Genomic DNA, 144,179 nt, shown 5'->3' with positions numbered 1-144,179 from the left:
AAGACTGAACTACTCATTATTAAACAATGTTGGTTGTTGAAGAAATCAGAAAGGAAATATATAATTCATCAAGCTGAATGACAAGGAAACACAACATTCCAAAACTTATGGGACACAATGGAAACAGTTCTAAGAGGGAAGTTCATAGCACTAAGTGCCAACATTACACAAACAGAGAGATCTCAAACAACTAAATACACATCTGAAGGTGCTAGTAAGATGAGAACAGTCTAAACACCAAAGTACCTACCAGATATAAATTATCAAGATGAAAGCAAAAATCAACAAACTGTAAATAAAGAAAACAATTAAAGAGATTGATGAAACAAAGAGCTGGTTCCTTATAGGATAAACAAAATTGATAAACCACTGGCCACTTTGATTAAAAAAAAAAAAAAGAGAAGACTCAAATCAGCAAGATTAGAAATGAAATGGAAACATCACAACTGACACCAATGAAATTCAAAGAATCATTGAGACATATTTCAAAAACTTGTGTTCCATGAAATCAGAAAACCTGGTAGGAATGGACAAATTTCTTGATTCTGGTCATCTTTGCAAACTGAATCCAGAACAGGAAACATGTTACTTCCAATAAATTTAAAAATAAGTTAAAAATCTTCCAATAACAACAACAAAAATAGTTCGGGCCCTGATGGGTTCACTGCTGAGTTCTTCTAAACCTTCATCCCAGAACTGAAACCACTTCTCAAACTATTTCACACAAATGAAAAAGAAGGAATGCTCCCAACCTCCTTCTATGAAGTAGTATTACTCTACTACCTAAAACAGATAAAGACCCAACAAAAGTATAAAATTACATCCCTAATGGAGGTAGATGCAAAAATGCTCAGTAAAATCCTTGCAAACTGAATTCAAGAACATATCAAAAGCATCATCCCAGAGATGCAGGGATGGTTCAACATATGGAAATATATTAATGTAACTTGCCACATAAATAAACTTACAAGAATCACATTATAATTTCAATAGATGCAGAAAAGACCTTCAACAAATACAATACCCCTTCATGATCACTGGAAACACTAGAGAGCCAGGCGTGGTAACGCACGCCTTTAATCCAAGCATTCATGAAGCAGAGGTAGGAGGATCACTGTGAACTCAAGGTCACCCTGAGACTACATAGTGAATTCCAGGTCAGCCTGGGCTAGATGAAACCCTACCTTACAAAACCAAAATAAATAAATAAATAAAAAGATTTTTTTAAAAAGCTCAATATTCATATGGAAGAAAAGAAGATTTCAGATAGCCAAAACTATCAACAAAAGAAATACCTGTGGAGGTATCACCATACCTGAGCTCAATATATATTACAAAGCTATAATAACTAAAACAGCATGGTATTGGCACAAAAATAGATACACAGACCAATGGACTTGAAGAGCCATCTCTAAATGTAAGCAAATATAACTACCTTATCTTTGACAAAGGGGCCAAAAATACACAGTGTAAAAAAAATCAGTATCTTCAACAAATGGTGTTGGAGAATTTGGATAACCACCTGCAGAAGAATGAAATTGACCCACTTTTCTCACCCTGCACAAAAGTCAACTCTAAATGGATTAAGGACCTCAATATAAGACCTGAAACTATAAAACAACCAGAAGAAAAACCAGAGAGTACACTCTCCAATATAGGCATAGGGAAAGACTTCCTGAATAAGACCCCAATAGCACAGGAAATTAGATCAACACTAAACCACTGGGACCTCTTGAAATGAAAAAGCTACTGTACAGACAATCAAATCATCAACAGAGTCAATAAACAATCCACAGAATGGAAAAAAATCTTTACCAGAAGCTCCTATGAGAAAGGTCTAGTATCTAAAAACCTACAAAGAACTCAAAATATGAGGTAGAGATTCGAACAGAGAATTCTCAAAGGGAGAGATACAAATGGCCATTATACATTTAAGGAGATTTTCAACATCTTTAATCATCAGAGAAATGCAAATCAGAACAACTCTGAGGTTCCATCTCACTCCAGTCAGGATGGCATTCACCAAAGTCAAATGACAATAAATGCTAGTGAAGCTGTGGTGAAAGAGGAACCCTTACCCACTGCTGGTGGGGGTGCAGACTTCTACAGCTACTATGGAAATCGATATGGAGACTCCTGAAAAAGTTGAAAGTAGAGTTACCATCGGATCCAGCAATACCACTTGTAGGTATATATCCTAAAGACTCCACTCTTAACTATGGAGAGACCTGCTTGGCCATGTTTGTGGTTGCTCTATCCACAATAGCTAGGAACTGAAAGCAGCCCAGATGCCCATCAACTGATGAATGGATAACGAAGATGTGGTACACGTACACACCATGAAATTCTACTCAACAGCAAGGGGAAATGAAACAATAACATTTACCAATAAATGGGTAGAGTTGAGAAAAATCATTCTAAGCAAGCTCACGAAGGCACAGAAAGACAAATATCGCATGCACTCTCTAATCTGTGCTTCCTAACTGGGATCAATGAGAGATGAGTGCAAACAGTAGTCAGCACAAGAAATATTGGCATAAAACTAGAATGAGACCAGGAGAGAGAACTAGGGAGAGAGGAGAGGAGGAGTTACCTGAAAAGTTAAAGGAGGGCAGAATATTGGGAGAAAAGGGATTTTGGTGGGCTAGAGGTAGGGAGGGTGAAGAGGGAATTACTCAAAAGTTAAAACAACATGAATCAGTCCCGTAGAAATCCTAATTCTGACTAGCATTCTATTTATTTATTTATTTATTTATTTAAGAGTGACAGACAGAGAGAGAGAGAGTATGGGTGTGCCAGGGCCTCGAGCCATGGCAATTGAACTCCAGATGCATGTGCCCCCTTGTGCATCTGGCTAATGTGGGTCCTGGGGAGCTGAGCCTTGAACCGGGGTCCTTAGGCCTCACAGGCAAGCACTTAACCACTAAGCCCTCTCTCCAGCCCCTGACTAGCATTATACAAGCTATAGCCTCCAATAAAGGTGGAGAGAGGAAAGTCTGGATGGAAGGTAGAAAAAGCTTAACCTTCTTAAAACCACAGACTCTGGCCAGCAACTCCCAGGCCCAGAATTGGGTTGCCCCCACAGTGAGCTGTTGGCCAGGGAGACCCATGTGGCACTCAAAACAATTCAGGCCAAAACAATTGATTACCTGCCAAAGCTAAAAGATAAGACCCTATTGCTGAAGACACCACAGGCTGCAGTCACAGGACACTGGAATATCATGCTAGAACGAAAAGTGAAACTAGCTCTTTTCTGGTTGGCCCTCATAGTGCCAAAAAGCCCTGTGGGCACTGCTGGAAGAAAATGGTCACCACCAGGTGTGGTGGCACATGCCTTTAATCCCAGCACTTGGGAGGCAGAGGTTGGTGGTTCTCCATGAGTTTGAAGCCACCCTGAGACTACACAATGAATTCCAGGTCAGCCTGGACCAGAGAGAGACCCTACTTCAAAAATTGAAAAGAAAAGAAAATATGGTCACCAACAGCATGAATAAGCAGGGGACCCTGCAGACTATAGAATCAAGAAGCACACACTTGTGCAATAGTGGCACACAGTCTCTGCAGGTAACCAACTGCTCTCTGATTGGACATGAGGCCTATTCAGTGGGAGAGAACTCATATCTGGCACTGTAAACCAAGTCAGATTCCCATAGTCAGGAAACTCATAGACTTCGGAGAAGCCTCCACTGCTCTAGTGGGCTTGCATAATAAAAATCTCTCAAATGCCAGGCATGATAGTGCATGCCTTTAATCCCAGCACTTGGGAGGCAGAGGTAAAAGGATCACTGTGATTTCAAGGCCACTCTGAGACTACATAGTGAATTCCAGATCAGCCTGGGCTAGAGCAAGACCCTACCTCAAAAAAAAGTCTCCCAAATGACTTTGCACACCTCCTTTAACACAAGCTGCTCTCACTCTTGGTTGATGAATCTGCTTTATTTTACAGATGGCAAAGAGAACAGGAGAGACAAGATCCATCGATAAGACAAGAAGATAACCTACTGACCACCATGAGACTTGTCACTTCTTCCACCTCTGCCAGAGCCCAGGAGAGTTGCAGTGGAAGTGGTGTAATGAACACTGCTCTCACTGCTAACCTGACAACCACCTCCAGGGTAATGGTGGCAGACATGGTAATCAAGCACAACCTATCAAGCAGACATCCAGAGGATACAAAGAACTCAACACTAATCAGATGGCCAAGAAGACTTCCAGGAAACATTGCAGAAAGATCATAAGAGTCACAGAGTGGGTGAGAATACCCAGAGGCATGGTCCCCCCACTATCTCATTTGGACTGACTGAGGCCTTCATGACCCCACAGTAAATTCCATAACCCCACAGAAGAGGGCCCCAGGGAATCAGGAACAGGAGAGAGGGAACAAAAGGTATAAAAGGGCTGGGGAGATGGCTCAGCAGTTAAGGCACTTACCTACAAAGCCTAAGGGCCAGAGTTTGATTCCCCAGTGCCCACATAAAGCCAGATACACAAGGTAGAGTTCATTTGCAATGGCAGGAGGCCCTGTTGCACCCATGATCGATCTCTCTCTGTTTCACTCTCAAATAAATAAATAAAATACTTTTTTTAAAGGGTATAAAATATAAAGAATAAAATAATATTTTCTTAACAAGAAGAAGATAATTAAAAGTAAAAGCCCACTGTTTGAAATCAACAAAGACAATAGCCCTCTAGCCAGACAGATCAAAATGAGTAGAGGAAGTATGTATGCCCCACAGCAGGAGTAAGAAAAGAATCACCACTACAGACCACACAGACATTTCAAGGATAAAAGTGGCATATTATGAATAATGCTATAACAAATTAATAACTTGGATTAATTGAATAAGTTCTCAAAACATACTTTTATAAAACTGATATAACATGAAGCAAGAAGGTCTGAATTGCCCTATTTAGAAAAGAAATTAAATTCATAATTCAAAACAATCCTTTTGAACTGAGAAAACTGGCCACAAAATTTTACTGATGACATCTACCAAACACTGAAGAAAAAAACAGTAACAATGTAACATAAATTATTTTGGAAATTAAATGAGGCCAACTCATTTAATTTTGATCCCAGCTCATGGGGCTAACATGACTCTAATGTCAAAATCTGGCAGAGTGGGTTTGGGAAAGCCAAGAACTTCATGGATGATAAAGAGTTGTATTTGGTTAGCCCTTCTTCTTCACTTGTGCAGACAGTACTTCAAGCAAATTGAACAGTTGTAGTATGTATTTATGTATGTATGATGTGTGTATGCATGTATGTATGATATATGTATGTGTGTTTGATGTATGTGTGTATGTACATGTGCATTTTTGATTGCTGATTGGTCAGAGTAGACTTGTGTTTTATCGATTTACTTTTTGGTGTCCATAAGGGAGACTGGTAAGGTCAGGTGGAAATGAAATCTAATGTAATGGAATTGGCTTCCCATGTTATCTTCCTCACAGTCACCTGGGGCACATCAGGCAATGTTTTAAACAGAGTTGTAGGCTGGGAAGAAAGGTCGCCCATGGGAGGACTATTTTGGGACACCTTGCTCATCAGAGCACGAGCTGGCAGAGGGTCTAAATAGCTGACATGAAGAAATTGGAGCAGGAGGCTCCTCTGGTCACCATGCAGCTATCCAGTGTCCACGCAGCTCATCTCTGCTGTTAATGTTTGGTTTCATTTATTTAAAGAGCTCTTCTCTTTTTCAGCAAGAATAAATTGTCCTCATAATTAGTGAAAAAATATCTTGAATTCATGAGCTAAACTGAAGTTTCTTGGTAATGCAAGCTGTCACAATATTGAAAAGACTAGGCACCAAGCTAGAGTCCATTTAAATTCAACTGTGTAAAATCTATGTACAGTATTTTATCTCTGTAGATCACAATGCATGCATCAACTTAACCTCCTAATGTATCCGTTATCTGCATCACTCTTTTCTTTTTTATTATTGTCCCCTTACATCCCAGGAGGAACTGGTCACAACAGTCCTGGGGAACTGCATGCAGAGAGCACAAGGAGGGCAGGTGGAATAACCTCTCTCTCTCTCACTTTCTCTCTTCCCAGCTTTTATTTCTCAAGTTCTGGAATGTACAAAAACAAACTTTCTCTACTTAAAAGGGATTACATACCTTTATAGTCAGCTACGTTTTTTGATTCTACAAGTAATATCCATGACTTCCACAATTCAGAGGCAATGAGAGAGAACTGTGCACTCTGATGTTAACCTATACTGTCAACTTGACAGGAGGTGGAATCACCTAGGAGCCACATCTCTGGGCCTGTGTGTGAGGAGCTTCCAGAGATTAACTGGGCATGGACTTGCTCTCAGAGTGGGCTGCGACTTATAGAGTCGGCTAGATACAAAGAGGGCCCAGAAGAAGCATCGTCCCCTGCAGGCCTTCACTTCCTCCTGGTGAGTGTCTTTATCCCCAGTGCTGCTGCTACCGCTATCAGACTTCAGCTTCCTCTATCTTCCAACATGCACCGAATACCAGCAGCTCTTCAGGGAACTTACAAGCCTTCTGTGCCATCCTGGGGTTGTTGAGGCATTCAACTTCCTGGATTGAGAAGCTGCCAGTTCTCTTCTTGTCCAGGTTGTAGACAGTGACTGCTGAACCACTCAGCCCTTATGGTTTGAATCAATCTCTTTCTATAATGTATATACATCCTATGAATTCTTTTATTAAAAATTGTTAGCCGGGCGTGGTGGCGCACGCCTTTAATCCCAGCACTCGGGAGGCAGAGGTAGGAGGATCGCTGAGAGTTCGAGGCCACCCTGAGACTACATAGTGAATTCCAGGTCAGCCTGAGCTAGAGTGAGACCCTACCTCGAAAAAACAAAATAAATAAATAAATACATAAATAAAAATTGTTAATTACTGTTTATAAAGAGGGGGCTGGAGAGGTGGCTTAGTGGTTAAGGCACTTGCCTGTGAGACCTAAGGACCAACGTTCAATTCCTAAGTACCCATGTACCCATGTAAACCAGATGCACAAGGTGGTGCATGTGTCTGGAGTTCAACTCCAGTGGCTAGAGGCCCTGGAGTGCCCATTTTCTCCCTCTCCCTCTCCCTCTCTCTCTCTAGTAAATAAATAAATAAAATATTTTAAAATACTTTTAAAAATTACTCATTTATTTGCAAAAGCGAGACAGAAAGAGAGAAAGGGAGGGAAAGACAGAGAAAGCACAGGAGAGAGAGTATATGACACACCAGGGCCTCTTGCCACTGCAAATGAACTCCAGATGCATGAGCCACTTTGTGCATCTGGATTTATGTGGGCACTGGGGCATTGAGCCTATACCAGGAGGCTTTGCAAGCAAGTGCCTTTTAACCATTGAGCCATCTCCTTAGCCCACATTCTATAAGTTCTGTGCTTCTAGAGAATCCTATCTAATACAGGCACAGAGTTGAGAGAGAAATAGAACTTTGGGACCTCCATGCGTGGCCTCTTAGAGGCCCGGATCCCACCATTGCTGGCACGAACCTGTTGACATGTCTCTCAATAATCAGTTCAACTTTACATGATAACCTGGTCAGAGAGTTGCAGAGCAGTATGATTTCTGAAAATAACAAGCTCATTTATTTTTATATCTGTGTGTGTGTGTGTGTGTGTGTGTGTGTGTGTGTGTGTCATGTGGAGATGCACACAGCTTGTGCAAATTCATACGGAGATCAGTGGAAGACATCGAGTGTCCTTCTCTATTGCCATTCCACCTTTTTTCCCCCTAAAATGGTCTCTCATGGAGCCTATAAACTTCCCAGCTTTTGGCTAGATTGGCTGATCAGAGAGCCCCGGTGATTCTACCAGCCCTGACCGCCTCTGTGCTGTGATTACAGGCCTGTCCAGCCGTCCCTGGCCTTCGACTTGGGTGCTAGGGATCAAACTCAGGTCCTCAGACGTGCGCTGCAAGTGCTCTCACCCAGAGCCACCCTCCTAACTCCACATTAAGTTGTAAAATTTATTTTATTTTACTTTATTTTTTTAACAATGTAGCCCAGGCTGGCCTCAAACTCCTGATCCTTCTGCCTCCACCTCTTCAGCAATTCCCTTCTGGTATGCATCACTATAACTTTTTTTTTTTTTTTTTTTTTTTTTTTTTTTTTTTTTTTTTTGGTTTTCTGAGGTAGGGACTCACTCTAGCTCAGGCTGACCTGGAATTCACTATTTCACTATGTAATCTCAGGATAGCCTCGAACTCATAGTGATCTTCCTACCTCTGCCTCCCAAGTGCTGGGATTAAAGGCATGCCCCATGATGCCCGGCTCACTATAACATTTTTTAAACAAAAGTATTTGACTTGATGAAACTAGCAGAACTTGACCTCCATTAAGAAATATTCTCACCGGGCGTGGTGGCACATGCCTTTAATCCCAGCACTCGGGAGGCAGAGGTAGGAGAATCGCCATGAGTTCAAGACCACCCTGAGACTACAGAGTTAATTCCAGGTCAGCCTGGACCAGAGTGAGACCCTACCTCAAAAAAAAAAAAAAAAATTCTCCCCAAATCAGCCATAGAACTTATAGCTCATAAGCAGTCTTTCTCCATATTTGGCAATATCTCCCTAGTTCCTCAAAGACAAGATGATTGTGTGGATCATGTGATATCCAAAAGTGGACAGCTCCACCTTCATGAGGAGCTGAAGCTCCCAATCCTACACAAGGTGGCAACATCTCTGCCAAGAACATCACCGAGGCTTTCAGAAATGATATGAACAGAAAATGTGGTGGAGATGCCCCCAGGCAGGGATGTTTGGTTTATCTATTAGTTCTTTAGAAGGGCAATGCCTAGAACTGGCTAACCATAGAGTCACTCTTCAATTTAAAACATCTATTCTTCCCCAACTTAAAATACTAGGATTCAATGATGTCATCTCAGGCAAGTCACACCAGCTTTGTGAGCTGTGGTTTCTTCACCTAAAAGTCACCTTGCCAAAACCCGCCCTGCCTCCTGCAAAAGATGTTGAGAAGATCAAAGCCATCTGCTGCTTTTTGAGATAACGCAAGGGTTGTGAAATGTTATCATATTAAGTTGCTTAGGTGTGTGTTGGGCCTTGAGAGAACCGGGCGTGAGGCCTAGTGGAACTTCCTGAGTCTAGCTAAATTTAGCGACTTGTCTCTGGCCAGCTAGGACTCAGCAAGACGCCTAATGGCTTCTGGCCTGCCACTTCCGCGCAGGAGTTGGAATTATCATTTCAATCGTCACAGTTTACTATTGGCCCTTACCTCTCCCCCATCCTAGAATCCCTGCCTTCGTCTCCAACATTATATAGGCAACTGTTTTTAACAATAAAGCGAGTTCCTGCTTCCACAAGACTCCTGACTCAGTGTGGTTTTTCTCCGGTGACTAGGAGAGGTTCTGAGTTGTCCCAAGCTCATCTTCCTCCTCAACCCCTTGGGAGGAACCAGCAGGCCTGGTTCCTCCTCAGCACTACCTACCGCTGGGGAGGAGCCCAGCAGGTGTGCTCCTTTAAGCCACAGGATCCTCATACTGATAAGAGCTAGCGCTGCTGGGATACATTTAATGACCATTCAATGGAATAAAGTTTCCTGGCACCTGTGGGGACTGAGCCACATGACTGAGCTCATTAGAACTTACTTATGCAATGACTGAAGGGAATGGCCTTGTGATTATGGTCAATGGTCAGTGAGAGACCCTGTATCAAAAAGTATATAAGATCCATTTAGAGTGATGGCTTAGCAGTTAAGCCTAAGGACCCATGTCTGACTCTCCAGATCCCACATAAGCCAGATGCGCAAAGGTGAGGCAAGGGGCTGGAGAGATGGCTTAGCGGTTAAGCGCTTGCCTGTGAAGCCTAAGGACCCCGGTTCGAGGCTCGCTTCCCCAGGTCCCACGTTAGCCAGATGCACAAGGGGGCGCACGCGTCTGGAGTTCGTTTGCAGTGGCTGGAAGCCCTGGTGCGCCCATTCTCTCTCTCTCTCCCTCTATCTGTCTTTCTCTCTGTGTCTGTCACTCTCAAATAAATAAATTAAAAATTAAAAAAAAAAAAAAGTGAGGCAAGCTCAAGGTCTCACATGCCCACTAGGTGGCACAAGCATCTGGAGTTCCATTTTAGTGGCTGATGCCCTGGCATGCCAACTGTCTCTCTCTCTCTCAAATAAAAAAATTAATAAAGTCATATTATGACTAAGAGGGGCTGATGAACACACCCAACTTCTGGTCTCCACATGCTTGTGCCTACACACACACACACACACACACACACACACACACACACCACATATATAGATATAAAAAAAAGAATTTAAGAAGTAAAAGATTGAATGCCAGTATTGTGTGACTTTGTGTATATGTGTGTATGTGTGTACATGTGTGCATACCTATGTTCCTATGTGTGTGTATGTGTGTGTGGGTGTTTACTTTTAGACTTTTAGCTCTCAAATCCTGTCCTATTGAGGGTAAGTGGAGCCCAGTCCTGGTTCCTTCAGCCCTTTGGGTGGAAAAGTCTAATGACAGTGAGGGCAGAGGTAAGGAAGGAAAGGATGGGGAAAGGATACAGTAGACCCTCATAATTGGAGGAAAAAATGATGACATCAAAATAAAAGACAGACTGGACTAGAGAGATGGCTTAGCAGGTGAGTCACTTGCATGCAAAGCCAAAGGATCCAAGTTTGATTCCCCAGGACCTACATAAGCCAGATATACAAGGGGGCACCTGCATCTGGAGTTCATTTGCAGCACCTGGAGGCCCTGTGTTCGTCTTCTCTTTCTCTCTTTCTACCAGCCTATTTATCTCTCTCTCTCTCTGTCTCAAATAAATAAAAATGAAACTTTAAAAAATAAGAGAGAGAGATTAACTGAGGGGGGAGGGAATATGATGGAGAGTAGATTTGTGAGGGGAAAGGGGGAGGGGAGAGAATTATCATGGTTTATGTTTATAATTATGGAAGTTGTTAATTAAAAAAAGAGCCTTCCTATGTATGTTTAAGCCCATTGATTAATGCTGTTCTCACTTTGGGTTCCAGAACCTGCTTTTTACAGATGGCAGCAAATACAAGGGAGACTCGAGACTCATCAAGATGACAAGAAAAGGAGAAAGCCCAGGATTTAGCATTTACTATAGAATAAGGAACAGATGAAACATGAGTGCTGCTCTCACGGCTAGCCAGAGAACCTTCTTTATGGAGGTGTTGGTAGACACTAATGAGACTCAAAACTCATCAAAGCAGAAATTAAGAGGCTATTGAGAGCTCACAACTAGAAGATTTCTATCACACCCTCAAAGGCTCAGGGAATATTGCAGAAGAGGGGGTGGATTAAATGAGAGAACCTCAGGTTGTGTTTACTTTGGGGCACTGTTGTCCCTTCTGCTACCTCCATGAACTGGTGCGTTCATGACTCCACAGTGGCCACCAGTATCCCCACAAGACCAGCATGGTTCTGAGCCCATCAACATGGAGAACAAAAGGAGTGAGACAATGCTGCGGTTGCCTTCTTGTTGCTGGTTACAAACACCTGACCAAAAGCAGCCTACGGGAGGGAAGGGAAGGATTTATTTCAGTCTTACAGATTCCAGGAGAAGCTTCACCATGGTAGAAGAAGCTGGCTTACTTCAGCATACATCCATAGCAGAGAGAGATCCAGCTAGTTCAAGGTGGCTCTCTACACTCTTAGTAAAGCTGGACTCAAGATCCACCCCCAGAGATCAGCCCTCCTCCAGCAGGGCTCTGCCTGCTGAAGACTAAATAGGAAACATAATCAAAAAATACCTGAGTCTATGGGGGAACATACATTTATATTCAAACCACCACAGTCAACAAAACAGAGTTAGAACTCTCTTGAAAGAGGAAGATCCTCAAGGGTGGGTGGGAAAATGCAGGGAAAGGAGACAAAGAAAGGATAAAAAGTTGAGAACATGGTCAAATTACTGTATGTTCATATATTAAAGTTCTTAATAAAGAGAATATCGAAGTTTCTGTCCATTCCTAAAATTCTATGGCTTGAAGCACATTTTTTTTTCTTTTTGCATGTGTCTGTGAACTTGGGTCCTCACGCCTGCAGGGGATGGGAACTTCAGCCCTGGATTTTTTTTTATTTTCTTTTTTTTGTTTGTTTGTTTATTTTTATTTATTTGAGAGTGTCAGACAGACAGAGAAAGAGGCGGGTAGATAGAGAATGGGCATGCCAGGGCCTGCAGCCACTGAAAACTAACTCCAGATGCATGCACCACCTTGTGCATCTGGCTTACATGGATCCTGGGTAATCAAGCCTCAAACCAAGATCCTTAGGCTTCACAGGCAAGCACTTAACCACTAAGCCGTCTCTCCAGCCCTTATTTTGGTTTTTTGAAGTAGGGTTTTACTCTAGCCCAGGCTGACCTAGAATACACTATGTGGTCTTAGGGTGGCTTTGAACTTACAGCAATCCTCTTACCTCTGCCTCCAGAGTGCTGGGATTAAAAGTGTGTGCACCTCATCTGGCCAAATGTTTTGGATTTGTGTTGTAGCTGTTTTATAACATTGATAGTCAAACAGTGGTTTGAACAGGATGCTTTGTCAGGAAATTATCCCCTGTAACACCATCGTTCTCAGTCACGTGAGTTGACTTTTGGCAGCCATACTGGATGCACCATGGGTGATATTTGCAACTTGTCAGTCAGTGAGGCCTGTGATCAGACTTCCCACGTGGGTTGACAGTGTGTAAGGCAGAAGCCACTTTATATCCCCATTATCAAGTAAAACTAGCATGGCACTAGGTAAGTCATTCAGGGGCACTGGATTCCTTCTGCTACCTCCACATGGTGCTGAAATCACCACCTGGCACTGGAAAGCTCTCCAAGGGGGCTGCCTCTGTTCTCTGTGGCTCACCAGAGAGTGATTTGAAGACTCATACCACCCGGTGTCTCGATACCCATGTGCTTGGGTGAAAACAGGCAATGTGGGGACGGTGTGCACAGGATTCTTCACACACTCCAACCCAGGCTTCGACAGCACCACCACAGTGCCCTCAGACCTGTGCCAGTGAGTCACTCAGCAAACCACCACAGCTCATCATGCTTCCAAACCAACTTCCTCAGGGTGCCCAGCTGCCTACACCACCTCCCTTCTATCAGAGAATGAAAACCACTGTAGAGAAAACAAATCTTTGGGATGTTTTAATGCCATAGTATGCCAGTCACAAGGAACACAGCTTTGAACATCTCAAATATCATTCTTGGGAGTTTACATTCTAGTTGGATAGGGGTTGACAAAGAGGAAAAACCTTTTTTTTAAAAAATTTTTCAGACCTTTTAAACACATTTTAGCTTGTTATGAATTTTGTTTGTTTAGGTTTCTTTGAGAGAGGGTCTTGCTATAAAGCCCAATCTATTCTAAAACTGGAGGTAGTCCTACCTCAGTCTCCCAAGTGTTGGGATTATAGGTGCTGACCACCATACCTAACTTGGTCACTATTTTCTTAAAATTTATCATATCTTGAAATTGAGCAAGAACTCTATTAAATTATTCTAAAATGTAACTTGGCCTTCCAGATCATAATAAAAGTGTTAGTATTTCTGCAGCTTCTGGGAAAAAAAAGAGGTTTATTTTGGCTTACAGGCTTGAGGGGAAGCTCCATGCTGGCAGGGGAAAACGATGGCATGAGCAAAGGGTGCACATCACCCCCTGGCCAACATAAGGTGGACAATAGCAACAGGAGAGTGTGCCAAACACTGGCATGGGGAAATTGGCTATAACACCCATAAACCCACCCCCAACAACACACTGCCTCCAGGAGGTATTAATTCCCAAATCTCCACCAGCTAGGAACCTAGCATTCAGAACACCTAAGTTTATGGGGGACACCTGAATCAAACCACCATAACATTTAAGTCTAATTTTCTCCACATAGATCAGCAAGATAGTATGATTTTTGAGTTGGGAATGGAGGCCCACACATGGAACCCCAGCACTGGGTAACATAGTAAGGCTGTGCCTTAAAAAATAGTATCACTTTGGGCTGGAGAGATGGCTTAGCGGTTAAGCGCTTGCCTGTGAAGCCTAACGACCCCGGTTCGAGGCTCGGTTCCCCAGGTCCCACGTTAGCCAGATGCACTAGGGGGCGCATGCGTCTGGAGTTCGTTTGCAGAGGCTGGAAGCCCTGGCACGCCCATTCTCTCTCTCTTCCTCTATCTGTCTTTCTCTCTGTGTCTGTCACTCTCAAATAAATAAATAAATAAAATTTAAAAAAAAATAGTATCACTTTGCTAGATACTCACTTTGCAAAAAACAAATTCCATGCAGGTTTGATGAAGCTTGAAAGTATTTTTGTACAGGTAGCTCTGACTCATGATGGTCCCACTTTGAAGTTTTCTACTTTGCAACAGTGTGAGGGAAATGTGCATTCAGAGGAAGGTGGGCTTCCATTTTGCACATTGCTATTTTCCTGAGCCACGTATTTGCAGTGTGATGCTCTCTTGTGGTACCCCTGCTCAGCCCCATTTCACTTCACCAGGGGAAGTGTGTGCTGTGTGGCCAAGCCAGAGTGGCTGGTGGCTTCAGGTGCCCTTGATACTTCTCAATTTACCATGGTTTCAACTAAGGGTGGAATTTTCAGAATAGATCCCTACTTAACCTCTTGCTCACTGCTGGGCTAGTTTGTCCTAGAGTTTGTGGGATTCTCTTATCTCTGACTGTCCCCCGTCTCCCTGTAAGAAAGCTGCAGTACAGTACAGTGTGTGTATGGCTTTCATGTGTGTCCTGGGGACCTGAATGCGGGTAATCATGCCTAGACAGCAAGTGCTTTATCTGAGCTATCTCTCTAAGGCCAGGTTCTTGGTATTCTCAGAACAGAAACCACAGTTCCAGTGCTCCTTAGAGGAAGGGGAAGCAGAGTCCAGGCAGCATCAGGGGTCAACTCTGGAGCTGATGTGACACTGAACCAGCCCATTCTCATCTGTATTCTCCCTGGTGCATCTTTTCTTGTCTAGAAACTTTTTCTACCTGGTGGTTGGGCCTGCTCACAGGGGATCTCTGTGTCCCTCTGAGCATGTCTTTAACACCCTCCCCAGACTGTCATTTATCCCATTAACTCCATATGTCTCACTTCAAAATTTCAAGAACAAGAGCCAAAGTGAATCCTCATGCTCCTTTGTAGGAAAAAAAAAAATTGACTATGCTAGGCCAGTTTGTAGCATTTCCTGGTCTAAGTAGAACATGTTATGGGGGCCAGGGTGTAACTCAGTCAGGAGGGTTCTTACCTAGCATGCACAAAGCCCTAGGGTCAATCCCAAGCACTTGAGGAGTGCAGGCAGGAGGATCAAGGATTCAAGGCCATCCTTAGCTACATAGCAAGTTTGAGGCTAGCCTGGGTTACATGAGATCTGAGGAGGGCATCAGTGACAGACTGGCTGCCGGGTGGGTGTGTAATGGCATCTAATCAGCATTGCTGAAGGGAAGCTTAGGCAGATGTGCCTCCCAGGCACTGGCTCCTCACAAGCATCTGGGCAAAAGGCTGTGGGCACAGCAGCTGCCATCTTGAGCAGTCCAGAGGTTGGGGTGAGTTTTGCCAGCCTGTCAATCTCACTTTCTACGTATCCTCCCAGAAACCAGTTCACCTTCCAGTTCACCATAGCATCTCACTGTTAGTGAGACCCTAACCACCAGTATGCATTTCTCTTTCCACGGCAAGTGGTTCTGAGTCATGTTTCTGCGATGTGTGGGAAAATGCTGCGTCTTCAAAAGGTTTTCGGTGGGGTCTGCACCCCTCCTAGTGAGGGGCCCAGGGAGATCTAGATAAGGCACTAACAGGTGTGATGGGATGTGGAGCTGAACTGACAAGAGAAATTCATGACTGGAAGCCATCTCCAGAAAAATACCAGGGAAACAAGACAGCAAAAGTCTAGACCATGTGGCAAGTCCAGAGGGCAGAGTGAGGCCAAGATCAGGACACAGTGCAAGGGTCAGAAATCAGCTAACCTGAAACAGGTGGAGGGGCTATGAAAACCTCTCAGAGGAGAGCCAGTGTGTCTGCCTTTGTTGTTTTTAAAAAGATTTATTTACTTATTTATTTAGACAGGGATAGAATATAGGCATCAGGGTCTTTTGCCATTGCAAACAAACTCCAGATGAACATGCCACTCGTGCATGTGGCTTTATGTGGGCGCTGGGGCATCGAACCCAGGATGACCAACTTTGTAAGCAAGCACCTTTGACAGTTGACGCATCTCACCAGCCCTGCTCTTGCTTCTTGGTCTCATTGGTGGTACATGGTGAGCATTCTGGAAGAGTCTGTTTCTATTCCATACCTTTTCTTTTGGTTGCATTCTTTTGTCTTATTCCAACTGTCTCCCATCACCTTGGTATCACTTACTGTCTGCTGGGATCACTTCTTTCTGCTCGTCTTTGTCATCACTGTTCAAGTCCTTTGATGAGCTTGCTTTAGAGATCACAGTCTGGAAGACCAATCTTGCCTGTGTCTCACAGGACAGTGAACTGAGTCCCTTAGCCAGGGCTACCTGAAGATGGCAAACAGAAGCTCTCTCCGTCAAACTGCTCCTGCCTCCTGCCGATCCAGAGCAGCTGATTTAGGCCCTACGTGATGCGTGTCCTGACCCACTCCATCGACCAGGGGAGGAGCCCGTTACAAGGTCATAGCCCCGACCTCATTTCATACACTTACACACGATCCCCCAGGTTGAGAGATCCACCCAGAAACAAGCAGCATTGTTTCACGAACCTCCCTGTGGGCTGCACTCTGAAAAAGACATGCTCATAGTTTAGAGTAAAAGATGATGCCGCCAGTAATTCCAAAGAAAACCATCTTCTGAATTACACTAACATAATTACAATGGCAATGTTCCAAAAGAAAATAATTTTAGAGTCGATTCACAATTTCTCTACTTGCAAATGATCGCACATCTCCATGTAGAACTTTGTTACTCAGAACTCCTGTGAGCTCAGCGGACTAAGGCCGACCTGTTTGTTTTGTTTTATTTGACTTTTATTTTTAAAGACAGGGTCTCACTATGTAACCCACGCTGGGCTTGAACTTTAGACCTTTTGCTTCAGCATTCCAAGTGCTGGGCTTATAGGCACGTACCACCACAAGTAGCCTAAATGGGTGGGTGTGACATGGGGACAAGGGATCTGCCCCTGAAATTCCTAATGGTGCTCCAGGGTGTCCAGGGTAATAGTTAATGCTATGTGATGGCACTGGAGAAAGCAACATGTCCTTCTGTGGAGTGGCAAGGAGCCAGACTCACACTTTCAGCTTCCAAGGACAATTTACAATGTTTTGGAACATATCTTACTCAGAATTTGGAGCTATCTTTAATGTTTATATCTACTTGAAAATCTTTTGCAGGCTGAAGATATCATCTAGTCGAGAGTGCTTGCCTAGTATAATTTTTTTGTTTATTTGCATTTATTTATTTGAGAGTGACAGACAGAGAGCGAAAGAGGCAGAGAGAGGGAGGGAGGGAGGGAGGGAGGGAGGGAGGGAGGGAGGAAGAAAATGGGCATGCCAGGGCCTCCAGCCACTGCAAATGAGCTCCAGACGCATGCGCCCCCTTGCGCATCTGGCTAACGTGGGTTCTGGAGAATTGAGCCTCCAACTGGGGTCCTTAGGCTCCACAGGCAGGCGCTTATCGGCTAAGCCATCTCTCCAGCCCCATGCCCAGTTTGTTTAAAGCAGCCATGGGTTCAATTCCCAGCACCACAAGAACTGGGTGTGGCAGTTTATGCCTGTAACACTAGCATTTGAGAGGCAAAGGCTATATAGCAGATTTGAGGTCAGCCTGGGACACATGACACCATGTCTCAAGAAAAAAAAACCTCTTTGAATGCCTTTTGTTGACAAAGCATCAGGTGTTATCTACAGCAAATGCTCACCTTTCAAAACCAACATTTTGTCCCTGAGAAAATCTTCTTCTGAGGGGGCTGTTATTGGGTGCTATTTCAACAGTCTAAACACCAAGATGTTTGCACTGTGCGGAGAACTGGCCACTTCACCTAACATATCCACTCATTCATTTCCTCACTGCAGCATTAAGGAGCCATTACCTTGGTCAAGGGTGTGCTTATCAGTGGTCTAAAAGCACCCACGAAGCTGCTTATTGAGTACCGTGTCTGCATCACGTGAGACACATTGAAATTGCACAGAAAAAAAAAATACCATCACAAAGTGCTCCAGGTGCCAAAGGCATTTCTGCCATAGATGTGTGGCAGTGACGTCTCCTTATGAATGTAACTCTGCAACAGGGTGTCACCTGCCCCTGCTCTGAGCACTATTTTCAGGTTTCCCTCAACACACCAACCACATGCTATGCCCTGAGTGCCTACAGAGTAGGGCACACAGACACCAACAAAACCTTTTGGGGAGCATAAGTGTAGTATGTGTGGTGTGGTGTGTGTGCGAATGCACACACCCCAAGTCTGTGCATGTGGAGGCCAGAGGGGAACGCCAGATATCCTTCTCCATAGCTGGTTCATTTTGTTTCTTCAGTCATGGGACCTCTTACTGAACCTGGACTTGCTGGGGTTTTTGTTTGCTTGGTTTGTGTGTTAAGTTAGCTGCCCAGCAGTTCTATGCTGTCTGCTCTGTACGGGGGTTGCAGGTGTGCTTGACCACACCCAACTGTTTATGTGGGTGCTGGGGAAACGAATTCAGGGTGAATCAGGTCCTCTTAGGCATTCATGCTTGTGCAGCAGGCACCCGCGAGCCACCTCTCCAGCCCTTTTCTGTCCATCTGTTGTTGAGGCAGGGTCTCATGTATTCCAAGCTGGCCTCAGGCTTAGCACAGAGCCAAGGATGGCCTTAACTCCTTATCCTTCTGCCTCAGCCTCCCGGGAGCTGGATTGCAGGTATGACCCACCCTACCAGGCAGCCTTTACCTTCTAAAGAAACAGTTCAGTGTTTTTCTTGTTCAGGTAACTCTAGATCAATAGTAACTATCTACTGGGCCACCAAGGCAGCGCCAAGCTGGATGTACCTAATGCCCATATGAAATCCCTTTTCTCTTGAGCTCTAGAGGCCTCTTTCTTTTTCTGTACATTTAACTAATATAGTTAGCATTAGCCACTTGTAAGGAGCGTACACATAGCTACAATACACATTCACATATACTTTTGTCTCATCCGGTACCATATTTTAAGAGCAAGGGGTCTGGAGTCAGAATTAAATGTAATTTGTGACTGTCACACTAAGGTGACCAGAGGAACTTTAAGCTCTTTGAGTCTGTTTTCTCTTGTCTAAAATGGGATTAGTATAGAAATTATCTCACCGAGTGGATAATGAAGATGTGGCACATTTATACAATGGAGTTCTACTCAGCAGTAAAGAAAAATGAAGTTATGAAATTTGCAGAAAAAAATGGGTGGATCTGGAAAGGATTAAACTTAGTGAGGTAACCCAGGCCCAGAAAGCCAAGCACCACATGTTCTCCCTCATATGTGGATCCTAGCTACAGATGATTGGACTTCTGTGTGAGTAGGAAGAATACACAGTAGCAAAGGACAGTAAACTAGAAAAGAGATATAAAGGGAAGAGAAAGGAAGGGAGGAGGGCACTTAATAGGCTGGTATTGTATATATGTCAGAAGAATGATTGAGATGGAGGCAATATGATGGAGAATGGAATTTCAAAGAGGAAAGTGTGGAGGGGGGAGGGTATTAACATAGGATATTTTTTATAATCATGGAAAATGTTAATAAAAATTGTGAAAAGAAAAAAATAAAACAAATATTTTAAAAAATTATGGAAAGTTAAAAAAAAAAAAGAAATGATCTCACTAGGTGTTGAGAATCAAAGGGTTTATGTTTGCTAATTTATTAGAGCAGGAAATACGCATTCAATACATGGCTAATGTAGTTATTAGTCTTTAATGAGTGCCCCAAATTTGTAACTCGGCCAAGCCGTTGTTATTCCTGTCTGAATGGATGGGTTAAGCGACTTATCCAGGAATCAACAGACACCAGCATTTCTGACTCCAGTCCCCAGGATCCCGGGCCCACCTGGTCACCCCCAGTCAACTTTATAGACTTTGACAGAGTGGGATGCAGAATCCAGCACAAGCAGAGAATTCTCCTTGGTGAAGGTCAGTGCCACGGGATGGGAGAGCCCATGGGTGACCAGGGGCTTCAGTACAGGAAACTCCTCGGGTTTCCCCAAGCACAGGATGGCTGGACCAGAGGTATCTGCAACAATTACGTTCCCCTGGTGGTCGAAGGCCACTGCTGAAGCAGTTATTTTGGAGGGAAAGACGAGGCTCAGACCGAAGGTATCCACCTGTCCAATGAGCTGCATAGCAGAGCTGAACACCTTCACCCTGGTGCTGTCTCCCGCCGTCCCGGGGGCCCAGGGGTGTTCTAGGACCGCGATGGCCCCAGTGAGCCAAGACACAGCCACCTTGCGAGGCCTGCACAGCTGAGCTTGCAACCTTTCGCTTCTCCGAAGAACCCCTTCCGGGAAATCCACTTCGAGCAGGTGCAGGGCCCCAGCCTCCGCATCAGTGACCACGACGTCGTTCTGCGGGGTGGTCCCCACGCCCCACGGCAGGGAGAACTGCTCTCCGATGACAAGCTTGATCTGGCCAAAGAAATCAAACACCTTGATGGAGCGGTCGCCGGCGTCGGTAACGATCACGTGGCAGTCGTCGGTGACGGCGACGTCCAGTGGATACCTGACGTCATGCGCAGCGGCCCCCTTCTCTCCAAACTGATGGGCACAGCCTCCCCCGGAGTCAAAGATCTTGACGCGCCTCTTGCCATCGTGCACCACCACTACCCGTCCGGTCTTGGGACACTGGGCCAGGCCCGTGGGGTTCACCAGCGTCCCCCAACCGCCGAAGGCGTGGTGGCAGGTGAGGGCCCCCGGGGCGCAGGCGGCGGCGCCGGGGACCGCAGCAGGCTGAAGGCTGGAGCCCAGGAGCTCCAGGAGGTGCAGCACCGGCAGGCAGTCGCTGGTGTCGCAGGCCCGGCAGGCTCTCCGGCAGAAGGGACACTCGAGGGCTAGCGTCCGCGGGTGCGCGAGGGCGGCCACGCAGGCCAGGCACACCACGTGTCCGCACGGCAGGTTGCGCGGGCGCCGCTGCTGCCGGTGACCGAAGCGCTCGAAGCACACTTTGCACTCGAGCAGGCTGACCTCGGCCTCGCGCACGAGCTCGGGCGGCGCCCGCCCGCTCTCCCGGGCCTCCTCCTCCCCCATGGCGCGGGTTCCGCGCTGCCGCCGCGCCGCTGCCCGCCGCCGCCGCCGCCTCGGTCAAGGTCACGGTCACGGCCCCGGTCCCGGGGCGGGGCGTCCAGCCTGACCCCGGCGCCGCGGACGCTGGGGCGCGCTCTGCCGCCCCCTGGTGGACGCGCCGCGCTGTTCCGCGTCCCACGCCCGCATGCGCACAGGGCGGACCTGCTGGAGAGTCACGTCAGGGATGGCCACTTTCAACATGAAGAGACGCGTCTATGCAGGACCAGTAGGTGGCTGGGTGTGACTCAGCCTGGGTAAGAACCACAGCCCGTCTTCCAACAGTGATGCCCTGCAGGATTCCAACCAGCAGCGCTGGGTTCTGGGTACCACATCTGGGGCAGGCTTAGGACAAGGTCCCTCTCGTCTGGATACTCATGACCTGACTGAGGAAACGCCGACCCTGGGGAGAAGGAAAACTTCAAGGGGGTGACACAGCTGTGCATACTTCTTTGGTGTGTTTTTTCACGATACCTTTTGGGTGTCCTCAGTGTCTCGCCATCTCCCTGGTGCAGGTTGTCAGGCTTGCCATGAGAGCAGCACTCTTGCTTAACTCGCCATTTCGTCGTAGCTCACCTGGACCCTGGCTGTGCAAGACGTGGCTCGATAGGGAGCTGGCTATTTTCCCTTGTCATGATGGATTTGGTTCTCGCCGGTTTTCACTGCCTTCTGTGAAGAGAAAATAGATTCTCCAATAGAGACTGAAAACACCGTGGGTTAAAGGGGTAAGTATAGTTAATTAAGAGAGATTTTGATGAGTAGCCCTCTTTTGGCCAAAGAGTGTGGTATCTTCTTAATGGACTCTATGACCCTCATCTCTGTAGGACCCTTATTTGGTTCCCATTACCAGCTATGAGTTCATTCCCATTGAGCAGGCATCTTATCCAGTAATTAGAGAGCCACTGGTTACCTGACTAGGCTGGGTGTCACTATTGTACAGGTGTATATATCTTTCTTGTCCAGCTAGTTGATTTTGTATCTAGCAGGATTCCCTACTTATTCACATCACTGATGGCCATTTTCCCCCAGCAGCTCAGGTAGCACTTTCCAGCACTATGAAAGCTAGCCATCAGTGAACTGGCTTCATTCTAAATTCCAGCATGATCTCTTGATGTCCTGTGTAGGCAACCTGTGGTCAGCAATAGGGTCTTATCTTTTAGAACTGGCAGGTAATCAAATGCTTTGGCAGAAGTCTGCTTTGTTTGGGGGACCTTACAGTTCTTTCCAACCAATAGTTCACTGTGGAGTATAATCCATTTCTGGCACTGGGAATTACAAGCCAGAACCATGGTTTTAGGATTAGGTTTCCTTCTGCCCAATCTGGGGCCCATCTGCCCAGGTGATCTCCCCTCATTCCCATTGAGGGTTATATTGTTTAGTTTGCTATCCAGGAGAAAGGTTTCTATGGTACTAATTTATATCTGCTTTAGGTTTTTTAAAATTTAATTTAATTTAATTTATTTGAGAGAGAGAGAGGCAGAGAGAGAGAGAGAGAGAGAGAATGGGTGCATCAGGGCCTCCAGCCACTGCAAACGAACTCGACGCATGAGCCACCTTGTGCATCTGGCTTACGTGGGTCCTGGGGAATTGAACTGAGGTCCTTTGGCTTTGCAGGCAAGCAAGCACCTTAACTGCTAAGCCATCTCTCCAGCTCCTGCTTTAGTTTTGTTTAATCTACCCCCACCCTCCTTCTGCCTTCCTCAAGACTCTTCAAACACCTATTATCTGTCCTTGGGGCGAACTGCCTGTCAAGTACACCAGCAACTCAAGGGTCCCAGGTTAGGAACCACATATGAGGGAGAACATGCAGTGTTTGTCTTTCTGTGCTTGTGTGAGTTCATTTAGTAGGATTTTTTTTAAGTCCGTTCATTTTCCTTAAAATTTTCTTATTTCATCTTTTCTTACACTGAATAGAATTCCATTGTGTTTATGTGCCACATCTTCATTACTATGCATCTGTTGATGGGCATCTGGGCTGATTCCAGTTCCTAGTTATTGTGACTAGAGCAGCCACAAACACGGCTGAACAAGTGTCTCTGTAATAAAGAGTAGTCTTTAGGATATATGCCCAGGAGTAGTAAGTCTACTTTCAGCTTTTTCTTCTTTTTTTTTTTTCTAAGTGTTTTATTTATTTACTTATTACAGAGAAAGAGAAGAAAGTGAGAGGGAGAATGGGCATATCAGGGTGCAAATGAACTCCAGACACATGCACCACCTTGTGCATCTGGTTTACGTGGATACTGGAGAATTGAACCTGGTACTTAGGCTTTGCAGGCACGTGCCTTAACCACTACACCATCTCTCCAGCCCTACTTTCAGCTTTCTGAAGAGTCTCCATGCTGATTTCCATAGTGGTTGTACAAGTTTGCACTCCTACCAGCAATGGATAAGGGTTCCTCTTTCTTTGCATCCCTGTCAGCATTAGTTGTTATTTGAAGTTTTGATGGTTGCCATTCTGACTGGGGTGAGATGGGATCTCAAAGTCATTTTAATCTTCATCTCCCTGATTGCTAGGGATATAGAAATAACTCTTTAGGTGTTTATTAACCATTTGAATTTGATCCTTTAAGAACTCTGTTCAATTTCCTTCTCCAATATTTTAGTAGGTTGCTTGACTTTTTATTGCTTAGTTTTTGAGTTCTTTATAAATTATGCATAATAGACCTCTGTCAGATATACATCTGACTGGCTGGCAAAGATTTTTTTTCTCATTCTACAGGTTGTCTATTGACTCTGTTGGTTTGCTTATCTGTACAATGGCTTTTGAGTTTCATGAGATCCCAGTGTTGAGTGTCTGTCTGGGTTACTAGGGTCTTGTTTAGAAAGTCCTTCCCTGTGCCTATATCTTGGGGCATTCTGCCTATTTTTTCTTCCAGTCATTTTAGAGTTTCAGATCTTATATTGAGGTCCTTGATCCATTTGGAGTTGATTTTTTTGTGCAGAGCTGAGAGAAAAGGGTCCAGGTTCATTCTTCTTCTTTGGGTATCCAGTTTTTCCAGCACCATTTGTTGAAAATTCTGACTTTACTCCAGTATGCATTTTTGGCCCCTTTGTCAAAAACCAGATACTGTAGTTGGAGAAACTTATGCCTGGATCCCCTATTCTAACCCTTTAATCTACATGTCGGTTTTTGTGCCAGTACCAAGCTGTTCTTTATTACTATGGTGTTATAGTGTATCTTGAAATCAGGCATGGTGATATCATCAGAGCTATTCCTTCTGCTAAGGATACTTTTGGCTATTCAAGGCCTTTTGTGTTTTCATAGGAATTTTGAAACTTTTCTAGTTCTGTGAAAAATGCTACTGGAATTTTGATTGGAGTTGCATTGAATCTGTACATTGCTTTTGGCAGGATGACCATTTTCATGGTATTAATTCTTCTGGTCCATTACATGGGCATAAGAGGTCACTTCAGAAGGTTTTTTGTTTTTTCTTTCTATGTAGGGTCTTGGTCTAGCCCTGGAATTCACCATGTACTCTCAGGGTGGCCTTGAACTCACAGTGAACCTCCTATCTCTGCCTCCCAAGTGCTGGGATTAAAGGTGTGTGTCATCATGCCCAGTTCTCTTAGGAATTTTTGTTTCATTGTATAGTTCTTTCACTTGCTTGGTGAGGGATATAGAGTTCCTCTTTCTTTTTTTTTAATTTAATTTATTAGTTTTCTTTTCAGGAAATACAGGCAGTTTGGTACCAGTGTTTAGGCTCATCCATGATTTAACCCCTCCCATTGGACCCTCCTTGTTGATGTAAATGGGTCATGCATTGTGGAGTTAGCCCACAGTTGTTGGTACGATAAATGTCTCTGCATATCATGATCCAACATATGACTCTGACATTCTTTCCGCCCCCTCTTCCGCAAAATTTCCCTGAGCCATGTTGGGTTCATTTTTGGTCTGCTTCAGTGCTGCGGTGTTGGGGGCCTCTGAGGCTCTGGCTCTCTGATTTGGTAGAAGTTGGTTTTTCTCTGTGTTGGTCTCCTTCCCCTTTGTGCTGGTATCTGGTTCATCAGGAAAACATCACCCTTGCTTATTTCGCCAATTGTCCTTAGTTTCAGTTGGGCCCCTTTTGAGGTATGTTGGGGCAGCTCTCTCCTTAGGATCTGCATCTTTCTGAAAAAGAGAAGCAGATTCTCCAACGAAGAGTAAGTTAGCATCTGGAAAATTGAGATAACACTTATTTTTTTGATAGAGAGTTTGATAGGTGTAGGCCCTCTTGTACCCCATGATTGATGGTAGCTTGATATTGGAGAGTGGGCTTATGTTTGGGTATGGTTCTGACTTGTTTCCCAGCTCCAGCTATGGGTCTCGTACCACTGAGGGGATCAGTTAGCCAAATCAAGAGCAGTTGGTTCCCCACCATGGCTGTGTGCCACTATTGCACTTGTGTGGGCATCACATCAGGTTATTTGTTGCTAATTAGGTTAGACAATGAGTTGCTTGGACAGATATTGGTCATTTCCCCCAGTTGCCTATGTAGCACCTTCTGGCACTAGACACGCTGACTGTCTGGGGACTGACTCTCTCCTGGCTTCCAGCCATGCCATTCCATTTTATGTGTCAGCTGCATATGGAGTCTTCAGCAATAGGGTCTTACCACTGGCCTTTGGTAGGTCATCAAGTACTCTGACAGAAGCCTTTCATTGTTTTGGGAAACCTTGTAGGTTTCTCTGATCAAAAGCTCATTGTGGATGGTAGCCCCAAGCTGGTAGTGGGGGTTACAGGTTAGTGCCCACTAAGAAATTGAGGAAAAACATAACTAATATACAAGAGTTAGAGAGGAGCGAGATAGAGGGGAGAGGGGGAGAGGGAGGGAGGGAAGATGTAGGAGATTTAGGTTAGTCTTGATCCTACCCTCTCCAGTGTCTTGTGATTCAGGTGTTTCCTGTAAGGGTCTAGTGAAGGTTCAGCCATTTGGTCTGCCTTTTAGGAAGTAGAATTTTATGGTACCATTGCCGTTTGGGTCCAGATTACTGTTTTCCACCCTTCGATGCCCTCCCTGCTCTCCTAGAGTTCCTCTTTCTAAGAACATCTTCCTGTCAAGGACTCAATGGTGGTGCCTCAGAACACAATGACCTGCTGAGAAGGTTGGCCTCTGATTGCCACTTTGAAAGGATTCATAATCACCTTCGAAACCAATCTCTGGGAATGTCTGTGAAGGGTTCTCTACATTCTGTTACTTGAGATGAGAAGACCTATCCTAACTGTGGGCAGCACCATTCTACCATCCAGCTGAATAAAAGGGAGAAACTGAGCTGAACACTAACATTTCTCACCTGCAATTGCTCACTGTGGGGCGAATATGTACCAGCTGCATCTAGCACATTATGATGGACTGAAACTGAGTTGTAAGCTGAAATAAATCTCTTCCTTTCTCTTTAAAAATATATTTTACTGGGATGGAGAGATGGCTTAGCAGTTAAGCACTTGCCTGTGAAGCCTAAGGACCCCAGTTTGAGGCTCGATTCCCCAGGACCCATGTTAGCCAGATGCACAAGGGGGTGCACATGTCTGGAGTTCATTTGCAGTGGCTGGAAGGCCTGGCGTGCCCATTCTCTCTCTCTCTCTCTCTCTCTCTCTCTCTCTCTCTCTCTCTCTCTGCCTCTTTCTCTCTGTGTCACTCTCAAATAAATAAATAAAATTTAAAAAGATATTTTTTATTTATTTGAGAGAAAGAGGCAGAGAGAGAGAGAGAATGAGCATGCCAGGGTCTCTAGCCATTGCAAATGAACTCCAGATGCATTCACCACCTTGTGCATCTGGATTTAAGTGGGTACTGGGGAATCAAACCCCAATCCTCAGGCTTTGCAGGCAAGTGCCTTAACCACTGGGCCCTCTTCCTTTCTTAAGTTGCTCCTTGAAAGATATTGATCATAGCAACAAGAAAGTAACTAACAAACATACCTAATAATACATTTTCATTTCAAATAAATAACTAAAAATCACATCCTACAGAACTTTCAGAAGTAATTTTGAAATCAAGAAATATATTCAAGGGCTAGAGAGATGGCTTAGTTTTAAGGCACTTGCCTGAAAAGCCAAAGGGCCCAGGTTCAACTCCCTAGAAGCCACATAAGCCAGATGCATAAAGTGGCACATGAGTCTGGAGTTCATTTGTAGCAGCTGAAGGCCCTGGCACACCTATTCTCCCTCTACCCCTCTCAGATAAATAAATATATTAGAAATATAGGGGCTGGAGAGATGGCTTAGTGGTTAAGGTGCTTGCTTGAGAAGCCTAAGGACCCATTTTCAATTCTCCAGGTCCCACAAAAGCCAGATGCACAAGGTGGCACATGTGTCTGGAGTTCGTTTGCAGTGACTAGAGGCCCTAACACGCCCATTCTCTCTCTCTCTCTCTCGCAAATTAAACTAAATTTAAAAACTTAAAAATATATATGCAAGATATAAAATGGAATATTTTTAGGACTAATCTTATCAAAGAGAAATAAAATGAAAATCATATTTTAAAAGTTAAAAGTAGCCACATTTTAAAAGTTAAAAAAAATTAAAATTAATGAGCTAGAGTGAGACCCTACCTTGAAAAAAAAAAAAACTAATGAAATTCATTTATTTGCATACTTATTCAGCCTCAGAGTTAAAACATTATCATTTTGATAATTATAAAAAATGAATGAGACATCTTTATGTTATTTATGCATTTATTATGTAAATCTAGTGTGTATTTTACACTCATGGCACGTCCCAGTTCAGATGAGCTCACTTTCCAGGACTCAGTAGCCACAGTAGCTCCCTGTGGGAGCTTGTTAAACGTGCTTCCTAGACTGACCTCTTTTTTGTGCGTGTGTGTGGTTTTGTTTGTTTGTTTGTTTGTTTTTTTGAGGTAGGGTCTCACTGTAGCCCAGGCCGACCTAGAATTCACTGTGTAGTCTCAGTAGCCTTGTACTCACAGCAGTCCTCCTACCTCTGCCTCCTGAGTGCTGGAATTAAAGGTGTGCTCCCGCATGCCCAGGTCTGGACTGACCTCTTAAGAGGTCAATAAGCTGCCAATAAGTTGTCTGCTCAAAAACAGATTCAAAACTATAGAAAGGCTCGAATTCAGTGTTGACTGAGGCCTGGCTTGCAGCCTCCAGGATGTCCTGCCAGCTTCTGAGTGAAGCCCAGGGATGCTGGAGGGCCCCATGCTAAGCCTGTCTCCTTCCTGGTCCTTTGCCGCCCCCGTGAGGCAGGTGGCAGTACTTCACCATCAGCGTCCATCTCAGATTCTGGAGCACAGAGGCAAGGTTAGCAAAGGTGATCTAGAAAACGCTGTGTCAACTCTAACCTTATAATAAGAATGCTCATGTTACTTGAGATGACAGTGTTAAAGTTCTGTAGCTCTTACACAGGTGATCCACCCTAATGGTTTATTAACAGGAACCTAGGGTGTCCTGGCCAGATGTCTCAGTGGATAAGGAGCTTGAAGAGATTTCTTATCTCCAGCACCCAGGAATGCCTGTAGGCTGTGGCCTCTTGCAACCTCTCTGCGCATAGGACAGAGGACCCCACCCGCACCCCCCGGGGCGAGCCTGTTGGTGAGATTAGTGGAATCTGCCAGCTCAGGCTCAGGTGAGGGACCCGCCTCAGTCAATAAAGTACCCAGCAATCATGGAAGACATCTGAGCTCACATACACAGGCACACAAGCGCACACGCACAAACAGGCACATGCAAACATGCAGCACACCATCCACATGCACATTAAACAGAACCTAGTGAAAATTTGAACTTTTAAAAAATATACTATTTATTTGCAAGGAAAGAGAAGGAATAAGAGAGAAAGGAAATGGGCCTCTTGCCTCTTCAGACTCCAGATACAAGCTCCACTTTGTGCATCTGGCTTTACATGGACACTGGGGAATCAAACCCAGGCTGTCACTGCTGAGTCATCTCTCCAGCCCGGCTTTAAAAAAAATTAACTTTTTATTTATTTGAGAGAAAGAGGCAGTGAGAAAAAGAGAAAATGGGTGCGCCAAAGCCTCTAGCCACTGCAAATGAACTCCACTCAGAAGTTCCACCTTGTGCATCTGATTTCATGTGGGTACTGAGGAATCAAACCCAGGTCATCAGGCTTTGCAGGCAAGTGCCTTCATCGCTAAGCCATCTCCGCAGTCCTTTTTTTTTTTTTTTTTTTGAGGCGGGCTCTCATATAGCTCAGGCTGACCTTGAGCTCCTGTCTACATATCACAAGTACTGGGAATACAGGCATTCCCCACCATGCACTGCCCAGATGGTAAATCTGAAGTGCAGAAAGAGAACTATGTGGCACCTGGTTGGTAAGGTCTTCTCAATTATGTAAAGCTTTAGTACTATAACAACAAGGTCTGAGTCTCTCAGTTTGGATGCCTGCTCATGCCTGGGTGTTTTTAACAGTTGTCTACTTCTAGATGGCTCTCCATGGAATTAGCTGGTTTCTAATTGTCAACCAGCCCCGCCCAGCACTCCCTGCCTTTGCTCTGCCCCTTTCTATACCAGAGACAGGGAAGCTGCACCTGTCCTCCTCCTGTCTCCTTCGCTCTAAAGAGACAAGTCCCCCTCAGGCTTCGCTCAGCACTGCATCAAGCCTAGCTCAGGCCCGGCCACATGGACTTCCACTTGCTCAGTGAATGCTGAAAATGTACAGGTCTAATCGGCCCTGGGGTGGGGACAGAGCTCAGTGGTAGAACATGTGCTTAGCCAGCGCCAACCAAAACAAACACCAAAAATGTTTTTGGGGGTGGATGGATGGCTCAATGGTTAAGGCATTTACCTGCAAAGCAAAAGGACCCAGGTTCGATTCCCCAGGATCCACATTAGCCAGATGCACAAGGGGATGCACGTGTCTGGAGTTTATCTGCAGTGGCTGGAGGCCCTGGTACTCCCATTCTCTTCCTCTTTCTGTCAAATAAATAAATAAATAAAATATTAAAAATGTTTTCTTTAAACTTTTTTATTGACAACTTCCATATATATAGACACCATAATTATAATCCCTCTCCCAGTACCCTCCCTCTTCCCCCTCCCAAGTCCTCCCTTCACTGAAGCCCTTCTTCTTTCCAGTTAGTTTCTCTTATATTTCTATGTCATCATTTTCCCCTCCTATTGTTCAGGTCTTGTATAGGTAGCATCAACCACTGTGAGGTGGTGAATGCCATCACCACTTCGTGTCTGGAAGACAGAATTTACTGTAAGCACTCCTTCCATTCCTTTGGCTCTTACATTCTTCCGTCACCTCTTCTGCAATGATCCCTAGGATGTAATACAGGATGTAATACAGATGTCTCACTTAGTGCTGAACATTCCACTGTAGCTTCTCAGCACTTTGACAAGTTTTGAGTCTCCCCACTGGCTACCACTAGCTGAAAAGAGAAGCTTCTCTAACCAAAAGGGAGAGTATCATTAATATATGGACATAAACACAAGTATTTAGAGGACAGTCTGGTGGTCATAATATATCCATTTAGCTAGACAAAGTAGTAGTTTCCCCTTCTAGGGCTTATGACCTTGCTAGCCAGAAGCTTTGGAGTAGGTTTTCAGCACCAGGCATGAATTCCCTCTGTGGTGTGGGCATCTGCTCCAATCACAAAGCAGTGAATTTCCCCCATAACAACCACCATTGCACCACCCGGTACATTTGAAGACAAATAAATGCTGTGTAGGAATAGGAAAGAAGTCTTTACCAACCACAGAACCTGCCATCATCTTCACCTTGGATATCCTAGCCTTCAGAACCCTGTTGCTTGTGAACTGCCCGGGCGTGGTGTTCTGTTGTAGCCTGAATGGACTGAGCTTCCGGGAAGAATGCATGCTGCGCCTCGGGTGAGGACTTGAGACCACAGAAGTCTCTGCTGAGGCCTCAGCTCCTTTCCTCGAGTGTGGAAACTGGAGACGCACACAAGGTGGAATGAGGCGGTGTGCGCGGGCTGTGCCAGCGTGTGCAGTGTGTAAATGGAGTCACAGCTCAGAAGAGGCACATCAGCAGTTTGCAGTCTGATGAAAGTTTGTCAGTGTCCATGAGCAAATGCGGAAGAGAACATGAAAGCGGCTGGATTTATAAAGGAATATTGTTTATTGTTTTTATTTATCTGCAAGCAGAGGAGTGGGGGGATGGACACCCCAGGCCCTCCTGCACTGCAATGAACTCCAGGCGCAGGCAGTGCGCCTGGCTTTATGCGGGCACTGGGGCGTCAAACCTGGGATGGCGAGCTCTGCAAGGAGGCACCTTTAACCACTGGGCACCTCCCCAACCCTGTTCTTTATTAAATTATTGCAAGCTTCCATAGTTATAGACCATAACTCATGATAATTCCCTCTCCATCCTCACTTTCCCTCTCACAAATCCACCCTCCATCTTACCCCTCCCCTGTCAATTACTCACTCTTTAATTTTGATATCATCATCTTTTAAAATAATTTATGTATTTATTTGAGGGAGAGGAGAATGACGTGGGGAAGGGGAGGGAGAGAAAATGGATGTGCCAGGGCTTCTAACCACTGCAAATGAACTCCAGATGCATACACCACCTTGTGCATCTGGCTTACATGGGTCCTGAGGAACCAAAGCTGGGTCTTTTGGCTTTGCAGGCAAGTGCCTTAACCACTAGGACATCTCTCCTGCCAGATACCATCATCTTTTTCTCCTATTATGAAGATCTTGCATAGGGAGTGCGCTATGAGGCCATAGATATCCAGGCCATTTTGTGTAAGCAGTCTTATCCTTCCTTTGGCTCTTACTTTTTTTTTTTTTTCAGAGAGCGTGAGATAGCGACACGGAGCTGGGCATGTGATGCATGCCTTTAATCCCAGCACTCGGGAGGCATAGGTAGGAGGATCACTGTGATTTCAAGGCCAGCCTGAGACTACATAGTGAATTCCAGGACAGCCTGGGCTAGAGTGAGACCCTACCTTGAAAAATTGAAAAACAAAAAACAAAACAAGAAAGAAAGAGACAGAGAGAGATAGAGAAATGATACTGCAATCAAATTCCTACACTTGCGCCACCTAGGGGGCATGCGTGACTTTGCACTTGCCCCACCTTTGTGGCCCTGGCTAATGTGGGATCTGGAGAGCAGAACATGGGTCATTAGGCTTTGCAGGCAAGCGTCTTAACTGCTAAGCCATCTCTCCAACCCTGGCTTTCACATTCTTTCTGCCACTTTACCCACAATGGACCCTGAGCCCTGGAAGGTGTGACAGAGATGTTTCGGTGCTGAATACTCCACTGTCACTTCTTCTCAGTACAATGGTAACTTTTTATTTTATTTTATTTTTTTATTTTATTTTATTTTATTTTATTTTATTTTATTTTATTTTATTTTATTTTATTTATTTATTTGACAGAGACAGAGGGAGAGAGAGAAAATGGGTGCACCAGGGCCTCCAGCCACTGCAAACAAACTCCAGACACATGCACTCCTTGTGCATCTGGCTAATATGGGTCTTGAATTGAACCTGGGTCCTTTGGCTTTGCAGGCAAACACCTTGACTGCTAAGCCATCCCTCCTGCCCTGTGGCAGCTTTTAAGTCATCCTAGTAGCCATCACTTTCTGAAAAGACATGCTTCTCTAACAAAAAGTAAGAGTAGCATTAATATATGGGTATGATCATTAAGAAAAACTTCTTATAAGGCAGTTTGGTGGGCACAATATATGCATTTAGCCAGAGGACAGCAGGTTTTAATCCCCCAGAGCTCATGATGCCCCTCACCATAGGCTTTTGAGTAGGTTTTCAGTAGCAGGCATTTATTCCCTCCTATGGAGTGGGCCTCCAGTCAAATTCAAGAGCAATTGGTTTCCCTCATAACAGACATGCCACTGTTGTACCAATTGACACATTTTTGGCCTTGCTGGCCAGTTTTTAGTCTTGCACTGTCCACTACTGTTTACTACTGTTGATGTGTCCTCTCTCCCATAGGCCTGCAATACAGTGTATCTTTTCCCAGCTTCCTGTCATCTGGTCTACATGGAGGAGGTTTTCAGCTCAGCTCCAGCTTGATTTCTCAGTGACCTGCAGCCCAAGCATGTGGAGTCTCCAGCAACATGGTCTTACCATCTAGTTCTGGTGGGAAACCAAGAGCCTTGGCAATAGACTGTAATATTTTTGGAGCATCAGGGACCTCTCTAGCCAACAACTCACTGGAAGGAATCCCATCCCTGGCACTGAAAATTTTCTAGTAACAATCTATGGCTTCTGGGTGTGCCATTATCCAAGAAAGTGGTTTCAATATGGTTTTTCTTAAATTTAAATCTTAAATTTTGATGAACCCTCCTTCTACCCTTCCTATAGGCAGTTCCTTCCCCTGACCTCACTTAGGCTATTGCACCCCCAGTAATCTGTTTGTCTACTTGCATATACACAGTACCTTCCCCTTAAGTCCTCCCTCCTCTCTCCCGTAGAGCCCCTTTCTAGCTTACTGGCATCTGCTACTGACGTTTACTCCAATTCACATACAAATCTAAACATTCCTGATTATTTAAAATAACGTTCTTTCTTTTAGGGTGTATAAATTTAGAAGTTATTGTGTACATACAAAATATAAATTTTGTTCTTAGCTATCCAGAAATCATATGTTTAGAATGAAGCAATTCCCAAGGGCCTGTGTAACTTGGATTTTTCTAGTTTGAATACTTAATGAAAAATGCAGCTTATGAGAAGATATGCATCAATAGAAATGAAGTCATTGTATATACTAATTATTTTCCTAACCTAATAATGTGTATATAATTAGCTTTCTCTTACTATAATAAAGCAACAAGTAATTGGCCTACAGAGCAGAAGGGTATACTTGACTCAGCTGTGGAGGTTCAGTCCGTGTGGGTTGGCTCCATTGTTTGGGGCCTGTGGCAAAGCCACATATTGTGGCAGGAGCTGTGCTCGGGCAAGCTGCTCGCCTATGGTGACCAAGAAGCAGAAAGAGAGTGGGAGAGACCAGGGCCCCGTAATCCTCTGAGGGGCATCGTTGATAACCCAGCTTCCTTTCACCAAGTCTCTACCACCTAAACACCCTGCCACTTCCAGAGGTTGTAAACTGGATGTCAAGCCTTGTACATGGGGCTCTTGGGACATTTCAGATACAGGTTGTAGTGCATGTCCGTATTACTTCAAGAGAGGCACTGCTGTAAGCCTTAAAGTTCACTGTATCCCAAGACTCTTCCAAGGTATGCTTCACTGTCTTTAGGAGTTACTTAGCAAATAATAGTAGTAATAATTTAAGCACTATTTAAAACAGGGCTGGAGAGATGGCTTAGGAGGTAAGGGCGCCTGTGAAGCCTAAAAACTCATGTTTGAATCTCCAGGTCCCACGTAAGCCGGATGCACAGTGACACAAAGTTGCAATGTCATACATGCACACAAATTGTCTCAAAAATATAGTATTGAATATGCTTCAAGCTGTACAAGAATATATAATATAAAGGTTTATAGAAACTTTCAAAGCTTACCAAGTGGAGTGATTAATTCATTATTAATATTAATAATAAAACTATATTGACATTGACATTCAAAGGGTTTTTAAAAAATCTCAGAGGTCGTTGGGCTTGGTGGCACATGCCTTTATTCCCAGCACTGATGTGGAATTCACTATGTAGTTTCAGGCTGGCCTTGAACTCACGGCTATTCTCTGCCTCCTGAGTGCTGATGTTAAAGTTGCGTGCCACCACGCCCAGCTTGGTTTGCTCACTTGAAGTGTGCAGTTAGGTGGATTTTAGTGTATTCACAAATATACAACCAACACTGTAGTCCATTTGGGAATGTTCAGCGTCTCAGAAAGAAGGCCCACCCGGCTGGCTGCTCCCTCCCCCCCTGCGCCCTCCGCAAGCACGGATCTGCTGATCTCCCAAGACGGGCCTTCCCAGGCCTGTACCCAAAAGGAATCGCATACGTGGGCCTTTGTGACTGGCTTCTTCACTTAGTGAGGTCTTCAAGGCTACCCCAAGTTGCAGCATGTGTCTGTATTTTACTCATTTTTTAAAATTTTTTATTTTTTTATTTATCTATTTGAGAGAGACAAACACAGAGAGAAAGGCAGAGAGAGAGAGAGAGAGAGAGAGAGAGAGAAAATGGGTGCACCAGGACCTCCAGCCACTGCAAACGAACTCCAGACACGTGCGCCCCCTTGTGCATCTGGCTAACGTGGGTCCTGGGGAACCGAGCCTCGAACCCAGGTCCTTAGGCTTCACAGGCAAGCGCTTAACCGCTAAGCCATCTCTCCAGCCCTATTTTACTCATTTTTATCACCATCACAATAATTTCTTTGATTTATGTTGAATCCTGGTGCTTGAGGAGAAGTAGTGAGGCTAGAAATGCCATGTTCTCTCCCCAGATCCTAAAGGGCCCTGACCTACTTCCCACACTAGAGGTGCTAAGCCATGGGGCAGATTTTGGTTTCCAGTGACTGCAATCCAAGTAGGGAATGGGAAAATAGCTATTTTTACTGGGGGAAGGAGATAAAGCTGAGGAGAGTCACAGTAGGAAAGTGGAGGGAGGGAGGGAGCTGCTTGAAGCAGACTGAGCGGAGCCAGCAGCAGGGAGAGGCAGGCTGGGCTCCAGTAGCGCCTGAGGCCGCCTGCAGGGGGAGGGCGTCATGGGAAGAGAACCAGGGCCCGCAGACCTCAGCTTCCAGCTGCTGGAGTTCTGTACCCTGTGGGCTTGGTTTTCCTCTGTGTTTGTATTTTGTCACCATTACAAATGCCTGAGAGAAACAACTTAAAGGAGACATGTTTCACTCAGGGTTTCAGAGGTTCAGCCTGTGGTACCTTTGGCAGGTGAGAATTCTGGCACTGGCTGCCCATGCGCCACTGTGGCCACTTTGATTCCATGGTTTGAGACCTGAGGTGAGGCAGACCAGGTGACAGCATATGGTGGAGAAAAGCCAATCATCACGTGGCAGACAGAAGGCAGAATAAGAGGGGAGGGAGCCCCAAAGAAAATGGAGCCATCAAGGACACTTCTACCACCTCCTGTTAATGTCACCCGTTTATGAAGCCAGCAGATTACTGATTTGGTCAGAACTTCCAGGCTCCAATCACCTCTCCATGACTGACTCCACAGCGAGACACCTGAGTCTGTGGCTAGACTTTCATACCTGAACCCTAACATCTCCACACAGGCGGGAACTGGTGTGAGCCTGGAGTCAAAGGCTCAGGCAGGAAGTGCAGGGGAGTGCAGCGGGGGAAGCATCTGCATGTGGGAAGTTCAAAGCTGCAGGGGCGCAGCTGGAGGGAAACTGCATCGCCCTTCGTGCCCACAGTCAGCACTCATTTGTTCCCACCAACACCCTCTTCCTCTGGCACTGCTGTGTAGCAAACACTGTATCACCCATCCTGTCCTACCTCAGGGGACTTACTGTCTCATGAGAACACTATTTGTTATTTCTTTTCCACCCCCCACCCACAGTTCCTGGAAGTATATTCTTCATAGAATGGGAAGACTGAAATTATTGATGATGGATAACTGTAGACTTGAAAACATTACATTCACATTTCTTTCACCAAAATGATGTGTCTGAGTGGACAGCTTGGGCTTTTTTGTTTGCTTGTTTTTTATTTTTCTGTTTTGAAGTAGGGTCTCACTCTAGCCCAGGCTGACCTGGAATTCACTATATAGTCTCAGGGTGGCCTCAAACTCACAGTCATCCTCCTACCTCTGTCTCCCGAGTGCTGGGATTAAAGGCGTGTACCACCACACCAGGCTTAGTTGTGGCTTTTTAAGATGAAACCATTCTAGAGAATTTAACTGCTAAACTCTTCATATACTTAAGAACACTTAAGATGAGGCTAGGGAGATTAAAGGTGCCTGTTCTGCAAGCTGCAACTGGGGCTCAACCCCTACCCCCACCCCCACATAAAGCACACATCTATAATCCCAGGACACCTGTGGCAATAGGAGGTGGGCCAGCTACTTGGGCCTACCTATAGCTCACCAATAACAAGAAACCATGGTCCAAAGACAGTGCAGGGGAGGACTGACATCTTGAGGTCACTCTGTCCTCCATGTATGTCCTGTGGCACACCTCATCCAAACATGTATACATGCATACACACACACAATTTAAAATGGAAAAGTTAAAAATAGGGAAGATGCTAAATTCTGTTATGTACATCTTACCATAATGAAACAAAATTAAATGTAATATCACAGTTGTAAAAGTCTACATTTTGGGGGTTTTTCAGGTTAACAATACAAACAAAATGGAAAATGAGAATATTAGGTTCACAATGATGTCAATGGAAGATGTAATATTTAGGGCTTTCTGTGATTCCCCGCCCCATAAAAACTTACTATGAACTTAGTACCTTTAGGTATTTAAATAAAGTAGGGCAGGAATAAAAGAAATACATAACATAGTTATTTAAAATGTTTCCTTGACTTCTGGTTAAAATGGCAGCATAGAAACCATGCCAAAGCAGCCTTGGGGAAAAAAGCCAAAACAAAACAAAACCCAGAAAAATACATTGTTCTACTAAAAAGTGAGGTGTATAAAAAATTATCAACTGCAGCAGAGAAGTAGGAGAGATTCAGGGCATCGAGAGCCCTCAGGAGCAGGCAGAAGTGGCTCCAGCAGCTGTGGCACCAGGTCCGTGTGGCCACAGCCACAAGGGCCTGAGCAGCAGGAAGAAGCAGGTGAGGGGATTCTCCACTCACACTGGAGCTCCTTGCAAACTCAAGAAACGTGAAGGGAGGACAACAGGAAAGAATGGAGGAGAGGCTCCTGAGGAAGTGGATTGCGAGGACCAAGAGGAAAACTTCAGCCACCGTCCACAGCCTCCCCTCCCCCACCACCAGCACAAGGGCCAGCAAGCACCAGAGACCTGGGGAAGGGAGCTCACCTACACAGTACCAAGAAGAGGCGATCAGAGCAGTGACCCAGGCAGCCTACCTGAGCTCACAGCACAGCAAAGAGGGACCCAAGCAGGAACTCAGCATAACTGACAACAAAGCCATCCCAAAAGGTAACTGGGATTACACCAGGTCAGTACCCACCAAATTAGCCTGGTATATAGGCTTGAATCAGAAGTGCTAATTGCAAATTCCATGTCAGGATAAATTAAATGTTAAATCTGATGGATGGTTGGATTTACCATTCATAAAAAAGCTATATTTTGGGCTTGTCATTTGCTTCCTGATTTATAGTGCCTTTGTCTCCATTAGGGAAGGGTCTCACTTGGTCACAAGCTGACTTGGAACCCTCAACAGACCAGAAATCTTAGCCTCTTAGTTGACAGGCTTAAGGGTGTGGAGCAACACACATCCTAAGGGACTGCAAATTTGTTAGAGGATCTGGTTGTCATAATACCTACTCTTGTATAAATACTCTGTGCTATTTTTCATTGAAGTACATTGTTTAGTTAAATTTTAGAATCTGCCTGTATTTCGTTCCACTCAGCCTACTTGAATACTCATAGCAGGTAAACCCAACACCTAGGGTCATATTTGTAGTTATTCTGAGGGATTAAGAGCCACATCTAGCATCTTAAGCTCCTACCCTGATGATATATAACATAAGATTTATATATCTAATAATATTTCAGATAATTAGAAAATCCAAGCATTAAATTAATCCAAGATGCAAAAATATCTACATAAGAAACACAAAAAATCAAGATACTATAACTCCACCAAAAAGTATTAATGCATCAGAAATGATCTCCAGTGAGACTGACTTACAGGAAATGCCTTAGAAAGATTTCAAAAGAAGGATTGTAAATATGTTCAAAGAAATCAAAGAGGAAATCAAAGGAATCAAAGAACATAGGAAACCAATTTAATGAAATAAAGAGATGAATACAAGACATAAATAAGGAAATAGAAGTATAAAAAAAACAGTCAGAATTACTAGCAATGAAGAACACAGTCAATGAAATAAAAAAAAAAACTCTGCAGAAAATCTCAACAGTAGAATACATGGAGGAGAGGACAGAATATCCAAACTAGAAGACCAGGTGGCAGATCTATCAGTCCAACAAAGAGAAAGACAAAGTAATAGGAAAGTATGAATGGAAATTTCAAGATATTCAGGACACTATGAAAAGATCAAATGTAAGAATTCAGGGTATAGTAGAAGGAGAATTTCACAACAAAGGCATAGTAGGCATTTTCAACAAAATCATAGAAGAAAAATTCCCCCAAATTGGGAAAGAAATGTTGCTGGGCTCACTGGCAGGTAGGGCTGTAGGAGAGCCAGTCTGTGGGTCTTGTCCTGGGGCTGAGTGGGATGGTGAGTGTCGTCGACTCAGAACCTCTCCTGGCCCCGGAGAAAAACCACACTGAGTCAGGAGTCTTGTCGAAGGAGGAACTTGTTTATTGTTACAGGTGGTTGCCTATGTGATGTTGAGAATGAAGGCGGGGATTCTAGGATGGGGGAGAGGTAAGGGCCAATAGTAAACTGTGACTATTGAAATGATAATTCCAACTCCTGCGCAGAAGTAGCAGGCAAGAAGCCATTAGGCATCTTGCTGAGTCCTAGCTGGCCAGAGACAGGTCGCCATACTTTAGCTATGCTCAGGAAGTTCCACTAGGCTTTGCGTCCAGGCCTCTCAAGGCCCAACAAGATGTCAACGCAGATACAGGAAGCCTTTAGAACACCAGACAAAACCTGGAAAGAACCTCCCCTCGCATATTATAGTTAAACTACCAAACATACAAACCAAAGAAAATACACTGAAAGCAGCTAGGGAGTAAAATAAAGTCATAGACAAAGGCAAGCCCATCAGGATCACAGCAGATTATTCAACACAAACTTCAAAAGCCAGAAAAGTTTGAAATGGTGTATTCCAAGTTCAAAATGATAACAACTATCAACCAAGGTTACTTTACCCTACAAAGCTATCCATTCATATAGAGCAGAAATAAGGACATTCCACAACAAAAGCAGGCTGAAAGAATATTTGAAGACAAAACCAGCTCTGCAGAAAATACTTGAAGAATCCTCCATGTTGAAGATAATGCAAAGCACACATATAAGGAAACTGGAAAAAACAAATCATACTCAAATACTAGTTAATACAAGAGAACAAAGGTAAAACCAGAAGAACTATGAAACAAGCAAAATGGCAAAAATAAATGCACACCTCTCAATAATAACTCTTAATATCAATGGTCTCAATGCCCCAACCAAAAGAAATAGATTTGCACACTGGGTTAAAAAGCAGAATCCCTCTATTTCTTGCCTCCAAGAAACTCACCTTTCTACAAAGGATGGACACTATGTTAGGATGTAAGGTTGGAAAATGATGTTTCAAGCAAATAGGCCTAGAAAACAAGCAGGGGTTGCTATCCTAATATCTGACAAGGTAGACTTCAGTCCAACATTAGTTAAGAAAGATAAGGAAGACCACTTTATATTGATTAAAGGCACACTCCAGCAGGAGAACATTACAATCCTAAACATATATGCTCCTAACATGGGAGCTCCCTACTTCATCAAACAAACACTGGTAGAACTAAGGTCACAGATAACACCAAACACAGTGGTAGTGGGTGACTTCAACACCCCACTCTCATTAACTGACAGGTCATCCTGGCATCAAATAAACAGAGAGGAATCTGGATTAAATAGTCATAAAACATATGAACCTAACAGATATATACAAATGGACCTAGCAGATATATATGGGACATTTCATCCAAATGCTGTAGAATACACATTCTTTTCAGCAGCACATGGAACATTCTCTAAAATACACCATAGGTTAGGACACAAAACTAATCTTAACAAATACAGAAAAACTGAAACAATTCCATGCACTCTATCTGATCTCAATGGGATCAAACTATAAATCAATAGCAAGAAAAGCTATAGAGCATATACAAAATCATGGAAACTGAACAATACACTACTAAATGATGAATGGGTCAATGAAGAAATCAAGAAGTATATCAAAACATTCATAGAGTCAAATGATAATGAGAACACAACATACCAAAACCTTTGGGACACAATGAAGATAGTCCTAAGAGGGAAATTTATAGCTTTAAGTGCCTATATTAAGAATTTAGAAAGCTCTCAAGTAAACAACTAATGCTTTACCTTAAGTCCTTGGAAAAAGAAGAACAAGGCAAACCAAAAATCAGACGGGAAGAAATAATAAAGATTAGGGCATAAATTAATGAAATAGAACCCTCCCCCTGAAAATAAACAACCCAAAGAATCAATGAAACAAAGAGTTGGTTCTTTGAAAGGATAAAAAAGATTGATAAACCATTAGCAAACCTGACCAAAAGAAAGAGAGAAGAGACCCAATTAATAAAATTAGAGATGAAAAGGCACAACAATCACAACAGAGAGCAGAGAAATTCAAAACAACATAGGGACATATTATAAGAACATTATACTTCCCTAAGTTTGAAAATCTGAAAGAAATGGATGATTTCCTTGATTTATATGACCTACCTCAATTAAATCAAAATGAGATTAATCACTTAAATAGACCTATAACAAACATGGAGATCTGAACAGTTATCAAAAATCTCCCAACTGAGCCAGGCGTGGTGGTGCATGCCTTTAATCCCAGCACTCGGGAGGCAGAGGTAGGAGGATCTCCAAGAGTTCGAGGCCACCCTGAGACTACATAGTGAATTCCAGGTCAGCCTGAGCCACAGTGAGACCCTACCTTGAAAAACAAAAACAAAAACAAAAAAATCTCCCAACTAAAAAAAGTCCAGGCCCAGATAGATTCACTGGTGAATTTTACCAGACCTTCAGGGAAGAACTAACACCAGTGTTTCTTAAAATTTCCAATAAAATAGAAAAATAAGGAATTCTACCAAATTCCTTCTCTGAAGCCAGCATTACCCTGATACCAAAATCAAGCAAAGATAATAGAACAAAAAAAGAAAGAAAGAAAGAAGGAAAGAAAGAAAGAAAAGAAAAGAAAGAAAGAAAGAAAGAAAGAAAGAAAGAAAAAGAAAACTACAGGCCAATCTCCCTCATGAACATAGATACAAAAATTCTCAACAAAATATTGGCAAACAGAATACAAGAATATCAGAAAGATCATTCACCCTGACCAAGTAGGTTTTATCCCAGAGATGCAGGGGTGGTTCAATATATGCAAATCAATAAATATAATACATTATGTAAATGGACTTAAGGACAAAAGCCACATGATCATCTCATTAGATGCAGAAAAAACATTTGACAAAATACAACATCCCTTCATGATAAAAGTCCTACAGAGACTGGGAATAGAAGGAACATATCACAACATAATAAAGGCCATTTATGACAAGCCTACAGCCAACATATTACTAAATGGGGAAAAACTTGAAGCTTTTCCAATAAAATCAGGAACAAGACAAGGGTGTCCACTGTCCCCACTTTTATTTAATATAGTTCTGGAAGTCTCAGCCATAGTAATAAGGTGAAAGATACACGTGAAAAATAAAATAAATACACAGAAATCAGTAGCCTTCCTATATGGTAACAACAAACACAGTGAGGATGAAATTAGAGAATCAATCACATCACAATCTCATCAAAAATAAATACATAAATAAAGTACCTTGGAATAAACCCAACCAAGGAAGTGAAGGATCTCTACAATGAAAACTTTAAAACACTCAAGCGAGAAATTGCAGAAGACACTAGGAAATGGAAAGACATCCCTTGTTCTTGGATCAGAAGAACCAATATTGTGAAAATGGCAATCTTACCAAGAGCAATATACACATTTAATGCAATCCCCATCAAAATTCCAAAGGCATTCTTCATGAAAATAGAAAAACAATCCATACCTGATTTTAACCTATACCACAAAGCCATAGTAACAAAAACAGCATGGTACTGGCACAAAAACAGACATGAAGATCAATGGAACAGAATACAGGACCCAGATGTAAGTCTGCATAGCTATAGCCACCTAATATTTGACAAAAATGCCAAAAATACTCATTGAAGAAAAGACAGCCTCTTTAGCAAACAGTGCTGGGAAAACTGGATATGTATCTGTAGGAGGATTAATATATATCCTTATCTGGGCTGGAGAGATGGCTTAGCAGTTAAGCGCTTGCCTGTGAAGCCTAAGGATCCCGGTTCGAGGCTCGGTTCCCCAGGTCCCACGTTAGCCAGATGCACAAGAGGGCGCAAGCGTCTGGAGTTCGTTTGCAGTGGCTGGAGGCCCTGGTGCACCCATTCTCTCTCTTCTCTCTCTATCTGCCTCTTTCTCTCTCTGTCACTATCAAATAAATAAAAATAAACAAACAAAAAAAATTTTAAAAAATAGATCCTTATCTCTCTCCATGCACAAGAATTAAGTCCAAATGGATCAAAGACCTTAATATCAGTTATGAAACTCTGAAGCTGCTAGAGGAAAAAGTAGGGGAAACCCTTCAATATATTGGTCTTGGCAAAACTTTCTGAATATAACCCTAATTGCTCAGGCAATAAAACCACAGGTTAATCACTGGGACCTCATTAAATTACAAAGTTTTTGTACAGCAACGGACACTGTGAATAGAGCCAAGAGGCAAGCTACAGAATGGGAGAAAATCTTTGCCAGCTATACATCTGATAGAGAATTAATATGTAGGATATACAAAGAATTCAAAAGATTAAATAAGAAATCAAACAACCCAGTTAAAAATGGGCTATGGAATTAAATAAAGAGTTCTCAAAAGAAGAAATACATATGAAATATAAACATCTAAAAAAAAGTTCTACATGCATACCTAGTCATTAGGGAAATGCAGATTAAAACCATCTTGAGATTCCATCTCACTCCTGTCATAATGGCTAACATCATGAAAACAAAAGACCACAAATGCTGGTGAGAATGCAGAAAAAGAGGAGCCCTTCTACACTATTGGTGGGAATGCAATCTGGTCCAGCCACTGTGGAAATCAGTGTGGAGGTTTCTGAGACAACTAAAAATAGATCTACCATATGACCCAGCAATATCACTCCTAGGCATATATCCTAAGGACTCGTCTCACTTCCTTAGAGATACTTGCTCAACCATGTTTGTTTATTGCCAGTCCATTCACAATAGTTAGGAAACTGAACCAGCCTAGATGTCCCTTAACTGATGAGTGGATAACAAACATGTGGCACATTTACACAATGAATTTCTACTCAGCAGTAAAGAAAAATGAAGTTATGAAATTTGCAGGAAAATGGATAATCTGGAAAGGATTCTACTAAGTGAGGTAATCCAGGCCCAGAAAGCCAAACATCATATGTTCTCTTTCATATGTGGATCCTGATTGGACTTCTGTGTGAGTAGGAAAAAAACTCAGTAGCAGATGCCAGTAAGCTAGAAAGGAGATATAAAGGGAATAGAAAGGGAGGGAGGGGGGACTTAATAGGATGGTATTGTATATATGTAACTAGAAAAACATATTAATGGGGCTGAAAAGGCCTAAGTGAGGTCAGGGGAAGAGATTGAGGAAAGGAAAGGTGGAGGGAGGGCTAACCAAAATCTAAGAGGCTACAAATAAGCCATATGGAAACCTACTTTTCTGGACAATGGAACATTCAGGAGCCATAGATTGTTACTAGAAAATTTGCAGTGCCAGGGATGGGATACCTTCCAGTGAGTTGTTGGCCAGGGAGGTCCCTATGCCCCAAAAACATTATAGTCCATTTACAAGGCACTTGGTTTCCCACCAAGAATATATGGTAAAACCCTATTGCTGAAGACTACACATACTTGGGCTGCAATGCCACTGAGAAATCCTGCTGGAGCTGAGCTGATAACCTCCTCCACAGAGAACAGCTGACAGAAAGCTGGAAATGGCCATCCTGCATGCAGTTCAATGGGAGAGAGAGAAATCACCAGTGAAGATACTCAACAGTGGATATTGCAAGCCTTAAATTTGGCCAGCCAGGCCAAATGAGCTAATGGTTGCAATAGTGACACATCTGTTAAGGGGAAAACCAACTGCTCTCTAGTTTGACTAGAGGCCTGCTCCATGGGAGGGAATACATCCCTCCTGCTGAAAACCTGTAACAGAGGTAGTCATGAGCCCTGCTGTGTGGCTAAATGTATATACTATGCTCACCAAACTGCCAATTAAGCATTTCTATTAATATTCATACCTATATATTAATACTACTGTTACTTTTGGTTAGAGAACCTTCTCTTTTCAGATGGCAGTAACCTTGGGATGTCTCAGGAGGCACTGTGGTGCTGAGAAGAAGTGACAGAGGAGTGCTCAGCAACTGCAATATCTCCATCACCCTCCAAGACTCAGGGTCCATTGTGGAAGAGGTGACAAAAAGAATGTAAGAGGCAAAGGGTAGGACTTTTTACAACATGCTCCTGCAGACACAAAATGACCTGGATATCCATGACCTCACAGTGCCTGACACTATCTCCACAATACCCTCATAATAGGAGGAAAAGATCATGACATCAAAATAAAAGAGAGACTGATTGATATCAGGAGGGGATATCATGGAGAGTGGAGTTTCAAAGGGGAAAATGGAAGGAGGAAGTGAATTACCACAGGATATTGTTTAAATTATGGAAGTTGTCAAAAAAAATAATAAAATAAACTGCCTGAGTGTCAGAGAAGACTGTGCACTTGCCTTGTAAAGTGCTGTAATGGGGACTTTTAATGAGCTAGCAATGTAAAATTACTAATGAAAGGGTTAGTTTATCAGTACCAAATATTCAAAATCACTGCCTTTCTGCTTCCCTAGTTCAGAATTGCTTGATTCTAGGCAACAAATAGAAGTACAGTTCTAAAGGCTGTGGTGCACCTGAACCTTGGGGGAGGGAGGGGAATAGCCTAAACTCCTCACCTGGGACTCCTCCATTCCAGTCCTGTCAAGTACCAGGGAATAACTCTATTTTGTCTTTCCTCAGGCCCACAGAAGAAGACACAGTGCTCCTCAGAAGCTGAACAGAATACTAACAAAGAGCAGGGGTGCAGACTGTAAAATCACCTACAGAGAGCATGGATACAGGGATCAGACTGTAAAATCATTTACATGGAGCATGGGTACAGTTGGGGTGGGGACTGTAAAATCACCTACAGAGAGCATTTGTTACACGGGAGGAGAGTGTAATATCACTTACAGAGAGCCTGGGTACAGGGGTGTACACTGTAAAATCACCTACAGAGAGCATTGCCTCAGGGGTGCAGAATGTGAAATCATTTCACCGAGAGTACAGTGGTAGGAGGCGAAGATCTTCTGATGTTGGTGGTTTTGGTGTCATGATACCTTTCCTGCCAGTGAAGTTCATGAAGGTTTCTATGTTAAGTAAGAAGCCGTTAGCTACTGAATGGATGGTCTGGAACTTGGTAGTGTAGGATCTGCCTGATTCCAATGTTCTACCTTTGCATTTGACCACACTGCTCACGCCTGGTCCTAACAGGATTCCAGTGAGATTCCTGTCTCTCTAGTCCTCCACACCACTGGAAATACTTCCTCCAAGAGGATGCTTTAGTGTCTTGCAAGGTCTTTCAGTAACTTAAGGAAATGCTGAGTTTAGGATCGAGGGACTATCACAGCAGGCATGCTCCAGCCTTAACCTTCCTGCTGGTAAGGTTCTAGTCTTGGAGTTTAATAGAGGCCACACCAGATGTTTTGAGCTCCTAAACTGAGGGTATAATCTTTGAACTCTACACCCAAGTATACAGCTGATAACACAAACAGAAATTCCATGAACTAGCCGGGCGTGGTGGCGCACGCCTTTAATCCCAGCACTCGGGAGGCAGAGGTAGGAGGATCGCCGTGAGTTCGAGGCCACCCTGAGACTACATAGTGAATTCCAGGTCAGCCTGAGCCAGAGTGAGACCCTACCTTGAAAAACCAAAAAAAAAAAAAAAAAAAAAAAAAAAAAAAAAAAAAAATTCCATGAACTGAAATAACCAAAGATGCAAAAGTCTCAAGTCAGTAATATAAGAAACATGAAACATGAATTCAACATAACCCTTCTAAAAATTATGAGTCCCTCAGTGATGATCTTTAGTAAGAGAAAATTAGGTGAAATACCAGACAGAGAATTCAAAAACATGATTATAATTATGTTGAAAGAAGTCAAGGAAGAAATCAAAGAAGAAAACAAGTTCCTGGAGGAAACAAGAAAACATAGAAAATCAGCTGAGTGAAAAATAAGGTCAACAACAGATGAGCAAGAAGACAGAAATACAGAAGAAAAACCAATCTTACATACTTGAAAGGAAACCACAATAATTCAAAAATCCTCTGTAGAAACTGCACCAATTGACTGGATCATGGAGAGGACAGAGTATATGAGCTTGAAGTCAAAGTAGAGGATTTGGAACATTGAAATAAATAGAATGATAAATTAATAAGGTGTGAGTTGGAATTTCAAGACATCCAAGACAATGTAAAGAGATCAAATCTAAGGATCCTAGGCATAAAAGGAGAAGAATTTCAGCCTAAAAGCATGGTAAGATTCTCAACAAAATCAGAGAAGAAAATTTCCTAAAATGAGAAAAACAGTCTGGCCTGGTGGCACACACCTTTAATCCCAGTACTCAGGAGGCAGAGGTAGGAGGATCGCCGTGATGTTGAGGCCACCCTGAGACTACATAGTGAATTCTAGGTCAGCCTGGGCTAGAGTAAGACTCTACCTCGAAAAGCCAAAAAAAAAAAAAAAAAAAAAAAAATTAGAGAAACAGATGCCAATACAAATATAAGACACATTTAAAGTGCCAATGAAACAATAATAAACAAGAACCTTAACCCTCCTCTGTCATAAGTAAACTACTAAATACATAGACCAAAGTATGTAGGTTGAAAGTAGCAAGAGGGAAGCACCAAATCACTTATGAAGATAGGTCCATGGGAATAACAACAGATTTCTCAGCAGAAACATTAAGATCCAGGAGAGTGAAGAATGATGTATTTCAAGATCTGAAAGACAACTCACAACCCAGGCTGCTATTCCCAGAAAAGCTATCTGTCATAATTGAAGGCCAAAAAAAGAAAGAAATTTTCATGAGTAAAAACAGGCTTGAGAGATGGTTCAGTGGTTAAAGGTGCTTTCTTTAATGCCTGCTGGCCCGATTCAATTCCCCAGTATCCATGATGCACAAAGTAGGGCATGTGTCCTGCGATCATCGGCAGTGGCAAGCGGTCCTTACTCACTTACTCACTCACAGTGGCATGCCCATACTCAGTCACTAACTCACTCTCTCTCTCTCTCCCTTCACATTTTTTTAAATCTTCAAATAAAGACTATATTGCCAAATTAGGAGAGACGTTTGCTTCCTTGCACATGGCTGCTTTCATGACCCCATACCAGTAACTTCTTAATGGCATTTTCAAATAGAATTTGGTTTCGTTGATTCCTGTTTCTCCTTCTAGTGTAATGGGGTGCTGTGAGTTTAGGAGTAGTCTTGAACTACAAACCCTGAGTTCATGTCTACTTTTAACTAAAGAATTGGGCAAACCATACTGAGAATGATAATTATTAAATTACTATATGTATTGAGGGAAGTACAAAACCAAGGGAAGGAAAATGGATGCACCCACATGATCTGAGAGCCCATATGGTGGGCCTGGTGGGTGGGGGCATCATGAAAAGAGCCTGAGAAGGAAAGGAGGAGAAAATGCAGAGAGCTCCTGCCATGTGGAGGAAGGAGAAGGGGAGTCCTAGAGAGAAGGAACCCTAGAAGGAGAGGAGGAGGAGAGGGAGGAAGAGGCAGGGGAGACTTACCAGGACCTGGAAATACAGGAGACATGGTCAGGCAGCCAAGAGGACCCACCCCGATAGGGGTTATAAATAACCATCTTATTGTGTGGGGTGCACCTTCAGGCTCAGGTGAGCCAGAGTGAGGACTGATTGGTCTGGGCCAGGGATTGGCTCAAGAAGAGGTCAGCCATGATGTCAAGTTTTGGGGCTGAGCTTAACCAACCACAATGTCAGGAACAGATTTAAATTGTAGGTAAGGGGAACTTCTTCCCAGGGAGGAGCTCAGGTTGTTTATGGAAACACAGGTCTAGAGAACTTCTTTAGTAAAAAGAAAGGAAGTCAGATCATTCTTTACTCTCTACAAAGTGGAGATTGCGAGGGCAGACTATGGACATTCCTACTTTTCTTTGGAGGTGATGAGGGGTGGTCACCCTAACTGCCTCACCACTCCTCCCCTCCATTCCTTTCCCCGACATTTTTCTTCCTTTTGTTTTCATGGCACAAGTAAACATTTATCTGCCCCTTCCAGTTAAAATTAATTGTGTGTGTAGATGCACACATGCATGAACCAGAGCCTCCTGCCACCACACATGTGCCAATTTTTGTTTCTGACTGATGGAGGTGACGGGAATTGAACCCTGGGCTGGCAGAATTTGCAAGCAAGTGCCTTTAACCATTGACCTATCTTCACAGCCCCTAAGTTCACTTTTGGTTACAGTTCTGTGTGCAGAGGTTTTACCCAACCATATATATATATATATATATATATATATATATATATATATATATATATATACATATACACATACACATTATCATTAATCTACAGAACTGCCTTTGCCATAGGTCACGTCTCCATGTCGCTGTAGGTCTGCTTTGGGGCTCTTTTCCATTGGTCTGTTTTCTATTCTTATTCTGTATTGCTGCCAAATTTCTGTACATCCATAGCTCACCTTTGTGTCTTTAGTTTTTCTTTAACAGTATCTTGGTTGCTCTTTGTGTCTTATATAAATTTTATAATCAGATTACTAATTTTTCTTTCCTTTTTTTTTTTTTTTTGGAGGCAGGGTCTCACTCTAGCTCAGGCAGACCTGGAATTCACTATATAGTCTCAGGGTGGCCTTGAACTCACAACAATCCTACATCTACCTCCCGAGTGCTGGGATTAAAGGCATATGCAACCATGCCTGGCTTAATTTCTCTTTTTCAAAATCCTGCTGGGATGTTTTAATTTTTATAATATATATAAGAGGATATACTCTTATATCCCCTCACCCTGGCTCCCATTAACCTGAGGGCCCTCCTCAGTGGGTTATGGTACTCACTGTGGGGTCATAAAGGCCTCAGTCAGTCCCTATGGGGTGGTGAGACTGTCTGTGCCTAAAGGTATTCCTACCTACCATGGCTCTTACGATCTTCCTGCTTCCTCTTCTGCAATGTTCCCTGAGCCATGACAGACCTGTTGACAGTCTGATTTAGTGTTGAGTTCTTTGTAGCCGCTGGACTTGTTTAATTTAATCCCTGTCTGTCCCCATCAACCTGGAGCTGGTTGTCAGGCAAGCAGTAACAGCAGTGTTCATGCTACTGCTTCCTCTGCAATTTCTCCTGGGCCATGACAGACCATGAGCAGTCTAGAGAAGGGGTGTGGGGATCTAGTACTTACTATTACACTTATGATCCAACAAAACATGCAGGTAAAGCTGATTGTTTTACTGTTTGCCTAGTTTCCTTGCTCAATTCTATAACCTTGGTGAGAATTATTATTCCCAACTTAACCCTCAGGAAGTGTACTGGTGTATGCATGGAAGTAATTCTGTTTTGGGATAATAAGGACAACAGAAAATTTCTTCTCTTCCCACACTGCACATGTTTTTCTTACAACTCTTTCCCATTTTGTTTTCCAACATTGCTCATACCATATGAGGAGGAAATGGATCATTCTAACATAAAAGAGAAATTTCATGAACCCTGCATTAGGAGTAAGGAAAAACTTGGGTGCCCTATGGTAGACTGTATGGCCATACCATGGGGGTGTGATGTACTAACTACACGTGGATTTGCACACAAATACACCCCAGGGATGTGTGGAAGTCACAAGAAAATCCCTAAAATAGCGGTGTGTGTTTGTGCTCTTTTGTGTTTGAGGCAAGGTCTCACTATACATCCCAGGCTGGCCTGAGCTCCAGATCCTCTGTTTTAGCTTCCCAAGTGCTGGAATTTTAAGTGGGTGTAGCCACACACCACCACAGGATCTAAACTATTTTTTACTTTTAGAAATTCCATAATTTATTGCATGCACTTACGACCTTTTCCCCAGTGCTGAGTATCAAAGCCAGGGCCTCATACGTGTTGGGCGAGCACACTGTCATTGAACTACATCCCCAGCCTGACTCCTTTTCAGAATCTCTAAAAGGACTGTTTCCATTGACTCATTTAGTTAGGGGGAAATTCTGCAGTGCTGGAAATGGAACCAGGGCCTCTGTGCACTAGGCAAGTGCTCTCCCACTGAGCCACGACCCCAGTGCTGGGATTGAAGCTTAACATTTGCTGTGGCCAGACTTAATTTCAAGCAAGCAAATGCATAGATTTTGAATTTGTAAGAATTTTGTGTAATTTCTTTTAGTTTTTAAAATTTGTTTTGTTTGCTTGCTTTATTATCTTTTGTTTGGAGGGATTTTTTGTTGTTGTTGCTTATTTGGTGGTTTTTGAGACACAGTTCTCTTTAGCCCATGCTGACTTTGAACTCTATCATCCTGCCTCAGCCTCCCCAAAACTGAGATTATAGGTACCATCATACCAGTCTCCCTATATGACTTAAATTTTTTTAAAATTTATTTGTTTGCAGAGGGAGAGGGACAGTGAGTGTACCAGGGCTATCACCAGTATACACAAACAGACTCATGCACCCTTTGTGTATCAGTCTTTATGTGGGTACTGGGGAATTGAGCTCAGGCTGACAAGGTTTGCAAGCGAGTATCTTTAACAGCCACACCATCTCCCCAGTCCTTTAAAAAAGAAAAGATAGGATCTCATATAGCCCAGTCTGGTCTTAATATATAAATAAGGGTGATGTCAATTCCTGATCCTCTTGCTTCTATTTCCTAAATGCTGGGATTATACACATGAGTCACTACACCCAGTGCTATATGAAGTTTTTAGGTGTTTTTGTTTTTTAGTATGTATGTAGTCTCAGGCTGGCCTCAAATTCAAAGCACTCCTTCTACTTCAGCCTCCCAAGTACCATCTGTAAAAGCATGCACCACCATGTGTGGCTTTTTATTTATTTTTTAAAAATAGTTAATTTGGAGCCAGGCACAGTGGTACATAGCTTTAGTTCCAGCACTCGAGGAGCAGAGTGACTGCTGTGAACTCAAGGCTACCCTGAGACTACATAGTTAATTCCAGGCCAACCTAGGCCAGAGTGAGACCCTACCCTGAAAATCAAACAAAAAAAATGGGGCTAGAGGAATGGCTTAGCAGTTAAAGAGTTTGCCTGCAAAGCCAAAGGACCAGGCCGATTCTTCAGAACCCACATTAGCCAGATGCACAAGGGGGTGCATGTGTCTCGAGTTTATTTACAGTGGCTAGAAACCCTGACATGTCCATTCTCCCCACTCCTTCTACTCTTTCTGTCAAATAAAATAGAAAGTTTATTTGGGGTTGGGGAAAAGTAGTTACTTGAAAGAGAGTATGGGCTCAAATACACCAATGGGCCTGGAGACATGGCTTAGAGGGTAAGGCACTTGCCTACAAAGCCTAAGGACCCAGGTTCAATTCCCAGAACCCATGTTAAGCCAGATGCACAAAGTGGCACATGCATGTGAAGTTTATTTGCAGCAACTGGAGACCCTGGCACACCCATTCTCTCCCTCTCTCTTCTCTCCCTCTGACTTCAAAGAAATAAAAATTTTTGGTAAACAATTAATTAAGTCAGAGGCAGTCAGAAGGAAACAGAAACAGGTGGAGGCAGAAGTCAGTGTGCTCATATCATTTAAATTCTACTCATGAGCAGGAGGCCTAAGGAAGGGTCTGCGGGAACAAACATAGCAGGCTCTGCCTGCAGTGGAGACTCAAACAGCTGCCCTCAAAGGGGCAAAAGAGAAGGCGGCTGCTGAGTCAGTGTTCCGCAGCACTGGAAGGAACCTGTAAAATGTAGGTGGGTGCAGGAGAGAGGAAATCCATGACCCAGAAATGGAAGGAAACTGCAGAGAAACTCATGAATGGGCTCCACTCTGATTTCAGTTTCTAAGTCTGGTTACTTCTTTGATATGAGATGTATAAAAAACCAGCCAAGGGACTGAGAATGTGACCCAATGGACAGGGTCCTTGCCTGGCCTGTGTGAAGTCCTGTGTTCAACACCCAACACTGCATGAACCGAGTGTGTGGGACAGGCCTATAATTCCAGCACTTGGGTGGTGGAAACAGGAGGATCAGAAGTTCAAGGCCTACCTAAGCTACATGAGACCCTGTCTCAAAACCATGCCACATCTTCACCTATCTGGATAATTAAAGTGCATACAAACTATTCAGTCACTAAAGGTAGCCTAAGAGGAGGCCCTGAGAATGTACTTGTCTTTAAAATTACACTTATAAAAATTATTCTTCACCACATGTCTTTTGTTCCTAGGCCCACCATTTTATGTTCCAGATGCTGAGATTAAAAAGTAACTTGGTAAATTTCACTCTTTTTAAATAGTTAGCAAGCTAATGCTGGGCGTGGAGGTGCATGTTGAATCCCAGCACTTGGAAGGCTGACGTAGGAGGATCACTGTGAGTTCAAGGCCACCGAGAATACAGCCTGAATCCAGGTTAGCCTAGGAACGCAGTGAGTGAGGTGGTGTGGCAGTTTGAATGTATGGCCCCACAGACTCAGATATGTTTCATTAATCTTCCTACTTGAGGCCCTCGCAGGCAGATTCCTGCCACAGGGAGTGTGTCCCAGCGAGCAGATCTTGGAGGCCAGCCCTGGGGTGTGTGGAGAGTGGTGGGAGTGGTGGCTGTTGGTGTAATGGTCTGTCTGGTGACGGCGCCTTTCTGGTTGGATCTGTGGAGGTGAGCACCTTCTTCCCCCACTGACAGTGTTTCCCTGGAACCTGTAATCCTGAGATAAACCCCTGCCTCCCATAAGCTGTGTCTGGTTGGGTGTTTGTCCCAACAATGCAAAGCTGATGGCAACAGGTGGATTCCATGCATTGCCCATGCACAATACTAGCAACATGTGATGGGTTTATCCAGACCTGATCTGCTGCCAATCAGCAGCATCTCTAGTGAAATATACAACCTGTAAAACAGCTATGTGAAATTTAGACCATGAGCCCTATTTTCCCAACAGTGTATCTAGGTCTAAGCTGAACACCATGTACCTCAGCCACTAAAATCTTTACTCATATATTCAGGGTGCCTAGTTCCTTTTCTGTTTTCAGGGGGAGGGTTCTCCCTTAGTAGCCTTGTCTGGCCTTGAATTTGTCACCCTGCAGCCTCCACAACCTGAGTGCTGGGATTACACGTGTGCACCACTGTGTACTGTTGATAACACACCACTTAAGTACAGTTGTTCATTAAAATAACATCAGCATTTATATTCTTATGAGTTTGCAAGTTGAGCAGGACTCCCTCAAGAAGATCTTGTCTCTTTCCTGTTGGCAGAAACTAAAAGGCTGGACCCAAGATGGTCTGACCACCAGTCCTGGACCTGGTGAGTATCTATCAAGGAAGGTCTGACCACCGAGCCTGGGGCCTGGCCTGGTGAGTGTTTATTTCACAAGAATATCTGACTACCAAGTCTGCAAACTGGCCTGGTGAGTGTCTCACAGGATGGTCTGATCAAGTCTGAACCTTGGCGTGGTGAGTGTCTTTCCACCCTATCTAGGGCCTGGCCTGGTGAGCTCTAACAAAGACAATCTGACCAACAAGTCCGGTGCCAGGCTGAGAGTCTAACAAGGATCAAGAGACCACAAGTCTGGGTCATGGCCTGGGGAGCGTCTACCCCATAAGCATGGTCTGACCATCACATCTGCACCTGGCTTCATCAATCTCACAAGGATAGCATGACCAACAAGTCTGAGCCTGGCCTGCTGAGTGTCTAACAAGGATGGTCTGACCATTAAGTCTAGGTCCTGCTGGGTATGGTGATGCACACCTTTAATCCCAGCACTTGGAAGGCAGAGGGAGGAGGATCACCATGAGTTCATGGACACCCTCAGACTACACAGTAAAATCCAGGTCAGCCTGAGCTAGAGTGAGACCCTACCTCGAAAAGCCAAACAAACAACCAACAACATCTAGGTCCTGCCGGCTGTTGTCTCACAAGGATGGACTAACCACCACCTTTGGAGCACAGCCTGCTGAGTGTCCAGCACTTCGGGTAAAGACACTGGAAAGGAGCTTCCCTCTGCATTTTAAAAGCAGGGATGCGTGGGCTTTGGCTCAAATCGTAAAGTGCTTGCTTCATGAGCATGAGAACCTTAATTAAGACCTCAGAAACCAGGTAAACTAAGCCAGGTATGGCACGCATGTGCTTACTGTCCTAGCACTGACAAGTTAGGGACAGGCAGGCTCCCAGGACAGGCAGGCCACCCAGTCTACATAGTGAGTTTCAGGATAATGAGAGGCTCTGTTGCATAAAATGTGGAAGGCACCAAAGAAAGCACACCAGACACTGTCCTCAGGCCTGCTCACACTTTTACACACACAGACATCCATCCACCCATGCAACACACATGAGCACGCACACATGAATATCTACACATATACACATCACACACAAACAGAAATAATGCTGGACCCTCCCCAGGTAACATACCAAGGTAATGTTACAATCCTGCCACTGTCTTCAGAGCCCATAGCTGACTTTCTAAAACCAAATCCCTAAATGTTATCAATCTCTGTGTCAAATGCTGACATTCTGCAACCTGGGACAGTTCTCCTCCCCCCACAACAACAATAAAAATTAATTGAGTAATTCAGAAATCTACACTCACTTGGTCGAGTGACTAAGCCTTACAGATCGGGCCTGGCCTGGAGTCTATCTAACAAGGTAAATATGACCGCTAAATCTGGGACTGGCCTGGTGAGTGTCTAACAAGGATGTCTGACCACTACATATGGGACCTGGCCCAGGGAGTGTCTAACAAACTGACCACAAGTCTGGGGCCTGGCCTGGTGAATGTCGAAGAAGGATGGTCTGACCATCATGTCGAGGGCCAGGGCTGGTGAGTGTCTAACAAGGATCAACTTTCCACAGTCTGGGGGCTGGCCAGGTCAGTGTCTAACAAGGTTGATCCGATCACCAACTCTGGGGCCTGGCCTGGTGAGTACTCAACAAGGATGCTCTGATCATCAAGCCTGGGCCTCATCTGGTGAGTGTCTATCTAACAAAGATGGTTCGTCCATACTACATGGAGCCTGGCCTGGTGAGTGTATATATACCAAGGATGCTCTGGCCACTAAGTCTGGGAATAGGCCTGGTGGCTTACATGGATTATGGGGAGTTGAATCTGGGACCTTTGGCTTTGCGGGCAAGTGCCTTAGTGGCTAAGTCATTTCTCTAGCCCTAATGTTACTTTTTGAATTGAGAAGAGTAAAATAACTTCCAATTTTTTGGGTCTACAATGCTGGTCACATTTTGAACAGAAATTCCAGCTTTTTTTGAACAATAGATGACAGGAAAATGAAAAACATATTACCTTATAATTTAACAGGCTTTTTGTGTCCAGATATTTTCTTTTCTGGAGAACTTTACTATATGAACATCTTGCAAATTTGGTGTAATCGCATCAGTTTATCATTGTACATTCTCTCTACGCCACACCCCTATTCCCTAAGAGCCTTCTCCAGTGGGGCTATTGTTATTCACTGTGGGGTCATGAGTGCATCAACCAGTCTGTGTAGGGTGGTGGGGTCAATGCCTCAGAACACTCCTTCTCAGCCTATGGCTCTTACACTCTTCAATCCCCTCTCCCACAAGGTTCCCTGAACCTTGGAGGACTATGACTGGTGAGTCTCCTTTAGAGTTGAGCTATTGGTAGTCTGAGTGTCTGCTTTGGTGCTTCTGAGTCTCCTCAGTGTCTACTGCCATCTCCCTGGAGGAGGCTGTCAGGCTAGCAGGGGGAGCGGCACTCCTGTTTAACCTGCCACTTCCTCTGTAATCTCTCCTGGGCCCTGGCACATGTAAGAAAGATGAGGAGTCTGGTGCTAGGCACTTGGCTTTCTCTTCTTGTTGTATTGATGGGTCTTGTTGTTCCTGGTATTTGCTGCCATCCTCAAGAAGCTTTTTTGTATTTTACTGGGCAACATGCTCTGTGCCATCAAAGCAGCAGAGGGAAGGAGTAAAACCAGCTGATCCTCAGTTCACCTTCATCTTCATCATCCTACTCAAAAAAACAGCACCTGAGAACTCGGAGTAGAAGCACAGAGGGTAGAACCAGGTTGGCTAGGATGGCAGGAAGCACTCTCTCACGCTGATATGAATCCTGTGACCACAGCTCCCTCACCGCCAGACCCCCATCAGTCACAGCCTTGGTGCAGATTGGTTTGCCAAAGGAAGGTACCAAGAACACAAATGTTGCTTTCTATTGAAAACAGTTCTTCTCCACCACAAGATTACAGCACATGATCATTACCACCAAGCAAGTAATTGGTTAAGTGCTGTGTGTTACCTTGGTTGACATTCACAAAGGGTCCTTCCACATCAATAGAACTGTGAGCAAACTTGGGACCCCTGAAAAACTGCTGAAGCTGTGTCAAGCTCCCTATGGAAGGCTCACATCCCAAGGCTCTGCCATCCCAGTATTCACACTTGGTTCCTGCTGCTGTAATGGAAGGGGGTTGGGAACTTGATAAACCCAGTTACTACATGTTTTAAAACTCACAATGTGTATCAACTAGGTTTTTTAATCTTAAAATTTTATGTAACCATACAACTGGGAATCAAATCCAAACCAGCCAATGTAAGAGAGCACCTTTAACTGCTAAGCCATCTGTCCAGGCACCTGGCTTTAGAACCTCACACTGCAGTTGGACACTTCTGCTTGAGTTTTCTTTCTAATCTGCCTGGGGATAGTTCTGGCTATTGGGATTTGAGCAGAGGTGATCTCTGTATCTTTCAGAGCATGCCTTTCATCTCTGTGGCTAAAATGCAGGTGTGACAGTGGGACCTGGAGCAGGTGTCTGGCATCAGACATAAGCTGTGGGTTAGGGTGGGGAAAGCAAGTTGACAGAAGCAACCCGAGGCCCTGACTTCATACACTTCAAGGAGTGCAGGCCCCCTGACAGCTGAGGGAGAGACATACAGAACCGTAGCTGATCTGTAACAGCACCCCCAGCCATAACTGGCCAGTATAGACCAGTTAAGGGAACACGGCAGGTTCAAAGTTGGCTCTGCATATCCCTGTATCTGTGCAGAAAGCTTGACAAGCCATAAACACAAGATACACTAACCGGTAACATCTGCGCATCGGAATCAGACTCCCCAGAATCAAATACTTGCATCCCTGGGCTTGCAGCTCTGAAGCTTTCTCTTCAGCTCTCGGTCGGCCCTCAGTAAGTCTGGAATTTCATTTTCTTTGCTCTCCCTAAAAATCTTTAAGTGGGACAATTTTAATTAAACTGTTTTTGTTTAATTTTTCAAGTTAGGGTTTCACTCTAGACTAGGCTAACCTGGGATTCACTATGTAGTTTCAGGGTGGCTTAGAACTCACAGCAATCCTCTTACTTCTGCCTCCCAAGTACAGGGATTAAAGGAATGCACCACCAGGGCAAGCTTTAAGTTTTTTTTTTTTTTTCATAAACAGAAAGGTGTGCAATCAATTTTCAGAGCAAAATTCATCAAATCAGTCCTCAGTTTCCCCAATGGCACCCATCCCATCCCCAGGGGGGCACAGGGGCCCATTTACCTGTAGCTTGGTCTGCAGACCTTTGTTCTCTGTGTCCAGCTTGTCCTCGGGAGGTCCATGGACATCCACTCCAGGCTCTTGTTAACCCAGATGTGGAACTCCTTGGCTCGCTCACACTCAGTTGCAGCTTCCTCCAGCTGAGACCCCATGAGCACCCAGCAGCCCTCCGCCCAGGGCCACTAGAGTGAGGCAGTGATCAGTCCCGGATCCTGAACCTAGGTCCTTAGGCTTTGTAGGCAAATGCCTTAACCACTAAGCCACTTCTCCACCCCGCAATACAGATTTTTCTAGAATACAAAAAAAAAAAAATCTGGATTATTTTGCATGCACATATGAATGTTTTGATGTCTGTGCACGTGTCCCATAGTGCACATGTAAAGTCAGAGGGAAACTTTTGATCAGTCCTTGTCTTCCCACTTCCACCTCATCTGAGAAGGGGGCTCTCTTGTGATTAACCCTATTTTCCAGATTCTGGCAAATTCTCCTGCCTTGGCATCTCTTCTCCTAAGAGGCTAAGAGAAGCCCATGGCTGCATCAGGCTCTGCCATCCTTCTCACCAAGGAACTCAGAGGTGCATGGCAAGCACTGTGCCCATGTAGTCACCCCCAGGACCAGCCCCCCAGCCCACTCATAGAACCTTCTATAAAAAAAAGCTTTAATTGATTGCTAGAAAGATGGCTCTGTGAATACAGGCTCTTGCTGGTAAAGCTTGCTGACCCATATTCCAGCTCCAAGCAAATCCACATCATCTGGACACAAAGTGACACAAGAGACTGGTGTGTGTTTGCAGTGGCAAGGGGCTCTGGAGATCCAGACACAAATTCACACACAGAGACAGAGATTCACAAATAGAACAATTAGAATAAATTTTATTGATATAAAATTTTCAAATTTATATATTCATATGTACTTTTAGTCATGTAATATGATGAAGCATAAAGATCTCAATCACTGTCTGCAAAGCCAAAGACATCTCCCTCATATTAGCCATCCCTTAGTCCAGTACACCAGGTTAGGAGTCAGGGCGGGGGAAGGGAGCCTTTTCTGAACATACTCCTGCTGTTTCCCCAGCAGGGGTCAGAGGTGCTTCTCCTGGCCAGGCCAACGTGGGCTTCATTTTTGGTCTCAAAGCCCCATTCGCTGCAGCTGCATAGTTGGACTCTTGGCACCAATCCATATTTCCTCACCTATCTAGGTGTGAGCAAGAGCTACACCTGGGAGACAGGAGCAGCTCTCTCTGTTTACTTTCAGGGAAATGGGATGCTAAGCATGTGGGGGCAGGGGGAAGGGCCTTAAGGGGATGGGATGTACCAGATTCATTCCTGATGCCTAACTAGAATATGGGGACATTCATCTCAGCACATAGGCAATGGCGGGGGGGGGGGGGGAGGGAGGGTCAGGTATCCTAGGGTCTCAGTGGGATGGGCTGTGAAGAAGCTGCCTGATAAGGGCTTTCTTAGCCAACTGACCAAACGTCACAGTGATAGGGGCAGCGCCAAAGGGCAGGGGGGCTTGGAGAGGGCATGGCCTTCTGTTTCCCTGGGGCTCCTCAGCCGTGCCTGAGAGTAAAGACCCCTCTCCTGAAGGCTCCAGCCTGTTCCTGGCAGAGCCCGACAAACCTGCAGACCTTGTGCCCAGTTCTCACATGTTCCCCACAGGGCGTGGGGCTACTTCCTCGGGCTGGCAACAGCAACAAGGTAACTTCCTTAAGCGTTTTCCAATACTTCTTTTCTCCAGCTTCTGCGGTGTTCTGCCGTGGCCAGACTTATTTTCAAGCAAGCAAATGTATAGACTTTGAATTTGTAAGAATCTTGTCTAATTTCTTTTAGTTTTTTAGATTTGTTTTGTTTGCTTGCTTGATTATATTTTGTCTGGGGGGATTGGTTGTTACTTGATTTTTGAGACACAGTGTTCCTCTTCAGCCCATGCTTACCTTGAACTCTGTATCAACCTCCCTAAAACTGAGATTACAGGTGCCATCATACCAGTCTCCCTATATTTGACTTTTTAAATTTTTTTTTATTTGTTTGCAGGAGGGAGAGAATGCGTGTACCAGGACTATCGCCAGTATACACAAACAGACTCATGCGCCATTTGTGCATCGGTCTTTATGTGGGTCCTGGGGAATTGAGCCCAGGCTGACAAGATTTGCAAGGAAGTAACTTTTACAGGCACACCATCTCCCCAGTCCTTTAAAAAAGAAAAAAAGAAAAGATAGGATCTCATTTAACCCAGTCTGGTCTTAATATATAAATAAGGGTGACGTCATTTCCTGATCCTCTTGCTTCTATTTCCTAAATGCTGGGATTCACTACACCCAGTGCTATATGAAGTTTTTAGGTATTTTCAGTTATTTGTTTTTAGCATGTATGTAGTCTCAGGCTGGCTTCAAACTCACAGCACTCCTTCTACCTCAGCCTCCCAAGTACCATCTGTAAAAACATGCACCACCATATCTGGTTTTCTATTTATTTTGTAATAATAGTTGTTTTGTGGCCAGGCACAGTGGTGCATAGCTTTACTCCCATCACTCAGGAAGCAGAGTAACTGCTGTGAGTTCAAGGCTACCCTGAGGCTACATTGTGAATTCCAGGTCAACCTGGGCCAGAGTAAGACCTTACCTTGAAAAACAAACAAAACAAAAAAGTGGGACTAGAAGGATGGCTTAGCAGTTAAAAGTTTGCCTGCAAAGCCTAAGGACTCAGATTCGATTCCCAAGGACCCACATTAGCCAGATGCACAAGGGGGTGCACTCGTGTACCGTGGCTAGAAACCCTGGAGCGCCTATTCTCTCTGTCCCCTGCTCTCTTCCCCTCTTTTTCTGTCAAATAAAAGTTTATTTGGGGTGGGGGAAAAACTGTATTTGAGAGAGAGCAATTATGGGCTCAGATAAATCAATAGGGCTGGAGACATGGCCTAGAGGGTAAGGCACTTGCCTACAAAGCCTAAGGACCCAGGTTCAATGCCCTGAACCCATGTTAAGCCAGATGCACAAAGTGGCACATGCATGTGAAGTTTATTTGCAGCAACTGGAGACCCTGGCACGCCCATTCTCTCCCTCTCTCTTCTCTCCCTCTGACTTCAAAGAAATAAAAATTTTTGGTAAGCAATGAGATGTAGTGCCTCTAATTAAGTCAAGAGGCAGTCAGAAGGAAACAGAAACAGGTGGAGGCAGAAGTCAGTGTGCTCATATCATTTAAATTCTACTCATGAGCAGGAGGCCTAAGGAAGGGTCTGCGGGAACAAACATAGCAGGCTCTGCCTTCAGTGGAGACTCAAACAGCTGCCCTCAAAGGTGCAAAAGAGAAGGTGGCTGCTGAGCCAGTGTTCCGCAGTATTGGAAGGAACCTGTAAAATGTAGGTGGGTGCAGGAGAGAGGAAATCCATGACTCAGACATGGAAGGAAACTGCAGAGAAACTCATGAATGGGCTCAGTTTTTATGTCTGGTTACTTCTCTGACATGAGATGTATAAAAAAACCAACCAGAGGACTGAGAATGTGACCCAATGGACAGTGTCTGGCCTGTGTGAAGTCCTGTGTTCAACACCCAACACTGCATGAACCGAGTGTGTGGGACATGCCTGTAATTCTAACACTTGGGAGGCAGAAACAGGAGGATCACAAGTTCAAGGCCAACCTAAGCTACATGAGACCCTGTCTCAAAACCATGCCACATCTTCACCTATTTGGATAATTAAAATGCATACAAACTATTCTTCAATCACTAAAAGTAGCCTGAGAGGAGGCCCTTAGAATGTACTTCTTTAAAAAGTATTTATTTTTAAATTTATATTTATTTATTTTATATATATTATATAATTATTTACTATATATTATTTATAATTATTTATTATATTCTCTTTAAAAAATAAAAAAAGTACAAAAATATTTCACCACATGTCTTTTGTTTCTAGGCCCACCATTTTATATTCCAAGAGCTAAGATTAAAATGTTATTTCGTAAATTACGCTCTTTTTAAATAGTTAGCAAGCTAATGCAGGGCATGGAGGTGCACGTTTAATCCCAGCACTTGTGAGGCTGAGGTATAAGGATCACTGTTGAGTTCAAGACCACCCTGAGAAAACAGAGTGAATTACAGGTTAGTCTACGTTAAAGTGAAACCCTACCTCTCCACCACAAAAAAAAAAAAAAAAAAGAAGTCAGCAAGCTTGACATGGAGGTACACATCTAGAGTCCCAGGATGTGGAAGACAAGCAGAACCACAGATTCGAGGCCAGTCTGAGCTATACTGTGAGTTCAGGCCAGCCTAGACCACTGAGTAAGACCTTCTTTCAAAAATCAAATTCAAACTGTTGAGCTAGTAGCAATTATTGATGTATGCAATCAATGTGTACAAAATTGGAAAGGTGAAGACCACATTGTTGAAAACTGTTTTATCCTAGAGAAGGAACCATTCTCCATAATGTGGTGTTTTAGCTGTATGATTTATGATGAAGACATTTGGAACTGGGCAAGATGACACTCCCCTGTGATCTCAGCACTCCAGAGGCTGAGATAGTACAAAAATAAGTTTGAGGACAGTGTGAGTTGCATAGCTGGTTCCAGGTCAGCCTGAGCCACAGAGTAAACCCCTGCCTTAAAGAAAAAAAACAAACAAACAAAAAAAAAAAAAACATTTCTAAAGAGAGGGGTCCAATGTGGTTTTTTAAAAGATATTTTTACTTATTTATTTAAGATAATGAGAATGGGTGCACCTGGGCCGCTTCCCTCTCAAAAAAAAAAAAAAAAAAAAAAAGCAAAAAAAACCCTCCAGATTCATGCACCACCTTGTGCATCTGGCCTTTTGTGGTACTGGGGAAGTGAACCTGGGTCCTTTGGCTTTGCTGCCAAGCACCTTAACTGCTGAGCCATCTCTCCAGCCCTGCTGTGTTTTCTAAGTAGTAAAGTGATCGCAAATCAGAGTTCAGAAATCTTACCTGGACATTTTCCCATTTTTGTTAAAGGAAGAAACTTTTAGTGTACACTGCTTTTAAAAGGGATTTGGAGCCCACGTGTGGTGGTGCACACATTTAATCCCAGCACTTGAGAAACAGAGGCAGGAGAACCACTGAAAGTTCAATGCCAGCCTGGGCTACAGAGTGATTCCAGGTCAACCTCGACTAGAGAGAGACCCTACCTCAATAAAAATGTGACTTGAGTATTTCTAGAAGCATTCGTGATGTCAGCCTTCTTAATGCTCCACTTGTTACCCTTCTCTTTTAGGGTCACAAGGCACGACTGGTTGCCTAGAGATGGTCGACGCTTTTGAAGAACGACATAAAAGTTGGGGAATTGGCTACATTTTTGAGAAACTATATCTACTTACAGAAAAGTGAAAATATCAAAATATTTGCGAGCAATTAAAATTCTGTTAAGGTTTGAAAATGTAATAAATGCATATTTAATTTTTCCTCATGCACCATATAAAACTTTGTTCAAAATGTCACTTTTTAGATGAAATCACATACTAAACTGTTAAAGTAATCCTCTAAAGAGGAATGTATGATAGGGGCAAAACATTAAATTCCTGTGTGCCTTCTAACCAGATGGGGGAGAATTTTTATATAATTGTATATTTCTTCTGTAATTAAAGAAAAGAAAAATGCAATGCTTATAACTTAAAATATAAAAATATCACTATGAAATTTAGAAACATTCAAGAACTATATTTTAATGGGATTTGAGAACAAAAACTTATTAAAGATTAGCTTTTACTGTAAACTAATAAACTAATAAAAAAAACTAACATGACAAGAAAATGAAAAACATTCCCTCATAATTTAACAGGATTTTTGTGTCCAGATATTTTCTGGTGTGCTGGCCTTGAAGAGGGCATGGCCTCCTGTGTCTCTGGGGGTTCCTTGGCCATGCCTCAGAGCAAAGACCCCTCTCCCGAAGGCTTCAGCCTGTGCCTGGCAGAGCCGGAAAACCCTGCAGACATCTTGACCAGTTCTCACATGTTCCACACAGGGCGTGGGGCTACTTCCTCGGGCTGGCAACAGTAGCAACATAACTTTCTTAACTGTTTTCCAATACTTCTCAGGATTCCTCCCCAGCTTCTGAGCTGTAGGCTGTGTGGCGAGGTGGTGGTCTCACCCTGGGGGGCCTGGGGTGGTGGATCCCCAGGGCATGGGCATCTCTCAAGATCCTCTCTGGAGGACTCCTCGCTCTCTTCGGGAATAGGACTGAGGCGGGCAACAGGTCTGCTCCGGACTCGGCGCCGCACCTTCCTTCGCTTCTTCCTCGCCCTTTGGTGTCGAGTTGCAGGCTTGCCCACGGTGGAAAAGTCTGAAAAGGTGTGGCTCCTTTTCAGTGATGACAGGGATGAAGAAACATCCGATGGGCCGATGGCGGGAAGGTCTGGCTCCGCCTGACATCCCTCATCCCCACTGTCACCAAAGGGCCTACGGCGCTTTGTGATGGTGACACGTAGTGTCTGTCCAAAGGGACCTAATTGTAGCTGCCATTTGACACTTACCACCACATTTTCTGGCCTTAAACCATGGCGGGCTACGTCTGGCCATTGGTGGTAGTGAATAGGCCACAGGGCCTGGGCCTCCCTCGCCCTGCCTAGTTGTGTCTTAATTGTCCCATGAAATCCGGCCATGGCATGTTCCGTGACGGCGCCCACGGGCTCGGAGCTCTGGAGCATACGGAACATCTGAGTGATGTGCTGGTGGTGCAGTGTTCTTATCACGACAGTGTCACGAACGACCCAGGTGTGGGTGATGTGAACCACCTGGGAGATCCTCAGGCACTCCAGCCCGTTCCTGTGGTGCTGCCGAACAACCTCTCTCTTGGAAAATGTCCCTTGTCCCAGGGTCTTCACGATGTCCTGCAGCAGTGCGAGCTCCCTGCCACACGGGCTGCTGCGCCCGCACGGTTGCTCCCTCTCCTCCTCCTCCTCCATCTGGACAGTGCGTGTGGGAAGACAAGAAGAAGATTAAACAAAAACACAAATGAGCTAGAAATTCCTGTATCAATAATAATCACAGGTATCTCTGTCAAACACAGTGGGTGCACCTCATGCTTCCTGGAATGCAACAGAATTGACAACCCTTACCAAACTCAACAAGAGAACACAGTAACATTAGACACAACGGGCAGGATAGCTAACAGACACCAGCAGAACTCAGAGCTCCATGGGAATCATTTTGAAAAACAAAACAAAACACTGCAATTAATTATAAAATCAGGAAGAAAAAAAATCCATTTACCACAATACTATAACAACTGATTCACTAAGAAACAGCGGGATAATAATGAAAAACATCTCCCAGCAAAGAACTGGTGAGCACCACATAAGAGTGCAACATGAATTCTAGCCGACCTTTACCGAGGAAGGAAGGTGAGTGCTCCGTGAAGTATTCCATCATGAGGCAGAAAGAGAGGGGACACTTCCACACCCCTTCTGCAAGGGCAGTATCACCCTGATGCTAGCATGGTGTCATAAACAGAGAAAACAAGTGGCTAAATTCCTTGATGCATACAGGTGAGTGTCACATACTCACACCAGGGAGAACAAAAGCCACAATCCATGAACTAATAGGTTCCCACAGAAAGTCAAAAGACCACAGCAACATATAGATTATATGAACAAGACAGCATACGATCAGACCTGAAGCAAGGATCACATACTCCGCCATGAAGTGTGAACTCTGTCATTTTTAGGAACACAGATGAGTCCAGACATCATGTTACATGTGACAAGTTTTCCTCACGCAAACAGACATGGCAAGTTTTACCCCATGATGTGGGAGGGCTGGGGAGGCAACTGAAAGGAAAAGCGGAGGATTCGGCTGTGGAGGGTCAGGGCAGGGAAGAGCGCGATGAGCATCGGCAGAGCACATGGGCAGCAAGAGTCTGCGTGGAATCTGCCTTGAGTAAGGTCATCGTGCTCACAAGTAAAATGACAAAAAACAAAACGACAGAAGAAGTGAACAGAAAGTGAAGAGCTTAAAAACTGAAAAATGTGAACCATTAAGAAAATAAAAAAGATCAGCACAAAATATTCCCCAAAGCAAAAGGAACAAATAAAAGGGAAATCAAAACTCCAAACCCAAACTGAACCTCAAGTCAGCAAGCCGAGGCCTCTGTCCCCAGATCAGCTGCCCACACAGGGCATCCCCCATCCCCATCCTACGTGTGCTCCTCCAGCCCTGTGCTTCCTGAGGACAACGCTTTGTATTTCATTTTATATTGTGTGTGTGTGTGTGTGTGTGTGTGTGCGCGCGCGCCTGTGTGTGCATGTGAACACCAGCCACTCTTGCCATGGCAAAAATGCCAGATACTGGGTCTAGCACACTTTGCACAGAAGTGCCTTCAACCACTAGACTGAGCCATCTCCACAGCCTCTGGACAAGGGTTCTGAAATTCTCATCATGGCCCTTTATGAGGTCACAGGAAGACATGGACCAACCATGGTTGGGCAAAGCCATGGTGCTTTTTCCCCTTTTTGTCCCCCACAAGGACTATACTACTTCCTTTTCTTTTCCTTGTGACAAACTACTTGAGAAGAGAAAACTAAGAGAGAAAGGTTTATTTAGTCTGGAGGGGAAAGAGGACGTATAGTGGTGGGCAGCTCGCAGGTACAGCAGTGGGGAGGGAGGAAGCAGGTTATCCCATACTGACTGAGCCTGATCCCCCATCTTGACCCCCTTCCTCCACCTAGGACTCCCTTGCCAATGGTAGCACAACTTTCCTGAACAGCGCCACCTGCTGGGCAGGAAGTGTTCAAACCCATAAGTCACTGGGGGACATTTCAAATCCAAACAAGGATCTTTCCCACTTTCACAACAAAGTCATAGTAATGACGGTGACCAGAGTATCAGGAAGCTTAATCCTTCTCCACTGGGCTATAGACACGGATATAAACCAGTTAGAAAGGGAAGGAATAGGATACTGAGTGACATTTTCCACTTGTACACTAACACTCTATCTACTACTGCTTGCCTTGTTCAGGCCTCCTCATCTTCACAGTATGCGCATTCAATCCAGGTTTCTTTAAACTCAGATGGGTGGTGCTGAGGGAATGGTAGCCCCTCACTGACTTTGTGGTGTGGAAACAAGATGCTGTTACCAAGACAATCCAAGGCACCAGGATGCCAGCTTCATTAGTACTCCTCAATAATCAGAAATCCACTCACGATCCCAAAAGACAGTGAGGGCCGGGAGTGGTGGCACATGCCTTTAATCCCAGCACTTGGGAGGCAGAGGTAGGAGGATCGCTGAGAGTTCGAGGCCACCCTGAGACTACATAGTGAGTTCCAGGTCAGCCTGAGCTAGAGTGAGACCCTGCCTCAAACAAACAAACAAACAAACAAACAAACAAACAAACAAACAAACAAACAGAAGACAGTGAGTTTCAAAATGAACAAGGAAAACAAGGATCCCAGGAAGGACCTGTCAGTCCACTGGCCAGGACAATTCAGTCAGGAAATGTTTTAGACACTGTAGGAAAAAGAACAGGGCCCGTCTCAATACAATGGTCATCCTATCTAGTGCCCATCCTCTCGTGCCATCCAGAGTGCTTTCCTGCACAAGGGAACCTCTCTTGCCATGCTTGTCACGCATGTGAACGGCCTGATGTTACTATGTAATATCTTTGACTGCCCAATAAAACAGTGTTCTCAGTTCATCCAGCCAAGTGCACCAGGACGAGGTCTAAGGGAAGAAGAGGAAAAAGCTGGAACACGCTCTCCACCATAGGAGGACAGCCAGGGAAGAGATGAAGAAAGAACAGACTGGAGAGCTGGAGGGAGAACACGTGGGGGTGTGTTATGGAAGAAGGAACTGCTTTGAAGGTGGAAGAGGAAAGAGAGGAGGGAAAAAAGTGCAGGTGACCATGACCTGCCCTCTTGACATGCTATGGAAGAGTCAGAGTGACTCTTGACTTTGGATATACAGTTAGTACAGTAACCACTTTTAAATGGGAAAAAGGAATGTCAAAGTAAAAAAAAATGACAAAGGAAGCTGGGCGTGGTGGCACACGGCTTTAATGCCAGCACTTGGAAGGCAGAGGTAGGAGGAGCGCCATGAGTTCAAGGCCACACTGAGACTAGAGTTAATTCCAGGTCAGCCTGGACCAGAGTGAGACCCTACCTCGAAAAACCAAAACAAATAAATAAATAAATATGACAAAGGGATAATGAAGAAAATGGGGAGAGACTTAACTAGGAAAGATAAACAGAACCAAGCCTTAAACTGAAATGATCAAGTAATAAATAGCTCGGGGTGGTGGGAGGGGGAAGAAGACACCAAACAACAAAAGGAACTTATGAGAGTGGGAAAGAAACTTACCATGTCAATCCAACAGGTCACAGACAGGCAACGCTGTCTTTGACTCTCAATTCTACCTCCTCTCCAACCTCCAAGTCCAGGTGCGCTCCTACCACCGACTCCTCTGCACTGGACACAGTTCAGTTTGGTCAGCGGTTTCTATAGGCCTGGTGTCCATCCCTCACAATGGCTCCCTGTGATGTCAGCACAAATGGACCAATCACGGCCAGGCATGCCCCAAGCTGGTTTTCTTTCCCACTTTTTGGTCCCAAGGACCCTTTTCTTTTCTTTTCTTTTCCCATCACGGTGACCAGATGTCCAAATTCATGGAACCTGTGCTCACTTACATTTTGTGGGGACCAAGTAGGGTCTTGGTCTCTAGTCTGGACTTTGTTGCACAACAGGCACTGTGGCATTGACTGTTTCCCCCCTACGCACCAAATGGGAGGAGTTTGATAGCCCAGTGAGTGGTGGCTTGCCAACGAAGTTATTTATTTGAGAGCGATAGAGATACAGAAAGGAGATAGAGTTAGTTGGGTGCACCAGGGCTTTCTGCCACTGCAAACAAACTTAAGATACATGCAACACTTTGTGCATTTAGCTTTATGTGGATACCGGGTAATGAAGTTCAAATGTTAAACTTTGCTTGCAAGAGCCTTTAGCCACTAAGCTATCATTCCAGCCCATTTCTGGAACTATACTGAGGCCAAAACAGTTTAAGGCAAGAAAATGACAAGCATATTCCATGCTGACTTAAGAGGCTTTTTGTGTGTTTTTTACTTTACTACATTAACATGTTGCATACCTGTCATATTCCCATCAATTTATATCATGTTCCCTCCCTGACACCATTATTTATCTGAGGACGCCCTCAGTGGGAATACTGGTATTCACGGTGGGGTCATGGATATACCAGTCAATTCTTGTGTGTGTGTGGTGGGGGGGAACACTGAGGCTCTGCATATATTGATATATGAAGGAAAATACTTCAAGGACAGACTGTTAATAGGACATTTATTGGGACTGTAGAGATGGTTGAATGGTCAAAGGTGCTTGCTTACAGACCTAACAGTTTGGGTTTGATCCCCTGACACTCACGGAAAGCCATTAGCACAAAGTGACATATGCACCTGGAGCTCATTGACATTGGCAGCTGCCCTGGCCTGTCCATACTCACTGTTTTTGTTTCTTTCTCTCTGTCCCTTTCCAATGGGTTAAAGAAAATAGAACATTCACAATTAAAGTTTGTCATTCCCTGGGATGTACATGTTCTGCAATTGTACAGGACAAAATTCATCCCTGGACCCTACTCAGTGAAAAATAGTATAGGGATGCTAACTGACAGTTGCAAACATGACATCATTCTATGGAAAAGCAGTGTTACAGAGCATGTTAATGTCTATATCCCCATTTACTAGCAGAACCTCACACTTTATCTTGTTTAATTGATTTTCTTCTTTTAATGATGGTTTCTTTGATACTGGGTCTTATCCATTAACTCAGACTGCCTTTTGGCTTCAGTACTGAGGCAGTCCTTCTGCTGCAGCCTTCCAAATACTGGGAGTACATTCGTGAGCCCCTGTACCTGGATGAATGGCATTGCACTCGGGTCACATTGCTGGCAGAAATCACCACACCAAGAGCAGCTTTGTGGGAAGAAAGGGGTTTATTTTGGCTTACAGACTGGAGGGGATGCTCCAGGATGGCAGTGGAAAATGACAGCATGAGCAGAGGGTGGACATCACCCCCTGGCCAAAAAAAGGTGGACACCAGCAGCAGCAGTGTGTGCTGAACATATGCATGGGAAAACAGACTATAACACCCATAAGCCTTCCCCCAACAATACACTGCCTCCTGGATGCTTTAATTTCCAATTGCACTCAGCTGGGGAAGCTAGCCTTCAGAATACCTAAGCTTATGGGAAAACCAGAACAAATCACCACACATGGTTATGCATGCATACATGTGTTTATGTATGTGATGACAGACAGACAGATAAAGTGAGAATGAGAATAGGAATGAGCATACTAGGGCCTCCTGCCATTGTACATAAAATTCAGAGGCATGTGCCACTTTGTGCATCTCGCTTTTCGTGGACGCTGGGAATTAAACACAATGCTTGTCATTCCCTAGGATGTACATGCTCTACAAGTTTACAGGACTTCTCTCTACTCATCACAGTATTAGGTGAACTTTCACAAAACACCTTGCTTGTTCTGTATCCCTTGGTGGTGGGGGAACTAAACACAAGGAATTTACCTAGAATTGCCTTTTACCTTTATCTCTGACAAGTTCAAATGGCGCTGCTCTCTCCATTGCTTGGTATTTTCCTTCCAAAGTGCTTTCCTTTTGCAAAGTATCTTCTCATAAATCTTCTGAAGTACCTGGAATAATTCCCTGTGTTATTGCTTAAAAAAGAGACTTTCACTCACATTTTACAATCTTTCCTATGTTACCCATCTTAGCATTTTTACAATCTAATGGTGATTTTACCAGTTATCTAGAGCAGTGTGTTTCCATTTCATTGAAGCACAATGGAGAAATGTACATGTCTGAAACAGTGCAAAAAAAAAAATCTGTCAACAACAAGCTCTCAAAAGTTTATATCTTTTTCTTTTTAAAATTTTTTTTAAAATTTTTATTTATTTATTTGAGAGCGACAGACACAGAGAGAAAGATAGAGGGAGAGAGAGAGAGAATGGGCGCGTCAGGGCTTCCAGCCTCTGCAAACGAACTGCAGACGCGTGCACCCCCTTGTGCATCTGGCTAACATGGGACCTGGGGAACCGAGCCTCGAACCGGGGTCCTTAGGCTTCACAGGCAAGCGCTTAACCGCTAAGCCATCTCTCCAGCCCGAAAAGAAGTTTATATCTTTTTGAAATAGCACATCACCTAACTTCCCTAAGCCTGTTTCTCTCTCTAAGCATATAAGAAATGCAGCATATTAGGCGTACCATGAAGGGTCATGATTAGGAAGTCTGTGTACTACTTAGTACCGCATCCACTCAGCCATTAAAGGTGCTTGCTTGCAAAGCCTGACAAGACAGGGTTCAATTCTTCAGTGCCCACATAAAGCCGGATACACAGGGGCCACATGGTCTGGAGTTCATTTGCAGTGGCTGGAGTCCTTGGAGCGCCAACTGTCATTCTCATTCAATCTCTCTCCCTTTCTAATAAGTAATGATAAAACCTTTAAATAAAAAACACAGAAGGGCGATGGGGGATGGAGAGATGGCTTAGCTGTTAAGTCATTTGCCTGCAAAGCCAAAGGATCCTGGATCAACTCTTCAGGAGCCATGTAAGCCAGCTGCACAAGGGGTGCATGCATCTGGAGCTCGTTTGCAGTGACTGGAAGCCCTGGCACACCCATTCAATCTATCTCTCAGCCTCTTTCTCTCAAATAAAAACTTTAAAAAAAAAATACACAAGAGGGTTGTCCTGGAGACACAGGTGAGAAAGGGAAGTGAATAGGTCACAGGAGGAATTAGGAGAGCTGACAGGTATCATCTGAGACTCTGGCGTGTGTCAACCCTCCCTGCACTGCCCTGCTTGGCTTGTCCTTGTCGACCTGCCCTCTAACTGGACAGCATCTGCACGTCTATGGCCTGCACACATGAAGTCAGACAACAGAAAGACACAGGTCCATTTATATAGGCCAGCAAATTAGAGGAGCCCAGCAGAAAGCTGGCAAGACTGTGGGTATGGGGCTGGTAAGCACATCTTCCCGGATAACATGCTACTAATGTAACCCACAATGATAATGTATCCGATAAAACCTGATGGAAATGAAGCCAACTCTAGGAGGACCGAGGCTTCTTTCTTTTATATGAACTTGTCTAAAGTGTTTAATTAATTCCTACTATAATCAGGAGGCTTCTTTCTTTTATATGAATTTTTCTGAGGTGTTTATTTAATTCCTACTGCAATGAGCCCAGGCTGCTAGACATGTCACTCCCATCAAAAAGAAGAGAGTACAGTGACAATGACCCTTAGAGGGCCACAAGCCTAAAGCCTGAAATTCCAGAATTGTGTCCTCAGCAGAACAAGCCCTTGCTATCAACCATCTGAATGGATGTATGTGGATATGACGGGATGGAGGCCCTGAAAAACTTGCCCTGCATCGTGAGCCAGGGGAAAGTTCAGTACATGCAAGGAAAAGCTTTCAACCTCACAGCTGCAAACCACAAAAACCAGGAGGCTTCCAGAACACTTCCTATCAACATCATTTGAACTCTTTGTGGTAGTTTGATTCAGGTGGCCCCCATATTCTTAGGTGTTCTGAATGCTAGGTTCCCAGCTGATGGAGATTTGGGAATTAGCACCTCCTGGAGGCAGTGTATTATTGGGGGCAGCTTATGGCTATTACAGTCAGTGTTCGCTGGCCAGTGTTTGGCACACTCTCCTATTGCTATGGTCCACCTTATGTTGGCCAGGAAGTTATTTCCACTCTGCTCAGGCCATCGTTTTCAACTCCTGCCATCGTGGAGCTTCCCCCTCGAATCTGTAAACCAAAATTAACCTTATTTTCCCCACAAGCTGCTCTTGGTCGGGTGATTTCTGCCAGCAATGTGAACCTTACTGGAACAGTAAAGTTAGCACCAGAGGAGTGGGACTGATGCTAGACATCTGACTGTGTGGCTTTGGCCTCTTGGAGGTGACTTTCAAGAGGATTGTGAAAAGATTTGAAACCTTAGCCTAAGAGACACCTTGCAGTACTCTCAGTACAGCTTGATGGACTATTCTGGTCAGAGGTCAAAGACCTGAATGTAGTAATAACTATGGACTGTGAGGTTTGGCTTATGAGGGTGAAAAAGTTCTTTGCTTCAACTGGGCTAGAAGCAGTTTGTGTGAAAGGCTTACTGTTATGCCCTAATTCTGACAATTTGTGCAGGGTTGCATTGTGCAGAAATGGACTGATGTGAGCAGAGGGATATGGCACAGAAGTGAAATCCTTGGGCTGAAACTTCTGCCTGTTCAGCTGCAATCTTAGGAGAGATTACAAGCTTTGAGATTGGACCAACTGACCTGCTCTGGGCAACAGGAAGAATTTAGATTCTTTTCAAGGGGCCTGGGTGCTCACGGAGTGTCCTATTCTTCACAATCTGCTTTATTCCTGCCTGTATTAACAAACTGGCACCCTACCTGGTATTTGAGTATAAGAAATGCAAAAAAGAGAGGGTCATTGAGTTTGCAACGTAGTCTTTCGTTTTGGAAATGGCCATGGGTAGTAGGCGCAGTAATCAGAACACGTTCTCCCCCTACCTCCTAAAGGAATATCTTAGAGCAGAGTCTTATCCTTCCTCCACTCAGAGACAACATCCAGGAGAGCATTAAAATGAAAATCCATGAGCTTGTCAATACTGGGATCAGTCATTCTCCCACATTCCTGAACTATGTCACATCTTTCTCCCAACTTATGCATGCAGAAGCCAAGCTTCAAAATAAAAGAACAAAAATGTGAAAGTTTCCCCTGGAAAAAAATATTTACAGGTTCTAAACTGAAACTACACAGAGCTCTCATGGAGAACAGGGCCTAAAATTGCACAAGTGAGGATAATGTGCTTAGTGGGGAACGACAGCAGGTGGGGCAGTGGGGAACAGTGTAATATACATGGCACCCCAAGTTTATGGGGACATACAGGCGGTAGCAACAACTTCCAGGCCATTCACTCCCCCATGTGTTTCAGATGCTATGGACTACCTATCCTGGTCAAACATTCATTCTGTCTCTGCTGCACACTCAGGTTAGTGAACAAATACTCACAGAAGCCGAAATTGAGTGTAAATAAATGTTTAAGAAAAATACCAAAAAAACCATCACCCTTGGACAATACCAGGTTGGCAGATAACAGACAGAATACCCAGTTGACTTACAGATAAGAAATATGCACATTATTAAATATGCCCCAAATATTGTATGCAACATATATTTGAGACATACTTCCACTAAAGTACTGTTTATCTGAAAGCCAAATTTAAGTATCCTACTTTTCATCTGGTGCACCTGCACCCGCAAGATTATGGCCTAAGTCACCTGCACTTGGGGGAGGATTTAAATGCCTTCTCAGAAAGGCACAAATGTTAACTCTTCTCATTTACTGTACATTTCCCACTTTGGAAGTATATTAATATTTTTTTTCTCCCACTGCTGGGGCTGGAACTCTGGACCTCACACATGATAGCTAAGCGCTCTACCACTGAACCACACCCTCGATTCCATATTGATAGCAAATCAGTCAAAAAGACAAATTTTAAAAGACTCACTTGTTCACACATCAGCGCGATTGGGTTATTAATACATCCATTGACAATCTGAGGTTCTCTTCCCACCGTGACACCTTTATAAGATTTGTCATCCCATACCCGGCCTCCAATTCTGTCTTTGGCTTCCAGTACAGTCACCTAAAAAGACAATCAGTTCATCTAATCAGAACAGTCCACTCAAGATGCAGAATGACAGGGATAACAACCTACATGTCTAGTTAATTCATGGTATTTCTAGAGAAACAGCTTTAACTAAATGTGAAGAGAAGCCAAAGTGCACATTCATACCACTTCAGAGTCTATGAGGAATCACCAGGCAGCCAGCAGATGCAGAACCTCTCCAGTCACATAAAGTGCCGAGCATAAGCCCAGCATAGGGGGCCCATGCCTGTAATTCTAGCACTCAGTGCTACAGGCAGGAGGATTGCTATAAGTCTGAGATCAGCCTGGCCTACACGCTGAATTCTAGGCCAGCCGAAGCAACTGAGGAACATCCTGTCACAAACACACAAAATACAAAAAGATGTGATGAATGAGCACAGAAATGTTCTTTATAAACCTGTGCTAACAGTATTACCCTGCCACAAAACACACACATACACACATTTAGTGAACAAGTACAGGGAAACTTTTGAAAACTTTTAATAGTATTCCCCTGAGCATTCATCTCAGACCTGAAACCTTCAATTTCTTCGATTTCAACTTGAGAGTCAATCACTCATTACTTCTTTTTAGCATAAAATGAAAGTGAACCATTAAGTAGACTCTCCTTGGGCTTTCAATATGAATAACATCTTTAGGTTTCCCAAGTAAAATAAAGGAAAACAAGACAACATCTAAGGCTGCAATAGTAAAAACACTATCTAGTTAGGATCACGTTGCAACTACTTCCTAATACAAGTACACTGCCTACAGATCCAACTCCAACTTTTCTATCTGCAGCAGTGTGAAGTATAACTCATAACCTCCTCCAGCTAACCAGGAGGAAAAGGTCTTTGGGCGCTATTGAAACTGTACCGAAAACCTGAACAAGTCCCTGGGCCCTCCCTGCAAAGCTGACTAGGCCAAACAGCCCTTCTTCGAGCCAGAGACATGGAATGACCCATTGAATCCTACCAAATGTACTGACTTTTGGCTTCCCTGAAAACAAAGTCCTGGCAAAGGTTTTCAACAGAAGAAATAGATCAGACCCAGAAAATTAGAGCTGGCTAAGGGATGCTTCACAGGAAGTGAATTAAAGGAAACAAGATACCAGATCACTTAACTGGAGAGGGGCTGAAGCCACAGTCGGGCAACTTGTTAACAGCTGGATTGGTGTCCTGGAGGGGCAGAACAGTGTCCCCCTTCCTGGGGAAACAAGCTGCTTTACACACCCACAAAAGTAAGAGAATTCTACCTCAGCCAGCGAAGTCACTCACTGCATCTTGCTACCAAAAGCAAACATTTTTGTTTTCCTAAGTAAAAGTCAAAGGGGTCTTTGGTTTGCATAAGGAAATCTCAGAGCCCAGGGCTGAATGGTTGCTTAGCATAGCTGAACATTCCTCCCCCAGCACCCAAAACAAAGAACAAGCTAACATGTTCAGAACTTTTACCAAAAGTTTTCATTTTTTCTCACACAGTCCCACTACCTCTACTAGATTAATGAAGTCTGGAACTTCCACTTTAACTCAAGTTTAGAATTTCTTCCAACTGCCTTCTGTCAGTCTAAAGCTCTCTCCAAAGCTCTTTTGTGATTAAATCAATTCCAGATCATGTAACTTTTCTACAACCCAGTATAAAGATGCAATGAATCTAGTATTCTTCACCAAAATTAGGAACTGGTTTCTAAGTCTTAGAAAATTTGGACCAAAGGGCCAGATAACTATCTGTTTCCACCTACATGACCCAAAAGTCTTAACCGTAATTCCAAAGTTATGAAGTTGCCTAACAGCTGCTAAACCTGCTGGACCAGAACCAATAATGACGGTTGATTTCTTTTAAAAAAGAAAAGAAACAAAACTCTAGTTGGAGCAATGATAATACATTGCTGCAATTTTCTGCAAGGTAATAAACTGCCATGTAATATGAGTTCATTGATTTTCCCTGACATTCTTAGGAAGCTTATTCCCTACGCAGAACAGCAGTGCTTCAGGGATCCTCTTTCCTACATCAGGAGAAACACATCACACCTAGTCTTGCTGTGGTAAGTTGGAAGGTGATGTGGGTGTTAGTACCACAGCAACACCACAATGACGTGTCGTGACCAGCAGCAGTGCCTCTGCTACAGCCAGTTACTTACACTGTGGTAGTCTTTCAGAAGAAGATACTGGCCCGCGCCCACGGTGAGAACTCCTGTGTTGATAAGGCCTTTCCTGGTCATGAAGAACAGAATCCTCTCCACCTCCTGGACACAGCGGATGCGCACAAGACCCTGGACAATGATGTGAGGGACACACTTCTGAGGAGTGAGTGCTTCCTGGGTTTCCAAATGAAACCAAAGTATTAACAAAAATCAATAGCAAGAAAATAAGCCACTCACAACAAATGGGAAAAGTAGGGGTTTGGGTGTAGCTCAGTGGTAAAGTTTGCCTAGAACACACAAGGCCTCGCATTTGACCCTCACCAGCACAAAAACAAATAAAGTTTTTCAAGAGCAAAGATCTAAACAGACATTCTCAACAAGACGCACAAGTGGTCAGCAGTAACGTGAAGATGTGCTCAGCTTCATTATCACCACCAGGAATAACTCAAAGGACAACCGTGACTACCTCCACTCCAGCTCCATGGCGGCTAGAGGGCCTGTCTGGATTGCACAAGGCCTGAGGCTGCATCTCCAAGTAGCACGGGGGAAAAGACAAAAGTGAACAAGTGCGGGTCATGATGCACAGCAAAGGGCCTCTTTCATGCTGCTGATGGCGGGAATATAAATTAACACAGCCATTAATTATGAACACAGTGTAGAGGTTCCTCAAAAAATTAAAAATTGGTCTGGAGAAATGTCTTAGTAATTTAGGTGATTGCCTGCAAAGCCAAAGGACCCAGGGTTCAATTCTCCAGGACCCATATAAGCCAGGTTCACACAGTGTCACATACGTGTGGAATTTATTTGTAGTGGCTAAAAGCCCTGGCATACCCATTCTCTTTCTCTATCTGCATCTTTCTCTAATAAAAAAAATTAATAATACATTAAAAAATTAACAATGAACAAAAAAAAATTTTTTTAAAGGGCTGTAGAGATGGCTTAGTGGTTAAGCACTTGCCTGTGAAGCCTAAGGACCCCGGTTTGAGGCTCGATTCTCCAGGACCCATGTTAGCCAAATGCATAAGGGGCACAAACGTCTGGAGTTCGTTTGCAGTGACTGGAGGCCCTGGAGCGCCCATTTCTCTCTCTTTCTCTCTCTGTCTTTCTCTGTTGCTCTCAAATAAAAATAAAGAAAAACAAAGAAAAATTTTAAAAGAAAACACTACTAATGGCCACAGCTAATACGTGAAAACCACCTAGGGAAAAAACAAAGTAATCTTGCCACAAAAAAATATGTCAGATGTTGCACATACTACATTGAATTAGGCATTCTATGACGTATGTATTTAAGACTGGTATGCTGTATATCTTAAACAGGTAATTTGTCAATAAAATCAGTTCCTTAACAGTAAGCATGAAATGATAATATGACCCAAAAATTTTACTGTTATATATTCCAAATGAAAAAAAAAAATCTGTATTTGGGCTGGAGAGATGGCTTAGTGGCTAATTGCTTACCTGTGAAGCCTAAGAACCCCGGTTCAAGGCTCGATTCCCCAGGACCCACATTAGCCTGACGCACAAGGGAGTGCATGTGTCTGGAGTTCCTTTGCAGTGCCTGGATGCCCTAGTGTGCCCATTCTTTCTCTCTCTGCCTGCCTCTTTCTCTATCTGTCTGTTGCTCTCAAATAAATAAAAATAAAAAATTAAAAAAGAACAAAACTCTATATTCAAACAAAATGTTCATAGCAGAAGTATTCAAACAGCCAAAAATGGAAGCGATTGAATGTTTACTGATAAAATGTAGGATATCCATACATGGAGGAACCTTAAAAAACATACTAAGTGAGGCTGGGTGTGGTGGTGCACGCTGTTAATCCCAGAACTTGGAAGGCAGAGGTAGGAGGTTTGCCACGAGTTTGTGGTCACCCTGAAGCTTCACAGTGAATTCCAGGTCAGCCTGGCCAACAGTAACATCTTACCTTAAGTAAGTGAAAGAGCTAGTCCAAAAGTCCAAAAAGACAAATATTGTACAACTCCATCAGTAGGGAACCTCCACAGCAGAGGAAAAGCAGATTAATGGTTACTAAGAGCTGGGAGCAGGCAGGTGGGAATATGAAGTTCAGTAGGTGTGTTCCCTAATAGTTGGTATACCTACTTAATGTCACTGGCTTGCCCATTTTACAGTGGTTAAATGGTGAAGATGGGAAACTTTCTGTGTATTTTGCTACAATAATAAGACACATCTATCATTTGAAGGAAGATCAAAGGGAAGTCTGTCTGGTGGGAAGCGGAACCAGACACAATGGAACACACATGAAATCCTGGCATTTGTAAGGGGGAAAAGTGGAGCATCATAAGTCTGATGACTGCCTGGACTATACAGCAAGACACCCAATCTCTATCTTAGAGAGAGAAAGAGACAGAGAGAGAGAAGGGGGGGGGGGGGGACAAATGAAGAAGCAATCCTTTGACTTTTTAGCACCTAAGCGTCTGCTCACCAAAGACTGCTGTAAGCGCATAGGCAGGTCCCTTCACCTCCCTGACACAAAAACCACCACAGAAATCCAGTCTGATACTGTTGCCAGCAGTATCCCGATATATCGTAATGATAGGCAATAAGGAGACTAAGCTATATCTATAAAAGAAAGCCAGGCTTTCTTTGATCACCACAGCTTTGCCAAGACCTTGCTCAATTGCAGACCAGGCATACCACTGCCCAGGACATGAAGTAAAGGTGAGGGTAAAGGAGAGCCCAACACCAGGCCTTTCCTCATTTCTGGTTCCCAACCCTTGTTCCACCAGAATCTCATCAAGCCAGGAAGACAATGCACTTGAAGCACTGGAGAAGTGACCTGCACAACGTGAGCCTGGACTGCTGTGGAAGCTGTATCGTCTGTATGCATGACGTTCTAAAAGTCACTGCAATCTTTGACTTTCAAAGCTCGTGTCTTCCCACTGCATTCAGCATTTATAGTAAATATGTTGCAGTCAACTCCATGATACTGGGACAAACATCCACCCAGACACCATTTATGTGAAGGAAAGATTTATTTCAGGGGAAGCTGACTCCCTTTCACAGATACAAGCAAAAAGACACCACTGAGCACCACAGGACACCACCAGCCAGGGCTTACACTAGTCTCCACACACCCGGGGGCTGGAATTCACAGTACTCCAGGGACACGGCCGCTCTAGCAGGAATCTGCCTGCTAGGGGCTCCAGTAGGAAGTTTAATCAAGGTTCAGCATAGGCCAGACATTTAAATGATCACATTCCAACTACCACAGCATCCTTACCACAAACTAAAGTCGATCGGAGTTACAGTGACTTCCGCTAGAATTCTTTCTTTCTACCAGTCAAATTTCCAAGTCAAATGAAACTAACTTTGAACTATGGCACATATAAATGAAGATGTCTTCATGTCATTGCTTTGCATGCTGACCTAAAAAAAAAAAAAAAAAACTTTTTTTCAAGGAAAAGAAATGTGAAGAAAACAGAATCAGGGCTGTCTGTGAAAGCTTATTTTATGACCTATTTACAAGGAATTTGCCTGTGTTAGGTCTACTAGGTAGGAAATGTTTCTACCTTGATTAACCTACTCATCAAACTGAGTGTAATCCATACAAACTGTATACGAACCATAACTTACACAATCAGGTTATCTCATCTCACACAAAATTCTGAGAAATGTCAAGCTAAATTAGAATCTCAATTGCCTGCCCTCTTTTCTCTCTCTCACCCTCTCTCTTATTATATATTTTTTTATTTTTTAGAGACAGGATATCAGGTTATCATCTCAGGCTGGCCTCAACCAAAAATCACACCAAACTTCTGATCCTGATCCTCTGGCAATCACCTTCAAAATGCTGGGATTACAGAAGTATACACTACCATGTCCAGGTTTTAAAATAGCTTTCTTCATTAAAGACTTTGTCAAGCTGGGTATGACAAATCACACTTTAATTCCAGTTCTGGAGATTTAGGTGGATTGCCACACATTTAAGGCTAGGGTTATATCATAATAACATCCTTCATACACATTTGGGCAAGGGAGGGAGACAGACACACACACACACACACACACACACACACACACACACACACAGTACTTTCTTAGTCTTATAAGATGTTCAGCATTCAACAATGACCTAAATACTTCCCGATGTTATTAATAAACCAAGGCTGGGGAGATGGCTCAGCTATTTAAGGCACTTGCTTTAAATTAATAAAGCAATAAATTCTAGAACTAAAAAAAAAGAGTCTAGGTTTTATAAATCTGTCATTACCAGTCCCTCTGCTGTCAATTCATTTTCATTCTTTCAGGTAGGTGCTGTGTGTTTACACACTTACACAGTCCTAACAACATTGGTCTTGCTTGGCTGAGGTCACCAGGGGCTTTGATTTTTACTTCTCCCTGTCTTTGGATCATATTCAAAAAATTAAAAAAAACAGACACACAAAATCCAAGAGCTAGGAAACTGTGGTCTCAAGTCTGTCAGATAAGGGATGCACAAACTATTTGGTTGTTATAACAATTTGGAAGTTGTGGTGGTTTGATTCAGGTGCCCCCATAAACTTACGTGTTCTGAATGCCATGTTCCCAGCTGATGGAGATTTGGGAATTAACGCCTCCTGGAGGGAGTATGTTTCTTTTTTTTGGGGAGGGGGGGTATGGGTGTTATAGCTAGTTTCCCCTTGCCAGTGTTTGGCACACTCTTCTGTTGCTATTGTCCACCTTATGTTGGCCAGGGGGTGATGTCCACCCTCTGCTCATGCCATCATTTCCCCCTTCCATCATGGAGCTTCCCCTCGAGCCTGTAAGCCAAAATGAACCTCTTTAATTCCCAGAAGCTGCTCTTGGTTGGGTGATTTCTACCAGCAATGTGAACCTGACTGCAACAGAAGTGTTACTTGTTAGGTCAGGGCAAAATAGAGTCACCAAGGACAGCAGGAGGGTGACAGAGATGTAAGGAGGTGGGTCATCCACATTCCTCAAGGAACCTCCCAGCCATTATCACTTCCTTGCCTAACAATGCTCTAGGTCTAGGTTTCTCTTCCTTATCTCCCACCTGGTCACTTCCTGTCTTAGACGTGAAATGGTTAATGTAAAGAACAAAGGACTTCTTTTCCCTTCCTCACCTTCCCCCACCTAAGAGCTGTGCTCCACTCCAGAGTCAGCCTGATAGCTCCTGTTTTACCCGAATAAAAGCTTCCATCTTTGCCTCAGAGTGGTTTTCTCTGCTGTTCGTCACTTCCAAAACTTAATGACTAAGTGGTGCTAAATAAGCTGGATGTGGTGGTGCACGCCTTTAATCCCAGTACTCAGGAGGCAGAAGTAGGAGGAACTCCTTCAGTTCAAGGCCACCCTGAGATTACATACCGAATTCCAGGTCAGCCTGGGTGACAATGAGACCCTATCTTGAAAAACAAAGCAAAATATGTGGCTCAATTTACTACTGTGTATGAAGGGACAGCAACAACTTAGCTGGCCCTGAGTTATGTGGCTGAAGCGTCCATAACGCCAGCCTGGCAAACCGTGCTGCATATGCAGGAGTACATGAGTTTGGATACACATAGAGCCAGACATGCTAGTTCTCACCTCCAGTGACATGGGAAACAAATACAGGACAATCCCCAGGAGGTCACAGGCCAGCCAGTGTGGTATGCACAGCAGCCATGAGAGAGCCTGCCTCAAGAGAGGTGAAAGGTGAGAACCAACACCCAAGGTGGCCTCTGACCTTGATACAAGCACCAGGGCACACACATCCTTGCTCAAACATGCGCAACACACACAAACACATTTTTTAAAAGATAACATTGGGCCACAGAGATGCACAACATGGCACTGTGTCTGAATTCATTTGGAATGGATGGAGGCCTAGGCTCACCCATCTCTACATGTGTCTTTCTCTCAAATAAAGAAAATTGAAAAAAAATAACCTTGATATAAAGGTTACATTCCAAGCTGGGGAGATGGTTCAGCAGCTAAAGGCACTTGCATACAAAAGCTGCCATCCTGGTTTTGGGTTTGTGGTAGTTTGAATATATGGCCCCCAATATACTCAGTGTTTTATTAGTTTGTAGTTTGCATCTGTAGCCACCTGGCTGGAAGAGGTGTCACTGGGCAGATCTTAAGATCTTATGGTGGTGGGTTTGAGATTTCAATCTAAAGATATGCAAAGTGTGCCTAGCTGGAGTTCCTCAAGTGTGCTGTGCTGTGTGGCTTTTGGCTTGTGTTTCTCTCTCTGCTTGGACCTGTGAAGGCAGGACAACTTCTTTTGCCATTATGAAACTTCCCCTGCTTCTGTAAGCTTCAATAAATCCCTTCCTCCATAACTGTGCCTGGTCTAGAAGTTCATCTCAGCGAACCTGAAGCTGTCTGCTACACGGTTTCATTCCCCAGATGCCGCATAAAGCTAGATGCACAAAGTACCACATGCACCTGGAGTCTATGTGCAGTGACAAGAGGCCTGGTGTGCCCATATACACATTCTCCCTCCCCCACCACTCCGCTAAGTCTCTCACTCACACATAAATAAAAAATTATTCCATCTCCAGTTCTCGGGCCACTACATCCTTTGGCACACCTGACTTACACTTTGCAGTTCGTGTACCACGGGGCAAGAACAAGGGTTCTTAACGCCAGGTACATGGTGGGATCTCGGGAATACTCTGGAAACTCGTAGAGCTCATGCAGCTCCATCACATCAGGCCTCATGCGCAGGGCTTTGCCGCATTCACTGGGCTGGTAGAAAGGCTGGAAGTACCGGTTCATGTGCGGAGCTGCAGGTGGAAGAAGCACACAATTCCTGTAAGCTTTAACCTCCAAATCCAGAAGAGTTAAAGCACAGCAACTCTTAAGGGTAAGCTGGATGAGCCACATGGTATATCCTGCATAATTACACTGAACTAAACAAGCATCTGTCCATTCTTCCTACATTATTCACAACCTCAATTTTAAAAAATTTTATTTGCTTACTGGCAAGCAGAAAGAGAAAGAGGACAGAGAAATGGGTGTGCCAGGACCTCCAGCTGCTACAAACAAACTCCAGATGCATGCGTCACTGTGCATCTGGCTTTGCTAGGGAAATCGAACCCAGGTCATTAAGTTTTGCAGGCAAGCATCTTAACTGCTGAGCCATCACTCCAGCCCCCACAGCGTCAATTTTTTGAGAAATAAAAGTTAAAAGGTATTTTTTTAATATATTTTATTTATTTATTTGAGAGCGACAGACACAGAGAGAAAGACAGATAGAGGGAGAGAGAGAGAATGGGCGCGCCAGGGCTTCCAGCCTCTGCAAACGAACTCCAGATGCGTGCGCCCCCTTGTGCATCTGGCTAACGTGGGACCTGGGGAACCGAGCCTCGAACCGGGGTCCTTAGGCTTCATAGGCAAGCGCTTAACCGCTAAGCCATCTCTCCAGCCCAAAAGGTATTTTTAATTGTGCTAACATACCAACCGTAAGCAAAGCTTAGTAGCTAAGTATAATGAAGCCATGTGACACAGCTCTATAATTATTTTTTTCATATTGCAAGGTTGAAACTAGATGAATTAAAACTCTTAATGAAAATATTACCTTTTTGTTTATTTTTATTTATTTATTTATTTAAAAGTGACAGAGAAAGAGGCAGAGAGAGAGAGAGAGAATGGGCGCACCAGGGCCTCCAGCCACTGCAAACAAACTCCAGACACATGTGCCCCCTTGTGCATCTAACTAATGTGGGTCCTGGGGAACTGAGCCTCAAACCGGTATCCTTAGGCTTCACAGGCAGGTGCTTAACCGCTAAGCCATCTCTAGCCCTCTTTTACCTTTTTATTTTGAGACATGGCCTCATTAAATTGTCCAGACTGGTCTGGAATATGAGACAATCTTTCTACCTCAGTCTCCCAAGTGTTGACACTACAGGAATAAGCCGCATGCCTAACTAGTTATTTTTAAAATATATCCCCAGCCAGACCTGGTGGCACATGCATACAATGGCAGCTACAGAGTGAGACTCTATCTTTTAAAAAAACAAAGCAGGCTGAAGAGATTGCACAGTGGTTAAGGCACAAGCCTGAGGGCTCTGTTCGACTTTCCAGGTCCCATGTAAGCCAGACACAATGGAACAAGCACAAGGCTGCATGTGTGCACCAATGGCACATGCATCTGAAGATTAACTGTAGTGGCTAGAGGCCCTGACATGCCAAGTCTTTCTCTCTCTCTCACTCTTCCATTAAAAAAATGATGCCCGAGTTTGCTTGCTAATTCGGGCAGTATCTATTCAGACATGTGGCATACCCAGAGCAGCCGTGTGCAGAACCATGACAACCCCAAATAGGATGCAAAGAAAGAAAATATCTCCAAAGAGGAAGAAAGGAAGAAACTGCAAGAAGAAATTGCCAACAGTGTGAAAGGCTGTGGAAACTGTTCCTGCTAAGCCATATGAGACATTTTCCTTTCTTCTATTTGGTTTATTTTGAAATATACATTTGCATTGAGGCATACTTCCATTTGATATCCATAACCAGATGAATCAGATTTGTTTCCAAATTTATGTAGCTTTTTAAAACCTTCTTTAAGCTGAAAACAAATGTAGGAAGAATATCTTTTTTAATATCAAAAAACAAGAAAAAAATGAAAACAATGTAGATTGTTTCTCCTCTCCCTCCAAAGAAAGTACTTCGTTGATATGAAAACTAGGTTGCAAATACACTTAAAGTTAGAACTTGTCAGAAATAGACATGTATTTATACTTTTGATGTTTCACTTTATAGAAACCTATACTTAAAAATCTTGAAATATTTCTAATTATGTGTTTTGGAGGAAATACTTTAATTCTCATGTGACATGGAATATTATCTTTAACCACCATTGTAGCACTTGTCTAGTGATCAGAATTTTATTTTTCCACCAAAATAAGTCATTGCTTTTGTTCTGGACCAAAGTTTATGTATTTTTCTTTAAAAACTCACAAACTGTCATTTTGAGTATTGCTACACTAGGAGTAATTTCAAAAGTTAGGAAGTTAGTGGCCTTTACCTATTTCCATCATAAATGCATGGCTTTTGCCTCTGAAATTATAAAAAAATATGATGCTATGTATGCACACATATGTACATGCTCATATAAGCGTGTAAATTCAGTATTCACTTAAAATTACTTAAGATGTTTGGTAAATAGAATAGGATTCCATCTATACATATAATCTTAAGATGGTCAGGACTCAATCTACATTGACTCTTCTGAATTGTTTTATTTATTGTAAGATTTTATCTTCCTTTCCCAATATTATAATAAGTTCCTTTAAACCTAATATAACAAGGAGCCTAAGTAATATACATTAAGTTTTATCTGGGGAAAAATAAGCAAATGTTTGAAATCCTAGAAATAATACCAAAGTGGTAATACATGTTCACTCATGCCAGACACCTGTAGTTCCAGAACTTAAGAGGTTGAACCAGGTTTGCTTGAGCCCAGGAGTTCAAGGTTAGCCTGGGAAATATAGTGAGTCTCTTAAAACTAAAAGAAGTAAAAGTACTTGTTTAAATAGGAACTTAGTTTAATCTCATGAAAGGCCACATAGCCATATGTAATGTGGCTTGATTGCTCAGGAAATATCCTAAAATACTTACTTAATTGCTTTATGGTTTTAATGTGTCTGATAATTTAGTATGGAAAACAGTAATATTTGTTTTGTTGACATTTAGCAAATACCTTTTGTTATATAAAGGCAGTTTGATATATAATCTGAGGCCAGTATTTCAGAGCTAGTCTTTGGTACCAAAGTAAGTTATGTAGGATCTTGCTTTTCATATGGAAGTTAACACTGATATCTGCCATCATCAACTGCAAAATAGGTTTATTTTGTTTTATTGATATTTCTTACACTGAACACATAGGTATTAACTGCTGTTCTGAAGGGAAAATACACTTCCTTTGACTAAATCAGCAATATTATTGGATATATGGTTTAAACTTAAGTAGAATTTTGCTTCTCTGTTAATCCTTCCTACCATTTTACCCATGCTGATGGAAAAGATTTCACATAGCTGCATCAACAAGCAGATAGGAATGAAATAATTATTAGAAATAATTCCTTTCCAAGTGTGAATAGTAGTGTTCAAAGCAAGTTATTTTCTGATATGGGGAACATTTAATCCAAGAATGTAGGAATATTTTCAGGGTAAATCTTGAAGCTATTTCCTTTTGATATGACTGCAGGTAGTCCCAAGGCCATTGTGGTCATTAACCTGTATTTTCAGCTAACAAATACTTTAATTACCTGATGGAAAAAAAAAAAAAAACACAGTTATTTTATGGGCCACAACTAAGTCTTACAGACATTTCTCTTAAAACCACATTATATTAAAATCATTCTATAGAAGGAAGTGATAGATTAAGATGAAAGAAAAGCTTTCTAGGATGGTTCAGTCATAGAAAATGCCAAGAAAAAAGGGCATTTAATTATAATGTACTAATTTTATATTATGATTATTATACACTTGCACAAATGGATAATGTGCATGAATTTGTACATCAGTGTTAGAGCCGGGTTTTAATGTATTGGGATGAATAAGCTACGGTTTTAGAATTTGAGCTCTGAAAATGGAGCAGGATGGTAGGGTTTTATTTCAAATATCCCTTTATTGTAAAGATTGATTTTTTTTTTTTTTTTACTTTCTTCATAAGGGAATCCCAGTTTACAAAAACTAATTTGAAGCCAAGGTAGTTTAGAATCATAAAAACTAGGTCAAATGCCTTACTAAAGGTTCTTAAACATGGAAATAAATATCTTAGTAAGCAGATGGGCTCATTTGGAAACTTTTTTATAGCTCAAGTCAGGGTCACTTGTGGTAATCAGAGACCTTCACATTTGGACACAGACAAACTCAAGATATGCGTTTACCTTTTCTGTGCAGGGATTTGTACTTTTTATATACCTTAAGATAAATATTTTGTATGTCCCTTCAATTTGAACAATTTCAGTTCATGAAAATGGCTGGTTTAAAAAATATTTTTGCTTTAAAGGACAGGTATTTAAAAACTGTATGATTTATTTCTGGATCACTTTGTCCAAAACTGTTCAGACCAAGATAGATACTCTGTTGTGAATCCACAGTTGAAAGCATTTAAACAGAACTGTAATTGTAGTTTTCTTAAATTATAAAGAGGTCCCTTCTCTGAGTACACTGACTTGGAATGTAAACTGTACGGTAAATCGCAATATTGAATGGAACAAGCTGATTAAGGCTGATCAAAACAAAACAACTCAGCCAAGAAAGCCCTTACCACAGTTCTATTGTTGACAACACACTGTAAGCATTGACAAAATGCTGAACATAAAAGACGCAATTTTTGGTCTTAACGGCTGATCATACTCCAGAGGAGTTGGCACTCGATTAAAGCACATCATGACAGCTAAACAACTACAATAATAAAAAAAAAATTCACATGGCTTCTATGACGCCACTGCCACACCTCCTCACCACACAGTGTTTGATAAATGCAACTTAACTGCCGGGCCAACGATTCTGACTCGGATACAAGAGAAACTCGACGCTCAGACCCATGGCGGTAGTTCTCCAGGATACCAACAAAACCATGTGCCATCAGGCAGAAGCTTGGGATCTCAAGACCTACAGGTGAGTCCTGCCAGAGTCCAACTCTGCTCTCCAGTCTCCTATAAGCCCGAGGCCCTGTACACCACACCCTCTGCTTCCCACGTGCAACTCGCTCGCCAAGCTGCTGAAGGCGTCTGCGTCTGCAGCCCTGCTCTCGGAACGGATCCCTGCCCAGCGCACACTGTACCCACACCCCAGGCCTCCCTCCACCCAACCCACTCCTCAGTCATTTCCAAGGAAAGAGTAAACAGTCCAGCTCTAGACATTTGTAGAGAGGGCTTCATATTAGTGTCTTAAAAAGCATGACCACAGAGGCCAGACCTAGTGATGCGTTCCTTTAACGCCAGCACTGAGCAGGTAGAGGTATGAGGGTCCCTGTGAGCATCAATCAGCATGGGACCAGAGACAATTCCATGTCTGCATGGGAGAGTTAGACCCTACCTCGAAAAAACTTTAAAAAGTCCTGAACCAAGAGGGCTTCTATTTCCTGGGTTACACAGCTCAATGGGCAAGCTGAGACAGGCCGCAGAGAGGTTCTACTGTCTTCCCTCACTAGAACCCACCTGAGGTTGGGGCTCCAACCCAGGCCCTGCATAGCATAAGAAAAAACAGTGACCAATAAGCTAGCCTGTGCCCATGGCAGTCATTCCTCCTAGAAACTAGGCTAGAATTATGCCAAAATGCCATCAAACACCATAGTCCTGGCTGAGGAAGTGGCCAGCTCAGTGGTAGAGCACTAGCATGTTAAAGACCCCAAGCTTAAGCAGCAGCACAAAAAGAAAAGAAAAAAAGTACCCTCACTTTTATACAAAGACCACTCAAGACACTGTACTTGAGGCTGAGTGTGGTGGTTACGTGCCTTTAGTTGAGAAGCAGAGGTAAGAGGATCACTGTGATTCTGAAGCCAGCCTGGGACTACAAAGGGAGTAAGAGTGAAACCCTGCCTCAAGAAAAGAAAACAACTACTTGAGGGCTGGGGTTACAGCTCAGTGGTAGAGAGGTAGGCTAGCATGCATGAGACACAGGGTTCTATCCCCAGTACCACACACACACACACACACACACACACACACACACACACACACACAGAGAGAGAGAGAGAGAGAGAAAAGCAAGAAATTTTACTTGCTATGGCATCCTACTGGCATATTTCATGAAATATCCAATTTACTATATATTAGGGTTCCCCAAAAATTCATGGCCACTCAGAACCTTAGCATATGACCCTTCTTGGAAACAGGGTCGGTACAGGTATGGCCATGACGACGTGAAACTGGAAGGGGCTCTGAATTCCCTGTAACTGGTATCCTGGGTACAGAAGAGATCTAGATAAAAGACTCAGATGTGGCCATTTATGACAGCAGCAAAGAGCAAAGTGGAGTCCAGGCATAGTTCGGCACAGAGTGCTGGCCTGGCATGCGCAAGGCCTTGGGTTTAATGCCTACCACACACACAACGTGAATAAGCTATTTCTGAAGAATTCTCTCTTTTCACTAAAATTAGTTACTTTAAAAAAAACAACTCAAGGGCTGGAGAGATGGCTTAGTGGTTAAGGCACTTGCGAAAGGACCAGGGTTCAATTCCCCAGTACCCACGTAAAGCTAGATGCCCAAGTTGGAACACATGCATGGAGTTCACTTGCTGTGGCTAGAGGCCTTGGCAAGCCCCTTCTCCTTTCTGTTTCTCTCTGCCTTTCTCTCAAATATTTTTCTAAATGCCTCAAGACTAGAGAGGGGCATCTGTACACCAAGAAATGCCACCCAAGCACATAGGTTCAAAAAATATTCCAGAGTCTCGGTGTGGCAGCTCATGCTTTCATTCCCAGCACTGGGGTGTCATAGGTAGGATTGATACGAGTTCGAGACCAGCCTGGAACTGCAGACTAAGTTTCAAGTCACTCTGGGCTAAAGTGAGATACTACCTCAGAGTAAAGGAAAAAGAAAAAGAGGTTCCAGGCAGGCCCGGGTAAAGTGCCACCTCCGCAGTCAGAGGATGGAGGGCTCAGGTCCACCAGGACTACACGGGAAACATTGACTCATGAAGGAGAAGCAGCAGCAAACAAAATCTCAACATATTTTTTAAAAGTTCAAAACAGTCCTATTTCCAACAGAAAAAGTAAAAGCTAAACACAACCTGAAGTCCATGAAAAACACAATGAATGAACTGCCTAATAGCCAAACAAAGGGATATTATGCAGCAATGAGAATGAACAAGTCAAAAGTCCACGCAAAAACATGGTTGCATCTCACAAACAACACTCAGCCAAAGAGGCTGAACCTTCATGATCCCAAAGTGAAGAAAAAGCAAAAACCAGCACACTGCTCCCAAGCTACACAGTAAGCCATTCTTGAGAGCACACAACCCACTGCTGAAGAGGAAAGAATGTAAGAACCACATGGGTGGGGTGGGGTGGGCTGGCACACGCCTTAATTCCAGCACTCAGGGGACAGGGATAGGAGGATCCTTTGAGTTCCAGGCCAGCCTAAGAGTGAATTCCAGGTCAGCTTAGATTACCTTGGTGGGAGGAGAACCATGGGGTAGGGAGGAATATTTTGGGGCTCTGTCAAAGAGTTCTCCAGACATAAACTGACAACTGCCTTCAAGACCTCACAGTGAATAGTGTCACATCCACAAGACGTGCACCTTATCGAGTTCATCAACATTATCACACAGATGGAGGGTAAGAGGAATGAGACATCAAAATAGATAACATAGAAGAGGAGGGGGACTGAAGGTGGGAGGGAATTATGATCAAATTACAGCATGTTCATGTATTAAAACTCATTTGAAAAAAGACAGAGAGGGCTAGAGAGATAGTTCAGTAGTTAGGGTGCGTACCTGCAAGGCCTAAGGACCCAGGTTCGATTCCCCAGTACCAACACAAAGTGGTGCATGCACTGAGAGTTTGTTTGCAGTGGCTTGGGGCCCTGGAATTCCTATATTCATTCATTCTCACTTTCTCCTTCCCTCCCCCATCTCCCCCTCTCTGTACCTCTTTCTCTTTCTCATAAGTAAAGTGACTCAAGAGAGTGCTGGGGAGATGGCTCAGTAATTAAAGGTGCCTATTTACAAAGCCTGCTGGCCAGGGTTCAATTCCTCAGCCACCCATGAAAAGCCTACGACACCAAGTGTCTTGTATTTCATCTGCCAGGAGAAAATGTACCTCAGAAGTTCAGGTTATGAATGGTGATTGATTCAGAGGAAGCAAGAAGACGAAGCAAAGGAGGATATCGAGAATATGTCAGGCTTGGAGCGATCTCATGTCATGCTTAGCAGCTGAAATTTGAGATGGTCAAGAAATTCAGGCTTCAGGGGCTGGAGAGATGGCTTAGCGGTTAAGCGCTTGCCTGTGAAGCCTAAGGATCTCAGTTCGAGGCTCAATTCCCCAGGTCCCACGTTAGCCAGATGCACAAGGGGGCGCACGCGTCTGGAGTTTGTTTGCAGTGGCTGGAGAACCTGGCGTGCCCATTCTTTCTCTCTCTCTATCTGCCTCGTTCTCTGTCTGTTGCTCTCAAATACATTTAAAAAAACAATCAATGAAAAAAAGGTTTTTTTAAAATTCAGGCTTTGGGCTAGAGAGAGGCTTAGCAGTTAAGCACTTGCCTGGGAAGCCTAAGGACCCTGGTTCAAGGCTCGATTCCCCAGGACCCACATTAGCCAGACGTCAGCCAGACGCACAAGGGGGTGCACGCATCTGCAGTTCGTTTGCAGTGGCTGGAGGCCCTGGTGCACCCATTCTCTCTCTCTCTCTCTCTCTCTCTTTCCCCCACCCTTTCTCTGTCACTCTCAAGTAAAAAAATAAAAATAAAAAAGTATTATAAAAAATTCAGGCTTCAACTGCAAGACTGGTTAGAAGCAAGATAGAAAAGGCAACTACCTGACACCTCCTGGGGGAAGTGTTGACAAAACAGACAACCAGGCTATTAACTAAAGAACACACACAGAGAAACTAACAAAGCAGTGAGAGGAAGCAGCTGAGGAAATGTCCTTATAAAAACTAACAAAGGGCTGGAGAGAGGGCTTAGCAGTTAAAACCTTTGCCTGTGAAGCCAAAGGACCCAGGTTTAATTCCCCAGGACCCACATACGGCAAATGTACAAGGTGGAACATACATCTAGAATATGATTACAGTGGCTGCAGACCTTATCGTGCCCATTCTCTCTCTACCTCTTTCTCTCTCAAATAAATAAAATCTGATAAGCTAAAAATAAATAAATAAATTTAAAAAGCCAGGTATGGTGGTGCATACCTTATCACCCCGACACTCAGAAGGATGAGCCAGAAAGGCACAAGTTAAAGACCAACCTGATATACATTAAAAAAACAAACAAAAATATTAAGAAAAAAATATCAGCACGGTTGTGCATACCTGCCATTTCAGCACGCAAGAGCAGAGAGACAAGAGTATTAGGAGTTCAAGGCCATCCTCAAATGCAAGGCTAACCTGGGATATGTGAAACATTATCTCCAAAAATAAATAAGAAGGAGAAAAGAAAACAAAGGTATGTGTTAAAGTATGATGTAACTTACCTTTTTATGAGGGTATCAATCATAACTTTAAAAAAAAAGAAAGGAATAAGACATGAATCCAGGACTGGAGAGATTATTTAGTGGTTAGCGCACTTGCCTGCAAAGCCTAAGGACCCAGGTTCGATTCTCCAGGTCCCATATAAGTCAGATGCACAAGGTAGCCACATGTGTCTGGAGTTCATTTGCAGTGGCCAGAGGGCCTGGTGTGTCCATTCTCTTTCTCTCCCCCGCCCCGTCTCAAAATTTTAAAAAATTTAAAACTATTTTTAAAAAAAGTATGAATCTAGTTACTTAATATACTCATAAAATACTTTTTGCCAATTTCCATGCAGCTTTTAGATATCACTATTATCTTAGGTTGAGGAAATAATTATTTGTTCAGCAATTTCCCATTTCACTTTGGCATTTTTCCTTTTTTCCCCCATGTTATAGTAAATTAAAACATTTTACTAAAGACAGTACTTTATTACTTCCTTCATAGGAAGTTGTCAGCTAATCCTTCTTGTTAATTTTGGAATGCTCTTGAAATCTCACTCAATAATGGTCATTTTCAAGACAATTGTGAGACTTTTTTCACTATCATTTTTTTCACATAAAATGAATATATCTGTCTAAAAATCATTCTAGAGAAAACCCAAGTGTTTTCAAGAACTACTTAAAACTGGAGAAACTGGGACTCACAACTGCTATCCAAGGGGAGAAAACAAGGCACAGAGAAGAGACTCCCAAGCAACTCCAAATGGGAGTTTAGTGGAAGCACAGAACAAAATACAAAACCAGAAATCATCCAATCATTAACAAACTGTGGAAACCTAACACAAGGTGTGAAATGAACACAGGGCTGTTACAACACTGGGCCATTAGTCACCGCTGCTTGGCTAAGGTCTTCCTTGCAGTATTATTAAGAGCATGTCACTGACATCACTGAACCACCTTTTTCCTTGTTAGATAATCGGGTGGTGGGATGAGGGACACAATGTCACCAAATGCTGTCTGTATGACCAACATGCCCTCCCTTCAGGCACCAGGTCCATCTCTGCAGAAGCTCAACTTGAAGATTTATTCACCCCCTTCCTCAGGCTCTTTTCCCACCTTTTCTTCTTTTCTACCCTGAAAGTGAAGCCTGACAATCACTCCAGGTCTTAAAAGTCACTAGCAGTCAACTTTGTGTACACACACACACACACACACACACACACACACACACACACAGTATAAGTACAGTAACGCATGTTAATTACTTCAAATTACCCATTCTACAATGCATATTTATTTCAGAATATATAAGTGAGAACTACACACAATTATTTGTCAGTAAAATTAATCCTGCCTGTGGGCTGGAAAGATGATTCAGCAGTTAAAGGCACTTGCTTAAAATCCTACCAAACTGAGATATTCCCCAGCAGCCAGGGAAATCCAGCTACCAAAAAGTGTCAAGACGTGTTTGACACTGGTCTGTAGTGGTTTGAGACCATGACCTACACACACACACGCAGGCATGCACATGCACAAATAAAGACAATTTTAAAATTTGTACTGGGCTGAAGTGATGGCTTAGTGGTTCAGGCATTTGCCTGCAAAACCAAAAGAACCCAGGTTTGATTCCCCAGGACGCACATTAGCCAGATGCACAATGGAGTGCATGCATCTGGAGTTTGTTTGCAGTGGCTGGAAGACCTGGCATGCTATTCTCCCCAACCCCCATTTCCCTCTTTCTCTGTCACACAAATATCTTTTTAAAAATTTACAAACAATCCTCATCTAAGGTGAAATTATATTTGATTGACATAGGCTACACATAATAAAAATTTTCAAAACACAATGAAACTCATTTAAGTTCCATGCATAAAGCATACAGCATATAACCATACCTCAGAAATAAAAATAATACAATTTTTTATCTATTAAAAATACAGTTGAGGGCTGGAGAGATGGCTTAGCGGTTAAGCACTTGCCTGTGAAGCCTAAGGACCCCGGTTCGAGGCTCGGTTCCTCAGGTCCCATGTTAGCCAGATGCACAAGGGGGCGCATGCGTCTGGAGTTCGTTTGCAGAGGCTGGAAGCCCTGGCGCACCCATTCTCTCTCTCTCCCTCTATCTGTCTTTCTCTCTGTGTCTGTCGCTCTCAAATTAAAAAATAAATAAATTTAAAAAAAATACAGTTGAAAAGATGACTGCAGTTCAGGCCCCCAGAACCAACACAAACGTGTATGCATGCAAGTGGCACACACATCCATAATCCCAACACACCTACTGCAGTGAGAAGTGATATTAGGAGAATCCTGATGTATGTGGGCCAGCTAGGCTTGTGATTAAAGTGGTTAAAAAAAAAAAAAAAAAAAGAAGAAGTAGAGGCGAGAAGAGAACCAACACCTGAGGTTGTCCTCTGACCTCAATAGCCACACTGTGCCACACATATGAACATGCACACACCCCACACGAACCAGCTGGGCACCAGCATTCATCTCTGCTTCCTGACTGTGGATGCTGCCTCCAGCCCCAGCCACTGTGACCTCTCCACCATGATGGGACTGTGAGCTCAAATAAACCCTTTCTTCTCTAAAAAATAAAATGATCATATGGTAGAAACTGAAGTGTGTGAAAATTCTGTACTACATTTTCAACTTTCTGTTAAAATTTTCTAAAATAACTTAAGTGTGTGAACATCCAAATGCAGAATGAAGGCTGATCCAATGTTCCACATATACAAAAGTGAACTCCAAATGGCTCAAACACCTAAACCTGAGAGCTAAAACAAGAAAAATCCTTATGACCTCACATTTGGCAGTGAGTTCCAACAGAGAAAAAACACAAGCAAGGAAAGACATAAACCAAACTTTATCAAAACTAAAAGCTCAAGCATCAAAAGACAGGAACAGGACTGGAAAGATGGCACAGCCAGTAAGGCACTAGCCTGCAAAGCCTAACAACCCAGGTTCAATTCTCCAGTGCCTATGTACAGCCAGATGTACACAGTGGCACATCCTCCCTCCCTATGCCACCCCCCCCCGTCTGCTTCCAAATAAATAAAAACATTTTTTGAAAAGAAAGGAGCAAAGTTGGAGACATGGCTTACCAGTTAAGGTGCTTGCATGCAAAACCTAGTACTCACATTCTACTCTCCAGATTCCACGTAGCCAGACACCAAAGTGACATAAAAAAGTGCAATGCCACACACACATGCGCACGAGATGGCACATGCATCGAGTTTGACTGTGGTGGCTGAAGGCCCTTGTGCACCGCTGCCGCCCTCTCACTCTCATAAGCCACACGTGGTGGCGCACACCTTTAATCCCAGCACTCGGGAGACAGAGGTAGGAGGATCAGCGATGGTTCGAGGGTAACCTGAGACTACATAGTTAATTCCAGGTCAACCTGAGCTAGAGAGAGACCCTAACTCAAAAACCAAACAAAGAAAACAAGACAGGAGCAAAGTCAGAAAACAATCTGCAGAAAAATAGCTTTGAAACTCAACTATGATAAGGGTTTGTATAGAGAATTTGTACAAAAGGGAGGGCTGAAGAGATGGTGGTTAAGGCATTTGCAAGGGAAGCTTACAGACCCATGTCAGAATTTATAAACACCACATAAGCCAGATGCACAAAGTGATGGAAGCACACAAGGAACACATGTCCACAAGGTGGTACATGCATCTGGAGTTTGGCTGCAGTGGCTGAGGCCCTGGCACGCCAATTTTCTCACTCTCTAATTAAAAAGGGGGGAGAACACCTTCAAGATGGGTTAGGGACTGATCTACACATTTCCTCCAAAACAACATGTCAATGGCCAGCAGGCAAGGGAAAATATGCATTGACTAGACAGTAGGGAAAAGCAAATCAAAACCACAGTGAGATGCCTCTTTAAGACCACACAGGAAGCTAACAATGAAAACAAAAACAAGAGTTTGGTAGGATGAAGCGAGGAAGGAGGAGACAAGAGAGTCAGAAGTTTAAGATTCATCCTTTGCTACACAGCAAGTTTCAGGCCGCCCTGCCCAACGTGACACAATGGGGGTGGGGGGAATAGTCAGTGAGGATGTGGGTAAACTGACCCCACAGATCCTGCAGACCGGGATGAAAATGATGCAGTGGCTGAGGAGGAAGTCTGGAGGTTCCTCATAAAGTTAAATACAAGCTGGTCCTAGTATCACAGGCCTGTACCTGCAGCCACTCAAGAAGTTGGCAAACTCAAGGCCTTTTGGGGCTATGGAGTGAATTTACAACCAGCCTGTGCCATTTATTGAGCCCCCAATTCAAAGTGAAAAGTAACACAAAGTGAGCTGCAGAGATGGCTGAGCGGTGAGGGCGCTTGCCTGCAAAGTAAGGACCCAGGTTCAATTCCACAGTATACACGTAAGCCAGATGCATGAGGTGGTTCATACTTCTGAGGTTTGTTTCCAGTGGCTACAAGCCCTGGTATATCCATTCTCTTTCCCTGCCTCTCTCTTACTCTCTCTCTCACACACATATATATACATATACATGAGTTTAAATATTCAAACAAGCATTTGTACAAAACTGTTCAAGTAACATTATTCTTACTAGCTGAAAGGCTGACATGATTCACATGTTCATCAAAGATGAACAGGGCTGGGGAAATGGCTCAGAGGCAAGGTGCTTCCTGCTCAAACACGACAACCTGGGGTCAATCCTCAACCACTACGAAAATCCAGGCATGGTGTCGTGCACATAAAATCTGCACTGGTGGAGGTGGAAACAGGAGGCTCCCTGAGCTCACTGGCTAGCTAGTCTAGCTGGATCAGTGATTTCTAGGCTCAGCAAGATGCCCAGTCTCAATGAATAAGGTGGAGAGTGAGTAAGGAAGACATGTGACATCCACCTCTGACCTACCCACACGTGCGTGCAACGAAAGATGAGTGGATTAGCACAAAGAGACATACCCTTCCAATGTACTATTACCTATATAAGAATAAAATACTAAGGCTGGAGAGATGGCTCAGTGGTCAAGGTACTTGCCTTCAAAGCCTAAGGACCCGGGTTCGACTCTCCAGATCGCACATAAGCCAGACACACAAAGGTGAGGAAAGTGCAAGGTTGCACATGCCCACTGGGTGGAGCAAATGTCTGCCATTCAATTGTCGTAACTGACACCCTGGCATGCCAATTCTCTCTCCCTCACTCTGTAAAATAAAAAAAAAGAATTTTAAATTTTATTTTTATTTGTGAGGTAGGGAGGGAGGAACAGAGGGGACAGAACGGGTGTGCCAGGGCCTCTACCCATTGCAAACAAACTAGAATCACATGTGCTATTATGTGCATCTGGCTTAATGTGGGTAATGGGGAATCGAACCCGGGTCCTTCGGCTTCGCAGACAAGTGCCTTAACCAATGAGCCATCTCTCCAACCCCATAAAATATTAATTTTGTTATGTGTATTTTACTTCAGTAAAAAATGTGTGCATACCTTTAATCCCAGCACTCGGGATGCAGAGGCAGTAGAAGGATTGCATTGAGTTCAAGGCCAGCCTGGAACTACGGTGAGTTCCAGGTCGGTCTGGGCTACAGTGAGACCCTACCTCAGAAAAAAATTGTTTAAATACACATATATTCTTAAAGAAATCCAAAACTTGTTACACAGAGTTATGTTTATGATATATATATACTGAATGACTTTCAATGCACGGCAAAATGGAAGATGGGTAATAAAGCATTAAAAATGTACGTGGGGAGTGGAGAGATGGCTTAGCAGTTAAGCGCTTACCTGTGAAGCCTAAGAACCCCAGTTCGAGGCTTGAATCCCCAGGACCCACGTAAGCCAGATGCACACGGGGGCTCATGCATCTGGAGTTTGTTTACAGTGGCTGGAAGCCCTGGTGCACCCATTCTCTCTGTCTCTCTCTCTTTCTTATCACTCTTAACTAAATAATAAAATTTTTTTTAAAAACGTACATGGGCTGACTCAGGGGTTAGAGGCACTCACTGCACAAGCCTGATGGGCACCAGTGTGGAGCCGCAGGAACGAGTGAAGCCAGTGCAATCAGCACATGCACTTAAAAGCCCAACGTGCCTAGGGCAATGGAAGACAGAATCAGAATCCCAAGACTGCGGACAGCAAGTGTGTCGTTCACAGGACCTCACCAAGATGGAAGGTGGGGAGAGATCAACACCCTCTCGGTTGTCCTGATCTCCACATGCACAACGTGGGACGTGTGTGCCCATACACACACACCCCTAAGGTGTAAATTATGTAAAAGACTTCACTATCCTGTTACAAGGCAGTTACTCTGGAACTGTTATCACCTCTCACAAGCTATATGCTCTTGTAACTTTCAGCAACTACAACTAATAGTAGGTAGGTTTTATCCAAGCTGCCCTTAAAGCTTGGTAGGTAGCCAAGGATGGCCTTGAATTCCTGCTTTTCCTGCCTCTACCTACCAACTCCAAGTGCTACAATTATAAATGTATGCTACTATGCCCAGATTTAATTTTGAAGGAACATTTAGACTATTTTCATAGATACATAGTAAATTCTACATCAGGCACTAAAATATGTATCAGTAAGCCAAGAATGGTGGCTCATGGCTATAATCCCAGCACTCAAGAGGCTGAGGTAGTAGTTGTGAGTTTGAGGGCAGCCTGCACTTTATAGAGTTCCAGGTCAGGCTGGCCTAGGAAGAGACTCTGCCTCAAAACAAACAAACAAAACTGGTAGTAGTGGCCCATGCCTTTAATCCCAGCACTCAGGAGGGTGAGGTAGGAGGATAGCTGTGAGTTCAAGGACAGCCTGAGACTCCATGGCAAATTCCAGATCAGAGCAAGACCCTACCTCAAAAAAAACAGAACAATAAAAGTCAACAGATGAAGTAAAATGTAACAAAAACATTCACCTAAGAGCAGAAGGAAAAAGAAAGAGGAAGAAGCAGAAGAATATATCATTTATGAAATAGTAAAAACAAAAACAAAAGCCAGGCCTAGTAGTGCAGGCTTGAAATTCCAGCAACTGAGGAGGCAGAGCCAGGACAGCATCACAAGTTCAAGACCTGCCTGGGCTACATACAGACAGCGTTAAAGGTCCCCCTAGACAACTCAGTGACATGGACTCAAAAAGTAAAGAGACAATTCACCATTTGCCTAGCATGTGCAAAGCCCTAGGTTCAACCCTAGTACTCAAGAGAAACATGGTAAACGCAGTACACACCTGTAACACCTGCACTCAGGAGGCTGGGGCAGGAGGATGTGAGCGCAAGGCCGACCTGGGCTACCCAGTGAGACAATATCTCAGAAAGAATTTCTTTAATATTTTTAAAACTATATTTACTTATTTGCACGTCTGTGTGGAGGGGGTTTGCCAGGGTCCTTTCTCACACACATGGGCTCCATACGCTTATGCCATGTTTTGCATCTGGCTTTACATGGATGCTGGAGAACCGAGTCAGTACTGTCAGACTTTGCAAGCAAGCACCTTTAGCCACCAATGAACCCTCTCTCCAGCCCTGAAAAAAATTACTTTGAAATACATTTATTTATTCCAAGACGAGTGTGCTTGAGTGTGAGTCAGGCTTCTTGCCACTACAAAAGAACGCCTTAGTCCAGACAATCATGTTTGTTTGTTTCTCTGTTTGTTTTTAATGTATCCTATTTATTTATTGGAGAGAAAGAGGCAGACTAAGAGAAGGAGGGAGAGAGTGGGCACACAGGGGACTCCAGCCACTGCAAACGAATTCCATATGCATGCGCCCCCTTGTGCACCTGGCTTATGTGGGTCCTGGAGAGTCAAACCAGTATCCTTTGGCTTTGCTGACAAATGCCTTAACCACTAAGGCATCTCTCCAGCATGAGAAACATGTTTTTAACAAACTAAAAATGAAACATCAAAAACTGAAGCAAAGATCACTGAGTACATGGAGAAAAAGGACACTTAATGTATTTACTGGAAAAAAGATATCATTAACAAACTTCCAAAGTGGGAAAAGAGAGACAGAAAAACTAAACCTCAAAGGCCAGGCATAATGTCATATACCTGGAACCCAACACTGGATGCAGAAGCAGGAAGATCACTGCCTATCTGAGACCAGTCTGAGCTACACAGTCAGTTCCAGGCCAGCCAGCGATACAAAATGAAACATGGGGAGGGAGGGACACAGAGAGGGAGGGAGGGAGGCCTAAAGTGAACAGAAGGAAATAAATTTAAACTATAATGAAGAGGAAAATGCAAACAAGATCTAATCTTGCATATTTTTAAAAGAGATCAATAAAATTTCTAGGCCACCAGGGCTGGGGAAATGGCTCAGCAGCCAAAGGAGCTTGCTTACAAAGCCTGCCAGCTTGAGTTTAATTCCTCAGTACCCACACTAAGCCATGGACACATACATCTGGAGTTCTTCTGCAGGAAAAGAGGCTCTGGTGGATATCTCCCTCCCTCCCTCTCTCCTTCCCTCCCTCTCATCTATCTATCCAGCTCATAAATAAACAAAAAAGAATTAAAAATTGTATGCCACCAACCAGGGTAATTGGGTGAGGAGGAAAAAGGAAAAAATAAAATAAGAGATGGCTCTCTGGCCATCCAGTGCTGTTGTCAGCATTGTCCTCCCGTATTTCAGCACCCTGTATTCTATGCATTGTGAGAGCAAGCAGAGTAGCTCTGAGTTTTCCAGAACTTATAGATATGTGTGTCATAACCGTAAGTATGGACACATAAGCACACACACACCAACTTAGGGCATCAAATTCGGAGTCAAAGTTCCAGTGCCTGTACACATGACTAGAACAATCCAGGAACTCAGCCTAGGCGATAAGCCTTACAGTGTGACCCACCTTCCCTGCCTATGTCCCTGTCCCCAGACCAGAAAAATCTCAATTAGCAAACAAACCTTCTATAATAATGGTCAAAGTATTCATTACAAAAATGTTCTCCACAGGAAAGGTGATACCATCGGGACGTGTAGCCATTTTTAGCACATCTGAAAATAGCAAAAACATGAAATAATGAGTAAATATTTCTTCTCAACATTTTTATTTTATTTAAGAGGCATGTCCTATGAGCCCATTTTGTGTTATCTCCACTTAAGACCTCTAATATGCATGAACTAACAGGGGAAATGGGAATGGATGACTGACAGAGCTTGTTTTCAAAAGTATGCTTGGGGCTAGAGATGGCTTATTGGTTAAGACATTTACCTGAAAAACCAAAGGACCAAGGTTCAACTGCCTAGGACCCACGTAAGCCAGGTGCACAAGATGCGTGCATCTGGAGTTGTCTGTAGTAGCTGGAGGCCCTGGAGGGCCCATTCTCATTCTCTCTCTCTGCCTCTTTCACTTTCAGATAATTTTTTTTTTAAGTGTCTTGGGTTTCACATTGTTTTTGGATTGCAGAATACCTGCATATGCATAATGACATACCTGAAGCTTCTATGTTTACTGTACACTTAGAGCCTGAATATCCTTTAATACAGTACGTCATGCACTTTAGTATTTTGACACATGAAGTTAGGTGTGGAATTTTTCACTTCCAACATCATGCCAGTCCTCAAAAAATTTCAGATATTAAGCATTTTGGATTTCATATTGCAGACACCCTATCTGTAACGCACAGTGAGGATACAAGGGAGACTTAACCTAGCAGCTGTCTGGGACACTGGGTAGGTTGGACCAGGACTCTGGAGCACCAATGGCATCTTATGAAGGATGCAATGATGCACTATACTTGCTACAAGTCGCTTTGTAAAATGACTCTAGTGTTAACAACTGGCCACCTGCACTCTGGACATTAAGCAGGCAGTCTGGGAACTGGGCAGACAGCCGACAAGGCAAGAAAATGAAAAGTAGCACCACTATGACCATGACCACCTCCCTGTGCGCAAAACCAAATAGGAGCCAGGCGCAGTGGCACACTCCTGTGATCCTACCGCTCAGGACGCTGAGGCAGAAACACTGAGTTCGAGGCCAGCCTGGGCTAAAGTGAGACCTTGTCTCAAAAAAAAAAAAGCAGAGAGATAGTTCAGCAGTCAAAGGTGCTTGCTTACAAAGGCTGACAGCCTGCATTCAAGTCCCCAGTACCCACATAAAGTCAGATGCACAAAGTGGCACATGCATTTTGAGTTACATTGGCAGGAGGCCATGGTGCACACAAACTCACTCTGTTTTGCTCTCAAAGAAAATAACTTTTTAAAAAATATCTCCCAAAATAGGATTACTAAATTCTATCATATGTTGTATTCACTGACTATTTTCCTCTTAAAATTAAAAAAAGGTCTAATTTGTGACATGTCAATAAAAGCAATCAGATTGCCACTGGCTGTGGAGTTTCTATTAGTTTTTTGTTTGTTTGTTTTTGAACTCTCATCCACCTCTAGAACGATGGAATTGTAGGACCAGTTGACGCAGAGCTGAGGAACAAATCCAGGGCTTCACGCATGCCGGTGAAGTGCTCTACCAACTGGGCCACATCTCCTGACTAGCTTCTGTCAGACCTGCGCATGCACAGGGAAGGGAGACACGCCACATGAGCGAGAAGAGACCAGTGAAAAGCAAACATATGCTGTTCCTTCCTGGGAGCTCACATCCCCTCTGCTGCAGCCCCATACTTCACCCTACCCTGAACCCCCAGGACAGGACGGACTCTGCACTGCAGGTTTGACTGGAGTGTGACCTCTCGCGCTAGGCAAGGTACAACCAGGGAGTGTTGAGGCGGCTGTGGTGGGTAGTGAATTCCTGACCATTCTCCATCATCAGGTAACTTGCAGTTTATCTACCTTTCAGAAAACCAACTTCAAAGATGGTATTCCCACAAATGTTCCCACATGTTCTCATGGGCAGAAATGCACGATCTAGGTTTGCCTACCCAACAGACCTCTCAAAAGCACTGGCAAAGCACACAGGACACACGGCTGTACAGCCTGCCTTTTCACATTTCCTGTACTTCTCTGATGCACCCGCTTCCTCCTCATCTGTGGCCTCTGCTGCTTTCTTCTTCGCCTGTAGAAGAACAAGGTGAGGTTAAGAGTTCACTGGACTGATGGCATTGGAAGGTTTGCTGCTGAAGTCACACACACATTACAAGTTTGTTTTTGTGGGGGCGTGGGAGGGAGGCTGAAGTTGACGTGATTTTACTTAAAAGATTCTCTAAGGCTGGCTTTAAGCACAGGGGCTAAGAGAAAGGAGGAGAGAGAGGGCACGGGCATGGCTTTCTCATAGAAGAGTGCTGAGGTCAGAATCTGAAATGTCAATTTATTTTTGTGGTGCTTGCAATCAAACCCATGGTCTCATGCACGCTAGGCAAGCACTCTACCAACTGAGCTCCATCCTCAGCCCCAAATGTTTACAGGTGAAGGTCAGTGGCCTCCTGCAAGGACAAGAACTGACTAGTGCAACTTCAGCAAATAACTGTCTTGCTGGAGAGCTAGAAACAGCATTTTCATGACAGGTAGCTCAGAACTAAAACTCATAGAGCCATTCTTAGAAAAAAGTGACATCACATGAGATAAGTCATTCTCAAGTTTATTTTCCTCTCTCCTTATCAGAACACTTAAACCGTTTCAGTATGCAATTATTTATTTAAAACTAGAAAAATTCTAGAAAACTGTAGCAAAAAATTTTATTAAGTAACTAAACCAAAAAAGAAAACAGCAAGTATCCCTCTAACAGTACTCAATCAACTAGAAGCTCAAGTCCAAATTCCTCTCAATGACATCCAAGCCACACATGAACTGGCTCCAGCGTCCACTCTGAAAGCAGTGCCCAGCTGTGAGTCTCCTGTCCCCCATGCTGACCCACATTGTGCCTCCACCTTGCACTTCTCGCCACCAGCTCCACAACTGCTCTCTACACACTTTCACATAATAGGTTTGTTGAATGAACAAGTGACACCTACCTGCCTCCCAGAGCTCCTCCAAGGCAGGTTATCTGGAGAAGCATCAAAAACTGCTCTTTTCTTCATCCTCTCTCTGGCTGCCATTGTACTAGGAAATCTGTGCAGGTTGGGGGGAGAAGGAGAGGGAGGGAAAAAGGAAAGGAAGGGGAAAAAAAATCTAAGCCAGTCATATTATCCCAAGTCTCTGTGTCATTTAGCAGGCATAAGTGCACACTCTGCACACACGCTGCCTGAGTGTAAAGTCACCACATCAAGTTCCTCAACCTCTATGAGCCTTCCTGCTGCCATACATAAAATGGGCACAGCCAGGTATGGTAGTGCATGCACCTGCAAGGTGGGACAAGAGAATCACAAGTTTAAGGTAATCCTTAGCTACATATTGCTTTGGAGGCCAGACTGGAATTCATGAGTCCCTCATCTCAAAAAATTCAAACTTAGGCTGGAGAGATGGTTCAGTAGTTAAGGCATTTGCCTGCAAAGCTTAACAACACAGGTTCGATCCCCCAAGACCCATGCGAAAGGTGGTGCATGCATTTGGAGTTCGCTTGCAACTGGCTGGAGCCCTTGACGTGAACATTCTGCCTCTTTCCCCTCTCTCAAATAAATCAAAAAATATATTTTTTTAAGGCAACAAATGAATCCCAGGCAGACTGTACAGTCACTTCTGACTATAGGAATCCATACTGCATGAAAGCACTGGAATCTTCTATGGGCCACTATCTTATGAGTTCTCAAACTAGTCTAACAGCAGCACAGTTAAATATACATTAGAACCAACACCTACCCAGGTTCCTTGGCTCACCCGTTAGTCATAGCACTCCGGAGATAGAATTAGGAGGACCAGGAGTTAAAAGGTCAACCTTGGCTGTATACAGACTTCAAGACTACTCCGGTCTACACAAGGCCTTGACTCAGAAACAAAGAGTCAATGTCTACAATATAAATGATGTATAGCAGCGAGAAGAGGTTTTGAACTGTAAGAATTCTTTCAACATGAAAAGTGCTCAGTATAAAAAAGAGGCAGGCTCTGTAGTTATCTTTCACCTTCTCTGTCATGTCACTACACACAGAGTGGAAAGGAAACAGGGCATCTGTATGAATGAAGAATTTGGAAGCAGGAAAGTGGTGCCAAAAAGTATAAACTGCACATAATCTTGGAGAAAACCTTGAGGAACTTGTGATCCTACTGCTTGATACCTGCCAATTGTATTGCTGCCTAATGATGCTCACGTATTATTCCCATCGTGGAATCCACCCTGACCCTGAGAATCTCGACATCCATACTGTGGGTGATTTTCCTTTAAAAGTTCACTTCCTTAAAACCAAATTCATGGCAACTGCAGGCACATAAACCCCACACATAGGGGATCAGTCTGGAGGTTTCACTCAGTTGTACAGGGCCAGCTCAGCAGTCATGAGGTCCTGAATTCAATCCCCCAAACACACACACTTAGTTCTACAGCATCCATTATACTGCTAACAGTAATGTTAGAACTGTCTACCTAAAGATACTGTTATACACAATAAAGGATTCCTAGATCCATTTGTATTCTTTCTTTAAATTTACTTGTGTTCTATTTTATTTCATGTGTTATTGGGGATCAAATTCAGGGCCCTACAAATAAATGCCAAGCACACACTCTACCAGTGAACTACATCCCCAGCCCCCATTAACACTTTCAACCAAGCAGACATTCATATAAATATGAATTCTAACAGATATAAAGTTCAGGATGGGGTTTAGGAACATAAATGTAATGGTTCATGCAATATTTACAATAACTAATCATCAACGAATGTATGCGCTCCCCCAAAAAAGCATGGTTTCTAAAAAATTTCACTGAGCCAGCTGTAGTGGTACACACCTTTAATACCAGCACTGAGGAGACAGAGGTGAGAGGATCACCCTGAGACTACATAGTGAATTTCACGTCAGCCTAGGCTATACGTAGAGCTTACGTCAAAAAAAAAAAGTTTATTTTTTTCATTAATACTGTAATCTATATACCAGAAACTTCTTCCGTACCCAGAAACAGGTTTTCCCTCTTTGGGTCACTTAAAACCAGACAAGACTAGCATCTTAACATTCCCACGCTCATCAAATATTCAGAAACATGGATCCAGAGTAGTAATTCAATATTACATGATTTATCCAATATGCAATCCAATAATCCATTGCTGAATTCCAACTGCCCGGGTGTCCTGAGCTGCCGTCCTTACTGGACGGTAAGTAATTACTGAGGGTGATGTTCTCACGCACCCCTGAAGAAAACTTCCATGCTCTGGAGCCTTCCGCCCACTGGCACAGATTTCGTCGAAAGCAAAGCGGGAGTGGCAGCGCACTCCCGGCACTCAGGGGTCGCGGCGGGAGGACCGCGACGGTGAGCGGGAGGCCAGCAGAAGCCTTCCGCGGCGCCGGCGAGGGAGAGCCCACACCTGGCGCGGCCTCGGCGTCCGGGAGCCCGGCCTTCCTCAGCGGGCCTGCCGGTGCCTTCCCCTCGAGCCAGCCGAGCCGGGGCCCCGCGGCTACCGAAGGCTCGCCGGTCAGCGCGGGCGGGACCGCGGGCGCGGCGGGGACGCGTGCTCGACGGCCGGGCTCCCCACCGGGGGCGCCCGGGACTCAGCTTCGCGCGGGGGACGAGGCGTCCCGGCTGAAAGGCACCGCGACGAGCAGCAGCAACGCGTGGGCGAGGCGGGGCGCCCAGGCCGCGGCCCGGAGGACCCTCTCCCGCGAGGGTCGCCACCCGCCCCTTCCCCCCGGGGCGCCGGGCAGGAGCCTCAGGGACACCCGCCCCCGACACCCTTGACGCAGCGCTGTTGCCGCCGCCGCCCCCACGCCCGGCCCCCGAGCATGGAACCCCTACCTCGGTCAGCCAACTGGGCCGCCAGCCGCAACTCCCGCTCAACCGCCACGGCTTCCACCATCATCGCGGGGTGTCCGGGAGTGGGCGGAGCCCGCAGAACCAGGGAGCCGGAGGCTGCGTCGCTCGCCCCGCCCCGCCCCGCCCCGCCCCGCCCATTTCCGCCCCTGCGCAAACCCCACGTCGGGGAGGGGCGGGGCCCGCGCATGGTAGGCGTGGCCTATAGCGTGGGGCGTGGTCTGCGTGCAATGGGCGGGCCTTCGCCTTGTGGGCGGGGCCCGTGTGTTGTGGGCGTGTCTTCTCTTTCTGGGTGGGGCCTGCGTGTCGTGGGTGGGTCTTCACGTTGTGGGCGGGGTCTGCACTCTCCCGTGGGCTTTTTGCAGGCCCTTGGAGTTGGCAGTGTTACTTTGCAGGGCGAGGATCACTGGCAAGGTAGGTTCCCAGAGAGCCAAGAGCTAGGCGGTGAGCTAAGGAATGGCTGGCGAGGACTGTGAACATTTTCTTGAATGAGGCGTCCTCCAAAGCGCCGACGGATATGAGGCTCACGGAACAGAAACTAAAACTGTTGAGTAACAAGGGCAAACGTAATGGTTTGAGTTATTTTAAAGTGTCCTTCAAAGCATTTGTATGCACTGCCAATTTTTAAGAGAAATGCGACCAAAATAGTGAGTGATGTCTGGGGGCGGGGTGGGAGGTAACTGAGCCCTAGTAAATATTCTGTGGGTGTTACAGGTGACGTGCGCATGTGTAAATATCTCTTTCTTTCTTTTGGTTTTTCAAGGTAGGGTCTCACTCTAGCTCAGACTGACCTGGAAATAACGCTATATTCTCAGGGTGGCCTCGAATTCACGGCAGTCCTCCTACCTCTACCTCTGGAGTGCTGGGATTAAAGGCATGCGCCGCCACGCCCGGCTCTGTAAATATCTTAATTAAATCATATTCAGGATTTGTGGATCTTAGGGAAGTCACCCTTCAATTTAACGAAATTTAAAAGACTGAAGCAGAAGCCAGGTGATAATCCCATCACTCTCAAGCTGAAGTAGGAGGATCATCACGAATTTCAGGCTGCCCTAGAATACTCTAAGGGTGGGAAAGCTAAATAAGTTGTTTTAAAAAATAAATAAATAAACATTTTATTTATTTGAGAGAGACAAAGTGGCAGAAAGAGAGAGAATGGGTGAACCTCCAGCCACTGCAAATGAAATAGTCACATGTGCCACCTTGCTCATTTGCCTTACATGGGTACTAGGGAAATGAAGCTGAGTCCTTGGCCTTCGCGGACAAGCACCTTAAGCATTAAATCATCTCTCCAGCCCCTAAACAAGTTTTAATAAATGAGCAGAAAACTTGGAGGGCCAGTAAACTCACTTGAACAAGGTGGGTGTTATTATGAAGTTGACCTTTATTCTTCTTGTGCTTTGCACTTTTATTGCACTTAAAAAACTTTTTATTCTCTAGAAATGACAAATGAATGCACTGGGAAGCTGTTAGAACAGTTCAGTGATGTTTTAGGGTACTGTTACAGTTCATGCCTCAGTGACTGGAACAGGGGTCAGGTTGTTGCTCTGATGAACAGTGGTCATTGTGCTTTCCATTTCCAGTAGAACATTTCTTCATGAGGACAACTTTTGGGTCCAATGTTCTGACAGAAAGCATAAATGGGCCTGGCCATAATCCCAGCCCTCAGGAGGCAGAGGTAGGAGGATGGTCACCCTGAGACTGCATAGTGAATTCCATGTCAGTGTGGGATAGAGCCTGACTCTCTGATAAGAGAGAGAGAGAGAGAGAGGGAGGGAGGGAGGTAGAGAGAGAGAGAGAGAGAGAGAGAAAAGAGAAGAGAAGAGAAGAGAAGGGGAGGGGAGGAGAAGGGGAGGGAAGGGAAGGGAAGGGAAAGCAGAAATGGGACAAGTGCAACTCTCCCGCTTTTCTGTGTCCATCTTAATTACATACTTCCAGATGATCTCTCAGTGAGCTCTGGGAGCACCTTCTGTCAGCACTGCCCTGGCAAAAGACTTTTGTTAACAAATACTTTCTGCAAAAAGAATTTATGTCCCATTATTGATGGAGGTGGCTTTTGGAATCCTAAACACACGGATGCCAAATCCTGCAACAAGAGGAGACCTTTCCTCAAATTGCTGCCTTTGTGCCATTTCTGCTATTTTATAAATCATTAAACCACTTACAGCAGACAATCCAAAGTTGGTTAATTCCACTAGTGATTTAAAGGAAATGTTGGAATGTGATGTGATGTTGACCTTAATAATGTAAGGATGGGCTTTTCCTTACATGTGTACATGAATCAGTTTCTGTTCTGTGTATTTTTTTTTAATTTTTTTGTTTATTTTATTTATTTATTTGAGAGCGACAGACAGACAGAGAAAGAGGCAAATATATATAGAGAGAGTATAGGTGTGCCAGGGCCTCCAGCCACTGCAAACGAACTCCAGACGCGTGCGCCCCTTTGTGTATCTGGCTAATGTGGGTCCTGGGGAATCGAGCCTCGAACCAGGGTGCTTAGGCTTCAAAGGCAAGTGCTTAACTGCTAAGCTATCTCTCTAGCCCTGTTCTGTGTATTTTTTTTTTTAATTTTTTTTTTAGATTTTTATTTATTTATTTGATTATTTGAGAGTGACAGAGAGAGAAAGAGGCAGATAGAGAGTGAGAGAGAGAATGGGCACGCCAGGGCTTCCAGCCTCTGCAAACGAACTGCAGACGCGAGCGTCCCCTTGTGCATCTGGCTAACGTGGGACCTGGGCAACCGAGCCTTGAACTGGGATCCATAGGCTTCACAGGCAAGCGCTTAACCGCTATGCCATCTCTCCAGCCCTCTGTGTATCTTTTGATGTAATTGAACACATTTAAACCCAGTCATGGCAGCCCTTGCCTTTAGTCCTAGCACTCGGGAATCTGAAGTAGGAGGATGAGGAGCGCCATGAGCTCAAGGCCAACCTTAAGCTACAGAGTAAGTTGCAGGTCAGCTTGGGTAGAGTGAAACCCTGCCTAGAAAAGACCAAACACTAAGAAACAATCAAAACAAGAACGCCTGACTTAAAAGGGAAGGGATGTAGCTCAGGGTTACAGTGCTTGCATAGCATCGGTGAAGCCATGGATTCAATGCACAGTGCCACAATACAAGCAAAGAAAAAGACTCTATGAGAAAGTTACATTATTTGAAAATACAAATTTCTGGTGAAGGAATATTGTTCCTCCTGTAGCTTAACCAACTGTCAAGATTTTTTTTTTTTTTTAACTTTAGCATAAGGAGAACAAGCTACAATCGGTGTGGGTTCTAGAAAGCAGATGAACTACTGGTTTCTTCTAGATTGAAAACAGGTGAATTCTAACCCAGCCATGGAAAAGCCCATAAGTAACTCTGCATGATAGAATGCACAAATCCTCAAGGGTTAGCGGTTAACAGCACTGAGTACTTCCCAGAGGTGGAAGGGTGGGATTGACACAAGGAATACTGATGGTTTGAAACTCTGGTTCAGAAAAGGCTGAATCCCAGGATCCTTCTCCCTCTCTCCTCCTATTTATCTACCTACTTACCTATCATCTGTCTGTCTATCTATCTATATGCAAATAAAGAAAGAGAGTGGGGGTGGGCACTCCAGTGCCTCTTGCTACTACACACTGGAGATGTGCCCACTCTATGCACCTGGCTTTATGTGGGTACTGGGGAATCAAATCCAGTCCGCCAGGCTTTGCAAGGAAGCACTTTAACCACTGAGCCATATCTCCAGCCCTTTTTATCAACTTCTTGCAATTAGGTGTTAGGTGTTTGCTCCTTGTCACCACAACAGGCTTGGGGGAGAGAGGTGTGTGAGTTTAGGGAGAGGGTAAACCAGAGCCTATGACCAGGACAGTACAATACACATCTTCCAAGATAGGAGTATCACAGATTTACTGAACATAGGCAAGATGGATGCTGGAACCTTCTCCCAGCCCATCTTTTCTTATCTGGGTAAAGAATGGTTGTGGGGCAGGGATTCAATTATTCAACCAGGAATCAGAAAATATACCTATGGAAAATAACCAGACAACAAACCACATAAAAATACAGAAATGAATCCCAGCATTTGGGAGGTAGAGGAAGGAGGATTGCCAGGAGTTTAAGGTCACCCTGAGACTACATAGTGAATTCCAGGTCAGCCTGGGCTATAGCGAGACCCTGCATTGAAAAACCAAAAAAAAAAAAAAAAAAAAGCAGAAGCATTTCCAATTTTGAAGATTTGGAGATATTTCCATTAGTTTTATCAGCTGAGCATCCTTAGTCTAAAAATCCATAATCCAAAATGCTCCAGACTCAGAAACTTTTAGAGCATCATGTTACCCTTCAGAAAGTTTTAGATTTCAGAGCAGCCTATAATACATCTAGCTACCCAAATGAACTGCACTCATCATTCAGTGACGTTTACAAGGATAGCCCTGCCTCCCCACCCTCACTCATTCTTGAGTTTTGTTTTTTCTTGGTGTTTTTGAGATAGGGCCTTGCTGTAGCCCAGGCTGACCTGGAATTCACTACGTAGTGTCAGGCTGGCCTCAAATTCATTGTGATCCTCCTACCTCTGTTTCCCAAGTGCTGGGATTAAAGGCATATGGCACCACGCCAGGCAGAAAGAGAGAATGGGTGTTTCACTGCAAATAAACTGCAGATGCATGTGCCACTTTGTGCATCTGGCTTTACTTGGGTTCTGGGGACTCAAACCCAGGTTGTCAGGCTTTGCAGGCAAGCCCTATTTAACCGAGTCACTTCTCTATTCTCTAGCCCAGTTGCTTCTCTTACTGGGACCAAGAATGTTCTTCATAGCAAATCTGTTGAACTCTTTGCATCGTGTATAATAAAAAGATGTAAACAGAATTTTTATAAGTAGGATGCTAGAAAAATTCTAAGCTTATGAAAGTTTTAAACTGCGGAGGTCCTGATTTTTGTTGTGGTTATTCTTTCTGTTTAAACTTAAGACCACACCATTTTAGTTTACTGAATTATACATTCAGTTTTGTAAGATCTTTCCTAATGTGTGATACGCAGTCTACTTTCACTACTAGACTCACGGACATGGAACATTCTGTAGGGCTTATTGGATGTTGGAACTGTTTGTTTGTTTTGAGATAGGTCTCACTGTGTAGCTCTGGTTGGTCTGGAACCCACTGTGTAAACCCGAGTGGCCTTGAAGTTGTAGTGCTGGGATATAGCATGTGCCACCACTGCCAGCTTGGATGCTGAAATAACTTTTTTTAAAGTCACATAGGGGCTGGAGAGATGGCTTAGTGCTCAAGGCACTTGCCTTGGAAGATAAGGACCCAGGTTCATTTCCCCAGAACCCACGCACCAGATGCACAAGATGGCACATGCATCTAGAGTTCATTTGCAGTTGGCTGGGGGCCCTGGCATGCCCATTTTTTTCTCTCTCCATTCATCTCTCTCACACATAAATAAATAAATAAATAAAAATTAAAAAAAATTTAAAGTCAGATGTGGGCTGAAGAGATGATTTAGCAGTAAAGGTGCTTGCCTGTGAAGCATAAGGACCCAGGTTTGGTTCTCCAGTACCCACAGAAGCCAGATGCACAAGGTGGTTTGTGCATCTGGACTTCATTTACAGTGGCTGGAGGCCCTGGTGAGCCCGTTCTTTCTATCTTCCTCTTTCTATCTCAAAGAAATAAAATATTTTTAAAATTCATATAGGTTTGGGCCTGAGGAGATGACTTATCAGGTAGGAGTGCTTGTCAAGCACCTGAGAGGACCTGAGTTCATTTTCCAGGACCCATGTAAATAGCTGTATATAAACCCAGTCCCATGGGGAACAGAGACTGGAGACTTAGTGGGCCTCACTGGTCAACCAGTCTGGCCAAAAATGGCAGCTCTGTGTTCAATGGAAGGAAAGATGTGGCTGAGCAAAAGAAAAAGACACAAGGACTGAAGTGGCGGGTTAGCGGTCAAGGAAGTTGCCTGTGAAGCCTAAGGACCTAGGTTTGATTTGCCAACACCCACATAAGCCAAATGCACAAGGTGGCACATGTGTCTAGAGTTCATTTACAGTGCCTAGAGGCCCTGGTGCATCCTCCCTCCTCCCCCTCTCTCTTTCTCTCCCTCCCTCTCTCTCCCTCACTCTCTCTCTCTCTCTGTGCCTCTCTCAATAAACAAATGAAATATTTAGAAAGAAAAAAGAAAATGTCCTCTGGCTTCCACTCACACACACATTGGACACACATACTGCATGCACACATATATAGCCCACACCATGTTATCTATGCCCACACATGATTCTGCATGCACACATATCTGTATGCACACATGTATACCCTACACCATGTTATCTACATCCACACATGATGCATGCACACATGTATGCTCCAGACTGTGTTATCAACACACACACGAGCCTGCATGCACAGATGTATATCCCACACCATGCTATCTACACCCACACATGATGCACACACAAAAAAAAAAAAAGAAAAGAAAGAAAGAAAGAAAGACAAACCACTGGGGTAACTCACACCTCAGCAAAGTGCTGAGAAGAAGTGACAGTGGAGTGTCCAATGCTAAGTGAGACATCTCTATCACACCCTTCAAGGCTCAGGGACCGTTACAGAGGTGGCTGAAAGAAGGTAAGAGCCAAAGGAAAGTTAGAAGTGCCTTGCAGTTCTACCTTCCAGACACAAAGTAGCCATGGTATTTATGACCTCACGGGATGACACTATCTACACAAGACCTGCATAATATGGGGGTAAGAATGATGGCATCAAAATTGAAGAGACATTAGTTGGAAAGAAGGGATTCGGTGGAAGGGAGATTTGGGAGGAGCATAGGGGGGTGGTGGGAGGATTTTGTGGTTATGAATACTGTCTACATATATGCGGAAGTTGTTAATAAGAGTCCAAAGTCAAGCAGGTTTTCACTTGATTCATGAGTAGACTTATAATGCTCTTCAGTGATGCCCCATGGGTATTTTGCACCTAGGCTTTGGAGACATCAGCCTGTGAGAAAAAGGTATCTATGCAACTATGGATGACACAAGAACTTCACTTGATATTAAAGAGTACCCTGATACTGAGGCACAGAAGAGTTCCGTACTAACCCTGAGAGAATGGCAAGAGAAGTGGGAGACCCATCAAATTGCATTTCACAAAGAACAAGGACATCAGTAAGATATGTTTGGTCTGTTACATGAAAATGTTCTGTCAGAAATTGACTGAAATAATAATATAGCTATACATTATTAGATTGACTTTTAGATGCTGATTGTAATCTTTTCATTTTGGTATTTCTGATATTGGCACAGTTTTTTTCTCAGTATATAATGATACAATGTACAGATTTTTGGGTTCCTTTAAGAAGTACGTCTTTTGAAAACCCCCTTTAGCATCTCTGCAGCGCTCGTATGGGCTTCCACAGGCGCTCACCCCCTCGTCCTCCGCGGTGGCGCTGCTGGCCTGCTTCCCAACTGCACGCCTTCTGACGCCAAGGCACTACCTACGTGGTGAGGCCTAGACATTGGAAGGAATCCGAGAATTAGGATGGTGAGCAGTTATTTGCAGTAGTCATTTTCAGAACAGCAATTATACATCACAGGCCTGGTGCTGAGCTAAGTGGGTCATCACAAAGCATCTCTCTTCTAGGGAAGCACCTCAGCTTCCTGAGACGTTATCATCACCAGCACCGTCATCATCACATTGGCACGCTAAGTGGAAGTCAAGACAGACTCCCAGAATCATTGATAAAGGATAACATGGAGATGACCTTAAACAGCCACTTCCATACAGGGGAACTTAAGTATAAGAGTGAAACTTATTTAGAGAATTTTCCATGAACTGCATGTGGAAAAATTTAAACAGCTGTGTCACTGAGCAAATTACTTAACTGTCTTGCTTATATGTTAGCTGGAGATTGTAATTATTAATATGGCCTACTAAGTAGCATTGTTGGAAGTGCCAAGTGAAGTAATGCATGGAAAGTTCTTATGGCATGAGCTGTACTTCTATGCATTGGGACAGTTAAAACAAGCATTGTTATGTCGTATCTTTCTCTCTAGGCTATTAAAGAAGCATCTGGATCATTTTCTTGAAGGCGAGAGTGGACTGAGGGTATTTTTCCCTCTTTGTGGAAAAGCAGTTGAGATGAAATGGTATGAGCAAAGAAGCTTTAACATACTTGTATCTGATGACTAATTTTTTGTGTGACTAACAGAATCTAGGTTAAAAAAAAAAAACTCACATTCTCAGAACGGGTATGGTGGTGCACATGTGTAATCCTAACACTTGGGATTTGGTAGCAGGAGGATGAGAAGTTAAAGTCCAGCCTCAGCTAACAGCAAGTTCAAGGCCAGCCTGAGCTATATTAGTGCCTGTGCTAAAAAGGAAAAAAGTAGCCGAATATGGTGGCACTGCGTTTAATCACAGCAAGTTTAAGGCCAGCATGAAACTACATAGTGAATTCCAGGTCAGTCAGCCTGGGCTAGAGTTGAGCCCCTACCTTGAAAAACAATTAAAAAAGGAAAAAAGACAAACCACAAATCCAAACCCTTGCGTTGGGGAGATAGCTCATTGGTTCAAAGCACTTTCTCTGTAAGGCTGACAACTGGACTTTGGATCCCTGGGGCCCGTGTAAAGCCGGATGTGCAATGACACTGGAGTCTGTGACCCTCATGTGCTGATGACAGTAGGAGGCAAGTCAGAAGAATGCCGGTTAGTCTAGACTTTGCCGTACAAAGAGGCGGAGGAGACCCCCACAGACACTGATTCCTGTAAGGTGAAAACAGAGGACCGACACTCCACAGTTGTCCTCTGACCTCCACATGTGCACCATGGCTTGCATACACCCACATTTTATACACACACACACACACACACACACACACACACACACACGCCAGACTTGGTAGTTCATGCCTATAATCCCAGCATGTGGGAAGCTGAGATAAGAGGATAGTCATAAATTCAAGGCCAGCCTGGGCTTACAGAGTAAATTCTAGGTAAGCCTGAGTTAGACCTTGCCAAAAAAAAGTAATATACAAACTAAAATTCCTACTAGCTAAAATCCTACTTAGCAGCAAATAACCTGTCGTGATGCCCACACAAGTGCAGTAGTGGCACACAGCCATGGTGGGGAACCAACTGCTCTTGATTTGGCTAACTGATCCCCTCAGTGGTACGGGACCCATCACTGGAGCTAGGAAACAAGTCAGAACCAAATCCAAACATAAGCGCACTCTCCATTATCAAGCTACCATCAATCATGGGCTACAAGAGGGCCTACACCTATTAAATTCTCTCTAAAAAAGTAAGGGTTATCTCATTTGTCCTGGTGCTAACTTACTTTCTGTTGGAGAATCTGCTTCTCTTTTTCAGATAGATGTAGATCCTAAGGAGAGAGCCACCCCATCATACCTCAAAAGGGCCCCAGCTAAAACTAAGAAAAATTGGCGAAACAAGCAAGGGTATTGTTTTCCTGGTGAACCAGATACAAGCACAAGGGGGAAGGAGATCAATACAGAGAAAAATCAACTCCTACCAAATCAGAGAGCCAGACACCCAGAGGCTCCAACACCTCATCACTGAAGCAGACCAAAAATGACCCCAACATGGCTCAGGGAAATTTTGCGGAAGAGGGGACAGAAAGAATGTCAGAGCTACAGGTTGGGTCATGATATACAGAGACATTTATCTTACCCATAACTGTGGGCTCACTCCACAATGCACGACCCATATACCTCAACAAGGAGGGGTCAAGGGGAGGGGTTAGGTCACGAATGAGCCTAATAATGGTACCAAACTGACTGTATTTGCTGAATACAAAACTAATAAATAAATAAATAAAATTCCATTCTTAGGAAATGCAAAGGATTCTATATTTTTAGTAGACTCTTGCCAATAGTTACAAAAGTAATATTTTCACAGTAAGAGAGAAAGCTGAGTCCAGTAGACCTTTTCTTTCTATATTGCATCTCCAAAAAGAAAAAAAAAAAAAAAAAGAACTAGTAACTCAGTGTGGTATTGTAGTCACCTTCACTGGAACAAAATGCCCAATCAAAAGCAGCTGATAGAGCCAGGTGTGGCAGCTCACACCTTTAATCCAGCACTTGGAAGACAGAGGTAGCAGGATCACTGTGAGTTTGAAGCCAGCATGAAACTCCTTAGTGAATTCCAGGTTAGCCTGGGCTACAGCGAGGCCTTACCTCAAAAAAACAAAAAACAAAAATGATTTCTTCCTCCTCCTCTTCTTCTTTTTATTTTTTTTATTTTTAAGGCAGGGTCTCACTCCAGTCCCAGCTGACCTGGAATTCATGGTGTAGTCTCAGGGTGGCCTCAAACCTGCCTGCCAAGTGCTGGGATTAAAAGCAAGTACCACCACAACCAGCTTAAAAAGAATGATTTCTTCCCTACATAAATACCTGTGATCTACCCACAAGGCATGCAGGCATTTGGAGTGCATTCCCTAGTGGAGATGATAAGATTTCTGCAGCACACTTGTAACTTGTACTTAAGAGCTTATGTTAAATTGCTATCATACCTTGAGATTCAAGTATGGCCATAAAATTGAGAGCTATCTTATTAGACCTGTGTTTATTTACGTATTTATTTATTCGAGAGAATATTCAAGAGAGAGAAAGAGGTATATATAGAGAGATAAAGAGAGAATGGGCTCGCCAGGGTCTCTAGCCACTACAAATGACTCCAGATGCATAAACAACCTAGTGCATCTGGCTTATGTGGGTCCTGGGGAATTGAACCTGGCTCATTTAGCTTTTCCTGCAAGAGCCTTAACTGCTAAGCTACCTCTTCACTCTAGACTTGTGTTGTAACCAACTCAACCAGAATTATTTTGGAAACTACCTTTGGGAAAAAAACAGTGTATCAGGGATGCAGTCATAAATGGTAACTTTCAGCTGTAGCAGAGACTTTGGCAACATTAGTGAAACAGTTCAGAGAGCTAAATGGGGCTGTAGAATATTTTTGGATCTGGGGCTAGGGAGATGGCTCAGTGATTGAAGGCACTTGCTTGAAAATGCTTGGGTCTAAAGCCGCTTGTTGGGTTGTGGAGATGGCGCAGTGGTTAAGAGCACTTGCTGGGCCAACACGAAGTCCTGAGAGGACCTGAGACCACCTGGGGCCTCTTCCCTAGCGCTCACCTAAGATGCCATGGATGGCACAAGTGAGTGAGCAAAAGCGGGAGGGCACCTGATGTTCTCCTCTGGCCTCCACACACGTGCATCTAGGGCACACACACATGCGTACACAACACACAGCACTCAACCCACACAACACACAACACACATGCTCTACACATGCATGCATAAAACAAAGCCATTTATAATGAAAATACTGAGTAGTTGAGGATATAGCAGCACTACAAAATGACAATAAATTTAAAATATCAGAACTGAGCTATTCTTGCATGTTATCATAATAGAGAATTTACATTTATGCAACTAACCTATATATGAAGTCTATACAGCTAGCATGTATAAACAGAAAATGAGCAAGAATGAAGGCTAAAAGAGATTAAAAAGAAATGTATAATGGACAGGAGAGATAGTTCAACGGTTGAAGTACATGCCTGCAAAGCCTAAGAACCCAGGTTCCATTCTCCAGGTCCCACATTAAGCCAGATGCACATGGTGGCTTTGCATCTGGAGTTCATTTGCAGCGGCTAGAGGCCCTGATGTGCCCATTCTCATTCACTCTGTTTATCTCCCTCTCTCTGTCTCTAATAAATAAATAAAAATGAAATCTTTTAAAAGAAGAAATATTGATATTTTGGGTTTTGTTGGATTTTTATAGCTGTGCTTCATTTCCATGTGTGAATGGAAATAAAAACACATGCAATCAATTTACGTAGTGATTTCTTTGTTTATATTTTGTAACTTGAAAAAAGGTATGGAGATGAGAAGTCTGTATATGCTGGTGCACAAATTTCCTAGGAAATGTGAGATGCAAGTTACTAGCATGTTTCATTTCAGAGCTAGCGACAGTTTGCGCTCTGCCCACATTGACAGTGAGTACTCTTATGTAGATAATAGGTACAGTCTGCTTTGTTCCCGTTTTGAAGATGCGTTTGCTCTTACTCAATTGATAAATGAGGGAACACTGTGAACAGCATGTGAATTTCACGTTTGTTCACATGTGATTTCATCTGAGAGAAACCTGAGATCAAAGCCAAAACCTGTGCTGAGATGAGCTGAGCCAGTGGCGACCAGCCTGCACGTGCCCGTGCCAGGCACCGTGCTTGCTTGGCTTGCCCAGGCTCTGCCCACTTCTCCCTCCTCGCCTGCTGTTAGAAACACTCCATGTGCTGTTCCTCCTTTCCTCAGTGCACAGTGACTTGAACTGCAGCCCACTGAAGGTCTCCTTCTAGAAGTGAACTGCAGGGCTTTTTCAAGGGAAAGTGCATGCTGTACTATGAATCTCTTATCCATTTGACATGTGCAAAACCATTATTAGTAAATTTTAGTGGCATTGACAGGAGTTGTTTCTTTATTATTTGCTGTTGCTATTTTTTGGTTTTTGTTTTCCAAACAGTGTCTTATGTAGCCTACGCTGATCTTCACCATGCTCTGCATCTTGAGCTCCTGACTCTCCTGCCTCCACCTCCCATGTGCTGCTCCACCATGTCCAGTCCACAAAGGTGTTTAATGCTGTTCCTTAACTCCCTCTTTGCCATCAGCCTTTTAGTTTCTTTGCATGCTTTTTCAATGTGGTAACTTTTAGCAAGGCATATTGCATTATATCAGAGTTGACTTTTCTGTAAGTTCACATAAGCCTGTTTTTTGTGCCTAGGTATTTAGACTGTTAGTTTGGCTTTATTTATTTTTTAAAAAATATTTATTTATTTGATAAAGCGAAAAAGGCAAGGTGGGAGAGTATAGGTACTCCTTGGCCTCTTGCTACTGCAAATGAACTCCAGAGCCATGCGCCATTTTGTACATCTGGTATTACGTGGGTCCTGGGGAATCAAACCCAAGCTCTCTCAGGCATTCCTAGAAAGTGCCTTGAAATGCTGGGCCATTTCTCCACGTCCTCATTTAAAAATTTGTTTTTATTTATTGTGTGTGAATATGAGCATGCCAGAGCTTCTTACCCCTACAGATGAACTCCAGATGCATGTGCCACATTTGTGCATGTGGCTTTACGTGGGTACTAGGGAACCTATGCAAGCAGGGTCCAAGCAGGTGCCTTTGACCACTGAGCAATCTCCCCAATAATAGTTTGGCTTTCTTTTCAGTCCAGGATCCCACAAATATCAATTATGTAATTACAGAGCTCACCAAGAACATGTTAACTCTTTACATGTTCCAATCATGTTTATCATAAATTGTGTGGAAATTATGTGGTTATTACAGAAATGGCTGATAACATTAGAGCTATGTACTCTGATGTGATGCCAGCTAGCCACATGTGACTAATTTGTAAATGTTAATTTATGAGACAGTATATCTTATATTGCAGGCTGGCCTCAATTTCACTATATATATGAGGATGACCTTGAATTTCTGTTACAATGCCTCCACCTCCCAAGTGCTGGCATTATAAGCATGTGTCACCCATCACACCTGTTGTTGTTTATTTATTTATTGGTGGGGGGGGGTGGCATGAGAGTGTGGGCATGCCAGAGCCTCTTGCCACTACAAACAAACTCCAGACCCGCATAAAGCCCGGGGCACAAAATGTTCTACATATCTGCAGTTCGTTTGCAGTGGCAAGAGGCTTTGGTGTGTCAATTTCTCTTGGTCTCTCTTTCTCTCTCTCTGTCATTGCACATAAATAAAAACCTTTTTTTAATTGATAAATTCCTTAAAGGAGAAGGATCAGGAACCCCTCGGGGTATGAACTGATGCATGTTGCTTGGTTCACTAAATGCAGTACGTTCCGTCATGCAGTTAGGCTGATTCTAGCAAATATCTCTCTACAGGAATATTGGTGGCAGTGTATACACTTCCATAGTATTTGTATTTTTACAGCTTAAAAATGCTATATATTTAGATATCTGGTCTCAAGGGAAATGACAGTTCCATCCCCTAGAACTATGAGAGTGATTAAAGAATTAGTTTGGCCTGCAGATGACTTTATTGTGAAGGTATTAAGAACCATGGAAGATGTCTCTCACAGATAGAATAAGAGTTCACACCATACCTAGGAACACTGGGAACAAACGGATAAAACAATAGTATGCTAACTTAGTTCTCTCAGAGAAGAAATTTAGTTAGCATTGATACAGATTATAAGCAAGACAGCTTTTTCCTGATAGGCAGTTCACTACAGATCGGGCTACAGAAACATGGATGCCCCATTGGCTGTCCTGGCCTTTCTCCTTTGTTTTCTATGGAAATAACTGTCTCTGTGGGAAGAGAATCCTGGTTTCCTCATGGGGAGAACTTATTTTGGTTTGGGTGCTTTTCTGCTTTGCTTTCTCTCTTAAATCTCCCGAAAATAAATCTTATGATTTACCCTTTAAAAAAAAAAACTCCATGGCGCACGCCTTTAATCCCAGCACTCGGGAGGCAGAGGTAGGAGGATCTCCGAGAGTTCGAGGCCACCCTGAGACTACATAGTGAATTCCAGGTCAGCCTGAGCCAGAGTGAGACCCTACCTCGAAAAACCAAAAAAAAAAAAAAAAACCTCCAGACACATGTGCCATTTTGTGTACCTGGCTTTATGTGGCTATAAGGGAACTGAACCCAGATCAGAAGGCTTTGTAAGCAAGCACTTTTATCCGTTCAATCATCTCTATAACTCCTATTTTTATAAATTAATTAAATTTGGGGGGTATTTATTGGCTATTTGTATTTCTTCCTTTTTTCTGAGGCAGAGTTTCTCTCTAGCACAAACTGAGCTGGAACTCACTAAGTATTCTCAGGCTTGTTGCAGACTCACAGCGGTCCTTCAACCTCTGCCTCCCGAGGCTGGGATTAAAGGTGTGCGCCACCACACCTAGCTGATTTAGTTTTTTAAATTTGAAATGGTCTTGCTATGCCACGGGAAGGCCTCAAACTCAAGTACTGGGATTACAGGTTGCATCTTCACAACTGGTTTGGCTACCTAAATGTAATCAAATGAAATTCACAGTTAGCTCTGTGGTATGGGCTCTATCACTCATGTTCACCAGACAGTGTGGTCAGTGGCCTCCGTAGTGGACAGCACACATGCCTTGTCCCCATCATCATGTCACACTACAGTGGGGAAGCAGGGAAGTGTTTTCTCCAGTCAAATACATTTGCATTATGTTAGTGTTAGAATTCCAAGTATTTTAATTTTTTACTATGACCATAAATGTCAATTTTCAAAGTTCCATATAACATGGCGCTTAAAAATATAGACCATGCTTTTCTACATGTTCTGTGAAAATATGAATCGTTTAAAATGAAAGAAAATGTGTGAATTTTTTTTTCCCTTATTTCATCCTTTGATGGTGGGTATTAAACCCCGGGCCTTGTTTATAACAGGGACTCTTAGTACTGAGCCATATCCCAAGTCATATTAAGAAAATGTATGTTTACTATTAATTTTATGTAGTGGTATATTTGAGGAAAAAATTTAACTGTAAATGTGCTTTTCAGGTTTGCAGACCGGGGACACTTTGTAGCTGGTGTAGAAATCAGTGAACTTGCTATACAAGAATTTTTTGCAGAACAGAATCTTTCCTACTCAGAAGAACCAATTACCGAAGTTGCTGGAGCCAAAATATTTAAGGTCTGTATATGTATATTTTTTTGAAATCAAAGTGTCGTTATTACAGATTTGGTTTTGTTTTCTTGGTGCTGAGGGTTGAACCCAGGGCGTCGCACATGCAACTAGCCAAGCATTCTTCCACTGCGCTGTATCTCCAACGCTTTCATACACATACCTTTTTTTATTTTTTAGAGAGTGTGAGCATTTTCTTACAACTAACTGGCTGCCAGACCAGACTTAAGATGTTGAAGGATTAAAGTAACACAGCCTCCCTTAAAGAATCTCTTGGCTTTGGAGAAAAGAAAAAGTGATGGAGCTGTCTGTAGCACATGACAAAGTGTAATGACCTAAGGGACTAAGGCAGTGACAGGGGAGTGCCCCTGCCTAGCTTGTAGCATTTCCTGAATCATGGGGCAGGCAGGGCACCCCCAGAAACTTGCCTCATTTTGTATACATGGCCACTTTTTTCTTTTTTCTTTCAACACACCATGTCATGGCCTCATGAGGAGTGAGTAGAAGGGCCTCACTTGCTGGCACAGGGAGCAGGCTGTGGGCCCTGGTCCAGGAAAGGCCATGAAGGCAAGGACGAGGAGGAATGAGGGGGAGGTAGAGAAAAACAGGATGGATTAACACACTTAAAAAATATATTTTTTTATTTATTTGACAGTGAAAGGGGGAGAGGAAGAGAATGGGTGCGCCAGAGACTCCAGTCCCTGAAAATGAACTCCAGACGCGTGTGCCCCCTTGTGCATCTGGCTAACATGGGTCCTGGAGAATCAAACCTGGGTCCTTAGGCTTTGCAGGCAAATGCCTTAACTGCTAAGCCCTCCCTCTAGCCCTAACACATTTTTTAATTTTATATACCTTTTATTTATTTTTATTTATTTGAGAGTGACAGAGAGAAGGAGGCAGAGAGAGAGAGAGAGAGAGAGAGAGAGAGAGAGAGAGAGAGAGAGAGAGAGAAAGAGAGAGAGAGACCACATGCACATGTCAGGGCTTCCAGCCACTGCAAACAAACTCCAGAAACATGTGCCCCTTGTGCATCTGGCTAACATGGGTCCTGGGGAATAGAGGCTCAAACCAGGATCCTTACGCTTCACAGGCAAGCACTTAACCGCTAAGCCATCCCTCTAGCCCTAACACACTTTTTATGACGTTGGGCCAACAGGACTCAGTGAATGAGGGGATGAAGAAGTGGGGAAAGGTCCCATTTCTGGCTTAGGTGGTAGAAAATAAAGAAATGGGTTGGAAAGCAAACAGAAAGATGAGTTCTGCCCTGGAGAAGAGAGGGGAGTTATACACTGGGAAGAAAATGACGGGCTCGGGAGTGTGGAGAGTCACTCCATCCAGCTGCTCGGCCAGCTGGAGGCAATAATGTGGAAATAAGCAGATGCCACCCAAAGGCGAACAAGCAGAGATATTCGGTGGGAGGTGCCAAGCACTTGTGTTTGCACACAAGGTTGTCTGCTGGGAAGGGGAGGCCTCAGGTGCGTCTGAACCAAGCGAGGCTGTCACTGCAGGCATGGGGGGGGCAGGGTCGGGCATACTGTGTGCTTGGCATGGGGAGAGGATTTAGTGGTCTCTGTTGGAGGCAGGTGGTAACATCAGGGAAGCTGGCAGTCATTGCCAAGGTGTGCCTCAGGATGTGGGTCAGAGTGCTGTCATCAGAAATGGTCTGGCCCTGTGCAGTTGCACATTCAGTCCTCTCAGATACTCACCTCTACATATGGAAACTAACTGGCCAGAAAGCCGGAGACTTAGCAACTTTTTTTTTCTTTTTGTATCATCAAAGGCAATGTTTCTTTCAAGGTTTAATAAAACAGACAAGCTTCTGGCAACACTGCTCAAGGAAAATAATGTGGAGTTGACCCACAAAAACATTCCTTGACTAAAAAGAGACAAACCTGTAGATTTTCCTTCTCATCCATAAAGTTGTTAAAGGGATGAAATAGGCAAAGGCGTATAGCCAGGTGGATCAGAATGTTAAAACTAAAGAACAAAATACCATGAAAATTATTCTTCTAAAGACACTCATAATGCTGGTTATAAAAGTTTTAGATAACGGCTGGAGAGATGGCTTAATGGTTAAGTGCTTGCCTGTAAAACCTAAGGACGCCAGTTCGAGGCTTGATTCCCCAGGACCGTCATTAGCCAGATGCAGAAGGGGGTGCACACATCTGGAGTTCATTTGCAGTTGGTGGAGGCCCTGGCGCGCCAATTCTCTCTGTCTGTCGCTCTCAGAAAATAAAAATAAACATCAAAATATTTTTTTAAAGTTTTAAATAAAATATGAACAAGTAAAAGGTAGCAGCTGAGCATGATGTTGCACACCTTTAAACCCTGCACTTGGGAGGCAGAGGTAGGAGGATCACTGTGATTCAAGGCCACCCTGAGACTACATAGTGAGTTCCAGGTCAGCCTGGGCTAGAGTAAGACCCTACCTCGAAAAACCAAGAAAAAAAAAAAAAAAAGGAATAGAAAAAAAAAGCTAGTAATGTAAGTGCAAATTAATCTATCTTTACTTAGTTGTCTGTGTTTTAGGAAGCAGGTTGGTTGGATAAGCATTAGAAAATTACTGAATGGGCTGGAGAGATAGCTTAGTGGTTAAGGCACTTGCCTGAGAAGCGTAAGGACCCAGTGCCCACATAGACCAGATGCACTTAGTGGCACATGCGTCTGGAGTTCATTTGTAATGTCTGCAGGCCCTGGTGCACCCATTCTCTCTGTTTCTCTTAAATAAACAAAAATAAAGAAAATTACTGAATTAAATTTATCATCATAGTAAATGAAAAATGTTACTATTTCAATAGTAATCTAAGTAATATATTCATAATTATCATATATAACATGTGTATATTATGTATAGTAAACACATATAATTCTAAGTATTTTAGTAAGTTAATTGTTTTTTGTTTGTTGCTTTGGTTTTTTTCTAGGTAGGATCACATTATAGCCCAGGCTGGCCTGGAATTCACTGTGTATACCCAGGTTGGCCTCGAACTCACAGCAGTCCTCCTACCTCTATCTCTTGTGTGTTGGGACTAAAGGTGTGTGCCACCATGCCTGACACATTATGGTTTTATATCTTCCTCCTGCCCCAGTTTTAAGTCATCTAAGAAGCCTAAGTATTTGCTCAGCCCAAAGAGATGGCTTGTTTCTGGACCAAATCTTTTTCAAAACTTCCAAGGCAGAGGTCTCACTCCAGGTTGATTCAATCAGAATCTTGTAGAACTGAAACCCATTATTAGTCCTCCATAAAGCTTCTCAGGATATAGATAGGACTGCAGGCATATTTAAACCTTAGCAGTAAGGAGGCTTAAGGCAGGAAGATCATGAGTTCAAGTCCAGCCTGGGTTAGATAGTAAACCACTCACAAAATAGTAAATGAAAAAAGGAGAAGCAAGAAAACAACAAACAATGGATTCCCACCTGTAGCCAAAGTTGGCTATCTCCCTGCCTCCTCTGGGATGACTGCTGCCTTGCTTCCGGGCCCGTCTTCAGAGACCTTCCTCCTCCTCTCAGAAACCCATGTTGGTTCTTTATTTCAGGATCACTCTGTCAGTGCCCTGATACACAGGACACACAATGCCCTTCGCCCCCATTGTCAGCTCCCAGACTTCTCAAGCATGGTCACTGTCCCTGGAGTGCACAAAAGCTCACCCCACTTTAGTTTTAGCAGATGCAGCAGGGTACACTAAGAGGCCACCTCTTATTTCACCATCTCTGCTTCCCCGCAGGCCCCTGCTCTGTTCTCTATCCTCACGCTGTTCTCGGGTCCACAGCCATTGCTTGGAGGGCCATCAGTGTCACAGTGTTCCTCTGTGGTCAGACCCTGTATGGATTTCAGTGATCAGGAACCCAGAGTGGATATCCTGTGTACTAGGGTTGGGAACAGGAAGTGCTCCTTACCTGAATAATTGAGAAAAAGGGGAAAGCCAGCAAAACTCTGCTTTTCCTGAATTACCTTGAAAACTATCTGTCATATATCAGCACTCTTGGTGTGGGATTGACTTGTGAATTTATGTTTAGCAGAACAAAAGTATCAAGACACTGCTCAAGTAAACATTTCCAGAATAATTTTTTTGTTTGTATTTTCTTTGAGGTAGGTTCTTGATATGTAATCCAGGTGGCCTCACATTTGTGACAGTCTTTCTGTCACACTCTTGTCTAACTCTTGACAGCTGGGATCACAGGCATGGGCTGTCATGCCAGGTTTTATGCAGTGCTTGGGGCTGAACCTAGCGCCCAGTGTATGCTAAGCAAGCATTCTACCAACTAAACCATAGTTCTTGGCCCTAACTGTTGGCAATGTCACCTGCTGGTGCCAACTGAACCTGTTTCCAGGTTGTGAATGACCAGTGCCAAGGAACTGAGCAGACTGGGGCGAGTCAACAGAACCAGGGGCCTCCAGTGACTTCTTCTGCACAGGAGCCCGAGGCAGCAGCTTGTAGAACTTTTATTAGAACAGCTCTGAGTACAGTGTACACACAAAGTTCATGGTGATAATGTCTTACATAAAACAGTAGAAGGCAACTTCCCTATCTCAGAAGCAGGAGACATTGTAGCTAACTTGTAACTGTAGGTGGATATTAGACCTCCCTAGCAGCTGGAAGGTAGACAGCATGAACTCTGTTCCCAGCTTTCCAGGATCAATCACAGGTGTCCTTCTCAAAACAGTGTCAGCAGACTCATAAAGTGTTGTGCAAACAGAATGCAACAGGCTAAAAACCACCTACAACTGATTACCAGGAATTTAACAAGCTCTGAAACAAGTGATAGTTTGCTAATCTTAAAGGACACCCTATGATTTTTTTGAACCACATCCAGATTTTATTTATATTTCTAAATGTATTTATTCATTTATATATGAGCAGAGAGAGGGGTCCTCCTGCCCCAAATAAACTCAAGGTGCATGTGCCACTTTGTGCACCCAGTTTTATGAGGGCACTGGCAAATTGAACCTTGGCTGGCTGGCTGCTGGCAAGAGCCTTTAGCTGCTGAGCCATCTCCTCAGCCATCCATCCAGATTCTAAAAGAAAAAGAGGCCATTAAACTGCAATAAAATGATTGTGTCTCACACACATTCTCTCTTTCTCCTTGGCTTTGCTTGAGCCCAGTGTTCTTTCTTTGTCCATCCAAGCATCTCCTAATTAAGTGGATTTTTCTTTTTTGCATTGTTTCATTACAGAGTTCTTCGGGGAACATTTCACTGTACTGTTGCAGCATTTTTGATCTTCCCAGGTAAGACTGGATACTGCTCCTGAACTTTGACAGAGGTGGTCCTTGCTAGGCAGTGCTGGGATAGGCATTAGCCACTCCTGTTCATTTGTACAGTAATCAAGATGCATTAATTTCCAGGCTGTGAGATGGTTCAGTGGGGAAAGTGCATACATTGAGGACCTGTGTTCAGATCCCCAGAACCCACACAGAAGATTGAGCCTAGTACTGCATGCTTGTAATCTCAGCACTGGGAAGGCAAAGACAGGGAGTCCCTGGGATCATTGGCCAGCTAGTCTCGCTGAATCCCTGAACTCTAGGTTCAGTGAGAGACCGTCTCAAAGACTAAGGTGGGAAGTTACGGAGAAAGATGCGTCCTATAATGACCTCTCCCCTCCACATGTGAATGTACACACATTCACAAGCACCACACACATACACACACACACACATGTATGAACACACACATATACACATCCAAAAAAGCACTGATTTAAGTCTGTTTGCAGCTGTTCTTACGACAGCCTGTTGTTGGTATGCTTTGTGTAGAGTGAGCTCCCCAATGTTATCACGGCCCAAGGCAGGTGGGTGACTTTTCTCCACAGTGAGACATGTCTTCTACTTTGTACCTGGTTCTGTGACAAAAGTGAATTTTTTGGTGCAGAAGGAGCCAAGATGTCATCTGAAATTCCCTCATACCTGGGCCTGGGGCCAGAAGCAGTTGTCACGCACTGCCCTGTATTCCTTTTCTGGGTTTCCAAGTCATAACAAAACAACGAGGCTGCTGCCTCAGTCTCCTAAACTACTAGGAGAGAACAGTTCCTTATACCCAGTGAGTATGTGTAAGGAAAGAGTAAGAGAAAAGCAACTGAAAACACCGGGCTTGATCTCTACAGATAGACTGTTTATTAGAGAAAACAGCGAATGGCCTCAGCTTTCCCGTGGGATGAAGGCTGAAGCCCTGAGCCAGGTTAGGGTGCAAGTTTATAAGGAGAACCCTAAGAAAAATCATGCTGTATCAAGTGCAGTTGATAAGAAAATTATAGCTGTTTGTGTCCTTGTTCAGAATAGGTTTCTTCAGCCAGGAATGTCTAAGGAGGACATTCAGATGGCCTCTGGTCCTTCAAGGCCATCTAGGCTAAGGGGAGTACACCAATCAGGAAAGGTGCCAAACTTAATGAGGCTGAATGTCTCTGTTGCTTCTTTTATTGGCCTGAGCTTTAGGGATAGTCATTAACCCTTAGTTCCCTTTCCTTTAACCCTTCAGTGTGCATCTCTATCTCTGAAGAAAAGCAGATGTGAGACCCCAATACGTTGATGATAGGTAGCACACCAGTCATCTTGTTCCAGATTTGGTTTTTCTATAATTACTATTTTTATCTGTGTGATATTTTTATATCTTTGCATATGGTGGGTTTGAGGGTCGCACATGTGGAGATCAGAGGACAGCCTCAGTGTCCTTCCACCTTGTGTGATACAGGGTCTCTCTTGTTTGCCATAGGGAAGGGCAAAATAGGTGGCCCAAGAGCTCTGGTATTCTGTCCCACCTGCATTGCCATGGGCACACTGAGGTTACAGACGTGTGTGCCACTGCGTGTCCACCTTTTATATGGGTGCTGGAGGCCAAACTCTAGTCGTCAGGCTTGCAGAGCAACACCTTTAACCACAGAGCCATCTTCCCTGCCCCAAGATTTGATTTTTAAAAATATTTTATTCATTTACTTGACAGAGAAACAGGCAGAAGAGGGAGAGAGTCGGTATGCCAGGGCCTCCAGCCACTGCAAACAATCTCTGCATGCATGCACCACCATGTACTTACGTGGGTCCTGGGGAATCAAACCTGGGTCGTTTAGCCTTCACAGGCAAGCGCCTTAACCTCTAAGCCATTTCTTCAGCACCTGATTTTTCTTATATAAATGTTGCTTTCTTTATTTTTCCTTTTGGTCAGGACAAATATTGGCAAATTTGACAGGATTTGGGATAGAGGAGCATTAGTGGCCATCAACCCAGGTGATCGCAAACAGTAAGTTGGTTACTTTAATATGTTGGGTTTTTGGTGTTTAGCTGAGTTCCAGGTGCCTGTGTGTAAGAAGTAGGGCGCTGTGGCTTCTAGGCTGGTTCCTCGGTCAAAGCATTCAGCTTCTCTAAGCCTCACTTTGCTCCACATGGACGTGGAGCGTTTCTACTGGCTCTGCCATCAGCACTGGTAACAGCTGGTGACTTTTGCCCCATCCCAGGCACTGTTTGAAATACGGCCTGTGCACTTACACATCCGCCAAACAGTCCTGTCACATACATGCTGTCACTGTTCTCATTTGCACATACAAACCTAAGGTCAAACAGAGGAAGTTATGTCCCAGGTTAGGCAGCTTCTGCATGCAGTTGAGATGAAACCGTCTGAGTTTGCTCTGGAGCCCCCCCCCCATTCAATGTCCTTAAAGATATGCTTCAGAATTCAAAAAATGAAATATGTGATCTGGGCATGGTAGAGTCTTGTGATCCCAGCACTTGGGAGACTGAGACCCAAGTATTGTAAGTTCAAAGCTAGCCTGGGCTACATAGTGAATTCCAGGCCACTCTGGGCTATGGAGTGAGACCTTATCACAAAAAAAAAAAAAAAGAACTATGTGGAAAGCCTTCCCTCAAAGAACTATTTAGCATTGGCTGTTATTACCAGAACAATCATTGGGGTTTTGGATGACCCTTATATTAACTAATCTTACTAAAATGAAGTTTTAAACAAGCATATGAGGAAAATGTGATCATTCTTTTCAATGAAAATAACAGCAGTTGTCTACCTTCTTGGATACAGCATGTAAAATACTTTATTGCTCCATTGCACAGAAACATTCACACCCAAAATCAGTGAAGTAAACTTTTATTTTACTTTATTTTTTGGTTTTCAAAAATGTTTTTATTTTTATTTATTTATGTGAGGGAGAAAGAAGCAGGGAGAGGGGGAGAGAGAGAGAATCGGCATGCCAGGGCATCCAGCCACTGCAAATGAACTCTAGATGCATGTGCCATCATGTGCAGCTGGCTTACATGAGTCCTGGGCAATCGAACCTGGTTCCTTTAACTTTGCAATCAAGCCCCTTATCTGCTAAACCATTTCTCCAGCCCATTGTTTTGTTTTGTTCTTTTGGAGGTGGGGTTTCACTCTAGCCCAGGCTGACCTGGAATTCACTCTGTAGTCTCAGGTTGGCCTCAAACTCTAGGCAGTCCTCCTACCTCAGCCTCCCAAATGCTGGGAAGAAAGGTGTACACCACCATGCCCAGCTTAATGGTGTTATTTTTAAAAGTGAATTACTTCATAACTAAGGCTTATTACTAAACCTTATCCTTTAAAAGTGGACCATTTGGCATAAAAATATGTTTTGTTTCATTCAGTGATAACCTTGTCCTTTCCTAATGAATTGCATCACTATCCCTGTTTTTCTCCTGTATGATATCTTCTATTCTGTTATTTTCATATGGTAATTCAACAACTTTTTTAAAAATTTTTTTGTTTATTTTATTTATTTGAGAGTGACAGAGAGAGAGAGAGAGAGAGGGAGGCAGATAGAGAGAGAGAGAATGGGCACACCAGGGCCTCCAGCCGCTGAAAACGAACTCCAGATGCATGCGCCCCCTTGTGCATCTGGCTAACGTGGGTCCTAGGGAATCAAGCCTCGAACCGGAGTCCTTAGGCTTCACAGGCAAGTGCTTAACCACTAAGCCATTTCTCCAGCCCAGTAATTCAACAACTTTTGATTAAGTTCCTGCCATCTCATAACTGTACTCCATGTTTGGTAGTTTGAATGTATGTCCCCAGCAGACTCAGGAGTTATTTATTGATTGATTGATTGATTGATTGATTGATTGATTGATTTATTGAGGCAAGTCTAACATACCGGCCTTTTTACATGAGGAAGAAAGGGAGGGAGTTAATTGATTTACCAGGGCCACTGCAATCGAACTCCAGATGCATGTGTCACCTTATGCACATGTGTGACCTTGTACATTTGCATCACCTTGTGCATCTGGCTTATGTGGGATCTGAAGAGTCAAACATGAGTCCTAAGGCTTTGCAGACAAGTGCCTTCACTGCTAAGCCAACTCTCCAGCCCCAGACTCAGGAGTTTTATTAAAGCTTGTAACTTACATTTTCAGCCACATGGCTGGAAGAGGCGTCACTGGGACCGGATGCTGGAGTATAGCCCACTGGTATGGTTGGGGGCAGATGTGATTTCCAGCCTAAGATATGCAGAGTGCTTGAGCTCTGCCTGGGGTCCCTGCTGTTTGGATGCAGCTCTGCTCTCGCTTGTGGTGCTGGCTCTGTGATTTATATTCTCTCTCTCTCTCTCTCTCTCTCTCTCTCTCTTTCTCTCTCGTATCTGTGAAAGGGGACCCGCTTCTTCCACCATCAATGGAACTTCCCCTAGACCTATAAGCTTCAATAAATCCCTTCCTCCGATGAACTGTGCTTGCTTTAGAAGTTCATCTGAGCAGCTTGAAGCTGACTGTGATATCATGTCAGATGTCAGGAAAGTGACTGAACAAATTGCACTTGGATTTTGCATTATAATTTGGTATTTCCAATTCTTTTATTTCTTGCTGCCAGCATCTGTCTGCTTTGCATTTCTCACATGGCATTAGTGTGCTTTACCAAGTCAGAATCACCCGAGACATGTTCATCTCCATAACATGCATTTGTATGCCAAAGTCAGCTCTTCCAAATGAATCAAGTTGTTGGTGCTTCTTCTGCCCCCAAGGATGCTCTTCTTCATTGAAATTAGTCCTTCGGTGGGTTTTGGTTTGGTTGGGGAACAAGCAGGATGTCATGAGTGCAAACAAGGGGAGAAAGCGGGTATGTTGTTTTCAGCGATTCCCCCAGTCTTTGGCATGGTGTGCATTGAGCACCTGTAAGCATTCAGGAAATGTTGGACGTGAATGAGGGAAAGCAAGCACACTGCTCCCTGGCTTCTCTGTCCTCATACCTAATGGCCATCCTGTCCTAGTGGACTCTGACCCACTTCATTTGTGGTTAACAAGGTGCTACAGTCAGGTTCCCGTCGCTGGCAGAAGTCATCTGACCATGAGCAGCTTTTGGGATATAAGGGATTATTTTGGTTTACAGACTGGAGGGGAAGTTCCGTGATGGCAGGGAAAACAATGGCATGAGCAGAGCATGGACATCACCCCCTGGCCAACATCAGGTGGACAACAGCAACAGGAGAGTGTGCCAAACACTGGCAAGAAGAACTAGTTATAATGCCCACAAGCTCACCCCCCAAAATATACTGCCTCCAGGAGGCATTAAGTCCCAAATCTCCATCAGCTTGGAACCTAGCATTCAGGACACCCACGTTCATGGGGGACACCTGAATCAAACCACTACATTCTGCTCCTGGCCCCCATAAACTGATAACTATACATGATATAAAATGCAATACATTCAGTCCAACGTTAAAAGTCTCCACAGCTTTTATCAATCCTGATGATGTTCAAATATTCCAGTAATCAGAGGTCTTTTAACTGAGCAATAATACCAAAAAAATCCCCAAAACCCATAATGGCAAAGAATAAACCCTCGCACTGCAAAAGATGGCATTGAGCATAGCAAAGAAATATTTATCCAGTACAGATTTAAACAGGGAACGCATCAAACACTGTAGTTCTAAGTCCAGCAACTCTAGTCAGTGACAAGTCTCCAAGTCTGATAATGCTAACCACTGACAAGTCTCTGTACTGTAGTCCAATTCTGCCCATCCAACTAGCTTACCCAGTCCTGGAAAACTTCATGTGGGGCAGGCAGCTCTCCTCAGCAGCCATCTTGTGGTCCCAGCATCTCCACTGGGTCTCAGGTCTCCATGCAGGCAACCAGCAAACCTGCTTCACACTGCCCATGGCTGTTTCCAGAACACCAGACCACATTGCAGATTCAGTGACCCTCTCTTTCCTGCATTTCTTATACTCCACAATACCAGGTCGGGTGCCAATTTGTTAACCCAAGGGGAAATAAAGCAGACTGAAGAATAAGACACTCTTTCAGCATTCAGGCCCCTTCAAAAGACTGCATTCTTTCTGTTGTCCCAAAACAGGTCAGCTGATTCATTCTTAAAGATTGTAATCTCTGATACAGTTGCAGCTGAATAGGCAGAAGTTTTAGGCCAAATATTTCATTTTTTGTTTTGTGCCATATCCCTCTGCTCACACCAGTCCATTTCTATGCAATGCACTCCTATACAAATTCTCAGGACGTGGGCATAACAGTAAGCTTCTCACACAAACTGCTTCTATCCCAGTCCAGGAAAACCTCCTCATCCTCACAAGCCAAATCTCACAGTCCTTAGTTCTTACTGTAGTCAGGTCTTTCAACTCTGACCAGCATAGTCCATCAAGCTGTACTTACAGCACTGCAAGGTGTCTTTTAGGCTAAGGTTTCAAATCTTTCTACATTCCTCTTGAAAATAAGTTCCAAAAGGCCAAAGCCACAGTCAGGTGTCTAGCAGCAAATGACACCACTCCTCTTTACCAATATTACTGTTGCGTTGGGTTCACGTTGCTGTCAGAAATCATCTGACCAAGAACAGCTTTTGCAAAAAACAAAAGGAGGGGAATACTTTGACTTACAGACATGAGAGGAAGCTCTATGATGGCACGGGAAAACAATGGCATGAGCACAGGGTGGACATCATCCCCTGGCCAACAAGCGGTAGACAATAGCAACAGGAATGCGTGTCAAACACTGGCAAGAGGAAGCTAGCTATAACACCCATAAGCCCACTCCCAAAAATACACTGCCTCTAGGTGGCATTAAGTCCCCAATCTCCTTCAGCTGGGAACCTAGCATGCAGAACACCTAAGGTTATGGGGGACACCCGAATCAAACCACCACACAAGGGGACTCTAGCTGTCGCTTGACAGACAGTCTGGTCCTTCCCAGCTCCCTTGCTCTAGTGTTTTCCTCACTTCCGGCTGTGTCAGTTCCCACACACTCAAGAACATAATGACTTCTTGCATGTGCAGTGTGTGGGGTATGTGCATGTGTACATGTAGGAACATGCACCTGTATGAGCCTTTGCAGAGGTCAGAGGAGAACAGTGGGTCTCACTCCTCGTATTTCCTTAGGTCGAGTCTCTCTGAATGCACAGCTGTGGTTTTTAATGAGCCCCACTGAGCCTCTGGTCTCTAATCACCATGGAACTGGAGTTACAGACACACATGGCCACACCCAGGGGACCTGAGGAATGGAAGTCAGATCCTCATGCTTGTAGCAAGTGCTCTGACCCACCGAGCCATGTTGGCTCCTATTACAAGAGTAGGTGCTTTCTCTGAACCAGCAACACGATGCATGGCTTTATCTTTGCACTGCCACTTAGCACCTGAGTACTTAGTGAGGAAGTACCACTTCTCAGTACTGTCATTAGCTCTCAGGGTCTTCTTTGGTTGTACTGTTAGTCCTCAGCTGTGACTCTTGGGTCTCTTGCCTACAGAAGTCAGGGTGTGTGCTTTTCTCATTGTTCTGGGTGTTTTGAGGCAGATTGAAAGTCCACATTCCAAGAAGATTGAAAACTTCCACCCAGGAGACTTACAGAGCCAGGTTGATCACCTTCATGGGAAAGCAGATTTCCTCATTCCCCCCCTACATACCCCCCCCGTGTCTGTCTCTGTCTCTCCCTCCCCCCCCCCTCTCTTTTTCAAGGTAGGGTTTCTAGTCCAGGCTAACCTGGAATTTACTGTGTAGTCTCAGGGTGGCCCCAAACTCATGGCAGTCATCCTACCTCTGCCTCCGGAGTGCTGGGATTAAAGACGTGCTCCAACATGCCCGGCAAGTTTCTTCTTAAGAACAAGATTTATGCCAGGTCTGATATGTCACACCTATAATTTCTGCGAGGTTCAGACAGTGGGACTGCCATGAGTTCAAGGCCAGTGTGAGCTAAAACTGAGTTCAAGACCAACCTGGGCTACAGAATGAGGCTGTCTCTAAAACAACAGGAACAGGAGAAAGTTAACAATGAAGGAGTCTGCTACCTAGTCCCTGTCAGGGATCTTTGGCTTTGAAAGGAGAGATGCAGTCAAGCTGCCCTGAGTTTGCAGCACTTTTGCGGAAGGCGCAGAAGGGAGTCACGATAGGTGGCGCTGCACTCACCCCTTCATCTGCGTCAGCCTGTGAGCCAGCGGCTAGCCTCCCCCATTGAACAGGTGAAGAAGGCAAGGTGCCTAGAAGTAAGAACTTGTCACTAAGGGGACTCACTGAGCTGAGCTCAGGCACCTCGCAGCTCTCTCCTAATCTCTGCATACTGTCGATTCAGGGCAGGGACAGCGGTCTTCTACCTGTCCCTTGGGGCCTGCCTCTATCTCCCCTGCATGTGTCTTCTCTGCCCTCAAACCCTTACCACTCAACTGCCTTCATTTCTTTCCTCTTACGCTTCCTGTCCTTCTTTTTATTCTTCCATTCATTTATTGGACATGGGCTTTCCCTTTGTATCCCAGGCTATCCTTAACTCTCGACACAGCGCACACCGTCCTCTGGCCTGCAACACCCAGTGCTGGGATGGCGGGCGTGCACCACCGCGCCCGACTTCTTTCTCTCAGTCCACATCTGACTCGCGACAGCGCTCACCCTCCTCAGCTCCACCACAAACGCTGCCGCTCTCACTGTGGTGATGGCAGCTAAGAGCACTTCTGCTTCTTGTCTTGGCCCAGTGTTGGGTGAACCATCCTCATCCTGTCTCAGGCCCAGCCCTGTTTCCTGTCCAGTCTTCTGACTCGGAGTCATGTCTACTTCTGAACATGGCATGGCTGGGCACAGGGGCACCTGCTAGAGGATGATCCAGCCACCCTCCTAGTTTATGCCAGGCCTATAGAATGTTCCTTTCATAGCACCTGGAACTCTTGTCTTCAGGGGAGGCTTGTCTCTCTCCATCAACCCAGGGGAAAGGGGTTGTGATCTCTACTTCCTCTCACATATGCCCTAGAGAGATTTCAGTCACCAGGGAACATGGGAAAGGCAAGACCCCAGCCCCTTGGTAAACCTCCCGAGTCTCTCTGTGGGATGGAGCTCGGAAGCTTTCCTTTCAGCATATATGGAAGTGATGTTGACCCCCAACCTGGACCTTGAGTACACAGAAGCGTGACAATCTTTCAGGAAGCATACATCCAAGGTCTCCAGGCCTCCTAGGATCACATCAGGCTGGAAGTAGCCTCTGCACATCTTTCTTGATGACCCACTCTGGAAGCAGGCTTCTGCTTGATTCCTCCCTTTACCGTTTCCCAGCTGAGGCAGCAAGAGCTAATTTTCTCAATCCACTGCTTCCTTTGAAAAGGACAAAGGGACTAGAGATGACTCAGCGGGTAAAGCGCTTGTGTCACAAGCATGAGGACTTGTGGTTGGATCCCCACCACCCATTAAAAGTCAAGAGTCATGGTGTGTGCCTATAATCCCAGCACTGGGGGGACACAGACAGGCATGTCCCTGATGCTTGCTGGTTATCTAGTGCAACCAAGCCAGTGAGCTCCAGTTTCAGTGAGAGACTCTGTCAAGAAAAAGAAGGTACAGAGTGACTGAAGGTCAAGGAAGATACCTGAGGACGTCTGATGACGCTCACTCATGAGCATTCATAGATGCGTGTTTGCACACCACACATTTACAGACATGTGCAAAAAGCCCAAGTTTATGTGATTGCTGGGAGAATTCAATGTAGTACTGTTGATTAAAATAAATTATGACTGCTTTGATTGTTGCTTGTCCCTTGCACAGAGAAATTATAATGTGTCACTTTTTGTGTCTTTTAGCTATGTGGATGTAATGTTGTCCCTGATGAAAAATAGGTTCCAATACCTCCTGTCTGTCTATTCTTATGATCCAACAAAACATGCAGGTAAAGCTGACTATGTTGTACTGTTTGCCTAGTTTCCTTGCTCAGTTCTATAACCTTGGTGAGAATTATTATTCCCAATTTACCCCTTAGGAAGTGTACTGGTGTATGCATGGAGGTAATTCTGTCTTGGGATAATGAGGACAACAGAAAATTTCTTCTTTTCCCACACTGCACATGTTTTTCTTATATTCCTTTCCCATTTTGTTTTCCAACCACTGCTCATACCATATGAGGAAGAAATGGATCATTCCAACATAAAAGAGAAATTTCATGAGCCCTGCATTAGGAGTAAGGAAAAACTTGGGTGCCCTATGGTAGACTGTATGGCCATACCATGGGGGCATGATGTACTAACTACACGCGGATTTGCACACAAATACACCCCAGGGATGTGTGGAAGTCACAAGAAAATCCCTAAAATAGCGGTGTGTGTTTGTGCTCTTTTGTGTTTGAGGCAAGGTGTCACTATGCATCCCAGGCTTGCCAAGTGCTGGAAATTTTTTTTTTTTTCTAGGTAGGGTTTCACGCTAGCTCAGGCTCTCCTGGAATTCACTACGTAGTCTCAGGGTGGCCTTGAACTCACAGTGATACTCCTACCTCTGTCTCCCGAGTGCTGGGATTAAAGGCGTGCACCACCACGCCTGGCTCCAAGGGCTGGAATTTTAAATGGGCGTAGCCACACACGACCACAGGATCTAAACTGTTATTGTTTACTTTCGGAAATTCCGTAATATATTGCATGCACTTCTGACCTTTTTCCCAGTGCTGAGTATCAAACCCAGGGCCTCATACGTGTTGGGCGAGCACACTGTCATTGAACTACATCCCCAGCCTGACTCCTTTTCAGAATCTCTAAAAGGACTGTTTCCATCGACTCATTTAGGTACATTTAGGGGGAAATTCTGCAGTGCTGGAAATGGAACCAGGGCCTCTGTGCACCAGGCAAGTGCTCTCCCACTGAGCCACGACCCCAGTGCTGGAAGTAAAGCTTAACATTTGCCGTGGCCAGACTTAATTTCAAGCAAGCAAATGTATAGACATTGAATTTTGTTTAATTTCTTTTAGTTTTTTAGATTTTTGTTTGTTTGTTTGTTTTATTATATTTTGTTTGGAGGGATTTTTTTTGTTGTTGTTTATTTGGTGGTTTTTGAGACACAGTTCTCCTCTTCAGCCCTTGCTGACCTTGAACTCTATATCATCCTGTCTCAGCCTCCCCAAAACTGAGATAATAGGTGGCATCATACCAGTCTCCATATTTGTCTTTAAATTTTTTTTTTATCTATTTCTTTGCAGAAGGAGAGGGAGAATGAATGTACCAGGGCTATCACCACTATACACGAACAGATTCATGTGCCCATTATGCATAAGTCTTTATGTGGGTCCAGGGGAATTGAGCCCAGGCTGACAAGCTTTGCAAGCAAGTATCTTTAACAGCCGCACCATCTCCCCAGTCCTTTAAAAGAGAAAAGATACGATCTCATATAGCCCAGTCTGGTCTTAATATATAAATAAGGGTGACTTCAATTCCTGATCCTCTTGCTTCTATTTCCTAAATGCTGTGATTATACATGACTCACTACACCCAGTGCTATAAGAAGTTTTAGGTGTTTTTGTTTGCTTTTTAGTGTGTATGTAGTCTCAGGCTGGCCTCAAACTCACAGCATTCCTTCTATGTCAGCCTCCCGAGTACCATCTATAAAAGCACGCACCACCATATCTGTTTTTTTTTTTTTATTTTTTAAAAATAGTTTATTTGGAGCCAAGCACGGTGGTGCATAGCTTTAGTCCCAGTGCTCAGGAAGCAGAGTGACTGCTGTGAGTTCAAGGCCACCCTGAGACTACATAGTTAATTCTAGGTCAACCTGGGTCAGAGTAAGACCCTACCTTGAAAAACAAACAGAAAAAAAAAGTGAGGCTAAGGGGATGGCTGCAAAGCCAAAGGACCCAGGTTCTATTACCCAGGACCCACATTAGCCAGATGCACAAGGGGGCACACGTGTTTGGAGTTCGTTTACAGTGGCTAGAAACTCTTGACATGCCCATTCTTTCTCCCCCAGCTCTCTTACCCTCTTTCTCTGTCAAATAAAAAACAGTTTATTTGGGATTGGGGAAAAATTAGGTACTTGAGAGAGAATAAGTATGGGCTCAAGTAAATCAGTAGGGATGGAGACATGGCTTAGAGGGTAAGGAACTTGCCTACAAAGCCTAAGGACCCAGGTTCAATTCCCAGAACCCATGTTAAGCCAGATGCACAAAGTGGCACATGCATGTTTAGTTTATTTGCAGCAACTGGAGACCCTGGTACAACCATTCTCTCCCTCTCTCTTCTTTCTCTCTGCCTTCAAATAAGTGAAAATATTTGTTAAACAATGAGATGTATTCGTGCCTCTAATTAAGTCAGAGGCAGTCAGAAGGAAACAGAAACAGGTGGAGGCAGAAGTCAGTGTGCTCATCTCATTTAAATTCTACTCATGAGCAGGAGGCCTAAGGAAGGGTCTGCAGGAACAAACATAGCAGGCTCTGCCTGCAGTGGAGACTCAAACAGCTGCTCTCAAAGGGGCAAAAGAGAAGGCGGCTGCTGAGCCAGTGTTCCGCAGCACTGGAAGGAACCTGTAGAATGTGGGTGGTGCAGGGGAGAGGAAATCCATGACCCAGAAATGGAAGGAAACTGCAGAGAAACTCATGAATGGGCTCCACTCTGATTTCAGTTTCTAAGTCTGGTTACTTCTTTGATATGAGATGTATAAAAAAACCAGCCAGAGGACTGAGAATGTGACCCATTAGACATGGTCCTTGCCTGGCCTGCCTGAAGTCCTGTGTCCAATACCCAACACTGCATGAAATGAGTGTGTGGGACAGTCCTGTAATTCCAGAACTTGGGAGGTGGAAATAGGAGGATCAGAAGTTCAAGGCCTACCTAAGCTACATGAGACCCTGTCTCAAAACCATGCCACATCTTCACTTATTTGGATAACTAAAGTGCATACAAACTATTCTTCAGTCACTAAAAGTAACCTAAGAGGAGGCCCTGAGAATGTGCTTCTCTTTAAAAATTACACTTATAAAAATTATTCTTCACCACATGTCTTTTTTTCCTAGGCCCACCATTTTATGTTCCAGATGCTGAGATTAAAATGTTACTTGGTAAGTTATGCTCTTTTTAAATAGTTAGCAAGCTAATGCTGGCCATGGAGGCGCACATTTAATCCCAACACTTGGGAGGCTGAGGTAGGAGGATCACTGTGAATTCAAGGCCACCCTGAGAATACAGAGTGAATTCCAGGTTAGGCTAAGGTGAAACCCTACCTCTCCACCACAAAAAAAAAAAAAAAAAAAAAAAAGGCAGCATGACATGGACATCCATATCTAGAGTCCCAGGATGTGGGAGGACAAGCAGGAGAACCACAGATTCGAGGCCAGTCTGAGCTATAATGTGAGTTCAGGCCAGCCTAGACCACTGAGTAAGACCTTGATTCAAAAATCAAATTCATTGAATAAATAAAGTTAACTGTTGAGCTAGTAGCAAGTATTGATGTATATAATTAATGTGTACAAATTTGAAAAGGTAGAGACCACTTTATTGAAAACTGTTTTATCCTAGAAAAGGAACCATTCTCCATAATGTGGTTTTTTTAGCTGTATGATTTATGATGAAGACATTTGGAACTGAGCAAGATAACACTCCCCTGTGATCTCAGCACTCCAGAGGCTGAGATAGTACAATAATAAGTTTGAAGACAGCGTGAGTTGCATAGCTGGTTCCAGGTCGGCCTGAGCCACATAGTAAACCCCTGCCTTAAAGAAAGAAAAAAAAAAGACAAAGGTTTCTAAAGAGTAGGGGGTCTACTGTGGTTTTAAAAAATATATTTTTATTTATTTATTTAAGAGAAAGAGGCAACGAGAATGGATGCACCAGGGCCTCTTGCCACTGCCAAAAAAAAAAAAAAAAAAAACCCTCCAGATTCATGCACCACCTTGTGCATCTGGCTTTTTGTGGGTACTGGGGAAGTGAACCTGGGTCCTTTGGCTTTGCTGCCAAGCACCTTAACTGCTGAGCCATCTCTCCAGCCCTGCTGTGTTTTCTAAGTAGTAAAGTGATCACAAATCAGAATTCAGAAATCTTACCTGGACATTTTGCCATTTTTGTTAAAGGAAGAAACTTTTAGTGTACACTGCTTTTAAAAGGGATTTGGAGCCCACGTGTGTTGGTGCACACATGTAATCCCAGCACTTGAGAAACAGAGGCAGGAGAACCACTGCAAGTTTAATTCCATCCTGGGCTACAGAGTGATTCCAGGTCAACTTGGACTAGAGAGAGACCCTAACTCAATAAAAACGTGACTTGAGTATTTTTAGAAGCATTCTTGAAATCGTCCTTCTTAATGCTCTGCGTGTTACCCTTCTGTTTTAGGTTCACAATGCAGGATTAGTTGCCTAGAGATGGTCGATGCTTTTGAAGAACGACATAAAAGTTGGGGAATTGGCTACATGTTTGAGAAACTATATCTCCTTACAGAAAAGTGAAAATATCAAAATGTTTGTGAGCAATTAAAATTATGTTAATGTTTGAAAATGTAATGAATGAATTTTTAATTTTTCCTCATGCATCATATAAGACTTTGTTCAAAATGTAACTTTTTATATGAAATCACATACTAAAGTGTTAAAGTAATCCTTTGAAGAGGAATATATGATTAGGGGCAAAACATTAAATTTTTGTGAGTCTTCCATGCAGATGGGGAGAACTTTTATATGATTATATATTCTGTAATTAAAAAAAAGAAAAATGAAATGCTTATAACTTAAAATATAAAAAAGTCACTATGAAATTTAGAATCACTCAAGACGTGTAATATTTTAATGGGATTTGAGTAAACAAACTTATTAAAGATTAGCTTTTATTGTAAACTAGTAAAAAGTCCTAGCACCCCTTTTCATGTTTTCCCCACATGTAATTTTATATGTAACAGAAACAGGATATAAAAAATAAAGTAGGTTAATCTATATGGAACAAAATAATTTTCCCAAGTATAAGAATACAATTTTTTAAAAGTTAATTTTCTGAGTTTAGAAGTTGTATTTCTTCTGATGGAATCTTACTTAAATGAACAAATATAAATGGAGTATAACATGTTTAAGTCTAGATTTGTGACTATTCATTATGAGAGTTTAGATTCAAATTTTGTCAGTTATTC

At 43.8% G+C, this 144,179-nt stretch overlaps 3 protein-coding genes across 3 annotated transcripts; 1 reads left to right on the top strand and 2 right to left on the bottom strand.

The window, feature by feature from the left end:
• Positions 1 to 19,793: 19,793 nt before the first annotated feature.
• On the bottom strand, positions 19,794 to 21,136 carry Nhlrc1 (NHL repeat containing E3 ubiquitin protein ligase 1). The gene has a single exon (XM_004667931.2). It carries the CDS (start codon positions 21,134 to 21,136, stop codon positions 19,949 to 19,951), a length of 1,188 nt encoding a protein of 395 aa, XP_004667988.1. The 3' UTR covers positions 19,794 to 19,948.
• A 42,890-nt stretch (positions 21,137 to 64,026) lies between these two features.
• On the bottom strand, positions 64,027 to 107,848 carry LOC123455617 (lysine-specific histone demethylase 1B-like). The gene is made up of 10 exons (XM_045137037.1): positions 107,805 to 107,848; positions 105,369 to 105,465; positions 104,340 to 104,473; positions 102,370 to 102,459; positions 84,006 to 84,190; positions 77,462 to 77,638; positions 75,184 to 75,321; positions 71,196 to 71,303; positions 68,941 to 69,113; positions 64,027 to 65,551 (listed from the first exon to the last, which is right to left on the bottom strand). The coding sequence occupies exons 2-9, from the start codon at positions 105,410 to 105,412 to the stop codon at positions 69,069 to 69,071; spliced, it is 921 nt and encodes a 306-aa protein (XP_044992972.1). The 5' UTR covers positions 105,413 to 105,465; positions 107,805 to 107,848; the 3' UTR covers positions 64,027 to 65,551; positions 68,941 to 69,068.
• Positions 107,849 to 108,609: 761 nt separating this feature from the next.
• Positions 108,610 to 143,955, top strand: LOC123455567 (thiopurine S-methyltransferase-like). Its single transcript, XM_045136786.1, has 9 exons — positions 108,610 to 108,661; positions 115,197 to 115,380; positions 116,269 to 116,361; positions 123,790 to 123,922; positions 129,090 to 129,142; positions 131,067 to 131,141; positions 138,899 to 138,984; positions 142,084 to 142,128; positions 143,396 to 143,955. Exons 2-9 carry the CDS (start codon positions 115,241 to 115,243, stop codon positions 143,506 to 143,508), a joined length of 738 nt encoding a protein of 245 aa, XP_044992721.1. The 5' UTR covers positions 108,610 to 108,661; positions 115,197 to 115,240; the 3' UTR covers positions 143,509 to 143,955.
• The last annotated feature ends 224 nt before the right edge of the window (positions 143,956 to 144,179 follow it).

This window comes from Jaculus jaculus, chromosome 17 (assembly GCF_020740685.1).
Source record: "Jaculus jaculus isolate mJacJac1 chromosome 17, mJacJac1.mat.Y.cur, whole genome shotgun sequence".
Taxonomy (NCBI): Eukaryota; Metazoa; Chordata; class Mammalia; order Rodentia; family Dipodidae; genus Jaculus; species Jaculus jaculus.
Note: the sequence above shows the minus strand (reverse complement) of the source record. Positions and strands in the feature narration are given on the sequence as shown.

Bases quoted from the DNA above. Each gene is read 5' to 3' on its own strand.
- Nhlrc1 (XM_004667931.2), bottom strand. From the start codon at position 21,136: ATGGGGGAGGAGGAGGCCCGGGAGAGCGGGCGGGCGCCGCCCGAGCTC.
- LOC123455617 (XM_045137037.1), bottom strand. From the start codon at position 105,412: ATGCTTCTCCAGATAACCTGCCTTGGAGGAGCTCTGGGAGGCAG. The intron at 77,639-84,005 runs GTGTAAGTCAGG...TTGGAAACCCAG, and splicing joins CGTGGTACACGAACTGCAAA to GAAGCACTCACTCCTCAGAA. The intron at 69,114-71,195 runs GTAAAAGGCAAT...CTGACATCACAG, and splicing joins TGAACTTGTCAGAGATAAAG to GGAGCCATTGTGAGGGATGG.
- LOC123455567 (XM_045136786.1), top strand. From the start codon at position 115,241: ATGGATGACACAAGAACTTCACTTGATATTAAAGAGTACCCTGATACT. The intron at 115,381-116,268 runs GTAAGATATGTT...CTTTCTCTCTAG, and splicing joins CACAAAGAACAAGGACATCA to GCTATTAAAGAAGCATCTGG. The intron at 129,143-131,066 runs GTAAGACTGGAT...CCTTTTGGTCAG, and splicing joins AGCATTTTTGATCTTCCCAG to GACAAATATTGGCAAATTTG.